Below are 135,962 nucleotides of genomic sequence, written 5' to 3'. Positions count from 1 at the left end.
AATAAATGTGACCCTAATAAACAGACATAACACAAACTCATAACACGAACTTGCCATAGCTGTTTTTGGGCCAGGTTAGTGCAGCAGAGGGAAGCCGTATTATTGTGTTTATTTTCAAATATAACTAAAATAGTTGTTTCCAGATATTGCAGCTAATTTATCTGCTGATACCTACAAAGAAACAAAAAAGGGGAAAGTATTTATTCATTGATCATTGGATTGATACCACTACTTCAAGCAGACAGTATTCAAGACCATGAGCTCAGCAGATCTTATCTCTGTGTGCATCACTGAACTTGGTGGACCAAGGCAGGTCTAAACTATCCCTAATAATGAGCTTTATCAAAAATCAAAGACAAGCCTTCTACTTGAAGTACTAGCGCATCACAAAATAAGAGAATGTTGTGGAAAAGTTCATTTTTTTCCTGTGATTTTCTTCAGAAAGTTAAATTACCATTTTTTGTTGTAATCTTGATGAATACTAACCTGACACACCAGATGGACTTGTTTCACACATCCATCTGGTAAACCACTCATAGGCAGTGTTTGGGAAAGGGCAGAGCCTTTGAAAAAAACAAACTGAGTGTGGTTGGTCTGTCACATCTTTATGGGCCAATCACAGCAACAAAACACGTGACGTAGCCGCTACCAAGGAGTCAATTCCATAGAGAGCTGCATAACGTGAACCACGCCGACTGTAGACGTGTCAGTACATGACTTTTCTCATTTTTGAAAAGAAAACAACTCACTGCTGTTCTTTGTTTTTGCTTTTAATGAAGAAATGTCATCAAGTTCTGATAAAACTGGCGCTTCAGCAGCATCCATGCTAATGTCTTCCGCCATATCTGCACTGGCCTCTTCTCGCAGCTTGCTTACATAACGACTCTGCCGTGGTGGAAAGCACTGCCCCTCGTCGTCGATTGGTCCTGTCACTTTCTAACCGGGCCCAGACAGTTCAGACGGGAGCTTTGCAAGATGGATCTGCCAGCGAGAAACATGGAAACGGGTGAATCCATCTGCTTTGCAGGGTTAGATGAATACGGCTTGCAGCTCAGGAAAATCAAAAATCCACTATCTCGAAATGAGGGTATCATGGAAAAATCCAATTTGTAAATTTTTTCCTGAGCCTTCATTCTCTCACTCTGGCTCAGTCCACATCATGGGGAAGACTGCTGACTTGACAGATGTCTAGAAGACAATCTGACACCCTCCACAAGGAGGGTAAGCCACAGAAGGTCACTGCTGAAACAGCGTGAATTCCATCAACTAAAACTATGTGTACAACTATTGGTCGACGATTTTTTTTCCACTAAGACTAACAAAAATAGATCTGTGATGACTAAAACTGACAAAAGGAAAGTTTAGTTTTTATCAAGATAACTAAAACTAGAATAAAATGTAATGTAGTTTTCGCCTGACATTCAAAATCCTTGTTGTTTCTCCACTGTGGGTAAATCTGTCAAAAAAAACAGTACAGCTGTAGAAAGCAGGGACCCCAGGTTTGGCAGTGTGCAGAGAACACACTACCATGACTTGGTACCAGATTTAGGCAAGAATATAAATGCTTGGGCTAAAAATAAAGACTAAAATGTGAGGGCTTTATATGGACTTAAACTAGACTAAAATGTTTTCGAGTTTCGTCTACTGAAACTAGACTAAAACTAAAAGGATAGAAACGACTTAAATGAGACAAAAACTAAAATGCATTTTATTTAAAGACTAAAACTAAGACTAGAATTAAAAATAGTTGCCAAATTAACACTGTGCTGAAAGGGCAGGCTGTCCTCAGAGGCTGTATCAAAGCAAATTCATGGAACATAAACTGAAATGGAAAAGTGTGGTAGCAACAGAGGTGATCTCAGCCTTCAGAGGTTTGTCAAACAACGCAGATTCAAGAACTTGGGGAGCTTCATGTGGAGTAGACTGAGACTTAAGTCAGTGGATTAAGAGGTACCACAGAGACAGGTCCAGGAGATGGACTACAAGTGTTGTGTTCTTAGTGTTTAGCCAGTCCTGAACCACAAATGTCATCAGCACCTCACCTGGGCTAAAGGGAAAAAGAACTAGACCATTGCTAGGGGTCCACAGTCCTGCTTTTAGATGAAAGTTCATTTTAAACTTAATTTTAAAATCAAGGTCCCAGAGTCTGGAGGAAGATCGGAGAGACACAGATTCCAGGGTGCTTGAAGTCCAGTGTTTTAAGTCTCCACAGTCAGTGATGGCTTGGGGTGCCATGTCATCTGCTGCTGTTGGTCCACTGGTCTTTATCAACCCCAGAATCAACACTGTCAGCCAACTACCAGATTTCTGCTGCCTAGCTTATCTATCTAACTATCAGAAACTGGTTTACTGACCATGGTGTTACTGTGTGTAACTGGCCAGCCAACTGGTCTGACCTTAACCCCGTCGAGAATCTCTGAGGAAATGTGAAGAGAAAGATGAGAGACACCAGACTCAATGATAAAGACGAGCTGAAGGCTGCTGTCAGGACAACCTGGGCTTCATAACACCCCAGCAGTGTCACGGACTGATTGCCTCCATGCCATGACGCATAGATGCACTAAATTGTGCAAAAGGATCACCGACCAATTTCTGAGTGCATGGATGAGTGTGAGGTCAACATTTCTGTATTATAAATCTTTTTTTTTTTTTTGACACATCAGTCCAGTTGTGATATTCTAATATTCTAAGATAGTAGATTTTTGTAAGCAGTAATCATGAAGATTAAAACAAAAAAGTCTTGAAATATTTCACTTTGTACAAGATGAGTCTAGAATGTATGGAGGTTTTACTTCTTTAAATAAATCACAGAGGGAAATGAACTTTTCATGATATTCAAATGTATTAAGATGCTCCTGTATGTAGTGACTGTCTCCTAGAGCCTAACCAGTAAATGATGCACTACTTGTTATTTTTTTATTAAAAGCTGATTATTTTTCACAGCCTCTTCTAGCGTTGCAAGGAGAAAACAACTATGGCCAAAAAAAAAAGAAAGTTTGACGGATTCTGATTCTTCACCAACAACCAAATACAAAATAAAGACACAAATTTTACAATTTGGTGGAGTAAAAAAAAAAAAAAAAAACTCTGGCTGACAACGCTACTCATGCTAATGTAGCATCATCTATGCCTACAGAGACTTGTTAACAGTTTTATTACCTGGAAAATGCCTGAAAACAAATTATTCAGTTTGTACTCATCTCTGCTGTTTAGAATATATCATGCTGATCTTCTTTATGCTGTTTTTGATCTATTTTTTAATGCTTATTACTCTTCTGTTTTACACCACACACATAGAAACTCAACCCCCACTCCGGCACAGTGACAGACAGATTGAAACACTTGGTGTGCGCCTAATGAATACACTTTTTAGTGAAGTTTTATGAACCCCAGTCCAGTCTCCTTCATCTGACCGGTAGCTGTTTTATTTTAAAACCATCTAAATGGTTATGAGAGGAAATGTGTGTTTGGTAAAACTCATTATGTCTCAGACATCAGACACATGAGAAGTACTAATCTGACACAGCTTTTATAAGGGGTCACAAGTCAAAGGGGTCATTGCCTTTAGTCTCAGAGTGAACACTTTAAACACTTCAAATAGATTGTTGCTTTCTGATTGGATGAAAGCTTTACTTTTTCCTGAATTACATACAGTTTTGTGAAAAAGTGTTTGCCCCCTTTCCCAATATCTCTCAAAGACAACCCAAGTAAATACAAAATGCAGTTTCTAAATGCTGATTTTATTTATTGAGGGAAAAAAATCCAAGCCTATCTGGCCCTGTGTGAAAAAGTAATTGCCCCTCCTTGTTAAATTATGAGTTAACTGTGATTAACCACAGTTCTTAGAAAGTGACTTCAATTACACAGGCCACACCCAGGCCTGATCACTGCCAGATAGGCTACAAGATCTCAAAAAGAAATGCATCATGCCATTATCCAAAGAAATTCAAGAACAAATGAGAAACAAAGTGATTGAGATCTATCAGTCTGGAAAAGGTTACAAAGACATTTCCAAGGCTTTGGGACTCCAGCAAACCACAGTCAGAGCCATTATCCACAAATGGAGAAAACTTGGAACAGTGGTGAACCTTCCCAGGAGTGGTCGGCCAACCAAAATGACTCCAAGAGTGCAACGACAACTCATCCAGGAGGTCACAAAAGAACAAATACTTTTTCACACAGGGCCAGATAGGTTTGGATTTTTTCCCTTAATAAATAAAATCATCATTTAGAAACTGCATTTTGTATTTAACTGGGTTGTCTTTGTGAGATATTAAAATTGGTTTGATGATTCAAAACATTTAAGTGTGATGAATATGCAAAAAACTCAGGAATCAGAAAGGGGGCAAAACTTTTTTACAGCACTGTAACAATGAAGTAGAAAACAGCCTCAGATTCTGAAACTCAAAGAGAGTGAAAGCTCCTCATCTTGCTCAAGAGTTATTTACGTTTTTTCTATAGGTCAATATTTTAGAGCCTTTTCTCAAACAGGACAGTGGATGAAGTTAAGAGCGGAAAAAGATATGTGGAAAAGGAGGCACAGGTCAGACTTAAAACCAGGCCAGACAGAAACTCCAAAGAATAATCGGCATGCCCGTTAGATGTTATACATAAATTTATGTCTGCCAGCCACATTTTATGACTAGAATAAGATTTCTGACCTTTATCTACAAGTTTACAGCTCTAATGAGTGGGTGAAGGTCACAGTGAGGGAGAGGCGATGACTGTGCATGATGATGGAAATGTCTGCTCTGAGTTTTGATGCAATGCTGCCCTCTATTGGCAAAAGGGAGCATGTGAAGATGGTGAATTTGCACCTAGAGGTTATTATCCTATGTTCACGCTTTTTTGATAACATGCAGAGCTAAGAGCTTCCCAGTTTACAGCTTTGTTTTTATTAAACGTTTTTAGTAAATTATCTTAAACCAATTTTATGTTTCTACCACTGCACTGTCATGTCATATTTGCCTTTACAGAGAGTTTATTGACTTGTAAATGTAAATTTGTTGCTGAATGAATGGTTTGAAGTGATGCCCACACTGTTTAAAGATGGCTCAAATATAATGATTTTCCCAGAAATTGCTGCTGAGGTAATGGCTTAAAACAAAGCAAATCACCCATCAACAAATAGTTCAATCAGAAATCAAGAGTGAAGACTCTGAGTAGTTATTCAAAAGCCAGTCCAGTCCAGCCATCCATGTTTGGTCATACATGTCTTTACACTTCATGTGTTTCAGACTTGAATTAGACTCCAGTTCTGGGTAAAGGCAGGTCAGATACATGTACGGTTAGGTCCATAATTGTTTGGGTTATCACAAAACCTGTGTATTTTTGCTTTTCTCCTTTTTGACCTGCACTCATCCACTTAGTTGTCTTTTGTGCTCATCCATGCTGTTTAATGTTACTGAGCCTGTCAGTGCATTCTTTCTTTTTTAATAGAGTGTACCAAATTGTTGATTTGACCATTCCTAACTCTGTCACTCAGACAGACAAATTTTTTTGCCTATATAGGCTTCTTCGCTTGCATTAATACCACCTTGGATGTCATATTAGATATCCAGTCAGACAGCTACCAAATACCAATTGAATACAGAGTGAATTAATCTCCAGACCCTTTATCTTCTTCATTTGTCTGGAAGTAACAAGTAAGAAGATGACATCACATAAAAGCAAGTCGATAAAAATTTGTTTTAAGAAGTGATTTAAAAGAAGTGACAGATTCCGCGCTCCTTATCTCCTCAGGTAGGTCATTCCAAAGTTGAGGGGCCCTGGAGAAAGCCCTGTCCCCTTTAGTTTTAAGTCTGGACTTTGGAATGACCAGGAGGCCCCCACCTGAGGATCCAAGGGTCTTAAAATCAATTCTAAAACTAACAGGAAGTCAATGTAAAGACGCTAAAATTGGGGTTATATGATGTCCTCTGTGAAACCTGTTAGAAGCTTAGCTGCTGCATTCTGGACCAGTTCGAGGTGAAAGAAAGCTTTTTAGCTTACACCAGAAAGAAGAGAGTAGCAGTAATCAAGAGTGGAAAAAATGGGGGCGTGAATGACTTTTCCATGTCTGACTGGGGGAGGATTGGGTTTAATTTGGAAATACTGCGTAAATTCACGTGTGCTGAACTCCTACACCATCACACTCCCTCCCGAACCCTCCGCTCATCAAACCTCAATTTCCTCTCTCCACCAATAAGAACCACAGACTCATCCACATTGAAATCACTGCTCAAAACTTGGCTTTTTAAACAGGCTTTTAATGTTTATTTCTGTTGTTGTCTTGTCACTTTGTGTGCTTGCTTTTTTCTTTCTTTGCTTGGCTGTAATGTTGTCATTTTCTTTTTCTTTTTCGTGAAATGTATTTTTTATTATTATTGTTCAGTGACTTTGAATTTTTTTAAAAGGGCTTTATAAATAACCTGTATAATAATAATAATAATAATAATTATTATTATTATTATTATTATCATTTGAAAGATGAAGCTAGAATTTAATTGAACTCTTAGATTTCTGACTGTTGATTTGATAAAATGATGAAAATGAACCAAGGCTGCTTTTGATTACATTTGGCGGAATTTTGTAAATTGAAGAGAATGATTTCAGATCTGCAGTTGTTTGTCCCATCCAACAGTTCATGTCAAACAGGCAGCCTTTGACAGCAGCTGGGCATCTAGGGTGCTCCGGTCTTAGGGTCAGGTATATCTGTGTGTCATCTGCGTAGTAATGGAAGGAGACTTATTCTCAGTTTATATTTAGCCAAAGGGAAGCACATGCTCTGTATTGCCAAAGTATCCGCTCACCTGCCTTGACTTGCATATGAACTTAAGTGACATCCCATTCTTAATCCATAGGGTTTAATTTGACATTGGTCCACCCTTTGCAGCTATAACAGCTTCAACTCTTCTGAGAAGGCTTTCCACAAGGTTTAGGAGTGTGTTTATGGGAATTTTTGACCATTCTTCCAGAAGCGCATTTGTGAGGTCACACACTGATGTTGGACGAGAAGGCCTGGCTCTCAGTCTCCGCTCTAATTCATCCCAGAGGTGTTCTATTGGGTTGAGGTCAGGACTCTGTGAAGGCCAGTCAAGTTCATCCACACCAAACTCTCTCATCCATGTCTTTATGGACCTTGCTTTGTGCACTGGTGCACAGTCATGCTGGAACAGACAGGGGCCATCCCCAAACTGTTCCCACAAAGTTAGGAGCATGAAATTGTCTCTTGGTATGCTGAAGCATTCAGAGTTCCTTTCACTGGAACTAAGGGGCTAAGCCCAGCTCCTGAAAAACAAGCCCACACCATAATCCCCCCTCCACCAAACTTTACACTTGGCACAATGCAGTCAGACAAGTACCGTTCTCCTGGCAACCACCAAACCCAGACTCATCCATCAGATTGCCAGATGGTGAAGCGTGATTAGTCATTCCAGAGAATGCGTCTCCACTGCTCTAGAGTCCAGTGGCGGCGTGCTTTACACCACTGCATCCGGCACTTTGCATTACACTTGGTGATGTATGGCTTGGATGCAGCTGCTCGAAGTTTGGAAGGTCTGTAGTGATTGACCCTTCAGAAAGTTGGTGACCTCTGCGCACTTTGCGCCTCAGCATCCGCTGACCCTGCTCCATCATTTTACCTGGCCTACCACTTGGTGGCGGCGTTTCTGTTGTTCCCAGTTGCTTCCACTTTGTTATAATACCACTGACAGTTGACTGTGGACTATTTAGGAGCAGGGAAATTTCACCACTGGACTTGTTGCTCAGTTGGCATCCTATCACAGTACCACGCTGGAATTCACTGAGCTCCTGAGCGACCCATTCTTTCACAAATGTTTGTAGAAACAGTCTGCATGCCTAGGTGCTTGATTTTATACACCTGTGGCAATGGAAGTGATTGGAACACCTGATTTCAATTATTTGGATAGGTGAGTGAATACTTTTGGCAATATAGTGTAGATAGAAAATAAAATCGGGCCTAAAACCGAACCTTTTGGTACACCGCAGGTAATGATGGAGAAAAATCAATAAAAAGAAATGGTGATGAATGCCTTATTTTTGGAAAGTCCAAGCTGCTGAATACTCTTCAGTCACATCTTTACTTCTAACTTTGAACCTAACTGTTGATCTGATTGTAATGTGACTCTGTCCTCTCTCTCCCTGGTCTCCCTCCTCCCTCTGCCTTCAGCACACCTGAGTGTTGTCTGCAGTCTGAGTGGAGGAGGGGTATTTAGAAGAGCAGGGGAGCAAAGTGGTGCAGAGACTCTCTCAGAGTAGCTTCTGGTGGGGAGGTGTGATTCTCTCCTCTTGTTTTTTTTTTTTTTTTCTTTTTTTGTTTTCCACAAGTATTTTTTCTTTCCTTTTGACCCCATACAATTGCTGGGTTCTTTTAGTTTGGGCTGGAGATAGCTGGTAATTCAGTTGTCAGCCTCTTGCCTTTCCATTAGTTAATTTTTGATTAGAAAGCCAACTCCTACAGCCCACTGCTGGGCTGGCTTGGCTCTCTTTCAATCCTTTGTTCTGTTTGGCCCACATCTTCAGCCTTTGTGGTTTTTGAGTTCATTTTTCTTTGGTTGCAGTTTTATATTTTCCCCAGTAATCTTCATTGATTTCTTTCAACCTTAAACCCTGTGTGCTGCCCCTTTTATATGAGTATTTGTGCTTTGAGTTTTCATGATTTAGTATAAAGAGAAAAGGCAAAGAAATAAGCCATGTCAGTGACCATCATCAAAAGTGAAAAAGCACAAAAAAAAGTGTTTATTTGTGCGTTGATGTCCTAAGACTCAGACCGTTGGCCGGATCAATCTCTGCTCAGCACAAATCACCGGCTGCTGCACACGCACGCAAACACTACACCACAAACTGTAGAAGCAACTGAAGCAGACTGGACCCCTCCCTTTCTTTTCCATCGCCCATTAGATGTATTGACGGCTCCTCATGCAGTGTTTTTTTCCTCTAATTGGTTTATACACAGCTGACCGGTCGGTGGTGCTCCTGGTGCTGGTGCATTCAGTTACACAGTGTTCAGAACAGACTCTGCAGTCCGTGGAAATATGGACCGCTGCTCTGCCTGTTCTTTCCACCATTGATTCTCTCGCTGTTTCAGCAGCTGCTCTCAGCTCTGCTGGTGAACCCATTTCTCTCTGCTTCTGTTCTTCGAGGGATGACAGTGGACCTTCCTGTGTGTTGCTCAGCTGCTTTTACCGGCATCAGCCTCTCCGTGTTTTGGGGCTTGGGTCCCTGAAGGTCTCATCTGTAACCAGGAAGTAAGGGTTGACTTGAAGGATGAGGCCCTGGGTTCGCTCCAACAGGTCCAGATCTGTCCAGGTGAGACTTTATGGTCCTCAGTTTTTATTGAATAAAATTTAGAATGAATGAATAATTGAGCACTGAACAAATGCTCTTTTAGCAGTTGGATAAACTATTTTTATATGTATATCAAACAAATGTACTGATGAAGAAGTATACTGGTACTGTCTTGGACTTTTTTCTTAGGGGTATCCATAACTGAGGTTTTACATAGTTGAATCTGATTGGTCAGATGTTGCCTAGTTGAGTATGCCCCCCCCATCCATATTCTCATTTACAACATAAAAGATAAACCACATGATTATGAATTTGTCTTTGAGACCTGGAATAATAATCTATGTAATGATAGAACTTGATCCATTCTTTTCAGCACTATGTTGCGTTATGGTGACCTTAGAACCATATTACCCACACCCATTTACAAACAGAGGGCTCAGAGCTTAATGATCTTTGCTTGCATTTGACTTTTTCGGGTTAATATTTAATTTGTTAAAAATGCCCCCAAATTTATGATGTTTTTCCCCTGACAATTTGAGCTATTGGGAAACTAAATTGATTCTAAGACCTGAGAGATACCACTGCTCCAACATCTCATAAAATGAGGTAGTCCCCCTTAGAAGATCAATACAGGAGAGAGATTCAGAGTGCGTGAAATATTTCAGACAACATTGATGTTTAACACCCCTATGTGACTGGAATGTTATCCAATCCATTTAACTTTTATTTATAAAGCTAAAAACAACAAAAAAGTGGCCACAGTGCTGCACAATGAGAAATACCAATGAAAAGAAGTTTAAAAAACAGGACATACAATATTAAAGGGGACATATTATGCAAAAATCACTTTTCAGGTTTTTATAACAAAAATATGTGCCCCTGGCCTGTCTACAATCCCCTAGTATCAGAACCCCCCCCCCCCTTCACCTTTCAGAAAATGTGTGCTGAAACAAGCCATTCTCAGATTTTCCCCTCATGATGCCATGTGAGGAGTTAGCCCCACCCCCAGGTTCAGTTGGCCCTCCCCACTTGGTACAAAGTTCTGCCCCAGAAGAGCCACATCCATTTCCCGAGAGGGGCATGGTCAGGGGCAGAGTCAGACAGTTCAGTAACATTTAAAGCCATAGACATAGAAACAGCTCATTCTGAGCAGGGCTGAAACAGAGGAGTATTTACTAGGGCTGGGTAAGTAATCGCATATTAGATTAAATCGCAATATGGCCTGCTGCAATTTTCAAATTGCTGACAGTGAAATGTTTTTCAAATCTGAAATATGTCAAATTACCGGTGGGGTTTTTTTTTTTTGCACCAGAGATTTTCTGCTTTACACATTATTCATACATACATTTTTTTTTAGAATCATTGACAAAAATCCTATTTTCCAGTTTGTGTATATGTTTTTCTTAATCAAAATAAGAATAACATGGAAAAAAGTCTTCCTTTCAGTATAGCAGTTAGCATCAAATTTGCCATGAGCCAAAATCCCAATTACATATTTTTCAAATCTTTCATCCCTAGTTTAATTTATCTTATATTGTGTTGGTTATAATATTGAATGATTTATTACTCATGTTTGTTGAATAATGCATAAGATGAGGAACCTGATAATAATCACATTTTAAATCGCAATGGCAATATTGAAGGAAAAAATCGCAATTAGATTTTTTTCTCAAATCGTTCAGCCCTAGTTTTTACACATACAAAAATCCAACCCTGAATGTTTTTTCTGTAACAGCCTCAACAGGCATGTTTTGGGGACCTTTGAGACCAATATAAACTTCTCTTAAAAGGTTAAAATATGTCCCCTCTAAGACCAATAGAAAGGAGATGATAGGTTCTCTCGATCAGAGCCAAAAGTCAGGGAATACAACTATGTTTCTGAAGGCCCTGTAAAGTGAGAGATAGATCTGTATTTAGAATTGTTGTATGATAGGCAACTGTGTTATGAATTGCTAGGTCAAATTTCAGTCAACTAAAACATCTCTAAGTTTATAAATTTAAGCTTCAAAATCATAAAAAATGATACGGTAAATTCTGCTTAAGGATAGTGTGGCCGTGTCTGTTGAATGAGCTGAAGCCACGCCCACTCAGGAGAAATACGATCCTCTCAGATTTAAAAAATGCTGCAATCTGAATTGAGGAAAGCTCTTACGCCATTAGCCTGTCTCTTGACCTTTTGTTGACGTTAGAAGAAGAGACGAAGTCTGTTTTCTGGCTCAAATCTCTGTTATGATACTTTAAATGATCCATAGTCCACTGTGGCTGATAGATTTGGTAAATTTACCTGACAATGAACAAAAAAACAGCATTTAACTGACTGTTAACGTTCAATAAAGGCAGTGACATCGGCTAACAACAGACTGTACTGAGATGAACTGCTCTATTGTAGTGTTAGAGGGGCGGGATCATTCCCCACTGGGGCCTCATGACAACACAAGCCCACATATAGCCCCGCCCACATTGAACCCAGTCAGGAAAGAGGTGAAAAACTTTCTCACAGTCCCGGTCCAAAATTCTGTCACATGTACAGTGCTTGACAAATTTATTAGACCACCTGTCATATTTGTCTCAGAGACCATCCAGCATCATGAAGTGCTTTAATGCGGACTCTTTCATTTTCAGTGAGCTTTCCATGTTTTACCACTTTGGACAGGAATGAGGAATTTCAAACTGAATTCATCCAAATTTGAGCCGGCTCACTTGGCTTCTCTGAGAAGTCAGAAATGAATCAAGCATGACATTCAACCACTAAAACTCATTTTTCTGTTCAGGAATGCAAGTAAATAACTATAATTTGACATATTAATCAAGAAATAATAATGTGCTTTACTATTTTTTCGTTTTTTTTTGTAAATCAGTAAATTTGAAAACTCATGGATAACAATAATAATTCTATTTTAGCATTAAAAATATCATTTTGGTCAAAGAGCTTCTACACATTGGTGTATTGACGATTGCAGAAACATAAAAAATGATTTTGGTAATTACCAATGCTGTTAATTTAGGGCAGCTGTTGCATAAACCTTACTTTGGTTAGGGTTAGGGTGGTCTAATCAATTTGTTAGGCACTGTAGATCTTAGTGTTTTCATATGTTTACAGCAACCATATTCCAATATATCTAGTTTGTTAAGACAAAAACATTGATTTCACTTTACATGATCTTTAAGGTTTAATTTCAAACAAAAGACACTTTCAGAGGATCAACACTTAAAAGCCTTAGTCCCCCCTGAGTCTCAGGGTTGACTTTTGGACATTCAGTAGCAAGTGATTGGTGGATCTTACTGTCTGTGATAAGATATGAGGTTTTAAAAGGTCAGAAAGATAGGAAGGAGACAGCCCTTTTAAAGATTTATGTCAATAATAAAACCCAAGGAGTCATTGAAGAGAGACCAACAAATCAGGGAAAGGCACTCATACTTACATGACCTTTGTTTCATGAGAAGGTGTATGTGTGGCAGTTAAATGAGAATTTAAAAAAAACCCTAATCTTTCAGTATTTGGGGTCACCCCTACACAAAATGTGTACAAGCTGCTTGACATTGAGAGACAACGAGCTTGTATGCACTTTATAAGTGATGAGTAACGGAGGTTAAACAGTAGTACTCATTTGCAGTAAGGTTTTTTTTCTGTTTTGTTGGACGGCTTATGCTACAGGAAGTCAAAACCAGAGAGGGGCTTTCCCCCTCAGAGCAGCTCCTTACATTGGGAATGACTCAGCAGCATATGGTAAAAACATGTGTAGAGTTGAATCATGATTCAGAATGTGTTCATGGGTTTACGGAAATATCTTTGCCTTGAACACAGCTTTGAACCTTGATTAAAAAAATATGCATTCCACGTTATATATCTCTTTGTTCTCTCTGTTGGGATTGGCTGATTTAGGGGAAAAGTCAGCCCTGAATAAGATGTTTCTCTGTAGGTGCTGAGATTAAAAGCACACCTGCAGACACGATTCTTTAGTTAAAGAGACAGGTAATACCAGTAGTCTTATGATCAATGTTGTGATGAATTTAATTTATTTTATGAAAATTGCAAAGTTCACAAAATAAATAAAAACTGGGGCGCAGATGGCCTAGTTGTAAGCTGTGGCTCCCTTACCCCATGTCTCTTCCCAAATCTCTCGTCCCTGTTTCAGACTCTATCCACTGTCCTCCTTTCAAAATAAAGGCATAAAAGCCCCCAAATATATCTCTCAATAAATGAATTGATTTCTAAATTAAGATCAGTATCAGTCAGATTTCAATAACACTGAATAAAACAAGAGATTAAATAATGATAAAAAACACTTTTTAAATTACTTCTCATTACCCCAACTCCAGAGAGTCTTTAAATTACCTAGGCAGTGAAGGCCAAAGAAAATCAGAAAGGCATTTAAGATTGAATCATTCAAATTAAACAGGATATGATGCATACATACTAAATTACTGTCATGTGTTTGGCTGTCATCGGATCTAAAGATAAACAAACATTTTTTTTGTAGTGTTTGGTTGCATTTCCTCCATGACTCTGCCTTGACTACAACATAAAGATTTTCTTTTAGATGCACTGTTTACTTAAATCAATGATGGACTCTGAGATTTATGACTTGCCCCGTAGTTTATGTGTGTATATTGAATTTCATGAGGGTCCTTAAAGCTGAGGGAGAAAAACTAATTTGGTGATTAATTTCTCAGTGTGGTCTGTTTTTTTTCACCCTCTTTCTCTGTATTTATGACATTAGATCATGTGAAAGGAGGGTTCCAGTATAAGCTTTCTGAGTCTTTCTGATGCTTTCTTATTATTATGAAACTATAGTGGGTGAAGAGGTTTTAATGAATCAGGTCGGGGTCCATTGAGCCTCTAAAGCTCGGAAAGTAAAATATTGTCTACGCACAATGAAACTATCTTGAATGATAACTTATGTGCAACAAATCCTCTTGTGTTCACAAAATAACAGCATTTGCATTTTACATATTTAGTTTGGCCTTAAAGGGCTTAAGTTCACGAATATCATCTTTAAAACTATCCTGATAGTTCTCTTAGGTCTTCATTAACTCTAAATTCAAGGATGTATATTGTCCTACTACTAGGTACTTCACTGCCATGCCTGTATTTGTCTAGAAAACAAAATCATATCCAACCCTAAGGGAGAAAAAACACTAAAGTCTTGTCCTGTTTATATCATGGGATAGTGGTGCTCTTACCCACTAAAGCTCTTTTATAGTCAGACTTTCCTTTCCCCACTGTTTCGAAGTCATAAAAAAAAAACATTTGAGAAATGGTTTTGAATAAAATGCATCACATGGTTTTTATTTGACATGGTACAATTATACTCTTACAATAAAAGTCATCGTGCAATTCAAAGCCACACTGACAGGAAAATTGTTCTTGAAACTACAGGTGGATCAATGTGATGCTACAGCGCACATGTTTTGCTGGTTTAAAAGCTGTGTTATATAAGCAGATAGGAGAGGACGGTTTCGTTCTGGATTGATTGAACTTGTGGATATTTGGAGCCATGCCCTTTATATTCCAGCCTGGGGATAGTTTCAGTAACTGCTTCGTCATCCTGCATCCAGGGTTGCTGTTTAAAAGGTTCTGTAGGGGAAATGAGGACACAGCTCTGTTTTTAGTTTTCATGTGTGATATGAAAGCAACTTTAAATGATATGGAGCTACAACAGGGAGTAATACTGATTCATACTGAATGTGTGATCATAGATAAGTTGATTATTCTTCAATTTGCTTAATCTTGAGACCAAACACTATTACCATTAGTGCTAAAATTAATACAACTCTCCCTACTACTACTGCGTAGAACAATAATACCACTTCTATGACTAATAATAATAATAATTACAGTAATTATGTCAGATCAGGTATGGGAGCATGTGCCGGTTTGGCACTTCGCTGTGTCAACCTTTGGCCCTGTACTGCTCTGTCCCCCTGACAGCCATCCGCCAGGCCCATGCCCCAACTCTACCCTCTATGACACACAAGGTGGCTACCAGCATCTGTACCAGCCCACAGGGTCCTGGGCACCCAGTATGCAGTCAGCTGGATGAGGCAGCTGACCCTTTTCATCCCTGTTCTCCTGCGCACGTCTGCATCAGACACACAGTCTTGATACCCAAAGATGGTCTGGAGAGAAGTCACAAAGGAATCTAGCCGGCATCTTTGGCCACCAATCAGCGTCCAGGCCTCACAAGAGTATAGTAAGACCAGAGGTACCACTGAAAGACTCTGACTTTTGCTGCATGCTCAGATACCAGGAACGCCACACTGTCTTTCTCAGTGAACCCATTGCCCAGTATGCAAGTCAAAGTCTGCGGTTGATCTCAGCCTTGCAGTCATTGGATCGATGGATTAAGCTGCCATGGTAGGTGAACTGCTCTACAACTTCCATCAACATCCCCAAATGACTGGATCTTTGTTTCGGTCTGGGAGACACGCATTCCCAATGTTTCAGCCTCCTCACTCAGCAAGTTAAGAGCACCCACAAGGATGTCTCCACAAGGATCACAGCACCATGAGCGAAGTCTAGATCAGTGATCTGGACATTGCCAAATGACACTCCACAGTTCCCTGTCCTCATTACCTGCTTAACCCCTGCCTCACTCCAGAATCAACTGGAAATAAGTCAGAGATGGAGCCACAGCACTCACTGTACCAGAATATAGGGCAGACATCAACTGGATAAGTGAACGTGGATTTCGCGGAGCTCCAGAATTCTCCAGAGGGCATTTAATAACTGAGTCAAACACCTCCAGAAGTCAGCATAGACTGCAAGCAACCCTCTATTGAATTCCCAAAAGAGCTCAATGAGGACCTGAAGTGCCAGGTGTCGATCTACCATAGACCTCTTAGGTGTAAAGCCCGACTGTTCAGGCCGCTTGTGTTCAAGCAGCAGATCACAGATCCTGTTCAGCAGTATCAGTACAAGGGCCTTGCTTTGCACTGAGAGAAGTGTAGTACCCCTGTAGTTGTTATGCTCTTGCACATCGCCCTTTCCCTTCCAGATCAGAACAACAGAGCCCCTCTTTCAGTTAGGAGAGATGATGCCTGTTATCCATAAGGAGCAGATGAGAGCATGTAACCACAGGAGGGAGGTTTCACCAGTACTAATGATAACAATGGTAAAGTGATGATAATTTTATTTTTATCTTACAGGGACAATGCACATCAATCAACATTTCTGTAAATATCTCACAGTTAGTCAAGTTTCCATCAGCAGTCCCTGGTCAGATGTTAGAATAGGCTTTCGATAAAAAAGAAAAAAAAACAAAACAAGAATAACAATAATAATGTCATTGACATTTTACATGTCTTTTAACATGAACAAATTCAAACCACCAGAGGGCGAAATTGATATGGTAGAATCGAGTAAGACAGTATCAAGATTCCCAGGTGGTTCAATTAAAGATACTTCATCATGGAAAAAAAACAGATCTGTTTATTTGAGTTGATTTTAATGGAAAACTGTAAAAGACAATCAAAAAGCTTGCGGTAGTTCCAACTTAAATTCACACTTCGCCTAACCACTTCCGCATCACAAAAGACGGATTTTATGTGGAGTCCACGAAGGCAGCTTTACAGCACGGAGAGAACAGCGCGTGCTTGAGCGCATGCGCGGCCAGAGACACAGCAGCCCTGCCTGTTGTGATCGCTGACGTCCCTCTCCCTCCCTCTTTCCCTTGTCACTGTGTGTTTCAGGAGGTGGAGGGGGGATCCCGTTTTTCTTTCATCTTTTTCTCACCGATAATAAATGGTATGTTTGGGAAACACAGGACGGACTTTCACGTTTTTGACGCTTCTCTTACAACGCTGGAGACTTTGAACTCACCACCAAAGCCCTGGCAACAAAACCGAAGAAGAGGAGCTAAGGGCGGATTGGACTGAGAGGAACGGGAGACTGACTGGGAGGTTGAACATCCGCCGCTTTCTTCGAGAAAACCGCTTTTATTCATCGATTTAAAACCCAAGACTCCATATTACTCCCACTGGCTCTTTCCCCCAGCTTTTAACCTCTTCTTTTGCCTCAATGGTCGGGTTTTCGTCTGTTTCTTGCCATGAGACGATGCAGCTGGAAGTAAAGCCACCAGGATTGTTTCATTTATGATCCAGTCCTTGCCCACCAACATGGTACGATAACATCGGGGAAAGTAAGCAGATCCGTGGGGGGTTGTTTTCCCTTCCTTCAGATGAGGCTGGGTTGGTACCATCACCAGCTAACAGACATGAGGTTGATGTAGCTTACCACTTTGTTTTTGAACGCATCAGTTTAAGCTGGATCACTGTGTTGGTGATCTGTGCTGCCTTCAAGTACTGTGACAATGATGATTGTATGAGAAGTGAAGCTGTTTTTTTTCCTGATACAGAGCCTGGTGTGACTAGGCTAACCAGGGGTGGTATTTTTTGTTAACCCCCTGTGAATAAAAACCCATCTTTTTCTTTTATCGTTGGACGACAAGGCGAACTCAGGGACAAAAATGTCTTTACGCACGGCACTGCCTGGGAACGAGCGGAACCCAGACCATGTAAGTATTACATGAAAACACAGGGCGTCTGTTTGTCACCTTCAGCAGCAGGGATAGGTCAGGGCTGGGCGATACGAACCAAAATGATACCTCGATATTTCTTAGCTGAATCGCAATACACTATATAAATCTCAACATTTTATTTATAAAGGAAAAACAAATGCTTATCAGAATCCTAGAATTACGAACTTTGATATGTCTGTAGCAAAGATCAAACAATATTAAAACCTGTCCGTTACCACAGCAAGAAAAATAGAAGTCACAGACTCACAACATTTGGCGTTTTTCATTTTGATAATCAAAAATTGCTACAAACTCCTACACTCTGTACAAATTGTGCAAAGCTGTTGCCAACATGAATTTACTCTGAAATAACGTGTGTCACATGAGCCAGCATTTGAATAATTTATGGTATCAAAATATATATATGTAGGGAGTCAAATCTGTAACCATAAGAGAAAGAGCACAGACTTAATTGCATAAATATGTTGGCCACATTTGGACATGGCAAGTTTCCTTGCCAATGTAACATAACCAAGGATTTTTGTGCAGTGTGCAGGAGTTTGGCTGCAATTCCTGATCATTACAACACAGTGATGCAAAAAAAAAAAATCTTTATTTTTATCAACAATATTGCCTACCCTGCATCTGATTTAAAAAACAATACATAAATCCATCTTAAAAAGTCATGTATTTCCCAGCCCTAACCTTGCATCAGCTGTCACTTTCTGCAGCAGGAATAGACCACAATAATGTTTCATTACACCATAAAATACAAACATAACAGCTCCATGAACCCTCAGGCCATGAGATTAGTCTGCCATGTGCAAAGAGCAGCTGCAATCAAGCTAACCGACACAGACGTGCTAATCTCCCCTAGCTCATTTAGGACGGGTAGCAATTGGACACACAGGCTGGACTGGATAGAGATGTAGATGTGCAGAGAGAAGAATGGGTGCAGAGTTGTGTGTAAAACATTGATTTTAATCATTAAAATTTACTGATGTAATCAATCAGTGCCTAAGACATCTTTGGAGACTTTCACCTCCACCTCCTTCACCCACCGGTGTTTTTACTGCGCATGTTTGCCTGACTTCTCCAGCTGATCAATAATAAATGCATCTGATGCAAGGCCACCCAGCCCTCTCCACACCCAGCCTGCCCTGCACCCAGCCCTCCTTTTCCTGTGCACCTTTATGATTCTGCTCACTTCTCTTTCACCTTCTATGCCCCTTCCACCCCATCTGGTTCAGTTCCCCCTTCAATGAAACTGTGAAAGGCGGCTTAGTGGGCAGCATTATGCTGCAAAATCTGCTGTGTCAGGCTAGCCTGGTTTAGTGTTCCTCTGTCTCTGACAGTATCTGGGTTTAGGGGGGACTGGACTCTAAGGACAATGTTTTTTAAATCATGTTTTATTCACAGCTCTTGTAGAAAGCCTGTTAGCTGACCTCTACAATAGTTTTACCATATTTTTACATCAGTTGTCTGGAGGATCCCCCCCTTTATTTCAAGGGCACCTAGCGTACAACAATCCAGCTGCCTGAAATGGTCACTCCTTTTGATTTGACCTGTCACAATGAGAGACTTCCTTTAGCAGCAGCTGACAAAATACAGACCAGTTTCCTCCTATTTTTAAGGATATGCTGCAAGAACCACAATCCCAGACATGTTGAATGTTTAGATGCTGTTCCTCTTTGTCTCCGTACTGTCTTTGAAGGCTTTTGCATTGACCTTTAATAGCAGTGACAGGGTTCATTCAACACAATCTTTTGGGTGACAAAAATCATTAAATATTCAGTATACTTAAAGGCACAGTGAGGTCGAGCTATGGTTATAAATCGATTAGGATCTAGTTAGGAACTGGATCACTGTCTTTATCTCAAAAGCTCTGGCAGAGATTTGGTTTATTGACAGAAGTATATCTGACTCTGCTACCCTAGGTGAACCTTTTGAGCTAGCAACTACTGGACTACTTGAAGTTAGCAAGTTGGGAATAAGTTGTGCGTCAGCTAGCTCATGGTGATATTCCAAGGCTGATGAGACTTAAGTAATTCTTAGCATTTATACTTTTTAACTTCGGGGTTTAAGCCCAGAGCGTGCCCAGAAAGTGTCCAGTTTGGAAGAGTAAATCGATCTCCAGCTGCATTATCTATGTATGTTAGCCCAACTTTGAGAAATGCAGAATTCAATAATTCAAGTCTTCCTAATTGCATGTGAAAGTGCTTTCGGGCACAGCAGAGTCGTGACGTAAGCAAGCAGCGACAAGAGGCGGTACAATTATGGTGGAAGAGATTAGCGTGGATGCTGCCAAAGCACCAGTTTTATCAGAACTTTACGACATTTCTTCGTTCAGAGAAGAACAAAGAACAGCAGTGAATTATTTTCTTTTCAAAAACGAGAAAAGTCGTGTCCTGAGATGTCTACAGTCGCCATGGTTTGTGTTACACAGCTGGTATGGTAGCGGCTACGTCATGTGTTTTGTTGCTCTGATTGGCCCGTAAAGTTGTGACTGACATAAAATTCATCCAATCACCCTTCGAGTTTTTTTCAAAGGCACTGCCCTTTCCCAAATGCCATCTATGGAAGATTTTCCAGATGGATATGTTTCACACATCCATCTGGGGTGCCAGGTTAAAAGTATCGATTATTACCAGTTATACTCTCAGGCTGTTGGTGAGTTTTAAGTGACAACACGTAAATATGTTGGAAAAACATGCAAGGCTTTTGTGCTCAGGGCCATTTGCTGTGCACATGTTGAGCTCTGGCTGTACATGTGGAAAAGATGCCACCACCTTGCCTCTAACCTGCCGTGTGACTTTGACCGTGCGCCTGACTCACTGCAGATTCTTGCAGCAAGGTGTTTATTGTCTCCAGTTCTCGCCAGGCCTCAGCCACACTTCGAGAGGTGGCAGACACTGTGGGATGAATTGATCTTGATGTCATGTGGATGGTTTAGAGTGTTTGTGTCAGACCACACCCAAATGTAGGACTTCAGAAAGTGTTGCTACATGAAAATAAAGCCCTTCATATTTCAATTGAATTAGCATGGCACAATAAAACAAAACTCCCCTTCAAATTACTGAGAAATTTTACAGTATTTACGTATTTTAAGTGTAGGCTGTTTCTAGTTACACAACCTTAAACTTGTTGGCATGAGTAGTAGTTTTGAAGTCCATCTAAATGGACATTAATTTCAACAGGGATATTTGAATAGTATTAACCCCTTTTAACCCCAGTTCTCTTGTCAGAAAGGCTGTACGGCACCAGTTTGAACACCAGCTTCCAGTTAAAAAGAGGCCAGCAAACCTATCTTGGAACTCTTGGAAAGGGATGCACAATATTGGATTTTTGCTGATATGCCAGAATCTAAACATTTTAAGTTGTACCCAATATTAAACTACCTCAACTTGAAATAAACCTCTCCAAAGTAGCAATTTAGTCACAGCCTATAGACATCATGGTAATAGTTCCAGTCATCCATCTATCCGTCCTTCCACTTATCTGGGGCCGGGTCACTGGGGCAGCAAGCTGATCAATGGGGCTATTCCACAACTTTTGGCCACACTTATCCAAACCAAGCTGTACTGATTTACTTTTTCATAACCAGTTTGGCCGTTTCTGGTTTTTGACATCCGTGCCCAGAATGTCCTGCTTTGGAGCTCGGCTCAAGCGCCCTGTCCCACCTTCAAGTGCTGGGGTGACGTCACAGAGCTTCGTCATCATTTTGGGACGCCTCCCTGATGTGTTTAGGTAGCTACTGCTGCACCCAACTTTGAAATACCTGCTAGTTTACCAAAAGAAGGAGAAGAAACTTTGAAGTAGAGACAATGGGTGTTTCTCCGTCTTCTTGGGGGACAAAACAATGCTTACTGGAGCGCAGTTATTTAATGTCATCAACTCTAAATGCTCCCCTTCTGGGGGATTCCAAGGTGTTCCTTGGATATATAGTCTCCCTAGCAAATTCTGGGTCCTCCCTGAGGTCTTCTCCTTGCTGGATGTGCCAGGAAGACCTTTCAAAGGAGGTTCCCAGGAGGCGTTCTGATTAGATTCCAGAACCACTTCATTTGGCTCCTTTCGATAGAAGAGCAGCGGCTCTACTCCTAGTCCCCCCCTCAGATGTGTGAATTCCTCACCCTAAGGCTGAGCCCAGCCACCCTCCAGTGAAAACTCATTTTGGCTGCTTGTATCCACGATCTTATTCTTTTGGTCATTACCCAGAGTTCAGGACCATAGGTGGGGGTTAGGAGGTAGTTCATTGGGTAAAATGAAAGCCTCTGTAATTAGTTTTTAATAAAGGTTGGGTCTACTCTGGATGCAGTTTAATTTTTGGCTCAGAAGTTTTCATGTGGCAGAATGCTGGAAGAATCCATGAAGGAGTTATCAGGATGATTTTATGGTCATTTTATTTAGCAGTCATGTAAATACTTGTGGGAATTAACAGTAGAAAGCTAACTTCTCTGACATCAGCAGTTTTTTCTCGCACGATAAAAATAAGAATATTAAGGTACAGAAGGAGCATTTTTCCAATACTGTATTGTGAAAAACTGCTAGTGAAGGAATGTTTTCTGGAAGCAGTAGAGGATGAACGGTGAGGCTGTTGGCTGGACAGCAGAGTGATTGCTGTGCATGCTCCGTCACAAGCCACTCGTGTTAGCAACCTCACCATGGCAACCGGGGGGGTCTTTTATACCCACAATAACCTCTTCCCCCCACCCTCTTCAACTGCCCCTCAACATCTTATCAACACACAAGCTTTTGAGTTGCTCAGGAGCTGTGGAGGTTTGAAGACAGATGAAAGTAATGAATCGAAGTGGCAGCATTTTCACGAGTGTTTTAGCATGTGGAAAAAAACAGGAAGTGTTTTAAACCTCCCGCGAAGCCTGAAACCATCAGAGACACTGTTACACAACTTAAGTGATGTATTCATTGTCCAGTAGTTTCGTCATTTTCTGACATCCTTTTAAATGATCATTTATTTCATCACACATGAAATGACAGCCAGAGATTTCACAACAAGATCCACAATTCACATTCTCTCACCTGTTTTTCTTCTGTTAAGTGTTTCCCTCTCACTGTTCTTTATCTCTTTACCTTCCTTTTTTCTGACCTGTCCAAGGTTTCTGGATCATGCGTCCTTAGGGCCATGCCCTCCATTCCTCTCCATATTCTAGTTGCTGATCTCTAAATACATTTTTCATGTAAGAAAAATGATGTTGTAGTTTATGTAGTTTCCTGTTTGTCTTGAAAAGACAAGGTTTCTTCTTGTGAGTTAAGAAATTAAGTATAAAACACACTAAAACACGGTGGCAATGTTTTCTAACCTTAAATGACTGGATCACATGCTGCTCTGTCGATTGTGAAAGCTTTTATATCCTCTTTGTTTAGGAAACTGTTGCAAACTCCTTTAGATTAACTGAAAACCCCTTGTTTCCCCACTATAAAAAGGCTGTTAGTGAGCTTTTCTACTTTCCACCTCACAAAAAGCAAGCACTTTTGTTTATTTATACTGAAGATTTTCAATATTGCAATACTTTTTTGATAACACGTTTTAAAGATAGAAAGTATGAAAAAATACAAGCAAAAAAAGATGTATGTGGTGCTTTGTTGATCCTCCTGTTCTCCACCAAACACAACACCAGCAAAAGGGTAAAATATGTGATTATTTGTTGGTATGTGTGGGGTCTCTCACATTAAAAGTAAATGGGATAAAGATTTTTAAAACCATTGACTGTGTGGCAGGCTTTAGTCATACTCATGCTGAAGCAGGTTTGGAGAACAGGAAAAATATATTTTCCACCAAGGAAAGCCTTTAGTGTGGTTCTTTCCTCTTCTTTGAATATTGTCTGGTTCTGGTCAAACTGCTGCTGCATCAGTGCTAATGTTGTCAATGATTATGGCAAATGGGCTGCATGTGTAAAGGTGTATTATTGATTAGGTAGCATATTGCTGCCATTATCTTTGAAAGCAGAAGTACATGATATCGGCAACACGAGACCTTAATCAATGCATTTAATAGAGAGATTAACAAATAGATGTCTCTGTGATGATAACTGTATACAAATTAAAAAGTAAAAATGGTCAGCAAATATACTCGGGCGGCTTTATTAAACTTAAGTGGCTTACCCAAGTATCATCAATTAGGGATGTTCCAATACCATTATTTCCTTCCCGATATAATTCCGATACCAAGGTGTTGGGTATCAGCCGATACTGAGTACTGATCTGATACCAGTCTGGACTTTCTGGACTGGCATCACTCACTCTCTCTCTCCCTTATGCTCTATTCAGGCAGTGTGGCAACAGCCTGCAACCGGCTGACAGACCCAAACAAATATGATGGTTAGCATTTGAGTTAGCATTCAGGCTAGCGGCAATAAATTATCCTGATTCGATTTAAGTGGATTAAAAGATGTTCAGTATCACATTTACTGGTGTGGATTTAATCATTAAAGTCCCCAAAAGTCACACGAGCTCCAAATGCTGCCACAAGAATTAATTTTGGCAGGTATTTTTAATTTTAGTCTTAGTTTTAGTCTTTAAATGAAATGCATTGTAGTTTTAGCCACATTTTTGTCATTTCTGTCCTTTTTAGTTTTAGTCTAGTTTTAGTCAATGAGAACTCGAACGTTTTAGTCTAATTTTAGTCCATAAAAAGTCCTTACATTTTAGTCTTTCCTTTTAAGCATTTATTTTCTTGCCTAAATCTGGTACCAAGTCATGCTAGTGTGTTCTCTGCACTCTGCCAAACCTGGGATCCCTGCTTTCTACAGCTGAGAGGAAGAATGGATACAGCTGCAGTGAAGAAATATGGATTTTGAATGTCTGACAAAAACTACATAACATTTTAGTCTAGTTTTAGTCATCTTGACGGAAACTAAACTTAGTTTTTTGTCAGTTTTAGTCATCAGAGATCTATTTTTGTTAGTCTTAGTCCAGTTTTTGTCATGGAAATAAAGGCTTTTTCGTCATAGTTTTAGTTGACGAAATTAACACTGCCACAAGGGATTCAAAGGCATCAAAAGTGTCAATGGGACGACACAACGGCTAGCTTCAAGAGGAAAAACAAGTAAGAGGCAACAATTTATGGTTCAAAAGTTCTTTAACTTTTCATAAACTGTGTCACTTTTTGTTGTGTGTGACAGCGCTGGTCTGGAAGGCATTTTAACAATCCCATTCAGAAAAAATTGTCACGCAGCCACCATTCTTTGCTGCTGCAGTGGGTCCTTTGGTTCTTCTTCACTGCTCTAAAAACGGTAGCCTGTGCATGGAGTGTTTCTGGCAGTGAAGAAGAATTGATTTCCGGTTTATAGCGCGAACAGTTAGCATGGCTAAACGAAGCAAAATATAAAGCTAAACCAAACGGTATCGAATCAGTGCATAAACTCGTGTACTAGCCGATGCCAGTACCTGCATTTTAATCAGTATCGAACGTATATCTGATACTGTTATCGGAACAACCCTATCATCAATGTGTGGGATACTATGGATCGCCTTTACTTCAAGGGTTAACATGTTTCAATCTTGCTTTCTCTTAAACTAACTATAAATAACTTAATTTTCAGCCAAAGTAGGATCTTATTTTCTCACTTTAAATGACGCTTTGATGCAGTAATATTTCTATCACTCAATTAAAATTACACCAGTTCATCCTGTCTTTGTTTATGTTCTCTGTTGTCATAAATCACTATCAGATTTGTTTCCTTGTTTCCACACAGACACCTTTACCTAACCTGCTAAACCTGCAGTATTTATTTTCTTACAAGTTTTTGCATTGAAACTTTTGTTCTTGTGTCCCTTTCTTTTTTTAATGGCTAAAGAGCCTGAAATACTTGTGTCTCCTTGTGTTTCTGTTGCTTTTGTTTTTCTATTCTTAAAGGATCTATGTTTGTCAAGGTTACAAGAATGAGGAAAGTGAAGTGATGACATTTTGTCACTTTGGCCGTCAGCTGTAACGCGCTTTGTGCTTGTGTTTAGGATTATAATAGTAGACTCCAGTTAAGGTAAGGGTTAACCATGGGGGAGTAAAGCTTTAAGTACAGAGCTGTAATGGTTAATAAAGGTCCTTTAATGTATAATAAGCAGCTCTGCATGAACTGTAGGCCTGTGCTTTTTTCCTGTACTTAAGGATGGACAAACTGTTTTGCCTAGGGCTAGTCATGAGGTTTCATCCTTGTGTGAGAAAGAAAAAGAAGTTATAGCTTAATACTTGTGTGCACATGTACAAAAAGCTTGCATGTCTCTCTGTTTGCCACCGCAGGGCAGAGCCAGGCTTTATGTTCCCTGGACAAGAGAAAGATTCACGAGCACGCTGTCCTGACTTGTTACCCAAAAGCTGGCATCCGGCTCTGATTCCCCAGCCCGTTGGCATTCGTTTTACCTAGAAACACATCAGATACAGTCATAAACAGCTCCAGGGTTTTAATCATCTGGTCCACTGAGGCCAACTGAACCATGCATGACTGGTATAAAATTAGGCAGGTTGATATTAGATGACCTATATTGGCTACAATGCCTTGCTGACGTGTGCTGTTTTGTAAATCTGCCAGCTTAAACCAACTGAGATCTGTTTGGTGCAACAGCAGCCCAAATATCAGAGAGGTGGGCAAGCTACATGGGAACGTTTGGCTTAAATCCCTGGAGAGGTGACTGAGTTACCAGCTGTTTAGTGTTTTCATTCACTAAGATACTCATGAGAAAGACAACGTTTTTAGGACGGTCCAGTGAAACCTGCCAGTGGTAGACATTGGCTAACTGTTGTAGCATTGAGCAGACTCAGCTGCAGTTAAGTCTGAATGTGCATCAGGCCAGTCCTGGGAAAAGAGCTTAAGAGATTTGGCAGACCTTCCTGTAAATGGCTTGCTCAAGAGCACAGCAGTGGGTGGTTTTGGAGAAATTAAGTATTTACTTTCCCTGCTCGGTTTAGTGTGACTAACACAAGTACTGCTTTACTTTCTTGGGTTTTGTTGAGGTTTTTGCATCACAGTTTTAACATAACTTTTCCATCTCTTGTTATGCCATTTGAAACCTGTGTTTATTTTGATTGTTAATAGATATGGTTTTAGTTCAATATATCTTTTGATTTATTCAGATATTTAATATACGTTTGTAAAGGTATTACAGCAACAAATTTTCATTAAAATTTAAGTTGTTTATTGTCACCAGAGACATTTAATACTTTTTACCATTTGACTCCATTTAAAAAAGGTAAGATACATCGTCATTAGTCGGAAAAGGGTGGAATACCCTCTCCAGGTTGGAAATGAGATCCCAACCCCAAGTGGAGGAGTTCAGGTGTCTCGGGGTCTTGTTCACAAGTGAGGGAAGAATGGAGTGGGAGATCGATGGGTGGATCGGTGCGGCTTCTGCAGTGATGCGGTCTCTGCATTGGTCATTTGCAAAGCTCTCAATTAACCATGGTCCAGTAGATCTTTGTCCCAGCTCTCACCTAGGGTTATGAACTTTGGGTAATAATTGAAAGAATGAGATCTCAGGTTCAAGCGCTCAAAGTGAGATTCCTTAAGGGGACAGTTGGGCTCAGCCTTAAAGATAGGATGAGGAGTTCAGACATCTACAGGAAACTGAAGTCGAGCTGCTACAGCCCATGGAGGTGGTTCAGGCATCTGATCAGGATGCTTCCTGGTTGCCTCCCTGTGGGGGTCTTCCGGGTGTGTCCACCTGAAGGTATTGAATATTTCATCTGACCTAGGAATGCATTGGAATCCCCCAGGAAGGACTGGAAAATGTTGCTGGGGAGAGGGATGTCTTGACTGACCTGCTTAGCCTGTTGCCACTAAGACCTGGCTCTGGTTAAACGGAAGAGCATAGATGGATGGATAGACACTGAATGTAGATAAATAATGGGATGAAGGTTAAGGGTCAGCACCTCAAGTCTGGGGCTATGGTTCTCTGCCGAAAAATGGTGGATTACTCCCTCCAGGTTGGTGGGGTGTCTTTGTCCCAAATAAAGGATTTCAAATATCACGGGGTCTTGTTCATGACTAAGGGTAGAATGGACCGTGGGAAAAACAGGTGGATTGGTGCAGCATTGACACTACTGTAGATGTTGTAATGGACGGTGGTGAAGAGGAAGCTGAGCAGGAAGGGAAAGCTCTGAATTTACCACGGTCTGGTAGATCTTTGTTCCAACCCTTACCTAGGGTCGTGAACTTTGGGTAATAATTGAATTAATTCGTAGTCTGTTGTGCCATTTCACAATTGAACACAGTGCATGGAGGAGAAATTCATCATATCCCTTGGTTTCAAGTGTGGTTCTGAAAAATCTTCATCTCAAGGGCTATGTAGCCCTTGGCCCTTAGCCCTACCCCGTGATTCAAAAGATAATTTGGACACCACTTCACCTGACGTGAACTCAACTCAACTCAACTCAACTCAAACTTTATTTATAAAGCACGTTTAAAACAACCGGGGTTGACCAAAGTGCTGTACAGATCAAAGCAGTGCAGATACACTACCAAGATACATAAACACAGTTTAAATATATATATATTAAAAGTGAACACGCAAAACCAAGGGGGAGGGCTAAGACAAGGGCTAAGGGGTAGAAATGGGATTCACCCTAAGATGTAGCCCTGAATAAGCGAAAGAAAATAGGTGGATGGATACGTAAAGAAGTAAGCAATTATAAAAGACAAGCAAAAAACCCAAACCTTAAACAAGACATTTTTCAGGTCACTTTGGTAGCCAAACTTAAGGTAGCTCAGACCTGAAGAATTCCCATCCGTTCATCATCTACACCACCTGTCCCGTTCAGGGTAGCAGAGAGCTGGTTGGAGTCGTCCCAGTCTGAGAAATGAATACAACCTTGCCAGTCAGTCATATGGCTGAAATATCTAGACCTCAACATTCATGCTCACACTCAGCTTTATCACTAACCACTTGCAGTATTAAATACGACTTGAAGGTATTCAATAAAACCATAAACTTATGAGGAAGATGTTTACTAAGGGGAAATGTTTTCTGTTCCTGGCCCTGCCAATTAAAAACTTTAGAAACAAAGCAGCTTTAAGCCACTTTTGCGTTGGCTTTGTTTTAGAACTAAGGTCCACTTCTTAATTATTTCAAAATTAAATGAGCCAAGTAGCAAATGCAGCAGTTTTTAGTCAAATACCTGTACCTTCCTGGGCAAAGGGGGAATAAGTATAAACTGGTTCATCTTTCAGCTTCAACCTGCTCAGTCAACACCCTCACCTCCTCCAACAGTGGCTCATCAGATTCATCTCAGTCTGTAGTTTTGTTTTGAGGGTTTTTGCTCTTTTGACAATCAGAACACACTTGACAATATTTATGAGCAGTAAGTCAAAAACACTCATATTATATTGCCTGTGTTTTGACATGTTCTGCTGTCACATCAGGTGATCTGTCTGTGTGGAGGCTGGTTGACTATGACATATTAGCATGTGCATCATAAACTATGAGTGAAGGAAGATAAGTTATTACAACAAAGGCATAAGAAGCTTCAGTGTTATTATGAGACATTGCACCTTAATTGGTGATTTTGTTTGAGGGGCGTACCAGCAGTCTTCTCCCTCTTTCTCCCTTTCTCTCTCAAGTGCGCTACAAAGAGTGATCATATCATCACATAAAAGTTTGGCAGTGAAACGTACACAGCCGTTAAAGTATCGTCATTGCCACAGCTTTTGTCGGCACCCATTATTTTCCTGACAGGAGTCCTGCAGTTCTTGTGAAGAGGTTAGTCAGTGACCGGCGCTCAACAGGTGGGGAGTCGAGAGATTAGGCTACGATGTGAAGAACGGCGCTGTTCACAGGGCCCCCCCACACACACTCACACACAGACCCCTGCAGACAAACATATCATGCACACAATCAGAAAAACGAATGGGCAGACAAGAAGAAAGGTCTCACAGTGGGAGCACACAGTCGCTCTGTTGTGTTTGTCGAGTAGTGGGGCTCTTCGGCTGTTGGCTCTCAGGTGTCAGCTTACCGCGCGCCTTCTCAGGCCTGAGCTGCTGCAGTTAAAGACATTCAGATACACCATCTGCACTTCCTTTTCTCTTTTGTCTGTTTTCAACTGTATTATTCTCTCAGTTTCTCATTAGAACTTTTCTCCACATATGGATGTGAAGTCATAGTCTGGAAAAGACTTAAGAAGACAAACAAAACTGATGTATTGACTTGTCTAATGGTTCAAAGGGATATATTCACAGAGATTTCTGTATTTGTATCCAAAACTTTATCTCTGACCTCCATATACATAGATGTCTGCAACTCTACACATCTTTCCCGTAAGTGCAATCTTCTTATTTTGCAGTCATCTTTTAAAGTTTGGACTGATCAATCAATAGAAAACCCTCATCAGGTCTCTTTTTGAAACTACTGCCTGCTTAAAGCTGAACTTGTTTTGGTATTATGTGGTCTATTTGTGGTTTATGTTGTAATATTCTTGTAAACCAGAGGAATTGCCTTATGAGAAACAGCTGCCTCTGTTTTTTTGTGCGTGTCTGTTGCAGATGGGGGATCTGTAACTAAAGAAAAACATCAGAAACAACACATTTGTGATAAAGCCATTCACCCTACATCTGTCATTTGAGTTTTTCCTTTTGGGGAGTTGGGTATTTTGGGCATTATTGCTTCATTTAATGGCAGAGAGATAGTGTTACTGAGTGCCATCTGCTTTGTCATGACTTCCTCTAACAGTTGGGTCATAATAGTTTACTGTTGCAGACTGGCTGTAGTCCTAAAGACCAGCATCAGCAAACCTGTGTTTGGACATTTTTATTGAATGAAAACACGACGCTTTCCAAGAATAATATAAACTAAAAATCTCAGGATTCCACTGTTCCTTTCTCTGTAAAATCAAATTGGCTGATTTTAATTTTTAATATTTAGCATCTTTAGGTTCTTTGAGTCATATAAAGTGGAAGACGGAGCAGAAACAAAGCTCTAGTCGTATTCCCCTCCTTTATTTCTACCCAAGCAGCAACCCCAACCTGTTCACAGTCTGGTTTTAAAACCCAACTTGGTCTGAAGATCTCACCTGTTGATTGGCACACACTGTATGGGTGGTGAATTTTTTATAACTCATCCTTATTGATTTTGGATGAGAGTTGTTCATAATGATTTGTGTCTGATCTGACTGATAGGCTCTCAGTAGTCGTTTGTCAGGAGGCATAAGGCCAGCTTCAGCTCCACAATCACCTATTTGCCTGTTTTAAGGATGACTGAAGGTTATGCTGTGTCTAAAATGTCAATTTTTCACAGTAATTATACTAAATATGGAATTAGACTGAGTTTTTGGCATGTTAAACACTGAAATTTCCCAGGCAACGTGAACAAATCATCATCCAACCGTGAGTTAGCTTGTTAAGTATGCTAATTAACATCTATCCTGCTGATTTTAACATGGACTTCAGCACTGGATTACTTTTTTAACCAATGGGACCTACTACAAAGTTTGGGAGAACTTTTCACAGCCTATCTTGGCAGACAAAGACGTTAGAGCCGTGTGAAATCTGAGGATAACTTTACCTGAGACTCAGCTGCAGACATGATGGAGTCCCTTCTCTTCCTACTTTGAAGCTGGCAATTGAAGGTACCGCATTTAGGATTTATTTGATTCTCAAAACATGAGCACTCCTTTGGCTCCACTGCAACATTTGTCTTCCTTTCTGCCACCATTTCCCCCTTCAGGGTCCCACCTAGCATTAGGGCAGAGTTTCAAACTGACATGGTATCGGCACCAGCCCATGTCATACCTACTGGACTGTACTACAGCACAGATATCGATAACTAACTTTGATACCCTTCCACCCCAATGCACCCCCCGTCATCCCAAATGAAAGGCAAGAAATGAATTAGGGAATTTGTGTGATTTTTGTGTGAACTTACACCAGTTTCTTTTTCTTATCTCGTGTAACTAAGGGCATATATATTTTTAAGACTCATTTACGTTACCCAAACAGCTTTTATTCCCCTGCTGACTTTCAACACACTTTAATAATCAATGTTTTAGTATAGTAGAAATAGTATATAGTTGTATGCAGACACAGCCATAGTTTGAGGCAGCTATTCTGTTATGGACTATGGACTTCAGAAGTCCACTTCAGAAACAATGGTTGACATCCCTGGGTGTATGTCCATATTTTTATTAGGGGTGGGAATCCTAGTGACCCCGCGACACAATATTATCACGATACTAGGGTCATGATTCAATATTATTGCGTTTTTAAACATTTGTAATCTATACCATTTTTTAAACTGTTTAGCTGATTTAGCATAGCATAAGTTTGTTGTATTTCTGCAGTTTTTTATTTTCATGTATCACTTCTCGCAAACCTCATGTGTCATGTTCATCTCATTTGGGCTCTGCTTGCATTCCTAATGTCCTCCCCCTGGTGCTGCCATGTTTGTTGTACTAACTTTCTCCTGCTCTATGACCGTCAACTCTGCCGACCTCACTGGACAAACAATTGTCCAAAAAATTGATTTTATTTTTCCGTTATCATAGACTTCAGTTCATATTAGCAATTCATTAAAAAAAAATCGATAGTTGGTGGATGAGATGATACGATATATATCACCAGAAAAAAATATTACAATACTATGCTGTATTGAATTTTTCACCCACCCCTAATTTTTATATAGCCTGTGGTTCTGCCCATGGCTTGGATGTGGCCTTGTCTCTAGTTTCATTTGAGGGCCGGTAGAAGGAGCAGAGAATCATTACTGTAGAAATGGGACACTGTTTGTTATATCATGTTTCTTTAAGCGACCCACCCAAGGCAAGTAAATAACTGTACTGTCAATCTCAAACCATTGTTTACTCAAAGTTTTATCGGCATCTTCAATTGGAGCGTTTTTCTGGAATGGAGATCCTGTTGCATTTCCTACAATAAACTTAATACGGCAACATTAAACATTTTTTTGCATGGTTTACTGAAGATGTTTTAGTCTGTTTTTACCCTAACCTCGTTCGGTGTCACTGCTTCAGTCTGTAAAGTTTTCTGGGAGTTTTCTGCATGTGAAAACATTCCCTCTGGGGTGCTGGATGAAAGGGGGCTGTAGAAAGGGGGCACACTGAGATGCACTGGGTAAAAAAATGGGGGCTAGAGCCTAGTGTGGGATTTTAGATTGGGTCAAAGAACATCTGAATAATGTCAGAAAAAGAAGCAGTAGTACAGCACTTTACATGCATAATGCAGTAATGCAGTGGTTCCCAACCTCGGGTCTGGGCACCCCTGGGGGGGCTCCAAAGATCTCAGGGGAGGCGGAGGACTCTGTCTGCTCTGACTTTGTCAAAATTAGTGTACATATATATATGTATGTATGTATGTTAAAACCATGATTAGAAACAGGATGTATTAGGGCCAACCTAAAAGCTGAAAAATGAAGAAAATCTGTTCAATTGTGTGCAAAAACATTTTCGGGGAAAAAAAAATGGATTTTAGAGAAGATAAAGTTGTGCATTTACAAGCACTCAAACTCAGAATTTCAGGATTTAAAAAGGTGAATCATTTATGAGGAAAAAAATTAAGATATCAAAGTTTAAAAAGGCTTCAATTTTGACACCAGAAACTCATAAATGTCAAGCTTTAAAACATGAATGTAATGTGTACAGCAATGTAAAGTAAGAAAAAATTCAAGAAAGCTGAAAAAGTGGTTAAAGTACATTTACAGCATTTAAGGCAAAAACAATATCTATTTTTTCTTGTAATAACATTTTAGACTTAAGAATTTTGAGTTGTTTTTTTTTTTTTATAGAGCCTCTTTATTTTACACAGTCATAGTAATGGGTAGTTTATACATTAGTATTTTGTCAGGGAAAAATGTGTGTAGCCCAATTATGTTGGTATTTTTTCAATGAAAACAATTACAATTGATGTTTAATTTTTGAAAATTGGGTCTTAGGGGTGCTAAGCTTTTTTTTTAGTTATGAGTGGGAGGGGGCCTTGAGGTAAAAAAAGGTTGGGAACTAATGCTGTAATGTATGAAAGGATCTGATTCTTAGTTGAGCCTGGTTTATGTCAAAGTAGGTTTTCCTAATTCTGGGATGATTTAGAGAGAAATTTTAGCGTCAAATGACACCAAAAATCAGTTGAAAGTGTTCAGGAAACACCACATGTACCAGAGGCTGCTGGTGCTCTTAGGCAGTAATCCATAAAGTTTAGCAAATATGCATGATGCATCTTTTTGGGAAGATAATTGATTTGTTATTACAATAAAGAAATCAGATTGTAGATATTATGATGACTGGGATGTTATCATTAGACTCATCAGCCACAGTTACAAAAATATAAGGTTAACATGAATGTGTCGGCTGAAATATGTGAAAACTTAAAGATCTATCTGAGAGTTTGCAGTGACACAGCGTTTGAGAAACAGAGGAGAACCAGTCTGTGTGGAGACGGAGAGAGAAGGCGAAGTCTAGCCGAGGAGTGAGTCAGCTCTTTAATCCTCTGCTGTTGATCCTTACAGAATAAATCTGACCCTTTACTCAGCCTGCTCTGATGATCACAGTCAATGCACTGAATGATATGCTGAGTAATGTGGCACGTCTCCAGAGGCTCGCAGAAAGCATCTTGTGTGTGTTTATGTGTGTGTGTTTGCTGTCTAGCACTGTCCAGAACGAGGAGTCTAGTTACACTTTGCATGCTGGAGCCAGATGATGTCTGACAGGAGGACTACAGTAGCCAGCATGCTGATGGCTGTCCTCAGACTCATGTAATAGTTATTGGATATTACTCACCATGATGAAGAAAATCCTGGCATTTTCTCTCTCAAATCTACTCCAAGTTGGTTTAAGGGAAACACATGGACATTGTGGTGCATAGCAGCCCATTTCACAGAGCATCCCTGCATAGTGCCAGTGTTGTGGATGCCTGAAAAAGCACAGCACAGCAGGAGATCCACATCTACACAGTCAGATATGCACGTCTGTCTGTCTCACCTCACCTCTATATTGCTTCTGTCATCTGATGCACAGAGTGGAATCACTTCATCCTCCCATTATTACTTTGTGACATTCATATTGAAGGTAAAACATCAGTGGTGTAAATATTGCACCCTGATTGGTATAATACCATCAAATAAGCGACAAGGGTGTCCAAACTCAGCTTTAAAATAGGATCTTGAAAGGCTGGCAGGCCTTACTTCCAGAGGAAGATATACCGGTCCAGGATGATTTATGCTGTGCACTTCTATAGAGCATTTAATAGACAAGTCTAAGCTCTTTACTTGCCTTGTGCCACTTTACCCATGCATTCTGATGTTGCAGGGTTCAGTGCAAGGTGCCAACCTGCTTACCGGGATCTATCCTAATGCAAACACCCACTCACACCGAGGCCACAACCATACAAAGTTTAGTCTCTCTAGGCAACACTTTGACACCTGAAATGATGGTGCAGAGCAGTGGTTCTCAACGTTGGGGTTGGGACCCCACTGGGGGTCGCCAGACACTGAGAGGGGGTCTCCAGATACCTTAAAAAAGCTAGGAATATTTTTAAATTTACAGCCACTTTACACCAATTTTGCCAGATTTCAACCTGTTGTCATCACTTTTTCCTACCAATTTTGCCAAAATTAACACATTTTTGCCAGTTAAACCAGTTTGTTCAGTTTTAAACTCTTTCCACCACTTTTTCTGCCTGTTTTTGCCACTTCTAAACCAAATCTTGCCACTCTCTGTCTATTGTTGTCTCTGCTGACCCATTATTAACTCTATTAACCCCCCTTTACTAACACATTTCACAATTTTATGTGCTCATTTCTGCCTATTTCTGCCTCAGCTAACCCTTTTTTGCTGGTTTACATCAGTTTTCCGTCCTGTTTTACCAAATTTCCACCTTTTATCCTACTTTAATGCCATTTCTTCCACTTTTTAAATTCCCTTTTACCACTTAATATGCCCATTTTTGCCACTTTAACCCATTTTTGCCATTCAGTTTTGTTTTTTTTTTTTTTTTTGCTACCTTTATCTTATTTTTGGCACCTCTAACCCATTTCTGCTACTTTTAAACTCCAATTTCACCACCTTTCCCAGCGTTTATTGCCATTATTAACCCATTTTAGCTATTTTCAATGCATTTTCATCCTGTTTTACAGAAAAGAATTAACATTTTTAAGAGGGCTACTTACTGCGCCAATGAATTAAAAAGATATTTGTTTCTTTGATAAGAGTGGTTATTATTTATGTTAAATATAAAATACCACAGCTTAACTTTACAATGGACTGTAATTTTGCTGGCCCCCAGTTTGCCTGGGCTTTTTTCCCCCTAATGGGCGGCCTTGTCTCCACATGACTATTCTTGAATGTGGATGGCTGTATTCAACCACCTTCAGGTACAGTGGGGGTCCCTAGTCTCTGATACCTTTATTTTGGGGGTCATGGGCTAAAAAGGTTAAAACCACTGATGCAGAGGACTGAACCACAGAGCTGACTCTGACTGAATGACCTACAGATGTGTTTACATATTCAGTTCCATAATGAACCGTGGGCCACCATTTAGAATCACAACTAAGAAAAGCATTTTTCCACCTTCTCCAGGAAGATATGCTGTACATGGTGTGCCTGACAGTGAAAGGAGGTATGGTCAAACTGGTCTGACTCACTGTCTGGATAATGGTTATTGTAGGAGCTTAAATACGTCTGTCAGAAGCTGAGCAATGTCTTTGAGCTGCTGCTTTGCTCTTGTAGTTTGTAAGTCTCTCTAATAAAGAAAACAGATTGCATTAATAGTTTAAGAAAAGAAACAAATATGATTTTTGATTCCACTATTGCTCATTTAGGTTAACTTAAAGTGGTGTTTGGGGGCTCATGCTCATTTATGTGGTAAAAATGTTTGAGTTCAGCTTGTGCAGCAGGAGGTCATTTATGCTCTAAGAAAGTCAGCGCTATTAGCAGCTTTTAAGTGTTAATTATTCAAAAATTCAAAGTCATTTTTCATTCAGTGTGATCGTCATTCATCATGTTTCCCTCCCACGTTTTTCTCTGCATGTACAACTGAGTGTTACTTAGCAGTCATGAAATAATTATCTCTAAATGGTTATTTCCTGTGAGGAAACTTAAGCAAACATAATGATTTTAACACTGCTTTTGGAAGATCAGTAATAGAGGCTTGCTTGGTACATTTTGCTTTGTTTGCAGTGATTAGGAAGCTCCAAAGACTGGCTCTCGTATCATCAAGACTCTTTGTCCCTTCAAAATGACGCTGGACTTAATTAAGTACAACTGCATCTCACATTTTTAGTGTCTAAAGCTGGTGCACACACTTGAAATCTTATTTTTAAGGATTGACGTGGAGAAATCACAGTCAGATGACAGTTTAGGAGCAGACTTCTGTCAGCTGGAGGAGCCTGGGCTTCAGACGGTCTCTCTGTCTCTCTCACTGACACGTTGTTCTGGCAGCTCTTGCCTCCATATGGGGCCCGACAGGAAGTGCTCTCTGAGCATTGCTGTGCACATGTGACACGTCCCCTGTCATCACAGTGACATCTCGGTCTCCAGGACAGGAAGTGACGCAGGTTGTGTCAGTGTAACTTCCCAGTGCTCTTCAGAAACACTGTGATGGATGACGGAGATGTGAAAGGGTTGAGACAGAGATGCTGAGTAACTGATAGGTTTGGAGATTTGGGAGGAAATGATCATAAATGCTGACTCGCAAAGAAAATAAAATGTATACCGGCTCTGAACAACATGTATTTGATGTTTAACTGACATGTTTGGAGATTAAGATTCAAGGCTTATGGAAAAGTGTCATTAGGATATCTTTTCTTTTTGCCATAAGTGATGTCATATTGAAAAGGTACTGAAAATCTAGCTGTTAGTTTCTGTAGGCTCAAATATTGGCAATTAAATGTTGAATCTTTCAGTGACTTAAATCATCAGGGACTTTCAGTGTATTTTTGACTTATGCATGTGCTATAAGGGGAAATAATGTGGTGTTCCATAACTTAAGCATAGCTGTTTCCAACATTTTTCCTAAGATCTCAGTAGATTGAGCATTGTTTTCACCACTCAATTTGCAACAACTATTAAAAGTTGGACTTTGTGATACAAAAGGTCATACTGAGATGATGATAACGATTGCTTTTTATTACAACACCCCTGTAGACAACATGGTAGAAACTAGTTATGCAGCAATTAGAAGATATTCCCAGTGTAGTTGAGCTTTTATGATTCATTTATGAAACATAATATTGAAACAACATCCCACACCAGTACAGCAAGGTATCTATAGATATCTCCACTCTATTACTTTTTAACTTGTTTTACATCTCTGATAAGGTGAACCCTTTAACATTTTAATAGCACTGTTTCTTCACTGTTCAACAAAAGAGCTGGGACACTCATAGGCCAGATACCAGATCATGGGACTAAATGAACCATGGCCCACTGCACACTGGTTTAAACAGACACATTTTGCAGGAACTTGTTCTCTTAACATGAACAGTAGCTCAGCATATAAGGCTGGTAATTCTGCTTGACACCTTGTGTGCTGGTAAGCAGAATTTAACTTCAGGTAATAAGTTAGTTATCTTTAGGGTTGTTCCGATTCCAATACCAGTATCGGAAATACGTCTAGTACTGCTTAAAATGCAGGTATTGGTGACAGCGAAAACACAAGTTTATGCACCGATCTGATACTGTTTGGTTTAGCTTTATATTTAGCTTTGTTTAGCCATGTTAAATGTTTGCACTATAATCTGGAAATCAATTCTTCTTTGCTGCCGGAAAGCATTTCATGCATGGGCTACTGTTTTTAGAGCAGTGAAGAAGAAGCAAAGGACCCACTGCAGCAGCAGAGAATGGTCTTCTTGAAGCTAGCAATTGTGCTTTCCCATTGATGCTACTGATGCCTTTGAATCCTTTGCGGCACCATTTTCAGCAAGCCTAGAGCTCATGGGACTTTTGGGGAGTTTAATTATTAGATTCACACCAGTAAACGTGACATTGAACGTTTTTTTATCCATTTAATCAAAATATGATCGTTTATTTCCATTAGCTCGAATGCTAACCGCCATATTGTGTACTATTTGTGGGGGTCTGTCAGCCAGTTGCAGACTGTTCCATAATCACCTGATGCTGCCCGGACAGAGCATGATATAAAGAGAGCCTGTGATACACCCCCTGTATTATTGTTATTTTAATATTTAGGAGTAAAACTCAATAATCAGCAGAAAAACAACTTTAGGGTCACAAAGATGCTGTACATTATGATTCTATTTGTGGAGTCAAATATAGGTCTAAAATAATTTGCTGGTCTGCACAATCAGTCCAGAAAGTTCACACTGGGATTAGATTGAGACCCTGTATCAGCCGATACCTAACGCCTTGGTATTGGAATCGTATCGGGAAGGAAAAAAATGGTATCGGAACATCTCTAGTTAACTTGAATTTTTTCATGTTTCAAAGCTTATGTCAGTGATTTTTGTCTTTTTTAGGTAAAGCAACAAGACAGATATGGACCAGCAAGCAAAACACAGATCATTGTTCCCATATGTCTTCCTTTTCTGGCAATACCCATAAAAATGTGTAGCCTAAACATCAAAAGTTTTGACATAGTCTGTGTTTACTATCCCCCATTTATTCTTATTGCCACTAGCTTCACTGCACAAATGGAAGCCATGGAAATGATTTATGGGCCGTTGTTTGCATGAGAGGTGGGCAAGTGAGTCCCAGTGTCAGGTCATTGAAGATGTGTTGTTGATAAATAGTATGGATATTGTACTAAAGTGCAGTATCCAAATGCCCAAAACACATCATTCATGTAAAATATAAATGGGGCGTTTGATTCTCTTTTGAGTAGTTCATCTTTTACTTTCCCTTATTGACACCAAAAAAAAAACCTTTAAAAAACCTTAAATGGATGCTTCAACATTTTGGCAAATTCGCCCATTTCCATAATTCCTACAGTCTTAGTAATAGATTTGTTTCCTTTAGTTGTCAGTGCTAGCTGTTTCTAGATCTGGGGGGACTGATATACCAGCTGTGCAGCTACGCTATGGAGATAGACGGTATTTTTGGCTTTCACTCAACAAACTCATCAAATACACAATCCAACAACTCCAAAAGCTCTCATGGATAAGTTGTGACCTACACATTCACCACGCTATGAAATAATCATGGAACATTACGAGACGGAGACAGAGTTTTAAAGCTAAATGCAAAGCCAGAACAACCAAGTAACTACGGCACTGCCACAGGCGCACACTGTGTCACTCCGTGGTTTACTCAGAAAGTAGTTCCGAGTATTTCCTTCATGTGTCGTAATCTTACATAATTATATGTTATTATTTCATAGCGTGGTGAATGTGCAGGTCACAACTTGTCCACAAGAGCGTTTTGGAGTTGTTGGATTGTGTATTTGATGAGTTTGATGAGGAAAGCTGGAATACCGTAAGACTCCACTGAGTTGGCACAGCAGCTCAGAACTCGCCAGCACCGTTCTAAAAATAGCTTGCACTGACAACTAAAGGTAACGAACCTATTACTAAGACTATAGGAATTATGGCAATGGGCGAATCTGCCAAAATGTTGAAGTATCTCTTTAAATATGCTTTAACTTGTGCTCTGGAACATAATGATAATTGAATTTCCTGACCCATGAAGCTAAATATCTTTATTCCGTTGCTTTAGTCATCTGAGTGACAGGGAAAACTTGTTCCTCTTTATTTTTGTCCCCGTTATCTCTCTTTTGTTGTGTTGTTTTGTGTTGTGGCGACATTGTGTCTGCTGTGATGTGTGACATGGGTGGTGCATGTGTTTATATGTCAGGACACACCGACCTGAGGCCACAAGGCCGGGAGCCACAGGACGAGGAAACTGGACTGACACTGTGGGTCAGCGTTTGTATTTAGAGGGGCTGAGGATGGCTCAAGGTTATGCCACTCCCCTGCTGGAGATCAGTGCCACATATCCGGTCATTACTCAATATCACCGCACCCACACTCTCTGACGTACAGCACATCCAGACTGCAGCAGCAGGACACGTCCCGCAGGGCGTGGTCCTTTGTTTTGAAATGTATTTGTGTTTGTCACACTGTGAGTCTTGACATTGCAATGACTTCTAATAACATGAAACCGCTAAAAAAGAGTGATGAGCGTTACTGTTGCTTAACAAATTATGTTTTTGTTGTTGATTCATTTGTTATATTCATAAAAGACAAGCAGAATCACCTTCAGCCACTTAGCTACCTATTCAGAGAAGAAGAGCTGGGATACAGGATTCATGATGGTTTCCATTCATCCATTCACATGCAGATCTATTCAGCTGTACGCCCACACAGGCTGGCACAGATAGGAGATAGCTACTGCAGGAAAACTAATGGAATGCCAGACATGCAAACACAACAGGCATCCTCGACTAAACTCACAAATTTTATTCTGCAATTAACATTTTAATACCAAGAGGGGTATCAGGTTTCTCCCTCATAATACTTCTATGAGTCGTCTCTGGGCGATAAACTTTATTTTGTATATTAGGCAGAACTAGAGCAGTAATAAAGCACCAAGTAACTGTAGTTTATGTATCATAGACATATACATTTTACATGCACAAAGCTCATCTGTGTAACCACTGAGGCTTTTCTTCTTATGTAACGTCCCTGAAAGATTTTAAAGCTGTTAGAGGTGTGTCGTCTTTCACTTCCTAAAGAAAAGCATTATACAAGAACTTCAACCCGAGCACTCATCATGTGAGATATGTGATGTAGAGACGATAAAGTGGCCGTTCTTGACAGGTGAATTGTTTCACGTCAGAGCCACCAGCTTTCACGCTAACAGGTTTGACGTCTTGTTTTTGAAATGACATCAAGCCATCATGTCTGTCTACCACACAAGACATTTAAAAGTTGAAGCTGCCTGTTGATTTTGTTTGTTCAGGTGTCATCATAGGTCAACAAAGATAGATCCACTCCAAGTTTGACAAAGCCTGTCGACTGCTCTTCATAAAACTCAAGCAGTCTTTAATAATCTTGGGTTTCAGTAATGGTTTGGTAGTTTGTGGACATGTCCTGGACACGAATACTGAGATTTGTCTGATGATCTTTATGACATCGGAAGCCTTATGTTTTGTGTTGCGCATCAATCAGTATGTTTGTCCATCAGTCTGCTAGGGACATTTTTGTGAAGCTGATACTTCAAGAACTCTTCAAATGATTTTCTTAAAACTTTGCACAGAAGCCCACTATGAGTCCAGGATAAACTTAGATTTTTGAGGTCGTAGTTCAAGGTCCTCAGGCTTCATGGTCAACCTTTGCCTTTAAGATTTCTATTAATCTCATTACCATGGACAACACCACAGCCCATTTTCTTTACCCATGTCTTTACTTTCACTGACTGTCAGTTTGATGCCTTACAAAGGCATATACGCTCACTGGTCACTTTATTAGATATACCTTGCCAACACCAATAGCTTATCAGCCAATCACATGGCGGTAGATGTCAGAAGATAATTGACTGGTTCGAGATGATTGAAAGGCAAGAGACATGTGGAACCTTTAAGCATTTGGGCTTCAGCAGCAGAAGACTACACCTGTGCCACTCCTAAGAGCAAAAAACAGGAAACTGAGGCTACAGTTCACACAGGCTCACCAAGATTGGACAATAGAAGATTAGAAAATCGTTGCCTGGTCTGATGAGTCTCAATTTCAGCTGCAACATTCAGATGTAAGGGTCAGAATTTGGCTTAAACAAATTAAAACATCAACGGTTCAGGCTGCTGGTGGTGTAATGGTGTGGGGGATATTTTCTTGGCACACTTTGGGCTCCTTAGTACCAATTGAGCCTTGTTCAAACGCCATAGCCTGACCATGTCCATACCTTTATGACCACTGTGTTCCCATTTTCTGATGGCTGCTTCCAGTATAGGATACTGTACCATGTCACAAAGCTCAGATCATCTCAAACTGGTTTCTGTAACATGACAATGAGTTCACTGTGGCTTCCTCAGTCACCAGATCTCATTCCAACAGAGCACCTTTGGGATGTGGTGGAACGGGAGATAAGCATCTATCAGTCCACGAATCTGCAGCAACTGTGTGATGCTATCATGTCAGTATGGACCAAAATGTCTGAGGAATGTTTCAAGCACCTTATTGAAACTATGTCAGAAAGAATTAAGGCAGATCTGAATGCAAAAGGGGGTCCAAACTGTTACTAGCAAGGTGTACCTAATAAAGTGGCCAGTCAGTGTAAGTGCCAGGCAGTAATTGTAGTTTTGTATTAAGTACCAATGTTCTGCCTAGCCTGCAGCAAGGCCATTAAATGCCACTTTTGAAAACGTGGGTCACACAGCCATACTGACAGGAAACTGCTCTTGTATGTCTGGGTTATTATTAACACTATTAATCATTTCCATGTTTGACGTATGCAAGAACAATGTAGATCACTAGAGCACTGCTGTAGCTACCATACTTAACATTATTTTGTTTCAAAGAGAGTTTCAGAAATTAAGGTTATGTTATTTCATTTTACTATTCCAAAAAGGTGGCACAAGAAGAAATTTTCTCCTTATGCCAGGGATTTGGCTTTCTTGTTTATATTTCCCTTATATTTCCCTCGGCTAGCTTCCACATTTTTGCCTCAGTGAGTGCGCACAGCTGCTGCGATGCCGATATGACAGAATTGGTCTGAGTCATGGTGACAAAAGTAGAAGTACAGGCACTTCATACTGGGTTATTTATTTTCTCAAAGTAATAATATTTGCAAGAAAACTCCTGCCCACGAAATTGCACATAAGTCAAAGTTTCCATAAAAACACACTCAAGTCTTCATTGAAATCCAATCTGTGTTTGTTATAGCAATTCTATCAGTCAGAATATCAGGTTACTTTTGCTTCACAATGATTCATTTATCCCTATCATATCTTCAGAACAGAAATAATTAATGTGTGGATATACTGTATGAATATTTGTGTCTCATATCAGTAAAAAAAATTCAGGTATTTTAAGGATAGTATGTTTGGAATCATCCTTTTTTAAACATTTTTGTTTAGAAAACCAAATATTGCTTTTAGCTTACAAAAGAAAACATGCAGTATGAGATTTTCATTCCAACGAGAAAGGAGAAATTCAGGTTTGAAATAGGGCTGAATGATTTGGGAAAATAATATGATTGCAATTTTTTCCCCCCAATATTGCAATTTGATATGCGATTATGTCTCAAGTTCCTGATTTTATGTGTTTCTACTAGACAACAGCAATAAATAGCTTTATATTATAACCAACACAATATGAGATTAAACAAGGGCTGATCAATTTTGAAGAAAAATATCTATATATGATGATTTTGACTCTTATTGCAAATTGGATATGAATTGTTGTCTGAAAGGGAGTAATTTTTTATGTCATTTATAAGAAAAAAGTATAAGAAGAAAGTTGTTTTTTTTTGTAGACTGTTCTTAAAATGGCACTTGAATAATTGCATGGTATGTAATGCATAATGTCTCTGCAGCAAAAATAAAATTTAAACTGGTATTTTGACACAAATTTCAGGTTAAGAAATTATTGCACCTTCTGTGATTTGAAAATTGCAGCACGCCATATTGCGATTTAATCTAATTTTCGATTAATTGCCCAGCCCTGGTTTGAAACAACTTTAATTACAAAACAGTAACTCTTCACCTTCAGCGGGTTCAAAAGAAAGGTTTTAGGAGCAGAGAGAGTGGTGGGACTGCTTCAGATATTCAGTTTTATTCACTTAGCAAGGACAAGGTGCTGCGTGTTTGCTGAATGTGCACAATCACAGTTTGAGGATGCAGAACCCCCAACACAATCCCACACACTGTACCATCCTGCAGCCCTTCATCCATCTTTAACACAAAATGTCAGGCTACATGTATATTGTGGGGTTTCACCCCCACTCCCCCCTAAATTATCTCTGTGTGCCTCGGTCTGCTGGCAGTAAGAGACCCCATCACACCTCGCCCAACTACACACACACACATATACCAGGGAGGCCTTCTCCTGAATGAAACTGCATGGTAATCAGAAGCAGGGAGTGAATCGATGGACTGGGCTCCTTGTAAAGAGTCTGCAGGACGGGGGAGGGGAGACGGGGGGCTGCATGAGGCTTAAATTGATGTGAGGTTGCTGAAAATGAAGATACGGGTGCAAGACAAAAGAGAGGGTGGGTCCGGGTGTGGAGCAGAGAATAGAGGGAAAGGGGAAAATTGATTTGTTGGGGGGATGGGATGAGCCAGGAGAGAGAGGAAAAGGGGGGAAATATGGAGGGGGAGGGAAGAGGAGTTGAAAATGAAGCTGGGGGAATAAACTTAGAAAAACAGATTTGATTGGAGACTGTAATGAACTAAAGTCTGGTAGTATAGTTCTCTTTAAAACCCCTTGAAAGCTCCTCCATTGCTTTTGGTCATATAACTGCTCATTTACAATAAAAATGTCCAGTAAAATAGATTGTTTCTTGAGTTAAGATTTAAGCTGGTTGTACTGTTTTAAAATATTATATCCATATATCCATCTTTAGTTACCAGGAAATTATCTACAGTTTTATATCAGTGTTGTATGATCGGCCAATTTGAATCAGGGCTGATAGAAATCTATCCAAATGAGGGTCACTGATCTGGTAACCTGCTCTTATGCTAAGAAAGGTTTTTGTTTTCTCAGAGAAAATGCAGGTTAGCACTAATGTTGACCTGCTTTCTATCTTGTTCTGTGGCTTTTAAAAGAAGGCTTTAACTGCAGTGATAGTGAACAGTTTGGGGATGTTTGGCATCAGTTGTGTATGTGAGCAGGAAAATCATTAGATCCTGTGATTCCGCCTCAGTGTTGACCACACTGGGTGCATTTCAAGGTGATGTGGTTTTATCAGACGTCCGATCTATGTGTACACTTGTTTGCTTGTAGTTCTCACAGTTTCGAAATAGAGCGTGCCTTGTACTGAGGGCTCGTCATGAGTTGTGCGATTTCTCTCAGAGCTTTATTTATCTCCTCTTTTGCCACTTTAAATAGTCTTCAGTCTAAGAGGCCTTGTGCATATGGAGTATTGGGAAAAGAGACAGCACTGCCTTTGTTTCTGTACTGATTCAGAGCCTGTGTCTGTAGACACTGTTTTTGACCTGGCAGTGTCACAACCTCAGATTTAGAGTGATTCTCACCAGTGTTTATTAATGTTAAGTTACAGAAGTTGACTTGTACTTTCCTCTGTAGTGTCCATAAGGTAGTGGTCACTAGCTGTGTGCCTAAAAGGGGATATATTACGCAAAAATCACTTTTTCAGGCTTTTCTGGCAAAAATATGAGCCCCTTGCCTGTCCACAGTTGCCCCAAGTAGCAGAAAAATCCACACCAGCCCCTCTCTTTATCCACTTTTCAGAAAATGTGTGCTCCCCTCATGATGTCATGTGGGGAGTTAGCACCGCCCCGAGATTGGGTTTGGCTCTCCCCTCTTGGAGGAAAGTTCTGCCCTCTTCTCCTGATCCTCCTCTCAGCAGAAGAGCCACATTCATTAAGTCACATTCATTTCCTGTCTGAGAGGGGTGGAGTCAGACAGCTCAGTAACATTTAAAGCCACAGACACAGAAACAGCTCGTTCTGAGCAGGGCCAAAACAGAGGAGTATTTAGACATACAAAAATGCAATACTGGAGTGTTTTTTCAGCAACAAACTTCACAGGCATGTTTTGGGGACCTCTGATACCAATATAAACTTGTCTAAGATAGATAAAATATGTCCCCTTTAAGACAAGTCGAGGTGTGCTGTAGTAATTTGCACAACCATGCGCTGTCACTTCAACTAAAGATGCTGTTACACATGATAGAGAGGCTGTTTTTAATGAGTATGATGTGCCTTTAGATTTGTCTTTGGGCATTAAATTCTGGGAAAACCACTGCTGTAAGTTCTTAAATATATAGTTCCATAAGCTTGATATTTTCTTTTATTGAAGGCTTTTTCACCAAAGTAACATGAAACTAAAGTAAAAGAATTCTATACCCTCCCAAAACTCCAGCAACGGGTCTCTTCACTTCCCAGATGTTCACAGACTGTTGTTTGAAAAAGAGGGGATGCTACACAATGGTAAACATGGCCCCGTCCCTACTTCTTTGAGATGTGTTGCTGCCATCAAAATCAAACTGAGCTAATTATTCTTCACGAAATGTTCAAATGTCTCAGTTTCAACATCTGATATGATGCTTTCTGTTCTATAGTAAATAAAATATGGATTTATGAGATTCGCAAATCACATCATTTTATCTTTTTTACTCAGTGCCCCTACTTTTTTGGAATTTTGGTTGTACCTTGACATGATTCAACTGCTAGCTTTCTGCAGTCTTCCTCTGAAGAGTCGCGTCATGTTACAGTGACACTGATTTTGCATTGAAAATAAGCACATTCAGTACAAAAACCATCAGGTATGGACTCTAACGGTCTTCAGGTGGAGACGGCAACGGCAGCATCCATTTCAGGGTACCAGAATTTTTAACTTTGATATGACAGTAAAAATCAAACAGTGCCTCTACCTGTTAGTACCACTGCTGTTAGAATAGAAGTCCCATGCACCAAATATTGTATTATTTAAATGATCAAAATCTGCATAGTCCTGCACGCTGTCATCATAATGCAAATATCCCATTGTATTTAAATAATTGAGTCTTTGTTGCGGTTTGCATGTAATTTTTGATTGGCTGATGGTTTGATTGACAACCTCAGTCCATGTTGTTGTGATTTTGTGGTTTCAGATCTGTGGTGATTTGACATTTTTATGAGATATAATCCTATTTGATGAATCATTGTTGAGTCTGCTCTCAGTCTCTGGTACATGATGTAAAGTAATACCTGCATGTCTCATCCATCACCAAATAATGGTCCTAAACCTCCCTGTGTTACTTACACACACATGAGCCCAGGTACTTTTTACATCACTGTGTTTACTTTGTTGTTTACCTTGTATTTGACTGGAGCTCTGTCCTACTTCCTGTTTGCTTTTATCCTTGTTCCTCATGTCATCTCCCCAGGAGATGAAAAGTTCGAGCTGGTCTGTTTCCGTGGGATATTTGTGCTTCCTCTCAGTGCTCAGAGGAGAGCAGATGGAAGGATTAGAGTTTGATGGTTATGCTGCTTGACCTCAGACCTCACTTGACACGAAGGGTTCGGTGGGGTCGGACTGAGGATATCTATTCTTAGATATAGCTGAAAAAATAAAGAGATGAAGAAAACAGAAAAATAATTTGATTAAATAAGTAATTTCAGAAAATAACATCTACCCTTAAAGAGTCTGAAATCAGTTTGCTGTTGCTGAGGGTAGATCAATGTGCAGACACTAATGTCACACAGCCACCACAACACGTGGCTAACACTGCTGACCTCACAGTCGTACATGAATGAGAGGAATGCAGACTATGAGGGGTCAGGTGGGATTCATAGGTGGCCTGGTTACTCTCGCTGTACATCTTTGGGTGTCTGGTACACGCCAGGCTGTAGTCACATGACCAAAGGAACAGAGGCAAGTCACGAGGTGTTGTTTTGTCCACTCTGATGAATGTGTGGAGTGAGGCTGAATCTCTCTTTTACCCCTTCATCGTCTTTATAAAAATGTTTTCTACTGCTGGTGGAGAGCATGCTGTATGAATGTAAATACAGAACTCCTTCACATTCCTGACCAGTAATGGATGGTAATGGTAAACAGAGTTGAGCTTATATTGACCTTATAGTGACTTGAGCTTATAGTGACCAACTGACCATCATACATATTCATACACATAGTTCCAAATTATTATGCAAATTATATTTTTCTCTGATTTTCCTAAATAGTCGATGCAAGTGACAGTCAGTATAATTTTCAAGTCATCAACCATCAGAGCATAATTCAAACTTTATTGAAAAACTCCCGATGAAAACAATTTTTTTTTTCAAAAATAAAAAAACTCAAAATGCACTGTTCCAAATTATTATGCACAACAGAGATTCAACACATTTTATAGGTTGTAAAGAACTGAAAATGCTTATTTGTTGAATTTGCAGCATTAGGAGGTCATATTTACTGAAATCAAAAGCTATTTCAATCAAAAACATCTTAACAGGACAAGTTCCATGTTAACATAGGAGCCCTTCTTTGATATCACCTCCACAGTTCTTGCATCCATTGAACTTGTGAGTTTTTGGAGAGTTTCTGCTTGAATTTCTTTTCAATATGTCAGAATAGCCTCCCAAAGCTGCAGTTTTGATGTGAACTGCCTCCCACCCTCATAGATCTTCAGCTTGAGGATGCTCCAAAGGTTCTCAATAGGGTTGAGGTCAGGGGAGGATGGGGGCCACACCACGAGTTTCTCTACTTTTATGCACATAGCAGCCAATGACACAGAGGTATTCTTTGCAGCATGAGATGGTGTACTTTCATGCATGAAGATAATTTTGCTACAGAGGGCATGGTTCCTCTTTTTGTACCATGGAAGAAAATAGTCAGTCAGAAACTCTATATGCTTTGTCAAGGTCATTTTCACACCTTCAGGGACCCTAAAGGGGCCTACCAGCTCTCTCCCCATGATTCTGTCCCAAACATGACTCCGCCCCCTCCTTGCTGACGTCGCAGCCTTTTTGGGACTGCTTAATAATGTGGAATGTCCTTCTTAAGTAGGGCCCCGAGACACAATACCATCCATGAGTTTCACTGAAAACAAAAAATTGAATGTTTATGACACTAAAATCCAATTTGCATAATAATTTGGACTATGGTGTACACTGCGTGGTAATTTTAAAGATGAAATTTATATCAGAAGTCTTACTGTCATTGTAGTTAAAGACTGCCAAGAAAGGTCTTCTCAAAATCCTCTTTGTGACTTCATGGATAATGGGTTAATCGCTAAAACAGTTACATTTGTTGACCCAATTAGTCGGCGCAGGACTTACGAGTTGGTTAAACTAATTACCTATCATTTTTTATAAACATGTGCTTGAAATCCCAGTCTGTCATGCTCTTTTAACCTGTAATGAACCTCCTGCCACTAGAGGCCACTGTAGCTTCAGCTAATGGCCACTGCCTTCCTCTCTGGAACTTCGTGGATGTAAACATGAGAAGCTGATTGGTTGCTTAGTGGTTAGCGTGTAGTAGGAACAGCACGGTATGTGTGGACTACATTTATCTGTATTAAAATTAGCTAAACTGAATATGTGAACACTGACATATCAGATATTGGCATAAACATAATACCTTTCATCTGTAGATTGTTGCATAATAATGTAAATAATGTTAACATGCAAACTAAATCAGACAGGTTTGTGCCCTTATACATGAGATTTATCCCTTCTTTCTTCTTTCTGTCTCTCCTCAGCATACCTCCCTGTCAGCAAGCCGCTCAGAGAAGGGTACTGGCTGGTCGAGCCGTTCGCTTGGTGCCCGATGTCGTAACTCCATTGCCTTGTGTTCAGATGAGCAGCCACACATCGGAAACTACAGGCTGCTCAAAACCATCGGCAAGGGCAACTTCGCCAAAGTCAAACTGGCACGGCACATACTGACCGGCAGAGAGGTGAGTTCAAAGAAATGGGACAGAAGAAAACAGTTTACTTTAAAAACCGGTCACAACAACACTGGAAGTATCCATACAGCAGTGTATGCTGGGAGTTGTTAGATAAGACAGTAGTGTCAAGGGCAGACTACATGATCTTTTGGTCCTTTATGGTAGTCACAGTGTCAGATTAGGCGATCACAGAGCCATAAATTCATGGTGTATCTCGATCAACACATGACAGATTACATAGAGGTACCTGACCAATCATCTTCATTAACACGATGATGGCTAAGGAAGAAGGGCGGGGCTGCAGCAGTAGGCAAAAAGACTAAACAAACATTCCATATTTATTGTAATATACTGTATATAGTGCACGTTATGATGAATACTACACTGGCTTGATGCTAACGATTGCAGCAGTTGACTTAACGGGTTGCTGGAGTATGTCTACAGTCTTTGGCACTCTGTGGTCAGTGGCACTAATGTCAAAGAGGTCTGAAAGACAAATCAAACATACTGATTGTCCTTCTCTGTGTAACCCTGAATGGGATACCATACAATTTTCAGGGCCAACCGTTTCCAAAACCCCACATCTGCCAGATTGGGTCATAATCTTGCAGTTTGTGTAGTCTGACTTTGGCAGAGGGGTAGACTCATTTGTAGATCCTGGGGTCTTGGACCCAGGATAAACCAACACACCATGACTCAACCAACAGGTGGAGTTTTAAAGGGATGTTCCACAGAGATCTGTAAGCTTACATCCAGCCCAAACAGTCTGCTCTCACAGCGCAGTCGCTGCTTCAAAGCCTTTGAAGAAACACAGTCATGTTTCTCTGCCATGTGGGTGTATGTTTGTGTGTTCAAGCACACAGTAGTCTTTCTTCTTGTAAAACCCTGACCTACATTAGTCGAGCTGATTGCTCTATCTGCTTAGTAGAAACCTTGTGTGTGCTGGTGGGTCAATCATGTGAGAGATGTGGTGTTTCAGTCACATAAAGAAGAAGATGTTCATATGTTTCACTGGTTTACAGTGGTTGTGTGACCGGGTCACCACATGTTGTTAAGCCTCTTAAAGCCTCGTCAATTTGCTCAGTGGATTCATGCCTCTTTGTTGCATGCTGTAAACACTGTCTGTTTTAAACTGGTTGTCATCACTGCTGGGTGGTTTGAGTGTGCAACTTTAAATTATGATTATTGCAAGTCAGCATGTTTACATGCAGTTGAATTTTTGTTTTACTCCAGCTAAAACAGAACTTTTTAAAAACAGAAAATGAGTTAGTCTCACTAAAATTATACTTAGCCTAATAAAATTCTCAAAGTCAGAGTAACACACCAACATGTTAAGGTTGGAAATCATTTAACTCTTACATGTTTACATCTCAGCCAGACCTGAAATGGTCTTGGCTTTGTGCTCCACCCTCTCTTTACAGGTTTTGACATGAAAGTTAAATAGCATAAATGCTAAGCAGAAGTCACATTTCTGTCTGCCATCAGATATCACCATCAGCAAGTGTAATAGTTTGGACTGTATTTGTACAAAAGGCATACTTGTAAGGCAGGGCTATTCAATTTCAAATTCAGCTGGGACAAATTTTAAAATCAAGAAATGTAGCCGGGTCAGACATGTTCGGTGCCCAGTAAGCAGCTGGTAATGTCAAATTTCGAACAAATACAGATTAATCTGATAAAAAATATGCACTTTTTTACATAGTCTCCCTTTAAAATTTGGCAACATGACAAAAGCACATGAAGTGCGTAAAACACAACAGAGCTGTATTTGAACATAATGAGGTAGTAGAATTTTTTTTTTTTTGCCTGAATAGAAATAAAATAATTAGAAAGAAAAAATAAAATGAAATTCTGTAAATAATAATTTTGGTCACGTCTTACTCTTACACAGGCATATCTTAAAGTGCATAAAAACTAAATTTGGACAGTTGTAGCTACAGTTGGAAAGGAAATGTTTTATACTCTGTATTTTGGGGCTATTTCTGTCAGCATTGCTAGCCACGCTTCAAAACAACGCAGTACATTGTAGGTAGACTGTTGCTAGGCTACGGAGAGTGTTGCATTCACAGTCTGAAATACTGTTGGAATTTATGAAAACTTGCAAAACAGGTTTTCCTCTGTGTCTCTGGCATGACCACAGTCTGGTCCACTTGGCAGTTGGTTCTGGGCGGCACATGGCCCCCGGGGCCGCTATTTGAATAGGCCTGTTGTAGGGCGTGCACCAAATATACAAAGCTCTAAAGTTGCTGTTTTCACCGTTTCACTTACAAATATTTAGCAGCTTCCTATTTTGGTAGCAAGGTCAGTATGTGTCCAAAATCACTCCATCGCTCCTACCGTGCATTATAGAGTGGAAATACACTTTTGTACATGATATATGACAGATGGATGAGAGGAGCATGCCACACCTGGATTGGGCTTGGGAACATAGGGTAGTTAATATTTTGAGGATTTTTTTTGCAGAAAATATAATCTATAATACTGTGCTAAGGAAGTACTTAATATTTGTGATTGTTTTGCTAAAAAGTACCCAAACCTTTTATTTATGTACCCTATTTTGTGAAAATACGTCTAGTTTAGTATTAGTTTTCTTCTAAATTCTACCATTATTTTCTGTCCCCTGCCGTTGTCATGGATGTGTATGAGCTGTTGTTGCTGCACATTTTAGCTGTGAGAGGGTGATTGTTATTGTCCACGCCTAAATCGTTTTTGTGTTGTGCAGATGAGTCCACTATATAGTCCACTATAGACAGCTCACTATAGTCAATAGGGAGTAGGGAATGAGTGTGTGAGGTCAAACACAACAGAGCTGAAAGGATCGCCACTTAGCATAGTGGAGTTGGACATACTTGCATCAAGAAATTATTCCTCCTTGGGATTCTACATTAGAATAGGCAGGGACAGGATTCCGTAAAATATCTGAAGCCATCTATAGCTGTAGCTCTAGGTGGAGTTAGTGCTGTAAATGTTCAGTCCAAATCTTGCATTATGCATCAGAGCACATTCCTCAGCAGTTTCATAAAGACAAAGAATGAGTCTCTTTCCAACAAACACACAGATTTCTATTTCCTTTCTTTTTTTTAATTCTTTATTTTGATTTCTATTATTTTTTTAGTCGTATTGTTTTATCTAATTAATCTGATTTATTTCATTATACACTGATTATTTGTGGAATTATTTAATAGGCAAATTTATATTATGTGTAAATATTTAATGCATTTTTATTTTTTACACTGCTTTGGCAGTAACTGGTCTGTTCATGCCAGTAAAGCAAATTGAAATTGAAATTGAGTTTGGAACTGGAAGAGGTTCTTAATGAATACAGCAAAATGAAGATTGAAATGGTGATGCTACTTTTACAGTTCATACTTTTTGATCCTGTTTTTCATCTTATTGATTCAAGTTCTGATGATCAAACAAGACAAGCCGTTAAAGTACATCATCTTTGCTTAAAAGACACCCACAGTTTCTTTCGAGACAAAAATACAGATAGAGCATTCCATTACAGCTTAGAAGGACATGAATAAAAAAACAACTTTTTAGATAAACATAATATTGAGTTTTACACTGGGGTTGTAGGAGGCAGAATTTTTGCAATGTCTACAAGGTGAATTGTGTTATTATTGTGTAGTCTGCATTATATTTCATTCAATTATTTCTTCCCTTTGTTTTCCAGGTTGCAATTAAAATCATCGACAAAACCCAACTGAACCCAACCAGCCTACAGAAGGTGAGTGACATGTTCCTGGATATCTGAGTTCATTTAATGTGTGTGGGCTTTTGTGCTTCTCTGTGTAAGGTCAATGATAGAGACTAAAAAAGGATACAAAGTAAAAGAAATATTCAGCTATCCTACCTATCCTACCTCCTCAAGTTTATCTCATTAACCTCTTTGACTTAATTAATCATGGTTAACATGATCCAAACATAGATTTGGTGTTTTAAGCGTATTTTTGTATGTTTGCATTACATCAGGAGCAATCATTAAGCACGGGAGCATCTTCAGTTGTTCTCCCAGATGATCCATGAATACAGCAGCAGTCTGAACTTTGACCTTTTGGTTGTTGTGAAGCAGTGGAAACGTGTCAGTGTCTGCAGATCTAAGACAAACTTTGTACAAGATAAGGCAGGTTTTGTCATCACTTGTAGTGAAAACGGCTCTTTTAAACTCTCTAGATTTCACTCAGATCTCAGACACATGGCTAGAACTGACATCTTTTTTGTGCTTATAGAATATAGCCATCATTTGTCACGTTAACCCAGCTGGAACTAACTAGGTTAAATGTGCAAGGACGTCACTGTGTGCTCGTCTAGCCAACCACTGGGGTCATTTATAAACTACACGTGTTACATGCATGTCCCTAATGAGATTAAGCGCCGTCTCCTGTCTGAACTTGGCCTGCTGCAGCTATTTATATTTGTCTGTGTGTGATGCATGTGCTCATTGAAGGTGATCTAATGAAACAAAATTGAGCGAGGAGCATAGCCCCGGGCCTGTGCGCGGCTTTCTTACATCATTTCCTTTTTGTTGGCGGTATTTTCATGTCTCATAATAAAGGAAAATCATCACAGCAGGGTTTCAGCATCAGTCTCTGAACTCTTTGGAAATCCTTGCTTATCCCTGTCTGATATTTGCAGTATGCCTCTGGGAACGCTTGATGATTTCTCTGTAACTCCGATGTGGCAGCAGTTGAATAATTTCAGACAAGACATCCTTTTTGTGTGGTATCACAAATAAAATCTATTTTCTTGTAATTCAGTTACAAATACAGAGATTATGTTTGCTCAAAGAACAACATGCATATTTTTACAATACATACACGTGTATATATCTATATATATATATATATATATATATAGATATATATATATATAGATATATACAAATAAGCTTGCTGCCTTGGACTTTTCAGATGTTTGTTAGTTGAATGATGGAGTCTGTATGTTGAGATTAAGCCAGTATAAAGACTGAGTAGATCTATACAGTGACATCTTCACAACTTTACATTATATTGAACTTTTAAGTCTTGTATTAATCTCTCTTTTTTTGGACAGTTCTCCCATGCTCTCTGTCTAAGTGTTTTGCAGAATCCTCAAACAAACAGTGTATCTACTGTAAATGCTGAGTTTTAGAAGAAGAGAAAATTTTAGCTGGTTATGAAACAGACTGAAACTAATGCCTCTTTATGAGCATCAGCATAAAGATTTACTATTTCTATAAAGTTGTTTTCAGGCAAGGTTGTTAATAGTCCACTGCAGAAACAGCAGGGATTGAGGATTTTTGCTTATATCTAATTTGCCAATGTGCCAATTTTTAAAGCACACTTTTAAGTTCAAGGAATGAGAATAAATGAAGACTTCAGCTGGAGTAGGTCTGTTAGTTCTGCTTCACATCACATTCTGTTTTGTTGTGCTTTTATGTAAGGTGTCCATAGGTCCCTTGTAGAGTTGAGATGGTTACCAGTATTAATGATAACATTTCCCCATGGATATCATACCATTCATAATTCAGTTATCATTAGAACCTAACTCAAAATATTCTCCCACAAAAAAAATGTATCCTGGCCACCTCTATCCTTCAGTTTTTACACCTTAACTGCCTTTTAAAGTAAAATCATTTCTTTTTTCCTGAGATTTCACTGTTTTAATCTCAGTTCTCTTCTGGTGCGAATGATCCAGCAAAACAAATTCCCCCTTGGCACTTTTGTTTCAGGGACAAAGCTGCTGCATCCCAGGCTTAGTGCTGCCCAAGTCGATTAGTTTACAGGACTCGGAACAACACACTGCATGTATAATCAACATGGCTTCATCTGACCCCATTTCAGCTCTGGCACGGATTCGTCGGCTGTGTGAGACCACCAAAGAACAAACCCAGACTGAGAAAAAGCCAAAAGACTGATCTGTGTGTAGAAAGTTGCAGTTGCTCTCACAGTTTTTTTGTCTTAGATGTTGTCTGTCTTTGGCTCCAGGTCTCTTTCAGTCTGCTCTCTCTCATTCACAGATACTTCGGCCTTATGTGATAGTTCTGTTCTCACATGTCCTATAAGTCTGTCTTTGTTCAACTCTGGCCTTGTTAGCTTCTTTATCGTACTTTTACTGCAGCACATACACACCCTATCGTCATCAGGGTCGATACTGCAACACAAACATATTCCCACACAGCTTTCCTATTGATGGATATTCAGCTCATTAGCTGACCAGTCCAGACTGTGGTTTGACTCCATTGATAAGAGAGAGTTTGGTTATTGATGGTGTCTGGCTCTGTGTGATTGTTAGAGACATGGCCTTGATACTGGAGATGAACACGGTTTCATCACTCTGCTGTTCTGATCGACTCAAAACAGTCTTTTCTTGATATAATTATAAACACATAAGAGGCTTTTAGTTCCTCAAATTCTGCTTTCAAAAACTCATTTCTGATTCTTAGTATCAGTTCCAGCTGTAATCCAACATCACAATCCTCCAGTGATCCGATTAGGGGCCTCTTTTGACCCTCTAGTCCCTTTCAAAGCAGCCACAGTTGTTTCACACTTTTAAAAGAGTAGCAAACATCTCTAGTAGTACAGTCCAGTCTGTTTGGAGAAAGTTTAGCCCTATGAGGACGTTGTATCATTGTGAAATACCAGACAATAACAGCTTAAACATTTCTGTGTGACTACACACAGTCCGTAATCTAAGTCAGCTAAAAGTAAAGAGGGATAACGTTTTCACAACCCGGCATTGGGTGGAATTTATACCAGCTTGGTTGAGTCGAGGTCATTCTCAAAACACGTTTAACTTCAGGCTGATGGGGGAGAAAATCCAGCGCTCAAAATAAAGAAAAAAGGAGTAAAACCCCAAAACAAAACAGCAAAAACAGATAAACAAAAACAGGATTACAAGAAACTTTGGTGCCTCCCAGAAGAAAAGCTTGGTGAAATGTAAAAAAGGTAGGTTAAAAGAGCTAGGAACATGTGCATTGATATGTCAATTACTGGTGTTACATTTTTGTACATTTTAATATGGAAATAAATTGAAAAAAAAAAAAAAACACTAGTAGTAAGGGTGGACTGGTAGATTTTCATACATTTTTTAATGTAAATGTTAATATGAACCTCTATTTATTTAAGTGTATTTATTTAAGTTTTAAAGAGATTAATTTCTTTGTTAATGAATTTACAGTTTAAGGAGGGAAATGTGTGTTATCTCAGTTCACCTCTGCTTTTTTTGACACTTTTACAGCATTTTCCTAGAACTGATTGTCATACTTTTGGATGTCAGGCAGTGTGAGTGGGAGATAAAAATTACAACCAGGTGAAGGATTCATAAGCAGAGAAGAACATTTATTTGCCGATCACAAAAACAACAAATACTTTAAAATTGTCCCCTGCAGAGGAAAAAAATCAGAAAAAATTAGTCCAACATAGGGGAAAAGGCTCTCCTCATAGCCTCATCTCAACTGTGACACACATCAAACCAGACTGCTAATTGCACACACCTTATATGCTCTGTTACCTGCAGCTCAAATCACAGCCACACTGACTGCAGGTGTGATCAATCTCACACCACCTGCAGCAGGTGAGAGAAAATGCAGCTCAACTGAGAACAAAAGGAAACACTATTCAAATAGATACTTAAAGCAAAGCATATTAACTAAAGAAATACAAATTTACATATCCCCTTGTGCATTATTCAAAATCAAAAGTAATTTAATTAATAACTAAAGTATTTTAAGGTTACTCAGAGTGAGCACCAATTTATCCACCTATGTCACTTAAATACTGATTCTTGTGCAGGAGGAATGCGCACTTTCCTCCAGCACAAGCAATACCCACCAATCTAGGCACTGGGCCTCACAACACTGGTTTATTCTGGCTGGAAAAGGCTGAAATCCTACTCTGAAAAAGTCCAAAAGGCTAAAAACAATCAACTGAAATTGAATGTCTAAAAAAACCCTACACTCACTTGACTCCACAATAAACCTCCAGTGTGTCTTATCACCAGCTGATAAACTGCTGACAGGTCTGAGCAGAGGTCAGACTGAGGTGACGGAGGGTTGTTTGTGTGTCTGCTTTGTTCTCCTGTGAGAACTCTTTTAGTCAGATTTATAGTTTTTTTTCTCAGATCTTTACTTACCTTCTGTTCCAACAATGACAGGCTAGATTGTAGGGCTGGGCAATTAATTGCAAATGAGATTAAACTGCAATATGGCCTGCTGCAGTTTTCAATTCGCAGAACGTGCAAGATTTTTTTAACCTGAAATTTGTGACAAAATCCCAGTTTCAAAGTTTTTTGCAGCAGAGACATTATGCATTACATATGCAATTATTCTAGTGGCATATTTTTAGAAAAGAGTACAAAAAAAATTCCTACTTTCTTCATTTTTGTATGTTTTTCTTGTTCAAAATGTGAGAATTACATTAAAATTATCATTCCCTTTAATACAACAGCTCATATCCAATTTGCCAAATGAGTCAAAATCATCACAATGAGATATTTTTTCAAAATTTTCCAGCCCCAGTTTGATCTAATATTGTGTTGGCTATAGTATAGAATGAGTTATTGCTTGTTTTTGTTGGAAAATACATGAGATGAGGAACTTAAGAAATAACCGCATATCAAATTGCAATATTAGGTAAAAAAAAAAAAAAAAAAAAAAAAAAAAAAATTGCAATTAGATTATTTTCCCAAATCACTCAGCCCTACTAGGATGTGCTCTAAAGTAGTGGTTCTCAACTGGTGGGTCGGGACCCAAAAGTGGGTCGTGAATTGGTGCCAAGGAAAAAATGTGTCATGAAGTCTTTAAAAGTGTGTGGACATACAGTGCATCCTTACATATTTATTAGGGTTTTCAGTGATAATGAGTAAATATTGGTCTTTTTCTCAGGTCTTTCTTTCCCCCTTATATAAAATTGTTTCCCCTAAGATAATTTGGAAATTCATTGAGAAATTTCCATGCTGTCTGAGGACAATTGAGTAAAATAAAATGCTCACTTATATTGATGCACTTTTCAAACATGTTTGTTTTGTTCTTTCTCTCTGTTCACTCAAGTTTTCATCCATTTATAATCCAAGCTGCAGCATTTTTCATCAGAAACACTCTGTTATGACTGAATATTGTTAGAAATATTGTCTTGAATTCGGTCGACATGGAGGGTCCTGACTCTAGACTAGTTGAGAACCACTGATCTAAAGCAGTATTAGAGCTAAGACCACCCTTGTTAGTGTTTTCATTTTGCAGCAGTGTGGTGGTGGAGTGCTGCATAGTGCAGCGCTTGGCTGCATGCTTTCCTGTCCTGTCAGCAGGATTGTAGTTTAGGACCCATTGCATGCTGCCAGGTGACATTGTCTCTTTGTCTCTCTGTATAAATAATCTCATTCAGCTGTAAATATCTTAATAACGTACAACCTAAAATATTTAAAACCATTAAAAAACAACTAGGTCTTGTTCTTGTTCTCTAAGCTGTTAGAAAAATATAAACTCTCTGCTTATTAATGAGAGGAGTTAAACACACAGTTGGATTATGTTAGCTTTGCTAAAGCAGTGGTTCTTGAGCTTTTCAGCCCAGGACCCCAAAAATAAAGGTGCAAGAGACTGGGGACTCCTACTGTACCTGGAGGTGGCTGAACACAGCCATGTACAATCTAGAATAGTCGTGTGCAGACACATTGTTGTGTGGTAGAAAGCTGCTAATTAAGTCCTTATTTTTGATAAAGGCCTGAATCGGTCCAACATGAGCTGAAACTGAGGTGTGTTCCATTAATCAGCCTTTTGTCTCTAAAGGGATGTTGATTTGTTTGTTTCTGTAGCCTAATAGAAATGCACATAATCTGCATTGTAATTTTCACAGCATCAATATTCAGTAGAAGTAGTTTTTACAAGAGGGACCCAGAAACACACAGAAGCTTCTGTCGACTCTTTAATTCTCTGAGCAATACTCTCTGTTTCCTCTCTTCACATTGTGTTTTGCCTCAGATTACCCCAGCCCTTCTTTCTCTCCCTCCACTTCTCTTTTTTTATTTCTCTTTCTCCTCTCTTTACTTCACCCTCTCTGCTCTGTGTCCCACTTTTCCCTCTTTTCTCCCCGGGGTGTGTGTTGTAGTTAGAGCTGTGCTGTAATCATGACTGCGCTCTCTACTTTCATTAGAGCTGTTTTCACACATGCACTCTTAGAAATTTCTAGAAAATTTTAAGAAGGTTGCCCCTGAAATCTTCCTGAGTTAGTAGTTGGCTCTTGGTCCACAAAGAGACAGTATATTGGGGACATAAACTGCTCCAAGTTTCCAGGAAAGTCAGCTGTTCCAAAATTTCACCACTGAAATTGCTGCATTATTCCAAACATAAAAAAAAACAAAGCAGGAAAAAACTCCAGAAATGTGACCAGTGTTGGGCTAGTTAGAAATAGCAATGCATTAAACAGTTAATTTTTTAAAGGTTATGCATACATTGCCAAATTCTCATTTTATTTTCTCTTTCCAAGAGACAAGACAACATCACGCCAGTAGAGTTGTCTTGCTCAAGTGTGCATCTAAAGGGGCGTTTGATTTGTTTTTCTCTCCCACTTTTATGCAGATAGCTGAAGAACTCAAAGTCATGTATTTAACAATAGCTATGTGAATAGTAACAAGTATCTCGGGGTCTTGTTCAGGAATCATTCATGCAGCACTGGCAGTATTGCAGGCGTTGTAAAAGTAAGCAAAAATGGGTTAAAGTAGCAATAAACATAATTGAAAAGTGGCAAAAAATTGGCGAAAATGGGCAAAGTAGGTGTAAAATGGACAAAATTGGGTGAAACGTGGCTAAAAGGGTGAGAAGTGACCAGAAAAAATTGTTGCAGGTGAAAAAAATGGTCAAAATGTGTAAAAACATTGCAAAAATTGAGAGGCAAGTGACTAAAATGGGCAAAATTCCGCAAATAGGTGGGAAAATGGGCAAAAAAGCAGCAAAGAGAGGCAAAAATGGGTGGAAGTGGCATTTAATGGCAAAGAAGGGGAAAAATGCAGGGTAAAAGGGGCGAAAACTGGTGAAAAAGAGAAAAAAATAGGGTGACGGGGCAGAAATGGGCAAAAAAAATTGGCTAAAGTAGTAAAAATGGATTGAAAGTGGCAAAAAAGAAAAAGGTGCAAAAAACTGCAAATAAGGGCAATGGAAATATACAGACAAAATAAAAGCTGACAATAAAGTTTGATAAATGAAGGCTACTGTGTAAGTGTGGGAAACAAACTGATTGTGACTTGCAATAGATAATTACTGAGGTCAAAGTTTCCCTTTTGAGGCTTTCCTGGGGGAATAATATTTCAAATTAAGACATAAAAGAGCCACAAATCATCACAAGAGCCAAGCATTGTGTATCACAGCCTTAGACTAAGTGTTCAACTGCAGGCCAAAGTCATCCATGCAGGCTTTGTGACGTGTTAAGTTGATGTTTGTCACCTCCAGCAGCCCCTCCGATTTTTAAGAGGTTAATGATAATTTCAGTGTCAGAACACTGACAGACAGCTGACAGCGATTATAATAACATGAACTAACTAATGCTAGCTAATCATCTTTACATAAGCAACGAAGAGTTTCCTTTACTTCCCAAAAAACATTATTATTGACTCAAACACACTGTAAATACATAAAATTGTCCATTATTCTGTAGACTTTCATCCTGGTAGCGGTCTAAGAGGACATACTCTTCACTACTGTAGATATGATGTTATGTTAACATCACTTTAGGGAGGTTCTAGCTTGATTTTTTTCAGATTTTAAAGATTGAGATAGTGTTCTGGGTGCTGTAAAAGGGCCCACAGTGACAAAAAATGTATGAAATTATTATTTCTTTTTCTCTGGAGTTGTAAACATGTTGTTTTGAAGAGATGGAGAATAAAAAGCCTGGTGCCACAGCTCCATGCAGCGGCCAATTGTAGCTTCCACTGTTCTAAGCTTTTGTGCCCTTCAGCCCTCTGCGCTGGTCAAGTGACTGAAAGCTATGGATGCTGCAGCCCCCTTCTGGAGGCTGGGAACTAATGGTTCAGGGCTTTACTGTGCAAAGTGAGATAATGTGCATGAGGACCTTTGATATATTTAGTCTTTTTCGATGCCTTAAACACTTCCTGGCTGAGTAACCACCACATAGGACCAATTGTTTAGTTGTGCACTCTTCTCTGCAGTGTGGCGGTGTTGCTGGATAATCTGCCATACTATGCAGGGCCCCATCGAAAGCCTGGTGTTACTTTGGGAACAGGAGAATTTTGTCGGATGCCGTCCAATGCTGTGTGTGCACATAAAAGAGAAGTGTGTGCGTGTGCGTGCAGGACAGTGCTCAGGCCACCATCTAATGCTGTGAAGTGTGTTTTGTCCCTCGCTCAGGCCCCCTCAGCCACGGGAGCTGAATTCCAGACAGGCAAACAAAAGGGGCGGCTGAGCTGAGGCGGGGTGGGGATGTTGTGGGGCCTTGGCACAGGAGCGGGGACCCTGAGAAAGACAAGATACAGAGCAGAACTGAGGCGGACAGACCTACATACATGATAAAAGGCAGATCAACTTTTAGCTCATCACGGTCTCTGCTCCGCCTTTGTATGCACGTGTAATGCCTTTATCTTGTGCTATTGTCTGCAGCATATTGTCCCTGCATGGGTGTCTGCACATAATCATATTGTTGCTCCTGTATGCATTGTTGTTATTGTGTGAGTGTGCAAAGGGAATAAGAAGACAATAAAGCGACAAGAGGGCAGACGGACAGAGAGCAGAAGGTTTCCCACAAGCAGCAAGGATGTCCAGTCATTTCTCATACTGTTCTCCTCTTTATTTAGCCAACATTTTTATATCCCTTCTTATTTAATAAAGCTGAGTCAGACTCTTTATGATCTGTCAAATAGGGAGCTTTAAGAGGCCTGAATTAAACTCCATCTTCATCAATGATTCAGCTCCTCTCATTGACAGGCCTGAGCTTCGATTCCTGCCGTACATTAATGGAACGGAAGGATTGGGAGGAGGTGTTCATATATTAGGCCTTTTCTTCTGATAATGTCGAAGAGCAGCTCTCCCAGCAACAGACAACAAAAGGAGAAACAGGGTCAAAAGTCTATTCAGATGTCCCCCAGCGACAAGCAGAGGAATGGAGGAAAATCCTTGAGTAATGTCGCTCATTAAAGTCACAAAACATTCAGCAGGAGGCTGAACATTCACTTCTTTGGCCTTTGCTTTTAACCCTGTTTCAGCATATGCTATAATGGCTCCAGGACTGCTGGATTTTCTGCTGTACTCTGTTCAAAATCAGTTTGAGATATTCCTGACATAAGCAATGACTTCAGTTAATAGACAGTGATTGTTTTAATGTAGGAAGTCTGTTTTTAAGATATTTTGTCTGGACGTCCCATTAAAAGGGGAAGCGGTATCCCTGTGCCTCAGTCCTTGTCTGTTTCGCCCACTTACCAAATGTTGCCAATTCAGACAGTGCTCCTGGTTGAAAATGAGACGTGTTATACCACAAATACTTAAAATAGTGGAGAATTTATAATTCTTATCACCTGGTATTTAACATTACAGAATATTTTAACATCAGCAGACTTTCAAACTTTGTGGAACGTCCTGTTAATCAAAAAATATGAGTCCACTATTCAAATCTGTGCTAAAATTGGTAGAGTAAAAGTCAAGTAGCGGGCTCAACAAGCAGACAGATAGTTATAATATGATGCCTTCAGGGTCAGCTCAGTAAAATGACTGTTAGGTAACCTGACACACCAGATGGATTTGTTCCATACACCCTTCTGGAAAACCTCCGATAGACAGCGTTTGGAAAAGGACAGAGCCTTTGAAAAAAAAAAAAAGAAACTCTGAGGTTGATTGGATGAACGTTCTGTCTGTCACATCTTTACAGGCCAATCAGAGCAACAAAACATGACCATGGCCAAACCATGGCGACTGTAGACATGTCAGTACTCGACCTTTGTCGTTTTTGAAAAGAAAACAACTCACTGCTGTTCTTTGTTCTTCTTTTAATGAAGAAGTGTCATCAAGTTCTGATAAAACTGGCACTTTAGCAACATCCACGCTAATCTCTTCCACTGTAATTGCACCAGCCTCTTTTCGCTGCTTGCTTATGTCATGACTCTGCTGTGCCCGAAAGTACTGCCCCTCGATGCTGATTGGTCCTGTCACTTTTTAACCAGGCCCAAATGGTACAGATGGGAGCTTTGCAAGATGGATTCACCAGTGAGAAACACAGAAACAGGCGAGTCCATCTGCTTTGCAAGGTTAACTGTTAGGCAGATGTAAATAAAATGTCATGCCATGTTAAGTTTGGAGGGGTTGTACTTTAAGCTGGTAGCCATAAGCTTGGATGTTCCTGTAGAAAAGCAGCAGTTTAATCAGACCTCGGCCACACATCTTTATTAAAACAAGAGCAAGGAGCCACACTCTAAACTTCTCTTGGCTGAGAGGACATTTTCGCTCTTCTCCTAATCAACCTCACTGTTTTTTCTCTGCAGTATAAAAAAAAATAACAGATGGAATCATGACATTTTTAACTTTCATGCTCGAGATCTATTCTATTGCTGTTCTATTGCTCGAGATGACCAATAGAACAAGATATATAGTGGTACTGATAAGGGCTCAGGTTGAAAAGGAGTAAGGCTGAACGATTTGCAAAAAAAATCTAATTGTGATTTTTTTTTCCCACAATATTGCGATTGCGATTCAATATGCGATTATTCTTGGGTTAATCTTATATATTTTTCAACAAATTCAAGCAATAAATAATTCCATAAATAAGACCATGTGTATTGAAAACAATAAAATTATTTCCGAAGCAATTAATCCATAGTAGCATGAATCTGAATATGCAACAGGCTTTAAGCTATAAAGGAGGCGGCTGGGGTGGAGGAGGTGAGACTGGCTACCAGCTGATCACAGCTGGGGTATGACTTTCGTAAAGTAATGGTAGGCTTCAGTTTAGATAGAATGAGCTAACTATTTATTTTAACTATTATTTTGTATTTTTAAGTTGGATTCCTGTGCTGAAGAGCACCAGAGGGATACATTTTTCCAAGGCGTTTTCAATTTTTCCATGCATCAGCTTTTTGACAGTGTTTCATTATTATTAGTTTGATCTTTATTGAAACATAAAAAGTTTATAAATCAGTGTCTTCATTCAACTAAAAACTACCAAATGTGGATTATTCCGTCTATATCACTCAGCCCTACTTTTGTGTTTAAAGGTGAGAATTGAATGTTTTTTATCAGTGCAAATGCTACTGGCTGATGGGGGGGAAAATGTTTTGATAATAGACTGAGTATTACTCAGAGTAAACACACACACAGACACAAACAGAGGGGTATTCACAGAAGGTGCCGTGACGCAGGAGCGGAGAAAGGCCTGTGTGTTCAGTTGTGCCTCTCATTCCGTCGTTCTTTGTCTTTCACTGCCTTCTCCCTGTTTTCTATGAATTTCTCTGGTCTCATGATTGGCTATGGCTGATAAGAGGAAGTGTGTTTCACATTGTGCCGACTTCTGTCGTGTTTGAGACGTGTCGTGCTGTGGAGATGCTACAGGGCTGTCTGTTGAAAAAAAAAAAAGCCTGCCAGACAAGCGTTATCATTTCCTCATTTCTCCATTTCAACACCACTGTCTTTGTGTGCTACCTCTCTCTCTCCCTCTCTCTCTCATACTTGTGTGCAAAGGAGGCCTGAAAACACAAGTAAATACAGCCTGGATAAACAGGTCACAGGTCAACAGACTGGCAGACCAGACACATGAATCAAACCCACACTGCTCTCAAAGTGTGAAAGAGAAAAGAGGAGAGAAAACCTTGACTTTGGGTCATTATGGTGCTTTGTGTAAATCCTTGTGGGAAAGGAACAAGAGCTCTGACTGAGCAGTTGATTAATAATTCCTGGCAGAGGATGGCCATGCTCTGAAGTTGACTAATGCTGTCTGAAAGAAGGAGGAGACTGTGAAAGAGGGGGTTGGAGGAATGGACCGTTTATGATACGGAAAACTTTTCTGGAAATGAGAAATGCTGTGGTTTAGGAAGTTTGATATTTTGTCTGAGGGCTGTTCCGGAAACCAGAAATCAATTCTTCTTCACTGCTGGAAACACTGCATGCAGAGCTACCAGTTTTAGAGCAGTGTAGAAGAAACAAACGACCCACTGCAGCAGAAAAGAAGGGTGGCTGCGTGACAGTTTTTCTTTTAATGTGATTGTTAAAATGTCTTCCAGACCGTTGCTGTCGTACAAGACAAGAAGAGACACGGTTTATCAAAAGTTAAATAACATTTGAAACATACATCGCTGCCCCGTACTTGTTATTCCTCTTGAAGCGAGCCATTGTACCTTCCCATTGATGCTATAGATGCCTTTGAATCCCTTGTAGCAGCATTTTCAGTGAACCTAGAAGTAACATGACTTTTGGGGACTTTAATTATTAGATCCACACCAGTTAATGTGACATTGAACATCTTTTTATCCATTTTAATTGAATTACGATCATTTATTACCACTAGCTTGAATGCTAACTTGAATGCTAACCGCCATATTGTTTTCCCTTTGTGAGGGTCTGTCAGCCAGTTGCAGGCTGTTCCATAACCACATGCCTGTCCAAATAGAGCATAATGGAGTTAGAGAGAGCCTGTGATGCGGTTTTTTATTTTAATATTTAGAAGTAAAACTTAGTAATCAGCAGCAAAACAACCTTAGGGTCACAGAGATGCTGAACGTTATGATTCTATTTGTTGAGTCATGTTCTGAGTCACATATAGGTCTAAAATAATCGTCTGCACAGTCAGTCCAGAAAGTTCACACTGGTATCGGATCAGTAATCGCTATCAAATTAGATACAAATTAGATTAAATCACAATATGGCCTGCTGCAATTTACAAATTGAAGAAGTTGCAATATTTCTTTAACTTGAAATGTGTCAAGATACTAGTGTGATATGTTTATTTTTGCAGCAGCAAAGATTTACTGCACATTATGCAAACATTCAAGTGCCAACACAGCGGTCCATTTAAGTATGACATACTTCTCACTAATCCCTGCTTGCATTAATGCTGATGTACCATGCTGCTGCCAGTAAAGCTTCATCTCCTCCACCCCAGCCGCCTCCTTTATAGCTTAAATCTTGTTGCACCCTCATATTCAGATTCATGCTGCTATGGATTGATTGCTGAAATTATTTCATTGTTTTCAATGCGTGTTGTCATAAATGCATCTGTCCATGGGGTCTCTAGCTATTCAATCTCTGGAAAGTCAAAGCATGCTGCTTGACTAACCCAGGGGAGCAGAGCCTTCTCTGCAAAGCAAAACTGCATCCATCTTTCAGTAAAATGGTTAGATGTATGATGAGTGTGTTCCTAATGGAAAGTAAGTTATAAATAGAATGATTTATTGCTTGAATTTGTTAACACTATTGTTAACAATATTTGATAACACAAAATGCATGGGACTATTGACATGTCCACTGTCTGTGAGTTTTTCAAAGTGAAATAAGACATTAAGGAGCAGTACTGGACTTGTTTTACACTAGTGTGGCTGCAGGGAGGCTGAACCAAAATGTGCTGAAAGGACATAAATCAGGAGATTTATCGTGATTTAATTTTGCACTAATGATGAATAATAACCGCACCAGATTTAATGCATTTATGCTGTCAGACCTGATACCTATATGATGTTCCAGGACCCACAAGGCTCAATAGCAGTAAAGTTGAGCTCAGGTGTTATTGATTTAGGGCTTTCGAAAACTGCTGAACTAAGTCTGTATGGAACTTGATTGGTATCTCCATCCCTCGCTGCAATACTGGATTTTAATCTATCAATATAATTCCATCTGGAAATCAGTTGATAGTAATGCCTGTTTTGACACCACAGCAACAAAAATAGAAGATCTAGGTAGTTGTTGTTTGGTACCTTCTTGTTTTCAACTGCCTAAAAGGAAGGCAAACTCCGCACACTGTCTAAATGGAACTGAAATGATGCCAATGTATTTGTGTTGTTAAGACTTTTGTCTCTTTCTTTCTGCTTGTAACCAACTTTAGTTAAAATTAGGACTAAAGATCTGTTTTTAAAAGCCTTTATATATTTTGGTAATTTCAATCATTAAAGCTACAGAGATTTTTTAGAAGACAAGGCATCAATAAGTATCAAAGTATAGGAAATGTTCACCTTATTTTACGTAGCAACAGCTGTGTGTGCGTGTCTGTGTGTTGCTACTTGCATGCGTTTGCTGTTCCATAACTCCCCTCAGCCCCCTCCCCTTCAGCCCCTAGGATTAATACCTGTGTTGGCATGGCAACTGTGATGCAGGCCATCGTCATGGAAGAGAACCAGGAAGAGAAGAAAAAGAAGGCAGAGTGAAATAATTCTGTTGGATGAATGCTGTATTTTATAACGAGACTGACATAAAAGTGTAATAAAAACTATATTTTTGCCACACAGCAGGACGTTACTGCATTGATGAGCTGGGGACTGATTTGACCGTTGGATCAATACCAGTGACTCGACAATTTCCCGGCCAGCTGCTGACGTTTCTGCTTCCAGTCTCTTTTCATCATTGTCTTGGAAACAGTGCCCAGCTGTTATTTTTATCTTTAAAGCTGTAGCATCTCAGGCTGAATTCTTCCATTATTGAGAGAAATGATCAGAAAACAGGGAGAAACCTGGGAGGAAAAGAGGTGAAAGAGTGCAGAGGAGGAGAGAGAGGCATAAAGAGGTGAATGAGTGTTTAGGGGAGAGGTGAGGGAGGAGAGACTAAGCTGATAATTCTTCTCAAAGCTCCGATGAACAGCTGATGCATCATGCACTTAATTCAATTACACACACTCCCAAAGGACCTGCAAGAGTATTTATGACAATGCAGCTTCCTGTTTGCAGATTCAAAGCATCTTACAAATAAGAATAGAAGCAAGACAGAGACCCGATTTTTAATGTGAGCATTTATCAGCTGGACAGTTTTAACATTTGAGGTTTTAAAAAGAACACACTTAATCACTAAAACTGAATTAGTTTTTCCTCTGGAGCTCAAATTGCTGTTATTTTCAGCAGTTTTCACATCAATAGGACAGTTTTGTTAGCCCAATGGGGGGGATTTAAGTGCATGTTTATTTTTATAAATACTGTAAAGTCGAGGTCAGATACAGTCTTATCTGCTATGGTGGTCACTGTGATGGTCTGAGCGATAACAGAAACATAATTTCATGACTGACAGACATGACCGACTACAAGGTGGTACCCGCCCAATCATCATGAATGATGCTGGAGGGAGGAAGATGGGCGGGGCTAAACGACACCTGCAAAGAAGACGGTTTACAAACATACTGCAGTGTTTTTGACTTTTTAAAAAATATATATGTTTTGGCTTTTTATGCCTTTATTTATAGAGGAGGACAGTGAACAAAATCAGAACCAGGGAGGAGAGAATCAGGGAGAGACATGCAGGAAAGAGCCACAGGCCAATCTGGAAACCCAGGCAGCTTTGGGTGTGACCTAATCACTAGGCCCCGCCCTTCCTTTTTCTTTGTGTTGAAGGTTTTGGACAGTATTCATCAGCAGTACGCTGTATATCAGTGATCATCAACTGGTGGCCCGGGAGCCTAAAAATTGCATGCATTTAATAGAAAATAAAAAATATATACAAATACATGTTAATTAGACCATTTACAAAATGTCTTTTGAGTTTATAAGAAAATTTGGCCCCAAAGGGCCTGCTTAGGAAAAATCTGGCCTTTGTACAAATGTAGTTGATGACCCCTGCTGTATATCGATGCTCAAACAACATCACTCACCTTTTGGAATGACTCACTTAATATTCCATAATCACAGCAGTTGAGCCTGAGTTTGTTGTCTTGTTGTTTTTGTTTTGTTTTTGTTGATGATGATGAGGCAGTGTATCACAACCATCATCCTAGGGTGCAGTGCGATAATAGTGGCAGCAAGGAGCCACAGAAATGTTCAACCAACATTATCTAGAGATGCAGAGATGCATCAATTTAACGTCAGTATTGACAAATATCAGCCATTGGCAAATAATGTGAGCATGAAAAAATGCCAGTAACAGATGTTTATCTCATGTTTTGTGTACTTTTATGCTAGCATTTAGCACATCTAAGGGCTGATTCTGACAGGAAGTTTATTACTGGGAAGAAGTTGAGACCTGTTGGACAAACTCTGATTGTGGGGGTCTTACATCATAGAAATTGGAAGAAAACGTTGATTTCGGCCATCACCTAAAATGTTATTTTACACAATGAGGCATCCGCATCAGTCCTGATTTTTGCCATCGATGAGCATTTAAAAGGATAATTTTTAACATGAGCCATCACTCTACAATCAGTGCATTTACAGAAAGGATTTACAAGTAGGTATCTCTCCTGTCCTTTACATGCAGTGAATACATAATTTTTTTTTAAGTGGTAGACAAATATACTTGCTTGGCTCTAGCTATACCTTGGTTGCACTGTGCTGTACTAGCATCAATTTCCTTGATGCTAATGCTAACAGGAGTTACTGATCAGGTTGCAGAAGTGTGTCTGCTGTTTTCCTCCGCCATTTCTCTTTTATTTGGTCTGTTGTGAAAGTCAGTCAGTCTATCTTTGTCTGTCTATTGCCAATACTTAACAGAAGTTATATTAAGACACTTGTTTTTACCTATAATCCAGGTCCAGGCACTCCAGATGGTTTTAAAAGGCCTTTGTATAGGGCTAGAAACGTTAAAAATACTCCCCTAAGTATCAGCTTTAAATGTTTTTAGACTTTGAATCAAAATCCTTCTACATTTTTTCAAACCATCTTAAGTGCCTGGAGCTGGATCATATACCAATGTTTGTTTTTTAAACCCTTTTTGAAGAGAATCCAGTCTGAGCACCGATGGTTTTAGGTTTTTTAGAAGACCAGCTGTTTTCTTTCTCATTCATGTCCAAACTATGGCCCCGGGGGCCAAGTGCGGCCCGCAGCCCATTTTTGATTGGCCCGCAGCAAATTCTAGATAAAATGAAATGTGGCCCACATTAAAGCATGAAGCTTGTGCTTGACTGTGTTGTACTTCTTGTTTTCAGCACAAGGTAGTACTACCATGTTAAATCTGTAAACAAACATTTTGACTAGAAGATAATTTTATTAATAATGTCCTGATGGGTTATCACAGTAAAAAGCAGCATCAATAACTTTTCAGGGGCAGATCCAAATCTGATTGGCTCCCCAAAACCCTGAAAATGACTGTCTATTTGCCCTGTCAGCCATTACGTAGCCATTTCTGCATACTCAATCTCTAAGCATGTATTAACTTACATTGAATTTGTCTTACTAACTTTAAAATCCTCATGGCAAGGAATATGAAAGTGGCCCCACCATCCTAATATATTTCTGTATGTGGCCCTCTGTGGAAAAAGTTTGGGCACCCGTGTTCTAGACTTTCTGTTGGGAAGTTGTGAGGCATCCCAGTTAAGGGCTTGGTTTTCATGAAATTACAGGAATTATTTTTGGGGCAGATGAGTCCTTAAAACCTACAACTGTCTGATCTGGCTAAATCATGCTCAGAATATGTAGTTTAACCTCAACTTACCACAAAAATTTTAAAACTGAAAAAGCATCACATTCTTTCAGAACCAAAGCTGAAACTTGTAAATGAACCAGGAAAGGCTAATGATATCTACATGGACATACAGCCATAATACCAGGAGCCTGTTGGAGTGTTGCTGGTACAGTTTGTAGGTAGCAGCAGTGTCAAAGAGCATGAGGCTCAGACTGTGGTGTTTTTGTTTTTAATGATCACAGATCTGCATCTGTGTTTGATTGGAGCACAGTGAGGCTTGAGTTCAGTGGTCATCTCAGGTCAGATGTTCTGGTAAGTGCTTTGCATGTGATGACGTGTCAGTGGAGGCTCAGGAGCTCAATGATTTTAGAGGCATTGTTCCTGCTGCTGACAGTGAACATGGTGGGAGAAAAGGCCTGCATGATATGAGAAAAATGTGCACAACATATATATGCAAAAAATAGATTAAAGTCAGAATCACATTAATTATTGAATTTTTATGAGGCTGAATTTAAAAGTGGCAAAAATTAATGCAAATTTCCCCTACAACCATTTTAAACACAGCAATCCTGCTGTGGGGGTTTTCTTCTGTGCAACCTCTCCACTGTCTTCGGTTCAACAACGCTGCTGGCGGCTGGTCCGTCCTGGCTCAGCAGTCACACTGCTAACTAGGGCTGAACATTTAGCAAAAATATGCGATCATTCTCGGGCTAATATGTATTTTTCGACAGATTTAAGCAATAAATAATTCTGTAAATAAGACCATGTGTATCGAAAATAATGAATTTATTTCTGAAGCAATTAATCCATAGTAGCATGAATCTGATTATGGGGGTGCAACAAGCTTTAAGCTATAAAGGAGGTGGCTGGGGTGGAGGAGATGAGACTGGCTATCAGCTGATTGCGGCTGGGGTACGACTTTCATGAAGTAACGCTAGGTTTCATCAGTTTTAGATGGAATGAGCTAACTAACTTTTGCTTGTATTGCAGATGTGATGTCATTTGCTTTGTTTAAGGGCGTTATCATTTTTATGTCACTATTTTGATTTTGTTTTGATAAAGAAAAGCATACATAAAACACAAAAAGGAGGATTTTTGTAAACCATTATAAAAATTGACACTTGAGTGTTTGCATAATGTGCATAAAATCTCTGCCACTGCAAAACTCATTTATTAAACTGGTATTTTGACACATTTCAAGTTAAAGAAATATTGCAGCTTCAATTTGACAAGTGCAGCAGTGATTTAATCTAATTTTCAACTAACTGCCCAGCCCTACTGCTAACATTGGACAAACTTCACTGTTGATGCATGGCTGTCCCCGCCATATTGATACATTCTCTGTACTATCGAAATCAGAGCTCAAATGAACCTTAAGAAAATGTTGCCAGTCTTTATGTTTTTAAAATAACCGCAATACATCAAGAATTATGTGATTGTTTATTCAGATGCTCTTATTGTGATCAGGATAGAATTGTGATTAAGCCCTATAGGAAGTTAGTAGAATGTAAAATTGTCTTGAACATGTGGTTGGAAGCTTGTAATACAAACAGAGCCTTATGTGGTTGCTGTTTATTTGATTATTTCTGTGTCTTTGTGTCTAATCTTGACACTTGTCTTATATTTGGCCGTACAGTGCTGCCAAGTCACTGTGAGTGTACCTGCAGTTGTAGAAGGACTTGTGTTAGCGTGGGTGAACTAAACGGCTGTTTTTTTCTCAGGGCTCATTGACTACGAGGAATCAGTCTCAAGTGATAGGAGTGAAAACATGCACACAGACCAGACAGGCATGCACACATCGCTTCAGGGAACTGTAAAGTTATGTCATCTTGAAAATGTTGTTGCCTCACTGTGGAGAGTAAATTCCTTTAACATGTGGTTTAACGGAATCTCACATGTTGTTGAAAAAGATGAGTTACAGGCAGAGAAACAGGAAGAAACACTTTTCTGTGTAGTTTTCTGCTTCTGTCATCATGAGAGGTAATACTCTGCAGATGTTCAATGTAGTCTAGTATGAAGCGGGTGTTTGACAGATAAATGCATGAACATTTGCTATTTTATGGTGATATACTTTACTCGTGTTTCTCGCCTTTAAATGCACAACTGAATGTAAATAAAGTGAACATCTTTGTCATCTTTGCACTCTGATAGAAATGTTTAAATAATAAGCTCCATCTAATTGCTAGTCAGTCAGTCAGTATAGTGTCTCTGTGTGTCTTACCTTCATGCTGACCACCAACAGGTTTTTAAATGTAAATTCAGCTCAGTTCTGCTCCTTCCATATAAACTACTAAATCTCAGCAGCTGGACATAAAAGGTTGCTGCCTGTTTGATCCCTTCATCACTGCACACATGGTGTCTTAGTGTAAAACTATGCATTCAGACGGGTAGTAAAACCTACAGGCACATTTTTTCTCATTTAGCTTTGAAAGTAGGGATGCACAGATGCATTGGTTTAACATTAGCCATCAGCCCTTTTGACAAACATTGGCTGCAGATGTTTATTTGTTGTATCCAAACTATTGTCGAAAATTGATTTTTAAAAATCAGACTTGAATATCATCACTCACCCTCTCCTGTCACAGTGGACCTTCTGTTACTTCACTGTATGGTCAAAGCAGCTAAATTTTGACTCCTCTCTCATTTCTGGTTTTTATGCTACTAGCTACACAGATTAGCATAGAACTAAAGTTTATAGCTAGGCCCATAGCAGGGGTGTCCAAACTTTTTCCATTGGGGCCACATGTAGAGATATATAAAAATGGTAGGGCCACTTTCATATGCCTCACCTTGATGTTAAAGTAAGTAAAACCAATTTAATGTAGGTTAAGATAAGCTCAGTGATTGGGTATGCTTAAACGGCAAGTTGATGGCACCAGTCAGCTCTGGCTACTGCTTGCTCCGCCCCTTTAACACCATTGGATTTGGTGTTTGCTGCTATAATCCATTAGGACGTTATAACTATGATAACTTTATTAATTTGGTATAGTGTCTCAATTTTGTCCTTAAAATCAGCATTCATTCAGTGTTTTATGTTGTCAAAATGTTCGTTTACACTATTAGCATGATAGCACTGCCTTGTGCTGAATTTAAGAAGAGCAGTACAGTCTAGCACAAGCTTTGTTCTCCATTGAGGGCCATATTTTATTTTATTTAAAAAAATTTGGGGGGGCCCATCAAAAATGGGCAGCAGGCCACATTTGGCCCCCAGGCCATAGTTTGGACACACCTGGCCTATAGGATCAGCCTATTGACACAGGTATATGATCTAGCAATGTGGATCTGGACACCTTTCTGGCTGCTGTCTTGGTTTAAAGGGGACATGTTTTACTCTTTAAAGACAAGTTAATATTGGTCTCAGAGTTCCCCAAAACATGGCTGTGAAGTTTGTTGCTGAATAAACACTCAAGTATAGGATTTTTGTATGTCTCAAAGCCCTGCACAAAACCAGCATTTCTATGTCTGTGGCTTTAAATGTTACTGAGCTGTCTGACTCCGCCCGTGACCACGCCCCTCTCTGGAAATTGATGTGGCTTAAGGGATGTGGCTCTCCTGACCCTCCAACTGAGAAAAAGATCAGGAGAGGAGGCCGGAACTTTGTTCCAAGCAGGGAGGGCCAACCAAACCTGGGGGCGGGGCTAACTCCCTACATGAGGTCATGAGGGGAAAATCTGAGAACGGCATGTTTTAGCACACATTATCTGAAAGGTGGAGAAAGAGAGGGGAGAGGGAATGGATTTTTTATGGTACTCAGTGAGATTGTGGGCAGGCCAGAGGAGACTGAAAAGGAGGGTATTATGAAGGAATTTATACTTTTGTATTCTTGGCTTATCTTTTTGTCTCTGTTTTTATGTTCTTGAACTGTTCTCACTCATGCACAATATGCATTATAGAATTTAAATGGCCCAAGTTTTCTGATGGGTTTGCACTGAAATAACACTGTTGAAACACTAGTAAACATCACTTATTGCTGTGCACTCTATTGTGTCTCCTTTTTGTCCCTTTCTTTTACGTCCCTCCACACCCCTCATCTCCTGTGCATTGTTTTTAGCCACATTTTCTATTTCTGTTCAGTTTCCTGCTCAAACACACTCGGCTTCTGTAACACACATTTAGTTCTTTGTCCTTTACTCCACACACACTCTTCAAAGTAAAGTCACATTTCCCCTCTAGGGTCAGAATGTCTCACTTTGTCTCTAATAACCAAACCCAAACAACTAATGATGGATGAGTGGCTTCATTGCATTAGTTATACATTTTACCAGGCTGCAAATCCCAGACCTTAAAACATATGCATTTTAGCTTTTCATCCGCTTTTAATGGTCCACATTATACTATGTGATGTTTATCTGATATTTATAAATTCCTGTTGGTAATTTAAGGTTTGATTCATTCCAGTTTGTGTTATGTCATAAGCTCCCGTCTGCGCGTTTTACTGTGATGGATCCAGTGCTGGCACATCCCCTCTGTAATCTTTTAAAATGGAGTTCACAGACAAATACATTACTTTAATTAGAAGACGGGGCGGGGGGGTAGGATGAGGCAGCAGTCTGCAGCTCAGTGATGGATGAGAAGGGGGGAGGCAGAGGCAGGGCACACCCAGGGGAGGTGGCTCTGCTGTCAGCCCAGTACCTATCAGACATCCCATGGGTGGTCCCAGGTCCAGAGTGCATGTGGAAATGAGTGGGGGGTGTTCAGGCAGCAGTGGCTGTACGTCAGCTGGGAAATGAATGAATTAGAGAAAGACAGAACAATTTATTTGATGAATGAATAAGAAAAATAAGCCAAGAAAGAGATGACAAGGCACTAAAGAAAAAAAGAAAAAGGCTTCTTTTAAACCGTTTTAGATGTACTTTTTTAATCAACACTGTAATAATGTTCATTATAAACTTACATTATGATCACAGATATGTGCTCACTGATCTTTAATACAGATTTATAATTTATGCACACTATAACAGGAAGAAGCAGCATGAAAAATAAAGAAGGAATACTTAACAAGCCTTTACTCTAATGTCCAAGTCATTCAAAAGCCAGTATGTTTTGGCCCTGATGATTTTCATCAGGGCTTACAAACTCAATGCAGCCAGCCATCCTCCTTTATATTACTTATAAAGCAGAGTTATGCTGTTTCAGTGAATAACAGAGCACAAACTGAAGCTTACATATTTTGTACGTGACATTTCTGTTGTATTAAGTGCTGTAATATGAGTTTTTTTGATAATAGTACTTATTTGTACATGACATTTCTGTTGTATTAAGTGCTGTAATATGAATTTTTTTAATAGTAGTACTTATTTTGTACTTGACATTTCTGTTGTATTAAGTGCTGTAATATGAATTTTTTTAATAGTAGTACTTATTTTGTACTTGACATTTCTGTTGTATTAAGTGCTGTAATATGAATTTTTTTAATAGTAGTACTTATTTTGTACGTGACATTTCTGTTGTATTAAGTGCTGTATTTCTTTGCTGGCTATTGTGCCATGAAAATCTTGTGTCTCTTATAGCTCTACTATGTGCCGTTTTCAATGTAGATTTTATGCTTTAGAAAGCTTGACTCTGGGCCCGGTTCATAAAAGGATTGCATGACTTTTGTGACCTTTGAGTATGCACAAATGACACTTAAGAAGAACTTGCAATTCACATAAGACTTTCTGGGTTTGCTTATACTAGGGGGCAACTGATTATCTGCCTGGCTGATTATTGAGGTGATAAGTGGCATTTGGCTGTTTATCTGTATCAGCATTTTATTTTGCAGATATTCAAGAATATTAATGAATCAAAAAGTGCACTACTTTGATTCCACTGCAACGTATGCCTTCCTCTCTGGCTTTATTTTCACTCTACAGTTTCACCACATGACCTGTATAAAACACAATCTGATGGACTAGATGTAGCATTTGTACCAGCCAATCAACACTTTAGCCTGGTGCCATTGACACAGTGGTGGACAGAATCACTTCCTGTTTTGCTCTGTGCTGTTTAGGGCTGGGCAATTTATCAAAAATTAGATGAAATTGCAATATGGCCCAGTGCAATTTTCAAATTGCAGAAGGTGCAATATTTTTTCAACCTTAAACTTGTGTAAAAATGTCCATTTTAAAACTTCTTTTTTGCTGCAGAGATGTTATAAGTTACTCATCATGCAATCATCTAAGTGGAAGTTTTTTTGAATAGTCAACAAAAATCCTGCTTTTTTGTACATTTTTCTAACTAAATATGAGAAGACATAAAAATTATGACTCCCTTCTAAACAACAATTCCTATCCAATATGCAGTACAAGTCAAAATTATCACAATTAGATATTTTCCTAAATTGTTCAGCCCCAGTTTGATCTAATATTGAGTTTGTTGTAATATAGAATGATTCATTGCTTGTGTTTGTTGCAAAAAACATAAGGTCAGGAACTTAAGAAAAAATTGCATAACATATCACAACTGCAATATTGGAAGAAAAAATCGCAATTCAACTATTTTCCTAAATCCTTATTCAGGGGGCGATTACTTTTGCACCTAGGGCGGGACAGGTTTGGATTTTTTTCCCTTAATAAATAAAATCATCTTTTAAAAACTACATTACTTTGGTTGTCTTTGTGAGATATTAAAAATGGTTTGATGATGCAAAACATTTAAGTGTAATATATGTGCAAAAAAATCAGGAATAGGAAAGGGGGCAAATACTTTTTCACGCCACTGTATATCAAATGCAACTTTGAGTCTAGTCTTAAATACACTTGAAAAAGTGTACACCGCCCTCCTAGCTTTTTATGCATACATGGACAGAACTGACCTCTGACGGTATAAGAGCAAACTGTGCAGTACAGTGTTATGGCAGTGTTGGGGCCTGAATATCATAAGCACTCTATGATTCATGAATTACATCTTGAGATTGAGCAGATGGTTGGAGAAAAGTATTCATAATTTATGAAGCTATTAGCAGCCATAATCCATTCTGGTTGACTCAGGATCTCAATGTTTGATTTTAAATGCTTTAAGATTAATAAACATAGCAGTGTCAAGATAAAAGCTACAGTAAGTGTTTTTTTTGTTTGTTTGTTTGTTTGTTTGTTTTGTTTTGCCTGTGTTACCAGATCAGCGCAGTCTAAATTGTCATAATCCTTTTAACTTGTCTTTGTATCATTTGTCTGTTTCATATTTTGTAGAGTTGTTTAACTGTTAATTTATCCTCCCTTTTTGTCTGTTTTTCAGCTGTTTCGAGAGGTACGCATCATGAAAACTCTCAACCATCCCAACATAGGTGAGCCAGATCTCAGCCATCTTTTGTGGGTTTGTGCTTTTGTATGTCATGCTTCTCTGTTGTCTAACACGTCTTCTTTTTTGTCTTCCAGTACAACTGTTTGAGGTGATTGAGACTGAGAAAACTCTTTACCTGATTATGGAGTATGCCAGTGGAGGTGAGTGACATCTCAAACAATTATAATTTAATGCTGAAAATGGCCTGGACTAAGCAGTACAAACAACTAGATAACAAATGTAGATTAAGTTATTATAGTTGGTCTCTTTGTATTTTTCACATATACAGTGATGTCATTAATGCAAATGTTTTGCAACTTAAAGGTTTTCTCTTCAGTCTTTTCCTCTTCTACTTTCCCATGCACTTTTCTATTTCTGTAGTGCCTTTATTTTTCTTTCTTCTCTCCTCATGATTCTTAATCTGTCTCTCCTTGCTCTTTTCGTTGTGTGATCTCTTCTTCTATTTCCTAATAAGGAGGCAGCAGCTTACCAGCTGATATGCTGCCTCGTTGATCTGGACCTCATAGGGTTAAATGTTTGGCTCCAATTCTCTAATGTACACTCAGATATGTATCAGGACTTTTACACAATAACATTTGAAGGTTTGCATCACTGGAATAGGATTTGCTATAAAACTTTGAATACAAGGCCATCCTAATTTAAGGCCCAGTCCCTTTTACCAGCCTGGTTATGCTGCATGTCCTGACAATAAAGGCAGGTCTTAATTAGAGGCTCCTTAACCTGCGATGAGAAATCAGGAGATAATAATAGTAATAACTATACTTGTCCTCCATTAAAGAAAGGCATCTAAACATTCAAACAGACAGGAAGAAGGCTGAGATTTTAGAACATTAAAATACAAATACAAATCTTAAGAGACATTCTTTATTCATATGTATGTGCTGCAGATTTGTGTTAAGCTTAAGGAGCTAAAGCTGCAAAGATGCCATGCTGAGCATCATTGCATGCAGAAAGAGATCATTCCAAATCCATTGATAAGAACAAGCTAGCATTTAGTGTGATTATGTAACAACTTTGATGCCTGCCTGAACCAAAACAAGCGTTCATTCCCTTTGTTTCCCTTCCAGGTGAAGTATTCGACTACCTCGTGGCTCACGGCAGAATGAAGGAGAAAGAGGCCAGAGCCAAGTTCAGACAGGTCAGTTTAACCTCATAGCTGCTGTAGTAGTAATGAAAACCTGAAGCAAAGGGGAGGAGACAGATTTATCAATCAAACATCTTAACAAACCCTGGTTTATACAAGACTCTAGCTTGGCTGTTCTGGTGGAATCAGCAGAAAGTATCAGGAGTTGAAATCTGCTCTGCTTCAGTGTTGATGATGTGTCTGTTTTTATTCTCTTTAACATGGGATGGGCCAGTCTGACCCTAAAACAGAGCAATGCATGAAAAATGTCAAGTTTACCACTCTGGTTTGCATCAAATAAAACAAACAGGAGGTCTTGGTGCTCTGACATTTAAATTTAACTCTTGTTGTTAGGTGTATTATTTTCCCAGTCATTGATCAAAGAGGTGTGTGAATATGAAATTAAAGCTCACTGGTATGCTTGTTACTACATACATGAAGTACAGTATCATTCCTTTGTTTGATGTCTTTACTCTTCTCCTGTCTCAGATTGTCTCAGCCGTGCACTACTGTCATCAGAAGAACATTGTTCACAGAGACTTGAAGGTGATTACTCAATATTACAAGAAACTAAATAAAAATGATCTGAATTGTAGCCCTAAAGGTACAAAGGTTCTTCTTCTTGAACCCTTATGCAGAATAATATAATAATATACACTAATGTATGATGATTTAATCAATATTGGCAAGGATAACCACCGTTAATTTGCACGAACAACTGCAAAGGTTTTTGCATAGGGACCAAACTGCCCTATTCATTGCACATGCATAAATGCTTAAATTCTGCTGTGTCAGTTCTGAAACCTGCTAGACTTCTTCTGATTGGTAAAAATCTTTGATAGCGCTCAACATGTGATTGATGTGCATGAATCTTCCCTTGAACTTTAATTTTGTTTACTTTATTGATCCGGAAGTGAAATTAGCTTTAAATCTGTTTAGTGTGCGTGACAATATGCAAACACATAGCCTGTGAAGCACGAACAGGACAACCTTTAGGAGAGATGTTTTCCTATTGTTTTATCAGCTTTGCTCTGTGTTGTTTCACACAGGCGGAGAATTTGCTCCTGGATGCAGACTCCAACATCAAAATCGCCGATTTTGGCTTCAGTAATGAGTTTTCTGCAGGCAGTAAACTAGACACATTCTGCGGCTCTCCACCGTACGCAGCCCCAGAGCTGTTCCAGGGGAAAAAGTATGACGGTCCGGAGGTGGACATCTGGAGCCTGGGTGTCATCCTGTACACGCTGGTCAGCGGCTCCTTACCCTTCGATGGACAGAACTTAAAGGTAGAGTCATCATGATACTAGAATTGTGATAAGAAAAAAAAGCATTGCCTGGTTAGATTCACAGAGATGAAGTCCAAGAAATTTTAAACTGGTTAATTTAGTTGTTTTGACCCCAGATTAGCACACGATTTGCACAGAGTTATAATGATAAAGATTTTCAAAAAAATCATGTGAACCAAACATCCAGTATTTCCCCTGAATCATTAATGATTCAGAAGAAATTTCTGCTATGATTCTGTTCTTGTTTGTATTTTCCAGTATTCCTATTGAGGATATTTTTGGGGCATTTACGTTTGTGTAGTGATGTGAAGCAGGTTGTTCACAGGTCGGGGCTTAGAGAAAAACTTTTAGAGCCTGTTGACATCGCTGACTCCCTTCCTTATCTCTCTCTCTGACTACAATGGACAGTAAATTTTACATTTACAGCCTTATGAGCTGATCAAAGGACTTAATAAAAACTAATGGCTTACTAGTAAATAAGAGCAGGTATCAGGGTAAAGGCTGTAACAAGAGGGCGGAGCAGAGATGCATGTATTAGGCAGAGGGAAAAGCCCTCTTCACTAGCAATCAAACAAAAGCCTGCAGCTCAGAAAGTAACAGCCATTTCTCTCTAACACTGCTTTGTAACTGGTGGCACTCCCTCTCTCTAATTCAGTGGTTCTCAACCTTTTCAGCCCAGGACCCCAAAAATAAAGGTGCTAGAGACCAGGGACCCCTACTGTACCAGGAGGTGGTTGAACACAGCCATGCACAATCTAGAATAGTCATGTGCAGACAAAACCACCCGGGGGGGGGGGGGGGCCTTTAACCTGATTAACAACCACTCTTACCAAAGAAGCAAGTGTATTTTTTTATTCATTTGTGTGGTTGATAGCCTTCGTAAAAATGGGTTCAAATCCCTTTTATTTTAAACAGAAATAAAATGGGTTAAAAATGGCTAGAATAGGTTAATCATGACCAAAAATGGTGGAAAAGGTGGTGAAATTAGATTTTAAAAGTAGAAGAAATTCGTTAGAAGTGGCAAAAATTTGATAAAATTGGCCGATAGAGTGAAAAGTGGCAAAAACTGGCATTGATAGTGGTAAGGGGAATCATTAAGTGGCTGAAGTGACTTTAAATTGGCATGAATGCGTCGAAAATTTGGTGAAATGGGATGAAAAATTGATATAATTTGACAAAAAGGGTTAACTAAGACAGAAAAATGGGCAGAAATTGGCAGAAATGGATTAAACTTGCAAAAATGTGCGCATCAAATAGTGAAAAGTGGTTGAAATGGGCGTAAAATGTGGTAAAAAAGTAGTTAATAGAGGCAATAATGGGTCAGCAGAGGTAACAAGACGTGGTTTAGAAGTGGCAAAAACAGGCAGAAGAAAAGTGTTGGAAAGGGTTTAAAATGGAAAAAAAATGTGTTTTAAGTGGCAAAAATATGTTAAAATTGGCAAAATTGGTGGAAATAAAGTGATAAAAAAAGGGTTAAAATTTAGAAAAATTGGTGTAAAATGGCAACAGTGTAATTTAAAAAATGTTCTTAGTTTTTTTAGGGCATCTTGTGACCCCCTCTCAGTGTCCCAACCCCAATGTTGAGAACTAATGCTCTAACTAATCTTTATTTTTATTTCTAATTACTGCATGCTGTCTTTGTCTTTGCTAGATATAGTAGTGTCTAAAGCACGTTATATTAAGTATCAAAAGAATAAGAATGAAGGCTGCGAATGACTCATACTACCATAAGCCATCCTTATCAAACATTTAAAGGAATTAAAAACAAAAACAGTGCCCTATGTCATTGTTAAATTTCACAGAAGAAAACAATCAACATGTAGTCTGATCTTTTATTCGTTCAGCTTCCTTGTAGCAGAAACTCACCAGACATAAATCCTGTATGTGTTGTATTCAGGAGCTGCGGGAGCGTGTTTTAAGGGGGAAGTATCGTGTACCCTTCTACATGTCAACAGACTGTGAGGGAATCCTGAGACGTTTCCTGGTCCTCAACCCAACCAAGCGCTGTTCGCTGGAGGTAAGAAGGAAGCAACATGAATATTGGCTCCTAACAGCCCATTCTTTCTCTGTGTTCACACTGATGTCAGCTTCAGGGATCTAATCTTTCTGAAAGTTAAACACTCAGGAGGTATTTGTTTTTAAGTGGGTTTAATAACCAGAATATAAGGTAGACGATAAACAACAATTTGCAGATGCAGAAAACTTGAAACATATTTCTCCATCTTTGCTGTGAAGCTGTGTTCATATGTTCTTTCTCTTCTTTCCTTTCCTCCTCAGCAAATAATGAAAGATAAGTGGATGAATGTCGGCTATGACGGCGAGGAGCTGAAGCCCCACACAGAGCCAGAGGAGGACTTCAACGATACCGGCCGCATAGGTAAGAGACACACTCCATTAACTCTAAATCACTTATTTATAAGAAATGTTCACCTGTAACTGTCTCTTGATGGGATTCATTCTTCTGCAGATTGTTTTAACTGAACAGAAATGCTCTCTGACGGTTTGCAGTGAATGCCATTATGCCTGACAACTAGAGAAACTATTTAAACATGAATCCATCATTTGCATGATCTGCTGTTTAGATACTGCTAATTAAACTGGAGCTGCAGAATCATCAGTGTACTAGTTTTACTGTAACCTAATGAATTTGGAGTGGAAGGGTTAACTCAAGTAGGGCTGGTTGATAAATCAAGTTTTATTAATATATTGCCAATATGGGCTTAAAAATGTGTATTAAAATACAAAATAATTCAATTTTAGCATGAAATTAAAACTTTATTTATTTGGGATTTACTATCAAAACTAAGTCTGGCACACACCAAAAGATATTATAAATCTTAACCAGTGTTGAACATGTGAGACCCCAAACATGAGAGTAAATGATATGAGTTTTAACAGTTTTTATAGTGTGTAGTGTGCACTCATGTTGTTGCTATAGGTCATCAAGTTGCTCCTCTATTACTGACCTCCATCTAAGTTCATGCCTCATGGTCAATGCCATGGCTGTGTTTGTTGTGTTTCCTTGTTTGGTCAGCTTGTGTCCTGATTGGCTATTACACCATTCCCCGTTACATTCCTGCTCGCCAACCTCAACTGTCATCTGTGTTCCCCACATATGACAGCCTTTCCTATTGTGAATACTGGACATGTTTAATGTTTATGATCTTAAGTTAGAGCTGCTTTTAAGCAGATTGGAGAAAAAAAAACATCACCTTTAATGTAATTCAAACTACAGGGAAATCTGTCAAGATAATCTTTAGAACCATCTGGCCTTTAGTGACTCTGAAAGGGGGAAATCTGACCCAAAATCAGCATGATTATCTTGTAGTTTTTACCCTGCTTTTGGTAACTAAACAGTTAAAATATGCAATCATTTGACCTCTTTAACTGGTGCTAAACTCCTCTTGGGTTCCTGATAAAAGATCAAGCTCTGAGGTTCAAGGAATTATTTAAGTGTCGTCTCACCTTCCTGTAAGAATAACTGATTGTGAAATAAATTAAATTCTCCCTAATTCCAGATGTCATGGTTGGGATGGGCTTCACAAGAGAAGAGGTCCGCGACTCACTGGTCAGTCACAAGTATAATGAGGTCACTGCCACCTACCTGCTGCTTGGACGCAAAAATGAGGTGAGTGGATCTATTCATCTTTAGTTTTGTTTATCTTTTATCCTCTGAAGTAGAAATATGACAGAATGTTTTATGCTGTTTTGCTAGTATGATGTTGTTTGATGTGCTACATAAAGTTTTCTCAAGATGAAGACAGCACAGTTTTAGAGATTGTCAGTCTAGTTTGGTTTATCCTCTTTTGTGTCTTCAGCAGTTTTTAAACTCTAATCTCATATTGTTCATAATTTTTCCATGTACACCAGTCTTTTACAGACACTGTCAGAAGCAGAGGAGCCTGTTAAAACCAAAGGAGTAATAATAATAATCTGATAACTTAATGCTGAAGGGCATTTTCAGACCTAACCTGTTGTGTGCAGTTAAAATAATTTTTCTTTTATTAAATGTACTACTGTAAAATTCATGGCCAATATCTTCAGCTATAAAATGGCTCTATTCATCATTGCAGAACATGTTTTAAAAACCATTGACATATCTGAGGGCCCCTCAGACACTATCAGATGATGAGCAGGTCATGGTTCAGGAGGATGCTCCTTCTCCTGAACTGTCTAGATAAGCATCTTAGGTAAAACTCCTTATGTGAACACAGCCCAAACTTGAGGTTATACGCTATGTAACAAATGGGTCTATTTTTTTTAACCAGAGAAATTGAACTATGGGTTAGATATTATTATGACATTTTCTATGGTCCTGGTCCAAGTCTGAAAATGTCTGAGACATAAAATAAAGTTTCTTCTTCCAGGAGTAGATTCTAACCCAGGAATGCCTCTATAGGTTCTCATTCATCCAGGTCATTGGTATCCAAAACTTGGTACAAAGGGTGCAGCTAGATCTTTTGCCTCTCCTCAAGAGGCTTTTTCAGTTCTGAACTGAAGAGTCAAGCCCAATCAAGTCCAGTTGCCCCCTTTGGACTGAACTTTGGATAACCCGGGGTTGCTTCAGTGATTAAACAACTGAATTGGTTCCTAACTCCGGTCACATTGGTAATGGGAATCTTTTTGTTTTGTTTCTCAGACGGAAAGCAGTGAGTCTCGGACAGGCAGCACTCTGAGTTTAGCTCGAGTCCGACCCGGAAGCCTGACCAACGGGACTAGTAAGCACACCCCTTCTTCATCTGGTGCCCCCTCTTCGACCTCTGGCCACAAGACACAGCGCAGTGCCTCCACTTACCACCGCCAGAGACGACACTCCGACTTCTGTAAGGCAACATTTTGAGATCAGCTGCAGACTGGTATTTTTTAAAATGTTAAACTCATGCCAGAGATGTTTCTAACAAGGAAAACTGTTTTGAATCTCTCAGGTGGTCCAGCAGTCCCAGGGTCCACACATCCAAAGCGGAGTCCCAGTGGTACAGGAGAAGGGGCGGGGCTTAAAGAGGAGCGGCTGTCAATACGGAAACCCAGCACAAATGCTGTAGGCTCACGTAGCATCCCAACACCCTCCAGTCCCATGGTCAGCTCTGCTCACAACCCAAATAAAGCGGAGATACCCGACCGACGCAAGGAAGCCAACTCAACCACGGTAGAGACAAAAAGACATGTAGTGTTGCTTCACTGTAAACAATCTGTTACATTGAACACCTCATTGATGCATCGTGTGCAGATGGCAGAATCCTCCCAGTCTTTCTAATCCCATTTCCTCAGATTACAGAACGTTGAGGCTGCCCTGACACAGATATTATGGAGTCTGCAAACATAAAATCCTTCACAGATTAGAGAAAAGTTGAAAAGTAAAGCACTTGCATACCTTGAGATGAATAACAAACTGCAGATTCACCCAGGAGGGGGGTAATGCAAATTATTTCTTTCCAGTAAGATTAGCAAGAGAGAGAGAGAGAGAGAGAGAGAGAGAGAGAAAGAGAGAGAGAGTCATAGAGAATGTAAAGTGTTGAAGGCTACAGCCAGATTAACCTGAGATTAACTCTTTAATGATCTGCACAGCTGAACTAGAGACAGTCTGAAGTCAAACACTGGAGGACGGAGGGTGGGGGAGTCTGCTGGTTTCATTTTAACCTAGTTCTGTTCTTAGTGGAGGAGGTTAACTCAATTAGGGCTTTAATAATACTGTCACACAACATTTTGACCTCCATAGAAGCAAAGTCAATGTCGTAAATAGGATCATTCTTTTTTAAAATGCATTCTTCTGACACATGGCTTTAACAAATATAACTTAATTTCTTCTGTGGAATAACCCAGCCTTTATTTGGGACAGGCATTTATGTGAGATAGGCCTTTGATTATTGTCCAACAAAACTAGTGCACAGGTGGAAACACAAAGGAAATTGTAAACAAATTGAATTGCAAGTAACTGATTTAATCTTGTTTTTTAGTCAGTATGCACTTTTCTTTTTATTTTTGATCTGCAAACAGTCAATGATGAGCCTCTGATACTCAGAACATTTACATGACGTTATATGAAATCAATTTATTGAGTTTGCTGCACTCAAACTGGACTTTAAAACTACATGTAATCGTGTTTGTCCATCTGAAATCATGCTGAGTTGAATTTTTCAAAGTCTAAATTAAATACCTAGATCAGGGGTGTCCAAACTATGGCCTGGGGCCCAAATGCGGCCCTTTGCTTATTTTCAACCGGCCCTCAGTAAGTTCTGAAACATAAATGAACAATGGCCCACATTAGAACATGAAACGTGTGTTTTACTATAGTGTATAGTTTATCTGTGTTTTCTTACTGATAGACGAGTACAGTTTTGTGTTACCTTGGGGGCTCGTCCAGGAAGGTAACACAAAACTACACTCATCTATTGATTAGGAAACAGAAGGAATTATAGTTTGTGAAGACAGTGTGAATGTATTTGGATTAGTGTATGTTTTACTTTCAGCACTAGGCCAGGCTACTGTGATGATTCCGTAAACAAACATTTTGACACAAAAATTAATTAATAAACTTTTTTTTTGCGACTTAACTTTAAAGCATGTCAAATCACTTAGTGTGTCTTTACCCAAATTGGACTGGATTGACTTACTTAGATATCATGAAAATATATGAAAGTGGCCCCACCATCCTTGAAATCTTCTTTATGTGGGCCTCGGTGGAAAAAGTTTGGACACCCCTGACCTAGATAATACAGTTTGCGATAGACTTAAACATCAGTCAGACCAAATATGCACAAGGTGTTCTCAGCATGTTCCACAGCCTGTGTTCAGGTATCACCATTAGCTAGACAGAGCATCGCATCAGTGTTAATTCTGTCAATTATGACTAAAAATGCTCATTGACTAGCTTTTTTCCATGAGGGAGAATAACCTGAGAGTAAACAAAAAATATATCTTAATGAGAGATTAAAACGAGAATGAATTTCAGTGGTGGACTACCAGACGTTCAAAATCCATTATTTTTCTCCACTGTGCATATAATCTGTCAAAACACGTGCAGAGATGAGGTGCGAGACCATTCAAGATGTGTCAGTATTTTCTTAGATATATTTTAAAGTTATGAAAGTATTGATAGTGCATTAATATGTGTTTATATTCAAACCAAGTAGCAATTTTCCTGCATTTTCTGTGCAAATACTTTTTCTGCAGCCCAAATTGGGGATTAACGATTGCTAAAGATTTCTGTGATGTCCTTAGAGCATTATTAGGGCAACTCAAACAGCAAAATAGCATCCAAATGCTAAAAATACTCAGGTAAAGCTGCACACTCTCGCTAGCAAAATAAATACATAAATAAAAGAAAGAGTTCCAATTATTAAAGTGCAAACAATACCCAGCACTGAAAATCACAAAATGGTGATGCTGTAATATGATGTATTTTTAGTAGGCTCAAAGTAGCCACAGCCACAAAAAACATAAATCATGCATGACAAATATGAAGCAGCATAGGTAATTGGTAAGAAATACATGAAATATGCAGCAGGCATGAAGAAGTATTAAGAGAAAAATTTAAATTGCATGAAATATGCTAACTAAACTAGACTAAATCTATTTGAAGTAAAGATGACTAATGTTTAACTTTAACTAAAGGACTTTTTATTCTAAAGACTAAGACTGAATTTAAATAGGTACCAGATTTAACATTGCCTTATATTTGTAAAAGCAGAATGTGGAGTACACACAAAATTTACAGAGCTGTAAAGTTAGAATAGAATAGAATAGAATAGAATAGGTGTTTATTGCCATTTGCACAGGTACAGGACATTACAGGTACATTTTTATTTTTGTGTGTTGATTCCTGAATCGGCTGAGTCAGATTTCTTGCATTGGTTATTGCACATAGAGAAATAATTTATACAAGTTATTGCACTCTTTGATAAGTTGTCTGCTTTTCCCATTCAAACCAGTGAGCTGCTTGCTTACTTGTTAGCACAGTCAACCATAGGAAGGTCCGACAGAAGATAAACTGAAAAGGGTCATATGCCAACCTAGCGTAGTAGAGATCAACATAACTGTCAATAAATGGATTTCCCCCCCGGGGATATGAATGATGCATTCAACCATCAGATGCTGCTACTGGGTCAACATGGGATGGGCTTCCTTTTGAAGTTTTACAGTTATTCATTTTTATGAAGTTGTGTGATTTATTTGGTTTCTTATTCTTTTTGCAGAATAATATTCCTGCTAGTGCCATGACCCGGAGAAACACGTACGTATGTACGGACCGATCCAACACTGACAGACACTCGCTGCTGCAAAACGGCAAAGAAAACAGGTGAGAGAGTTTATTTGTTTCTGCTATGTTTAACAGCAAGTATAAGGAGATAAGGACAAAAATGTCACTCAAGGTTAGCATGCAAACTGGGATTTATCTTTGTGGAAATTTGGACCTCAGCACAACAACAGAGAAATGAGTGAAGACCAGCACACACAGCCCTGAGAAAACTTTAGTGTTTGTTCCGGTGCTTAGTTTTTCCTTCTCTTGTATGTGAACTCCCTCCTTGGTAGCACAGGCCCCTGGTGCCCAATGAGCAGGCTGAATTCCTTGCTGCACTGGCCCACAGGTTTTTCCTTCTTTCCAACATTCCCTGTCTCTCTTCAGTTTTCAGATATAATAAACACAAAAAGACCACTATCTACACTCTTATGGCTGGAAGAAAAATCACATTAATGTTAAACCAGCATATGGGCAGGGACTGAAAAGAGGAAGAAGTAGTGACAGATTGAGTTTTAGGGGGAAAAGGCTGTGAACAAGTTGGTGTAATTGTTAGCTTTTGTGGTTTCTAAACCACAGCAAGGTGAACATAGACAAAGTGGAATAAAATGCACAGCTTAAATCTGATTGGTCCTGTTGTGTGTCATATTTTGTTTTTTGTACATACAGCTGGAAGAGGTTGCTTCCTAGAGACTGGTTCCACTGGTACAGCATGTCCCTTTCCGCACAGAGCTCAGAGAGTGTTTGGCCTGGGGTGTTACAGTAGTCTCACATACAGTACGTCTCTTCAAGAGGAGATAAAGGGCTTAAACTGTGCATGAGTGCTTTTGTGTGTGCATGTGTTTTATGTACCAGTGTGGATTGTCTGTTGTTGTGACAGATGGTTGTCTGATCGTCAGTATCAGAGTCGGGATGAACCATCTCCTCATCTCCTCTCTCCTTATACTCACTCTCTCACTTTCTCATTTTTATTCTGGCTGACCTATTTTCCACCCCTCTCTCTCTTAATCAGTCTGTAATGTTTGCTCTCACAGGGAGAGCCACAAAGTTCTGATGTTTGCCTGAACCCAAGCCATTTTTTCCAAAGTAAGAGAGGTCAGAGAAAGGGCAAATAAAACGGTTAAACACATGGTATGTAAATTCAGCCACCAGGGGGCTCTAAATTAAAACAATAACAGAAGATGATGTTTAGGGCTGCAGAGATTCATGAGAGTAATTCTTTGCTTTAAAACAATCGGAATCATGCAAGTGCCTTATCACAGTGAATAAAACAAAGTTATGTTACAGTATGAGTCAGCCAATGTTTACTTTTACATTTTTCGGGGCTGATATATAGAGACAAACAACCAGACACACTTACTCTCACACCTACAGACAATTAGAGTCACCAATTAACCAAATCAGCATCTCATTGGTGGTGGGAGGAAGCTGGACTTCCCAGAGAGAACTTACGCATGCAAACTCATGTGGCATCAGTGCTAACTCCTGGCGTGCAGCCCTCCAACTACAGAAATGCTCAGATTCATTATGTTTGATTGCCCTAATTAAATAACAAAGCATATATGGATACAAGATTTTTTAAAAATCATAAATATAAATGTATATATTCACATTTGTTACTTAATTCTCAAAATAAACTAATAGATTAATTGTTTAAAAGAAGATAAGAGGAAACTGAACTTGTAGGAACTCTTTCTAGGGCTTTTTATGCCTTTATTTATTGCGGAGGACAGTGAAGACAGCCAGAAACAGGGGTGAGAGAATAGGGAGAGACATGCAGGAAAGAGGCTGCAGGCAGGACTTGAACCCAGCCGCCTGTGTGCATGGGGTTCATCCTAACCAATTGTCCAGTGATACTCAATGTGTGGCTCTTACATGTGGCTCTTTCGTGATGATTTGTGGCTCTTTTATGTCATAATTACCTCCACCAAGGAGGTTATGTGATCAGCAGGGTTTGTTAGTTTGTTAGTTAGTTTGTTCACAACATAACTCAAAAAGTTATGGACAGATTTTGATGAAATTTTCAGGAAATGTCAGAAATGGCATAAGCAAGGACTGATAAGATTTTGGGAGTGCTCCGAATCACCGTCTGGATCCAGGACTTTTTAAAGCATTCTTTACTATTAGGAGATAGTGCTTTTCTAGTTCGAAATATTATTCCCCCAGAAAAACTGAATGAAGGCAAACTTTGACCTCAGAAATTCTCCATTGCAAATCACATTAATCCGTTTGTTTCCCACACTTAAAGGCTTTACTTTCAAACTTAATTGTCAGCCTTAGGTTTTTTTTTGTCCCTTTTAATCCATTGATGCTTTTGTCCCATTTTTTGCCACTTTAATCCCATTTTGTCCGTTTTAGCCATTTTTTGTCTCTTTTATTCTTCTGCAATTTGCATTTTTCCCCTTTTTGTCACTTTTTGCCCATTTAAGCTGCCTTTTGCCATTAAATGCCACTTTTTTTTTACCATTCCTGCCACTCTTTGCTGCTTTTTGCCAATTTTTTCCACCTCCTTTCTTTTTTTGCTGCTTTTCACCATTTCAGTCACTTTTCACTCACTTTTTGGCAGGTTTTGGCTACTTTTTACTATCTTATCCACCTATAACAAATGTTTTTGTCACTTCTCACCCATTGTTTTCGCCACTTTTTTCCCCCATTTTACCCAGCTTTTGTTATTTTATGTCCATTTTGCCCCTTTTCACCCATTTTTTTTTTGCCACTTTATACCTTTTTGCCAGCTCTAACTGATTTTTATCTCCATTTTAACCATTTTTTTCGACATCTTTTTCACCACTTTTCACCACTTAGATTGTGGTGAAAAGTGCAAGGTATTTTGGCAAAGGTATTTTTCAGCAATTTGGCTCTTTGGCTGAGCATGGTTGAAAAACACTGGGTTAGGCCATCTGCACCCCCGGACCTGTTTTAAAGGAGCTAACAGTTGTAGAAATCCTCAGGTTCTGTGGTAGTTTGTTCCCAGTTGAGTAGCATAGAAACTAAAACTGACTGCCGTTAGGAAAGTTGAATACTAGTAATGCTTGGAAAGAAAATATAGGCATCAGTGGAAAAAAACACTTGCCCAAAACAATGCAAATGGCCATGACAAGCTTAGAAAAACGAATTGTTTTAGGCTGAATATTTTTGTCCAGTATCGTTGTCATCGTGAATTTGGTGGAGTGGAGGGATATGCTTGCTGTGTCAACTAATGATCCAGTCGTTGGTAACAGTTTCTACACATTAAAGGGAACATATTTTGCAAAAATCATTCTTTCAGGCTTTTCTAACAAAAATATGTTCCCCTGGTTTTCATTCCAAATCCATTCTCTCCCCCCTCTCTTCTCCACCTTTGAGAAAATGTGTACTGAAATAAGCCGTTCTCAGATTTTCTCCTCATGATGTCATGTGGGGAGTTAGCCCGCCCCCAGGTTTGGTTGGTCTTCCCCACTGGGAAGAAAGTTCCGCCCTCCTCTCCTGATCCAACCTGCCAGCTGAGAGGAGGAGAGCCACATCCATTTCTGAGAGGGGCGCAGTCTGGGGCGGAATCAGACAGCTCAGTAACATTTAAAGCCACAGACACAGAAACAGCTCGTTCTGAGAAGGGCTGAAACAGAGGGGATTTTAGACATGCAAAAATCCTATCTCAGCAACAAACTTCACAAGCATATTTTGAGGACCTCTGAGACCAATCTAAACTTGTCTTAAAAGGGTCAGATATGTCCCCTTTAAGTCTAGATGTTGTATGGCTTGGATGAGTTGACTAGCATTAGCACAGCAAAAAATTTACATGTAGCACCTTTAATATAAAAAAGGTTTTGAAGTCTAATCCTTTGTGTAGGCAATGAAAACCCATGAATGAATGAGTATAAAGCCCATATAAAACGAATGATGAAACACCATATCCTATTGTATAAAGCTGTAATGAGGCATTGCTCTCTGCTGCAGCTTTATTTTGTGATTTTACAGGTGGTGGTGTGAGGGGTGTAGACATGGCTCCAAAGAGCAACAGGTGAGGAGCAGTTATGTGGAAATAAATGTATTGGCATGAGAGGAAGATTCAGAAACTTCACAGAGACAAGAAGACTGGGGTTCTCTCAGGGTTACTTTGTAGCAGCTACGGTCATTGACAAATGCACAGGCCAAAGACAAAGAATGCACACATTGACAGTCATTTATACACTTGACGCCTGATCCAGGGAGTCACCCCATGTAACCAATTCAGCTCCATAAAAGTACATTCCTTGACCACTGTTTCTGGTAGGCTGCCAACTAAGCCAAACTTAACTTTGTTACATCATTCCATTATAAAACACAGTATTTTCTCACTAAAAGGAGGGGAGGGTGACGGGATGAGAAAGAGATGGAAGAGGTGGGAGGTTAGCTGGGAAGCAGCAGGATGAAGTGATGACTTGGCATTGCTCCCACATGGGCCTCGATTCGGCTTGGAGGCCTTGTCAATGTGATGCCATGCCAGATTGGTTGATGAGGCAAACACGTGAATGCACTCACAGTCACATTATGTTGACAAATGTGCAGCAGCATTTGTGCAGCATAGTTAATCATATTATGTTTATAAAACACAGAAGTCCTTGTGTTAAGCACATGTTTCTGTGAGTATAAACACCATCAGTAATGTATGATGACACTGTAAACCAAGTGAACTCATTCCAGGATCCTCATCTTATGCTTTATTCAACAAACATAAGCAATAAATAATTCTATATTATATACATGAACAGGAATAGTAGGATTTTACTAAACTATTCCGAAAAAAAGACACTTGTCTGTATGCATCGCGCAGAGCATGAAATTTCTGTGCAAAAAATTGTTCCAAATCGGTATTTTGACACATTTCAGGTTAAAAAATATTGCACTTTCTGCGATTTGAAAATTGCAACAGGCCATATTGTGATTTAATATAATTTGTGATTAATTGCCCAGTCCTAGTGAGGATATAAAAAAAAATTACACATCTATTACATCTGTCAGGGCTGCTCGATTATAGTAAAACACACACTCATGATTATTTTGATTGATTTTGGGATTATTTAACATAATTATACTGGTTTTACAATATCTGTATCAGTGCATGAATTTCAGATGATTAAATGAATTTGTCCTGTTGCCTTCAAGGGCAGCAACAACCTTGCACATTTATTATGGTTAACCAAAACTAACAAAATAACTAAAACTAGAATTCAAAAATTATCTTAGTTACCTGAAACTAAATAAAAACTAAGCTTTACCAAAAAACGAAAACTGTATAGTGCGCTTACAAAACTAACTAAAATAAAATAAAAATAGAGACAAAACCTCCTTAGTTTTAGTCTTTGACACAACCATACTGACCGGCACCGACAGAGAGTAAAATTGCTTGAGTTGATTGGTTAAGACTTCACATAGTGGTTGTTTTATGTCTGGAGTTTAGATAAATAAAATGAAAAGTGAAGAGAACCCTCTTTGAGTATGTTTTTTAAAATGTATGTTGTTCCTTCAGCCCTGACATCTATCAGAAAAAAACTAAAACTAATAAAAACTAAACTAAAACGAAGCATTTTTGCAAAATAAAAAAACTAAACTAACAAACCAGTTAGTTAAACTAACAAAATTAAACTGAAATTGAGCATAGAAAGTCAAAATGAAATAAAATGGTAACTAATGAAAAATCCAAAACTATTATAACCTTTCAACCTTGTAACAAATGCTGCAAGTTATTTTGCATTGTACAAGTTACAACTTCTCAAAAAAAAAACAGTGTAGTATCATACAACTAAGGTCATTCAGTCATGCGGTGGCTCCCTGTATTCTTCACCTAAAAACCTGAGAGCTGCGTTGGTAGAAGGGGCAGAATACACAACTGGCTGCAAAGAAGGTAGGCTGCACTCCATTTTCCACGTATGATAAAACCTTTGGACAAAACAAGCACAACCCAACATCTGGCTCAGCAATGGTTTGATTTTGATTATCTTGATTTCATGACTGTGGGAAGCTAAAATCATAATCAAAAGTGAAATCTGATAAATCTCCCAGTTCGAATATCTAATGCCAACCAACTCAAAGGGGGCACATCATGAAAAAACATTTCAGTATTTTTGCTCATATTTTTGGGTATCCACTAGGACTGGGCAGTTAATTACAAATGAGATTAAATCGCAATATGGGATGCTGCAATTTACATATCGCAGATGTTGCAATATTTCTTTAACTTGAAATATGTCAAAGTACCGGCTTAATACATTGATTTTTGCAGCTGCAGAGATTTTAATGCACATTTTGCAAAAACAAAAGTGTCTTTTTTATATTGCTCATAAAAATTTTCCTTTTTGTGTTTTAAACACATTTTTCTTAATTAAAACGAGTGACATAAAAACAGTTATCCCCATTCAATAAATTTGCCATATGAGCAACAATATTTGCAATTAGACGCAATTTTTTATCATACTGCCCTACTTCTTTCTTTCTAATATTGATAAAACTTAGCCAATTATCAGCTCCCAGCTCCCACAGCCAATCACAGCTCTTTCTCTCTACACAGCGGTCCATTTAAAGATGACATATTAGTCACTAATCCCTGCTTGCATTAATGCTGATGCACCATACTACTGTTGGCAAAGCTTAACCTCCTCCACCCCAACCTCCTCCTTTATAGCTTAAATCTTGTTGCACCCTCATATTCAGATTCATGCTACTATGGATTAATTGCTTCTAAATAATGTCATTGTTTTTAATGCACATTGTCATAAATGCATCTAACCATAGGAGGTTTCTTGCCATGCACTCCCTGGAAAGTCAAAGCAGGCTGCTTGAATATCCCAGGGAGCATCTTCTGAGCAGAGCAGAGCCAAGTAAAACTGTAGTAGATCCATTTTGCAAAAAAAGTCAAATGAATAATGAGAGTGTTCCTGACTAAATGTAAGTTGTAATATAGAATGATTTATTGATGAAATTTGTTGAAAAATACACAAGATGAGGAACTTAATAATAATCCTGTCAAATCACAATTGCAATACAGGGGGAAGAAATCACAATTAGATTATTATTGCATATCATTCAGCCTTAGTATCCACTGACTGACAAAATATAAAAGCCAATCTGATGGTCTGTTTAGGATCTGTGCTCATAGTGACATCACAGTGTGTCGTTATTATAATACCTACCTCTCACCTGATATCTTTACCCATAAATCTGCGCCTGCAGGAATGGAAGCACACAGCTGCGCTTGGGTTGGATGACAGGATTAAGGTTAAACTCTGAGCAGAAGTTATCAGTAGGGCCGTATAATAATAAAGACTTTAAAACAAAAAAAGGGGGCTGATGGCCAGTACAGAAGCCAGTCATCCAAGCGAGCAGCCCGAGTGCAATTCTGACCTATGGCCCCTTTTCCATCCGTCATTCCCCACTCTCTCCCTGATTTCTAAGTCCATACACTGTCCTATCCTTTCCAAATAACCCCCACCACCACCACCACCAAAACTTATTCATACATTCAGCCAATATTAGTTACAAATGTAGGCAGAATTTTTTTTAATCTACCGATAATATTATTAACATTTTAAGCTAATATTTGCCAATACTGATATCACAGTGATAACTTTGTGCATGCTTAGTTAAAAGAGGTTACTAATCCAGTGTTTTTAACACAACTTTTTCGTTGTTTTGTAATCAGAAGAAAATCTGAAATCGGAATTCTTGTTCTTTCTTTGTGATTGAGAGAATAACATCAGTCATTTCCTTCCTTGTTTTTCATCCTCTTTTTGCATTCTGTAGGCTCACCCCGTCTTCTTTCAGTCTTTTATCCTCTCTCCCCTTGTCCTTCCTCCTCTTCTCCCCAGTGTGCCTCCCTGCAGTCAGCTGCAGTGGACAGCTAGTTCACATCGACGTTAAATGATTTTGCTCCACAGCGGCTGTGCTTCAGCTTAACCCGTCTAATGGTCATGCCCTACTTGAGCCCTGTGTGTGGGTGTTATCTAGAGCGTTATGAAAAGCAGCCTTGGGCCACCAGCCAGCAAGAGGCTGAGAGGTATATGTGTGTGTGCACATGTGTGTTTGTGCGTGTAGGTGTGACGGAGCAGGGAACTGAACAAGAGGTACAGTAGAGGGGAGACATAAAAATCTGAATGACCCTGTGGGGACTGGAGAGAAAATTTAACTCTGCTCAGAGCTGAGGAAAGAAATCACTTGTTTAGGGGAGCATTGCTCTCATTCTGTTCCCATGGTTAATCATATGATCTGGAAATCTGAGCATGCCTTCAGTTTTCCTAGATTTGTACAATAATGTTTTTCAAATACGGGTAACAAATCCCGAGGGGGAGCTATCAGTGTTGTGGAAACTTGGAGGTAAGAGGAAGAAAATGGGAAAAAACTTTAAATCCTCTAAAGAAATTATTTGTGCCATTAACATTTTCAAGTATGTGCCTTTTAGATGTTATTAGTCAGTGCATATCAACAACACCTGTGATATTTTTCTGTTACAATCTTTCAGTTTTAGAGAACAAAACCTCAACCACCATATGTTTATGTCCTTTGACACTTAATTGTAAGGGTGCTTTTACACCTTGATTGTTTGGAGGAGTAATGTAAAATCCAGTGTATGACCCTCACTTAAAATAACTTTTTTTTTTTTTTTTTTTATCTAAAAAGTTGTCTGCGCCTTATATACCAGGGCATCATGTATGGCAGAATAAAGTGCTGAGACACCCGTTCTCATTACCACAAGTTTGTCCTTTGTCATGATTTTTAGAAAATCTAATTCCAAAACATCCAAAATAATAATGAAAGGTTTTGGTCAAGTGTAGAAAATGTAAGGAGACTGTGATTAAACCTGAAAACTGAAGCTATCTGCATAACAACTTACACAAATTTGTCTTCCCTCCTTCCTCCAGCTCCTTATCTCACCGCCTTCCCCCTGCCTCGCCCTCGACCCACAGCATTGGTGGTGCCTCTGGTGTGTCCTCCTCATCCTCCACGCCCTCCTCCCGTCTCTCCAGGGGTACCACGGTGAGGAGCACTTTCCACGGAGGGCAGATCAGAGACCGCCGGCCTCCCTCCCATGCTCCCCCAGCTTCTCCAACTCTGTCCCACGATTCCAGCCCACTGCCCCATGCCAGGACTCGGGCCACAACCAACCTTCTTAGCAAACTCACCTCCAAGCTGACCCGCAGGTAAGGGGAGAAGCTGGGAGAAGGACTGTATGACTCCACTGATTGTTTAAGAGAAAAAGTTTAGCTTTAGTGTAGAGACACGATTATAAAGAGAAAGACTGAATGTGACTGATGATAACGTGGTGAAGCTGACTGCCTGCACAGACCTGTATGTTTTTTTTGGCTTGTAACTGGACAGAAATAAACTGTACATGAAGATCACTGAGCTAACCTTGCTGCCTCTCACCGTCTCTTCCTTAACCAGCACTAACCAGCCTTCCTTCTCTAACAAAACATCTTTACAGGCTTTAGAAGTTGTCCTCCTTAATTTCAGACCTGGGTTGAATAGTGTTTCAGCATTAATTAGACATCTGCTTGGAATTCAATCCTAATGCTGCCAGCTGCTGCAGGTTTTTTATCTGTTCCTGAACTGTTGCTTATTTAGATAGTCAAAAAGTCATTTTAAATGGCTTTTAAAAAAGCATTAGCATGTAGCAATAGTCATCATTGGAATGAAATGCACAGTATGTAAATTCTACGTCCGGGGTCTGTCACTCAAAACAATAGCAAAAGTTGACATTGAGGGTTTTCCCTTCCTACCCCCAATGAAAATGGACAATATGACAGGGGAGCTTGAACAACAGAGCTCACAGAAAATGAGAGTAGTGAATCACAAGTAAACAACAGAAAACATGAATGACAACTGCAGCCTCCAATAGTAGCTCAGCTACAATATGTAGCATGTGGTAAATGTGTCTGCCATGGTGGACGAGACACGCCCCGTTACAGCCACAAGAATAAAGGATTTCTCTGTCGTCATAGCTTTAGTCATTTTTAATTTTCTAAGAAAAATAACGGTATTGTACATTGAGCGTCAACATATTCAAGACCTTTAAAATATCTGTCAATTACATCAGGCATTTTACATTATTTAGCAATGAAGATTTGATTAAGAATTAACCCGTTTATTATAAATAATTCTTGTTCAATGTTGATTTGACAATCAGTATTGTCAAATGGACTGAATCTTCTTTTAAAAAGAAAACCTTTATTTTGATGAGACAGGTACACTGGAGAGGAATTCATCCATAACATAAATTCCAGTAAAATCCTGCACTTTCTACACATTTCTCAGCTAGTGTATTTCTGCAATTTGACAGCATGCAGGAGTTTGCATAATTTTTTTTTTTTTTTCATTAAAAACAAGAAATTATTATTGAATTTCTGTTTTACCTACCTTATTTTCTCCTTTGGAGTTTTTTTTTTTCTTAACATTGTAAATAAACAAAGCAGCTTAAATGTTAATGTTAGTTAAACAGATTTACCTCTGATGGATTAGTTTAAGGGAAGACATTCCAATGTTTAAAATGTTATTTTTATTAAAGATCCTACAAAGTGAAAATAAATCAGTGTTTAGGTTTTTTTGTATAACAGGTCCCTGTGTTATGAACCCCCAGGTCAAATTTCAGTCAACTAAAACACCTCAGTTTATAAATTTAAGCTTCAAAAATATGAAATATGAGCCAGGGTGGTGTGGGCGTGTCTGCTGAATGAGCTGAAGCCACACCCACTCAGGAGAAATACGATCGTCTCAGATTTGAAAAATATTACAATCTGAATAGACGATAGCACTCACACCTTTATCCTGCCTCTTGACCTTTTGTTGACCTCATAAAAAGAGACAAAGTCCTTTTTTTTGGCTCTAATCTCTGTTGTGATGCTTTAAATGATCCATAGACCACTGTGGCTGAAGAATTTGGCAAATTTACCTCACAGTGAACAAAAAACAGCATTTAACTGACTATTAACTTTCAATAAAGGCAGTGACATCAGCTAACTACAGACTGGCTTGACATGAACTGCTCTTAGAGGGGCAGGGTCATTCCCCACTGTGGGCTCGTGACATCATGAGCTCACATATTGGCCCCTCCCACATTAAACCAAGCCAGAAAAGAGGTGAAAAATTTTTTAACGGTCTAAATCCAAAATTCAGTCACATGTAGATCTCAGTGTTTTCACATGTTTACAGCAGCCATATTCCAACATATCTAGTGTGTTAAGACACAAACTTTTATTTCAATTTACAGGGTCTTTAAAGAGTTAACTCCGTGCCAGAACCAACCTCAGAACCTCATGGAAATCATTGTCTATTATGGTCTGATGGACAATATGATTTCTGATTATTTAATTTGGGTGAAGCTAGAGGTTAATTTTAATAGATTTTCTACATATTGGTCCCTAACCTCACAAAGTAGCATGTTCATCTGTTGAGCCTCCCTTTAATGGCAGAATTTAAGTCATACAGTGGCTGCACTGAGCTCACTTTATCAATATGAGCCCAAAAAAGAAGCTTATTTCAATGTGATTTTGTCACAATAAAATGAAATAAAGAGCCCCAAATAACACCATGAAGGGGATTTGTAAAAAGTAACAAATGAGCTGCGATCAAGTGAAAACAAAAGTTTTAAAATGTTTGTTGATTGGAGGTCAAATTGATCATTTCCAATACGTTGCAGGTACTCTGGGAAATCTAAATGCTGGCTGTTGTTGGCCTGTCTGCAGATATTTGTTTACAGAGACATTTAGGTCATCCTTAGAATACTGCTGATGGGAGCTGGTATAGAAATATAGTGTAGAAAATGTTGCTTATACATCATAAGTTGGTGAAAACAACCGCTAACCTATTTGACCCAGGTCTGCTGCTCAGGTGGACATACTTTGTCTTTCACTGTCAGATTTTCTCTGCTGCTTAATGTTGCTTTATCTGTTGGTTTGTTTGTTTGATTATTTCACAAAGTTTGCTTTTCCTAGCCAGTCACCTGCCTATCTTCTATCCCCCTCTTTCCAGAACTACAGAACATAAAGTTTGATTTGTTCTTCTCTGCTTTTCTACCTTTGCTTTTTTTTCCGTTATCTCTACGTTGTCTTCCCCCTTTTCTTGCTTTCTCTCCTGTTCAATGTCTATCTGACTCTGCTGTTTATTTTCCTTCATTTTCCATTCCTCTCATCCTTTCTTCATCTCCTTCTCTTCTTCCTCTCTTCTCCTAGGGTCACTCTTGACCCTTCTAAACGTCAGAGCTCAAACAAGTCCATGTCGGGCTGCACCCTCCCACAGGGGACAAAAACAGTTAGTAAGTCTTCCTTTCCCATGTTTTCTGGCTGCTTCTGTCTGTCTGACTGTCTGCCTGCCTGCCAGTGCTCTGTCATCCCTCTACTTGTCATGCTGTCTGCCGGTTAGAGTTCAGTTATACAAACGTTCATCTCAAGCAGAGTGATGTTACAGGCAGAAATTCAGACAGTATTCATGCTGAGTTTAAACACATGGCTCTGGCTTCAGGAAGAATCTCTTACTAAAACATGACACCTATTTCTCCAGTAAAAAAAAGCAATTTAACCAAATTTTACATGAAATAGCAGTTCTGTCCTCAAATGCTTTACATAAGAGCGAGGTTGTCTTGGTCAAAGGTGATCTCAGATGTAGTGGTTAGTATAAAGAAACTTGTCATCACAGAAGGGCTGCACAAGATATCTCATTTTATCAGAACTGCACCGTGACCTTTTGCAGGAAAGACATTGTAAAGGTCCAGTTATTGCAACAATTGTTTCCACAATCAGTGGCATGTAGTCACTTGAGTCACTGTTTTATACTCTCTGGAATTACTGCAAAGCAGGTTGTGGGTGGATTTCCATGTCTTATTCCTAAAAAAATCTTAGATCTTACAATCTAACATGGGATATAAGTGTACTTACCTGTTTAGGCTCAGCTTTAGAGGTTTGAACTAACTTGCACCACTTGAGGTGGTTTTCCTGTACCTGACAAGGAGCGATAAAGTAAACGGTTCAAACAATAGCTCATCTTTATAGAAGCATGCTGAGGTTTTAAAACTCACAGTATACTCTGATCAAAATCCAGAAACCCTGAGCCCCCAAATAGTGTATGTTAAATGTTTCTTTTAGGGCTGTTAACAGTAACGCGTTAATGCTTGTGAGTAATCTTGAAACCTTAACACGTAAAAAAATAATAATGGAATTTAATCATATGACTAAGTTTGCTCTCGTAGTCCTCCAGCGCCAGTGTTTACATGCCTGGGGGTGAAGAGGTGAGAGGGTCAGACTCAGCCAGCAGTGATGAGTGAGGAGACAGACCCAGGTCTGCTTAATGGTAATCTTCTTTTTTGAAAGCTGGTGAATGTTAGTTAAGATAAAACCAAAACTGTGGGTACATGCTGCAGTGATGAACTGTCTTTACACTGAAGCACAACGAATCTTAAGTTCCACCTTCGGGCAAAGCACATCTTTGCTAATTTTAGCAAAGATGCTAACAACAACACAGGATCAAGCCATGGTCCTACCACTCTCTTCAGCTGCTTCAGGACAGTTTTCTCCTTCAGCTGCTCAGATAAACGCTGAAAAGTGCTCCAAAACTTTGAGACAGTCCTGTTTGTTAACAATATTAATCCAGTGTAGAAATCCGCGGTGGAATTGGCAAAATTGAAGTTAATTAGCAAATTTTACGAGCTGAAGACAGAAAATATGATGTGTTCAGGTAACCTCAGTACAACTGTATTCTATTTGTTATGATATGTTCAAATGTCACATAGAAGTGGGAAAATGTAGTTTTTGATGAGAATCTTCAATAAATATAGTGTGAACGTGTTTATATTTTAGGGATATACAAGAGATGCAACAGACTGAATCATAGCTTTTAACTCACGCACCACTCAGCTAAGACCATTTGTAGTTTAAATATTTGCCCTTATTTTGTCTTTCCACCAAACTATAGAAAGTATTGAAGTATTGATAGTGGTATTGATAAGGACTCAGATCAGCACTTTCAATGTGCTGCACATAGAATTTAGAGAATAAAAATTTAACACTTGACAAAAACAACCTTTAAAAATCTAACAAAATAAAAATATACTTAAACTTTTAAAAAAATGCTGTGATTAATCATGATTAATCACAGCGTAGTGATGTGATTAACTTGATTAATTTTTTAAATCGAGTAACAGAACTAGTTTCTTTACATGCAGCTCTGCCTCAAACAGTCTGTTTCTATGACTCCAACTCTAATCAGCAGCTGCCTGCCTGAATGTCTGCCTGTCTGCTTCTGTCTCTGCTGGCCGGGCTTTGTTCTCTAGCTCCTACCAGAGGCTGGAGGTGGCACTGCATATCTACCTGCTTCCAAAAAATAAACCAACAATGGTGTTGGTTCTCTGGACACAGGGGGAATAAAATGTTTGATTTAGACTATGTTCTCCATGTTTGCTGAGTCATACTTTTGAACTTCAGCATTAGATATAATCAAGGTGTTACCTGTAAGTGTAGGTAAGCAAAAATTCCCTCAGACCCCCTGTGAATCCCTGTGAAAACGTGTTTGTGTCCCATGACCATGTGAGTTTATTGCATCTCCACTGTACCCGTCTGAGCCATGTAATTAACACCATATGTTTGCCCATGCCGTCAACAAATCAGCAGCGTTACAGTCAGGCTGTGGGATCTTTGCTAGCAGATGACGGACAGGAAAGGGGAGGAGGGGTGGTGTCTGGATGTTTGATGTTTTGTACAACACAGAGCTGTTAAAGGGGTCAGAGCAGCTCTGGTTATGTAGTGCTCATCGCTGCTTTTAGCTAACTTCTTTTGTAGTCATTCCTGGGTTGTGTCCAGTCAAAAGTAAAGGCATGGTGGCAACAGTTTTAAACATTTGAAAAGATTATGTTTAATTGAAATCAACCCAGAAATTCAAACAGTTGTCAGACCTTTGTTTTTCAGACTTTCTTGAGGCGTATGTCTGCAGCCTTACAAGAGGAAACCTGAGGTCAGAGAGGCGTCAGAGCAGAGCTTTATTTGACTTTGGCTAAACCGTTTTGGTCACAATATCTGGTAACATCCTCAGTTTAGACAAAACACTGAAAACTAAAATATGAGCAGCTTAAATGAATGACAAAGCAATGAAATAAACTAAATCTTTTCAATTCACATTATCCACTTCTCAATTCTAACTATTTTAGATGCTTTCTTAACTAAGTTAACATCTTGAAGTAGTTGCAATGTTTTACAGAAGAACTGATCCTTTAGCAAGCTCGACCATAATTAATATTGGTTTAATATTTGTACATAATTTTAGGCTTTGTCCACATGGAGATGAAAACGTTATATTTCCATTTGTTTTGAAAAAAGTTTACCGTAAACACTGGGTCGTTTCAGGAAATGTCTGTGTAACCACAGAACCACTGAAAAAGACTGAAAATGCTGTAGTATATTAGTGTATGCCAAGCCTGTATGTGGCGCTTTAATGCTGCCACGGAAATGCACCAAAAGAGAGAAGATCACTGACAAACTTTCTTCTGGTTGTTGCTCGCGTTGGATTTTGGAACATCTGGTGTCTGCTGTTCGCGGTGGCGGTAAAGGAGCATCAGATTTTGCTGTAAAAGCCATAATAAGCTCAATAGCTTCTTCAGCACGAACACATTTCTGTAATCCGCCATTGTAGTTTTAGTTCGATATGCGCATGCGGGGTAAGTGGTATATGCTATGTGTGATGTAATCGTTTCAAGAAAGTTGCGGTTGGCCATCCACACGGAGACGAAACGGTAAGCATTTACAGATTTGTTCACTCTGGGACCCAGTTTCAAAAAGTAGCGTTTACGGCCTCCCAAAACGCTTTTTCCATGTGGACAAAATGCTGATAAAAAACTTATATGTATACTCCTGAATTCGTCTCCCTGTTGACGAGACCTTAGATTTACAGAACTGAAGAACTGACCTAGTGAATCATGGGTATTTATATATTTCACAAGTTGAAAGACTGACTGGTTGGTGCAATAAGAGTTTCAGCAAACCCACAAACTAAAGAAAGAAATATTAAATCTCTGACTGAGCTCTACATCTTTTTGGAGTATATGAGGTTATGTCCTAACTCCTTCAGCAACAAAATGCTCATCCTATTGACTATTCAAATACTCAAATGGCACTAATAAAGTTAGCTAAATTTACTAGTGTACCTTAACAGAGGTTAGTTCTGTATGTTTTCTTCTCCATTATAAGGCAAAAGAATAATGTTACCTGTTTGAGGTGTAACAGATGACGTTTATGTATTTTAATCTCCAAATTGCTCAAGTAATCAGGATTAGTAAGTATGTGGTTAAGTAATGTAGCTATTTAACATCAAACATGTTGTTTCTTACTTGAAGCATAATGCAAGTTTTATTTGTGATGAAAAACACCTCTTGAATAAGAGGTAAGCACACCTTTTAACCATGATGGAGCAACAAAACTAAGCTCACAATGTCATTGCAATTCAATAAGAATGACCCAGCCTGTGTGTCCAATCCATTCCAGTCCACCTTATTTGTATAGCACATTAAAAAAAAAAACATTCAAGTTCACCAAAGTGCTGCACAGTAAAAACACAGAAATAGATCACAAACACTGCAGAAGTAAAAACATTAACAGGCAAGAAATAAAAGCAGGCAAGAACACCGTAAAAACCTTTTAAAAATGAAATAAAAATACATAAAGAACTAAAACAAAAGCCATGAAAAACACAGGGGTGTGTGTCAGTTTGTCTAAAACTTGGAGCTAGTTGACCTATCAGAGAGCTAAGAAAGGGTCAGGAGGATCCAAGGTGGAATTATATTTTATCTGAACAATAAGTTAATCATTTTGACTGTCAAAGTCAAAGAAAGCCTAAATGATTGTCATTGGAGGAGCAGGAATCAGACATTTTTTTCTCTTGAAGTTGTTCAGTGGTGAAATGACCTGACAAGTTCTTGGCCATATTTTAGGAGATATGTTTCCTCCAGCATTCGTGATGATGAGTGAGGATGGTAAACTTCATAGCACAAAGAATGTGCACTCTTAAATGATCTACCCCTCCAAATAAGGTTTAATAAAGGTTCATGTATGGGTCAGTTATGTCCAATTTGTTACCATTTTAGTCAGCACCATTATAACTATGAACCGATGACATTAAAGTGCACAGCGTGTGTGTGAACCCTCTCCAGGAGCAGATTGTTGTAAGGAGCCAGCACCAGTCATCCTGACTGACCGAGCAAGCGTCACTGTCATTTTAAATCAGGATTAGTTATGCAACCAGGATTTATCCCCCTCTTCTCAGCAACTCCCTCAAGATACAAGCAGATTGTCCTATAACACTGCTGCTAGCTGCTCCGTCTGTCTGTCTGCACTCTTTCTCCTCCTCTGTCACTTTATGCTCCTTCTTCTTTTCAGTCCTTCACTTCCAGCCCTCCTCCGTCTCACTCAGCCTTCATACAGATCACTCAGTCTGCTACATGGAGAGTTTAAACACAAAAAAGCAGGGCAGGAAAATGAATAATGGTTGTCACAATACCAGAGTTATAAAGTTTGATATAACTCTGGCAAAAATAGAACCATATTTAAACCTGTAAAAAGGAGACAGCTGGAGGTTCAGGTTACTTTATTTGTACCTGTAGGTAGATTTGTGTTGCAGCCACTAAGATAATCATATCACAAATAACAAAACAGATAATACATGAAACAACACCTAACACACAGAAAGACTGTTACTAAAAGCAAACCACGGTGGAAATCTCAACAAACTGCATCTGGTTTCCTTCAAACCACTGATGCTGATGGAAGGAAATACTTCAGAGAAAAACTTTTGATTTGAAGAAATTTTTCGTCTTGCCAACCATCTTGAGAATCCAGGACCTGGATTTTTTATGCTAATGTTTTTCAGTCTTGCAGCATTTCCCAAATGCATATGAGTGTCCCATTGCACGTTAGCTTTCCATCTGCATATTTTGAAAATTGCATTCTCTGCCCTGTGAATTTCAGGCCTCCACTGTTTATAGTAGGACATCTAGCGCTTTTATTTTAAATGTAGATGAACAGGAGTTTGTCTTTTGACAAGCATTTGACAGCTTTAAGCCTGAATAGTTTTGCTTCACAGCGTAACATTCAGACATGGATAGTTTAATGTACATCTATCTCCACTTTGTAAAACAAGTTATAAAGCTTGAAGGAGAAAAGTGAAAGAAAATCAAGAAAGTTTTCCTGTCAGGCACTCCTTGTGCCTTGTCATCAACCTCTTTCCTTGTTTCCTGTCCATCTGAACACGAGCAGTGGAGAGAAATAAGAGCGGGGCTTTTTTGTGCTGCAGCACTTGCATGTTGTCAGAATACAAGGAATGACTATAATTACAGTGTTTTCCTGACACTCATGTTGCAGTATAACTAGGAAATGTTAAGTCCTTTCCTACTTCTTGTACATAGTGAAACCAGTTTGATACCATAGCAATTCAAATGGTAGTTCATGTTAGCCAATATTGTCTTATTGTTCATTTTTAGTTTGCAGTCAAACTCTTCAAATAGTCTAAATTGTGTGAAAACATGTGCACCATTTCCATATATTTAGGTCCTCAAACGTGCACTAAGACTTTGCCATGTAAACTGGGTAATTAAAATGATCGTGAAGTGATCTTCGGTCAGATTTAACCAAGGGAGAAAAGCATTGTCCAAATTTCACAAACACGTTAAAAACCGTAGGACCAAGAGAAACCCTCTCCTCACCAGTTTCAACAACATATTTCCAAAATGTCTGTACAATTCAGAAAGTGTGCAGGAGTTTGACTGCAGTTGTTGATGATTAAAAATTATAAATTGCCTACTGTTAGGTGTGTAGGACTTATCAGTGTTATTTGATTTTGACTACTATGAAAAATACCCCACAATTAAATAAACAAAATTATTATTCCCCATTTAGATAAAAACATTTCAAATCCATTATCTTGTGGTCAAAAAACATTTTAGTTCATGGTTCCTAGCTGTGTTAATTTTGTCAACTAAAACTGTTCGTCAACAGCCTTTTTATCCCATGACAAAAACTAGACTAAGACTAACAAAAATAGATCTGTGATGACAAGAACTGACAAAAAGTAAGTTTCGTTTTCGTCAAGATGACTAAAACTAGACTAAAATGTAATTTAGTTTCCGTCAGGCATTCAAAATCCTTAACCTGACACGCCAGATGAATTTGTTTCACACATCCATCTGGTAAACCTCCCATAGACAGTGTTTGGGAAAGGGCAGAGCCTTTGAAAATACTTGGAGGGTGACTGGACGGACGTTCTGTCATATCTTTACGGGCCAATCAGAGCAACAAAACACGTGACATCATAGCCCCAAACCATGATGCACCACTACCGAGGAGTAAACTCCATAGAGAGCTGTATAACGCAAACCATGGCGACTGTAGACATGTCAGTACACGAGTTTTGTCATTTTTGAAAAAAAAAAAAAAAAAAACAACTCAGTGCTGTTCTTTGTTCTTCTATTAACTAAGAAATGTCGTCAAGTTCTGATAAAACTGGTGCTTTGGCAGCATCCACGCTAACGTTTTCCACCATTATTGCATCGGCCTCTTGTTGCTGCTTGCATACATCACGACTCTGCCGCACCCGAAAGTACTGCCCCTCATCGCTGATTTGTCCTGTCACTTTCTAACCGGGCCCATACAGTTCAGACGGGAGTTTTGCAAGATGGATTCACTAGTGAGAAACACGAAAACGGAGGAATCCACCTTTTTTGCAAGGTTACAAAATCCGTGAAATTTCTCCACTGTGGGTAAATCTGTCAAAAAACAATGCAGCTGTATCTCTCTTGCCTCTCAGCTGTAGAAAGCAGGGACCTTAGGTTTGGCAGAGTGCACACTACCATGATTTGGTACCAGATTTAGCAAGAAAATAAATGCTTGGACTAAAGAGTTAAGACTAAAATGTAAGGACTTTTATGGACTAAAACTAGACTAAAATAATTTTGAGTTTTCGTCGACTAAAACTAGACTAAAACTGAAAAGAATAGAAATGACTAAAATCTGACTAAAACTAAAAGACATTTCATCTAAAGACTAAGGCTAAAATTAAAAATAGCTGCCAAAATGAACACTGGTTCCTACTGTAAATCCCTTCACTATCATCCTTTTTGACATCAATTTAAAACTATGGTAGTAAACCAAATTGTCTTACCCTGTATCTCTTTTGAAAATATATCAATTTATCTTAAACTGTGGATATATTGCCCAGCCCTAACAAAAAGTCACTGAGTCAGTGCCTTGTCAGTCATTTATTGCTAAAAAAGAGGAAGAAATGAAAAAATCAGGTCTCTTTTCCCCACGTTTCATCCCCCATCTGTTTCTTTAGGTGTAACTTTCTCTTGCGTTACCTGGACAGGATGAGTGAGGTCTTAATCTAGCTGACAACCCTCCTATTCTTAAGAAACAAAGAAGGCACATAATTCCTGCTGTATGACCAAGCACAGCACAGACATGGACTGACGTAAGACTAAAAAAAAAAGACCTTTAGAGAAAAAAAATAAACATTTGCCCAATCATTTATTCGTTCATGTTGTTGATTCTCAGATGTTTGGCACTGGACTGGGATTTAGTGTGCTTGATCAAACAGGAGTTACCGTCCGTGTATCAGCTTGATAAATGTTTGAATAACATTCATTGGTAAATCCCAGGGTGTATTTGCGTAGATTAGAATGGATCGTTTTGTACAGGGAGAGGCTCATTTGACTGCATCATCAAAAAGCTGAGACATGTTTAATTACATGTTCAGACTCTAACACTCCTAAGTCATTGTCAGCGTGACATCACTGAAGGTTCACGTGATCTCAGAACTAATTACAGTAAAATGGACATGAATTCTTAGCAGGCTATTAAGTGATGGCACGTAATGGGTTAAAATAGCGTGTCTGCACAACAAAATAATGCCAATGCAAGTGCATGTGCACGTGAGAGAAGAAGTAAGCCTCTCTTACAAGTTTTTAATAGTGAAACAGCCCAACGTTTTTCATTTAGGGGCCGAGGTTGGCTGAAAAATTATCAATGAAGTCTCACTGCTCACTCCCCCAGACCAGCCTAGTGGAAAAGACTTCCTGCTGGGAGGTTGGTGGGGTGGAAGACCGGTCTTCGAAAATAAAATAGCAACAGTGCACCCTGGTGGCCATGAAGGGAAAGTGCTATAAGCTGCCCCAAACTCAGCAGTTTTTAATCTATTTTATTTTTCGACATAATTTCACGTTTAAAGAAACATTTATAGAGATTTCTGATCAAAGTTTAGGTGGATATGTGCAACTGGCAAAGAAAGTACCTCACAGAATACCAGCATGGCTTTTTCTGTCATCACAAAGTGTGTCATGAAACACGACCATTGTTCATTTAGGATATATATTATCCAACTAACGTTTGGGTTAGAGTGGAGCATGTTGTCATAGGATTTATTTCACATCTATCTGACCAAAGGCATATAGTTTGGAGCCAGCATAGACATAGTTTGGGAAGGTAAAAAAACCCTTTAGAAGGGTGTGAGATAAATGTTCTATGTATCACATGCCAGTCAGAGCCATAAGACAAGCTGAAACATGCAGCAGTTATTGATGTTCATTTCCAGTGAAGCCATTTTAAACTAAACTAAAATTCAACTTTTGCTGAAGTTAGTCAGGAGAAGAGAAAAACATCTCTTCTATTAAGAAAAGCTTTCATTGCCGTTCAGGTTCTGTGCATGACTGCTGTGGTCATTCTCTGACGAGGAACAACCACTTTAGCTTCAAGCTTTGCAAAACACGTGGATTTGCTTGATGACTGAAGTAGAATCTGGCCAATATATCTGCTTTGCAAGGTTAGGCATATACAACTCAGAGAAAAACTACTTCCTGTTTCATGGAAAATCATGCAAATTTGAGGGTTTGCCACGTCCACACCCTTTGAGTTTTTTTACATGAACTGAATAAGTCTCTGCTATTAAGGCTCCGCTAACAGTAAGCTAAATTTAATCTGAAGTGGATGAAAGCCCTAAAAGTGACTCTCAGAAAGAAGAGAATATATATTTAAAATGGACAGTTTCTTCTTGCAGTTGCAGCTCCAAGGTGCTTCTTCAAGCAGCATGTGCAAAGCACATTTCTTACATATAGCTGAAAAACAAATAAACATAGAAATCCCCTTTCTTCCCCATTTTGATGCTTTGTTTAACTTTAGCAGACTGTCTTTATCATGTCTACATGCTTAAATGTGTAGGATGCTGCCATGAGACTGGCTGATTAGGTTGGGTCTGAAGTGGAAAGGAATCTCTAGTTTTCTACAATTAACCATACAGAACAAAATGTAGGTTTACTGGGAAAACTAGATGAAATGTTGACTAAGCATAGGTGATAATAGTCAGTAACAAAGCAATTTAAGTCTTATAAAATCTGATCCAGATTGATTTTGGCTTCCAAATCTACTCCAAACAATTTAAGTATCATGTAAAATAACAAAATTATTCTATTACATGTCAACATGACGGTACATTTGGATGTTTTTTGAGCACTGATTGTGCACAGAGAAAAACATTAAAATATGTATCCTAAAGTTTACATATCAAATCACAGAGGGTCACTTAAAACTATCATTTAAGATGAATGCTTGGTATCATTGGTTTCTATCAGTACACACACTTCAGTCTCTTTAATAAAACCCTCTAATTTATGTTCTCACATCTCTGCTGTGGAAACCACTGATAACAAGTGCAGACAAAAGCAAACAAGTTTCCTCTGCATGAGGCTGGTTTTCTAGTTTAACTGAGAAGTTTTTGCTTCTACCAGCATAAGATTTTTGTTTTTGTGAAAACAGCACACACTTTATGTACTTAATTTTTAGTGCCAGACTCTCAGCTGTGTTCTCACCCCTCTCTATATTTTTATTTCCTTCCCATCATTGCTGTTTCACATCCATCCAGTGTAGTGAGTGTACATTGGCAATGAGTCATCCGTGGTTTTCTAGACCAGTTGTGTCCTGTGCTGTCATCCTCAGATTGGTTGGAGTTGATTGACTGGTGTAGCTGTGCATTAAAACATGAGGGTGTGCTGGGGGAGGGATGAGGGGGGTTTTGTGGGACCCTTGTTGGCCGATTGATTTCTAACAGACACGTTTGTCTTCTTCTTGAGGGTCACAGACGAACCTGAGAGAATCAGCAGATCTCCGGTCACAAGGTGAGTTAACATTTCCATTTTTCTACAACAATGACCTTTACTTTTACACTACCACCTTTACCTTTACCTTTACACTACCAGATGTGTCTGCTTCCAAGTCATTTAAGTTCCTCTTAATAGCATCCAATGAGAGTAGCTCATTAAGTTTCAGGTCTTTTTGTAATTTGTACCGAACAAAAGGAGCAGCAAATTCAACCCATTTAGACCGAAGGATACCAGAGGGAAAAAAAACACCTAAGTATGTTTGAAAACAAGTTCCTAAAACCTGAGGGTTTTCTGAAAAACTGCACAGGATTTGGACATTTACTTGAATCTTTATTTCTCAGCCTCTGTAGCAGATAGAATTGTAATAAATAAACCCTTTCAAAGTTTAAATCCTAACTTCAACTTTGACCTAAAGTTCATGCTTAGGACCTCAGCCATCTTCTGTGTCACTTCTCAACTTTAAAAAAAACTTCCATCAAATTTTTGTCTATTGGAGGCTAAAGGGGCTAAAACCAAGAAGTGTTTGTCCCATACAATATTGCATTCAACCTCAGTGTATTAAAGGCATTTTCCCCAGGTCAGTTCTAGCATTTGCGACTAAGAACTGAAGTGGATGGATTTTAAGTTCCAGTGCTTGTCTGCCAGATGACGGTCCGAAGATGTAAAGGTTAAAGATTTGAGGGAAAAAAGCCATCATTCACCTTCTTGCACAAGTTTAATAGTTTAATTTTTGTATGTTATATATTTATATCTTTATATATAAATCAATACAGTTATCAAGCCGTAGAAGTGTGGTGTTTTGTTACCTGTATACCTCAGGTAAGCTGTGTCCCAGTATTTTGAGTATTTTTGCTGAGATAACCAGTTTTGGCCGCAGTTACATATTTACTGTACAAACACAAGATTGCCAGTAAGCAAGATTTACATGTGTCAAAGTGTTCTGTACACATTCTGACTTTTTTTCCAGACAAGATTTGGAGAATCCATCTGCTTTGCAAGGTTAACAGTCAGTTTAATTGGTCAAAAACAAAAGCGATCATCCATCTACATGAACTGCATGCCTGTGAACTGCATGATCAGCAAACAGATAATTAAATGAAGGTGTCATATATGAAAACAATTCTGAAATGGCACCACTAAAGTATTTCTGGGTCTAATGTCACTCGAGGCTTCATTAGATTGGTTTGTGTTTTGTGCTTTCATTTTATTGTCACTGAAGGTCAGTACTTTGTGTGTGTACTTCTATCTCAGCCTCAGCAGCTTCAGCCCAGTCCCAGTCTAAAAACATCAGGTAAAACAGCAGCAGGTTAACATTAGTTAAGAGACTGTGATGTGGCTGTAGATGAGAAATGTTGCTCCTTGTGTTAGATAATCACCTGGGTAGAACCCTGACCTTTGAATTTAAAAAGCAGAAGTAAATATAACTATTTCTAACGTGACAGCATTAACTCAGTCCCTGAATCTTTTCAACCTCTCCAACACCAGCAGACTGATGCTCTAGATCAGTGGTTTTCAAACTTTTTTCTCCCAAGGCACACCATATTTAAATTGGTACAAAACAGACTTTTTAAATAATGTTACAGTCAAGGTGGCCTATAAGGGGAGATGAAATGGAGAGCCTTCTGGGGCCCAGCCAACTGGGGGATCATGGAGATTGCAAAAGTGGGTAAAGGTGGCAAAAATGGGTTAAAAGAGATGAAAAAACATGGCAAAATTGGGCAAAAAAAGTGGCAAAACAAAGTCAGAAATGGGGGAATACTGGTTAAAAATAAGTGGCCAAACAATGGGTTGAAATTGGCAAAACTTGTTGAAAGTGTCAAAATAGTGGCAAAAATGGGTTACAAGTGGTCGAAAAAGGGTTAAATGTTGAAAAAAGGTTGTAAAAACTGGTTAAAGTGATCTAAAAGGGCAAAATTGGGCAAAAAAAAGGTCAAATAAAGGCAAAAGTGGGCGAAAATTGGTGAAAAGGTGGCATAAATGGGTTGAAAGTGTAAAAAAGTAGGCAAAATAGATTAGAAGTAGCAGAAAAGTGGCAAAAAAGGGTGAAAGTTGCTTAAAGGTGGTAAAAAGGGGTTAAATGTAGCAAATAGTTCCAAAAAAGTGGAAAATATGGGTCAAAAGTAGCAACAAGAAGTGGCAAAAATGCTAAAAAAAAAAAAAAAGCTGCAGAATGGTTTAAGTTGTCTAAAGAAGTGGCAAAAATGGGTAGAAAAATTGGTTAACTTGGTTATAATGTATGTAATTGAATTAATAATTTCAACACTAATTTCAACCCAATGATAGCTTGCCATGCTTCTCAGCTCTTAATAAGGTAACTGTTAGCCAGGATGCTATCACCAATGCTACTGATCCAACACACATAGACTGGTATCACCAATAAATCCCAACTGGGGAGGTCCCATTCTCTGGGGTTTTTCAGGGGTCCAGCCACATCTGTGGGCAGGCCTGGTTATAGTACTTGCCATAAAGTGTAGTTATAACGTTTTGTACAAATTCCCACGGTACACCTAGACCTGCCTTAAGGCACACTAGTGTGCCTTGCCACACCATTTGAGAAACACTGTTCTAGATAGTGTGTGTCAGCTGTAATTAATGTGTGATGAATAAATACAACAAGGGAAACTTTATGACAGGTAAGTTGCAGCTGAGGTGCCTCAATGGCAAACACTTTGTAATTACACTATTTATGTAACATTTGTGGGAAATTATTACAACATTTAAAAACTGCAGATCAAATCCCTTTAAAAGACATTTGTAGTAGGCAACTGCTCTTATGTTTGTGGGAAATTAATTAAGTTTTTGAAATTGTTTCATTGAGAGCTGCTAAAATGTATCAAGTATTAGATTTTTTACATTTGTGGGCTGTAATGATGTTGGCAACTGTTCTAGGTTTAGATTTGTTCAGCCATTTCCTGCTGTAGATCCACTGTCTTGTATGAAAAGTGATGTTATTAGACTAGAAAAATATGAACCTATCAGAGAAATAGGGAGCTATGTAGTATAATAAAATTATAAATATATATATGATACTAACTATTTTTCTTCTCCTTCTTTCCCCAACCTCTCACTCATCTACATTCAATCGTACATTCACACCTTCATCCCACCCTCACCTTCTATCTCACTTCATCTCAATCACCAACATTCATTCCCATTATCTTCAAATCTGTTCATCCATATCTGGTCTTGTGTTCTTGACCTCCTCCTCCTCCTCCTCTTTGCCCTGTCATTACACCTCTTTTTCCATTTTGCCTCCCACTCCAGTCGCCATCTATCTGGGCATCAGAAAGCGGCCGAGCCCCGGACCCCCCGATGCGGCTGGGATGTAAGGGTACGAAGCCCCCGCGACCCGGCCGAGGTGGTGCTGGCGCTGCGTGAGGCAGCTCAGGGCTGTGGGTGTCAGGTCCACCTGGCCGGGCCCTTCCTCCTGTCCTGCACCCACGGAGCAGCCGGCGCTCGCGTGGCCTTCGAGGCTGAGGTCTGCCAGCTGCCCAGCGGGCTGGGCCAGAGCAGCGGTGTGAGGTTTAAGCGCCTGTGGGGGGCACCGTTAGCCTTTAGAGACATTGCCGCCAAAGTGTCCAAGGAGCTAGAGCTCTGAGGGCGACAGGAGGCGGGGCAGACTGATGATGGGCGGGACCAGTTGATGACTGAGGAGGAGGAGGAAGAGGAACAAGGAGGCAGAAACCGTTGACTCCTCCTCTTCCTTCATGGGCTCCCCCTCATCTGTTGTGGCTAGCGATGCCTCGCCTCCGCCAAAGACGCTCTTCTTCTGATGCCACCAATCACAGCCAGACAAACGGATGCACAGACACGCATAGACGGACATCAGCAGACTCATGACTTGTGACCTACATCTCCTGCTTAGAACTTCCATATTGTGTGAGCCCACAGAGTCACAGTTTTTTTATAATTTCATGTTTGATGATGAGGATGAGGATGGTGTTGATGAGAGTGATGAGGAGTGATGATTTGTTCTTGTTGTTGACATTGTAATTCCTATTTGATCTTAATTGTCATCATTCCTTTTTAAAGAGCTGCTATTTAAAGATATGTTTAATTTTTTGTGTTAAAGTTTATTTTCTTTCTTTAAATGCTTTTTAAATGGGCAGAAGTTTGACACCTGTTGTCATTCTTGGAAGCCAGTGTTGCATATTTATGATGTCAAGGTGCAGTGTGACCCCAGGCCTCCAGAGGGAGACATGCAGTAATGCAGAGACTTGTGACAGACCGAAAGGAGCGTCATGGCCTTTCTGCCCATCCTTTGATATCGCCAACTTTACTGCTTAGTCAGGTATTTGGTGTTTGTTCCATGTTGTTTCTTTGCCGGCTGCCCTCTTTACAAACAAACAAGCAAGCTGCCTGTAATACAAGAGCCAGCTTATACACTTCACCCGGTTTTCTTTCCTGCTACCTTCAAGAAGAAGAAAGCCTGAGAAAACACATACAATTACACACTCCTGAGTTAAAAGTTAAGAGCAGGCTTTATTCCCACCAATTCTGCACAAGCAAAAAAAGGAGAAATGTTACATTAGAAACCCGAACACCATCTTCCAGCAGGTTTAATTCTAAAAATCGTATTAATCTGTTTCTGTCAGCCAATCAGAATGCCTTATTCTGAGCCAAAGCAGCAAAACACAAGAAGAATAATCTAAAAAATGGTGGAACTTTACTCTTAACTTTGCAGGGAAATATTGCTGGATATAGTGCGAGTAGTTAAAACTACAAACAAATACACGTTAGCTCACCTGGGACCAGACACGGACAATGACTGCAGAACAGCTCTAGTGGATTAGTTTTTTTAATGCCCACTCCAGTGATTTTGAGGATGATAGAGGGTGTGTGTTGTTTAAAACACACTGATTTATTTTCATCTGGGGTTCCTTTAATCAAAACAGTAACAAAAGATGGCATCAAAAGTATTGGGGAAACATGGGAGTGATTCCCTGCTACTCAACCCACTCTCTGACTAAAATTAAAGGGGACATATTAGCAAAAATCACTTTTTCAGGCTTTTCTAACAAAAATATGTGCCCCTGGCCTGTCCACATCCCCTTCAAATACCAGAAAAATCCATTCCCTTCCACCCTCTCTTTCTCCACCTTTCAGAAAACGTGTGCTGAAACAAGCCGTTCTCAGATTTTGCTCCCATGTGGGGAGTTAGCACCCGCCCTCAGGTCTGGTTTGCCCTTCCTGCTTGGAAGAAAGTGGGTTACCCTGCTAGCCCACCCTCCTAGCTTTTGTCTAGGAGATTGATGGTCCAAATCCCAATCGGTTCCTTAACTTTGGATAAAGGTGTCTGTGACATCAGGAGTGCCACATCCATTTCCTGAGAGGGATGGGTCAGGGGCGGAGTCAGACAGCTTATTAATATTTAAAGTGACAGACACAGAAGGGCTCAATCAGAAGGTTTTTAGACATACAAAAATTCTGCACTAAAGTGTTTATTCAGCAACAAACGTCACAGGCATGTTTTGGGGACCTCTGAGATCAATATAGACTTGTGTTAAAAGGGTGGAATATGTCCCCTTTAAGAACGAGCTGAGGCGACAGAATACTTAGAAAATAAATTCATCACAAGTAGGGACAGAACAGTGGTTTTCAGTAGCAGTTCCTGCTTCCTTATGTAGCAGTCTTTGACATGTCTCATGGAGGACAACACACATCCTGTATGACAAAATAAACTAGGATTTCTCCAGCTTTGAGTATGGTTTGACATATTTAAAGATAATGCAAGTGTTCAAGATTTTAAAAAATGTGTAAATGTGAATAAAAAACTAAAATACTGTAATGTAAAAATCCCTTTCAACCCGTATTCAATCTTTTTCAACTTTCTTGGAATGTGTTGCTGGCATTAAATTCAGAATGTGTGCATATTTCCATAAAAAAGTTTCAGTCTGAGCACTAAATATCTTGTCTTTGTGCTGTATTAAATTGAACATAGGTTGAAAAGGATTTGCAAATTATTTTTCATTCATATTTACACACTGACCCAACTTTTTTGGAATCATGGCTTCAATATAGAGCAGTTGTATTCTGTTTGATTTCTGATCAAACTGGCCCTGATCCCCCAGCTGGTCCTTGCCTTAACTTTTCATGCAAACCACAAACCTATTCCAACATGAGGGTAAAGATTTCAATTTATTTCATCATTAAACATAAAAAAAAAAAAATCACTGTTAAGTCCAAACAGATTATGTTCATAACAGTGACCCCAAGTAATTTCACCTTTCAGATACATGTTTGCACATATGACTACAGTAGTCTGCACTGTTGCTTAGGAGCATGTTTAGTGACAGTTTACTCTGGTAGCACTCTGACATCGCAGTATAATACAGTGCAATACAGCCGCAAAACCAAGACTTGAATTAGCATTCATTTAAACTTAACAGGGCTCTTTCTTTGGTTTATTTTCTGTTATAAAGTCATTGAGCACTTTTCTGCTTTTTGCCAGGTTGGCCTTGTTCTGGTTCAGTTTCTTTTGTGATTTTCTTTTTTCTGACATATTTTAAGCCAACTCAAGTGAATACCAGATATTCCTTATGCCTTTACTCACATTAACCACCAATAACGGCTTCTTGGAATCATTCACTTTCCACTGCAATCCTACTTGAAGTTTCATATTTCTCTAAAAGAGATCAAAAATGTAACATGTCTTCATCACGTTTCACCAGATCAGCAGTTCTCTGTTGGTCCAATAATACATTTAATCTGTGTTCTTGAGCTTAGTAATGCCTCTAACTCTTAGAAACTGTAGACTTTCTCCTGGCTGTAACTATCCGGCTGCAGCATTGCTGAGATGTGGGACTGTTGACAAGCAGTTTCCATGGTTACTGTAAAAGTTCAATGACTGTTAACTCATTGGACTCCTGTCTCATCACTCTACTGTTTCATTTCAAAGCATGTCATGTCTGGGGTGATGGTAGGATGCAAGAATGTGACTGAGATGTTAGATTTCAGATTTTCTTTTAATGCTAGTCCACCATGGCTGCAGTGACACTGAACATTCTCAAATCAAAGGTTGTTCTACTTGTAATGTAACTCTGTAAAGCCAAGAAAATATAACATGTACTCTGAGGTGTGCAGCATTTATGAAAACACAGATATGCAAGAGGAAATGCTAGATGGTTCAATGATTCAGTGATTAGCAGAGGTGGGCACAGTTAATCCAAATTTAAACTTTGGCAACTGTTAATCTGATAACAAAGACGTTATTTTCAATGACAATTAGCCCATAAATTATCTTCAAAACTAAATCAAAGGTAACATTGACATTAACAACCAGCTGAGTTTGATAGTCTTCCCCCAGGCTGTCAGGGCAATTTTAGGGGTCCGGAGCCCAGTCCAATCACACTTGACTCCAAGCTCTGATTCATAGGTGTAAAAGTGATTCTAAAGTAGTTGTCAACCTAGTCAACAAAATGATCTGTATTGTTTTATTTTACAGATCATCGATAAAATTAATGAATCAAAAGTGCACCCTGTTTGGTTCTGTTACCTCATATTTTTATCTCAACAGTCTCCTCAACATTCCACTCACAACAATATCTGATTGGCTAGACATAGTATGAATAATAGCCCTTCATATTTAGTTATCAGTAATGAAGTAAGTAAGTTGTCTATTTTTTGAATGAAAGGTTTACACCCCCCCATGTGTTGTAAATCTGACACTATTGGCCTCTTTTTGCTGTATATGCTTGTCAGTTCCAAAGATCAGTTATGGGTCCCATAAACTAGGCATCTGCCCTGAAAAATCGTATTGCATCCTCTGGGCACCAGGGTAGATGTGGGAGTAGGAAGAGGGTCATTGTTGGCATTTCATTGTAATAAAAACATCCATAGTAGCCTGTAGGATGGACTCAAATCTCTGCCCAAAGCATGAGCAAGAGTCAGCATGAGTGGCTGTCATGGCCACCTCTTCTTCTTTCCCTTTCTTGGTGGATTTGTAAACCAAATACATGCATAACTGTCTCTTCTCTATCATAGATTTTTACACAGCTTCTGTGTGTGAGCATTAGTCATGCTAACCTTGCAAAGCAGATGGATATGCTCGTTTCCTTGTTTCTCACTAGCAGATCCATCTTGCAAAGCTCCTGTCTGAACCGTTTGGGCCTGGTTAGAAAGTGACAGGACCAATCAGCGTTGAGGAGCAGTACCTTCGGGCATGGCAGAATCGTGACGTAAGCAAGCAGCGACAAGAGGCTGGTGCAGCTATGGCAGAAGAGATTAGCGTGGATGCTGCTTAAGCGCCAGTTTTATCATAACTTGACAACATTTCTATGTTAAAAGAAGATTTTGCTCAATGTGAGTGGCTACGTCAAGTGTGATGTTGCTCTGATCAGCCCAGAAAAGATCCTCTGATAATTCTACAAATAATAGAAACCTTTTTGATATTTTACCAGTCTTTGCTCTGGCCTGGCAGAGCTTGGGAAGTACCAATCTTCATGTACTTTAAGCAGCATTTCACAATAAAATGACCCAGGGCATTTTTGCTCAATATTCAGTAAGTTTTCTTAAGTACTGAAAGCTTAGAAAATAATGTAAACAGAAACAGAATTGAACATAAGTTAAAGGTTTAACCCCCTTTTTTTAAATGAACCACCATGTTAATTAAACACTAAAGACTGATTAACAGATGTGTGCCCAGCTCTGGTGATTATATAACTGTACGACAGTAAGGAATTCACTGGTTAATGAGCAGATATGGAGCCAATGTCTGAAAATGTGAAGATGTGATTTAGGGCTAATTCTTGCAATTTTGTTTTTGTGACCAACAGGCCTCACTCTCTGACCCTGTTCTGTAGATACAGTTAGAGCCACGCTTTAAGGCTACAGTTCTGTTGTAAAGTGTATTTGAAGAAGTTGCTGTTATCAACAAATGTTACCTTATGGGCTGAAAATGATCGACCTGCAATCCTGCATGTCTCCTAGGAAACAATGTGTGACACAAAAATAAAGACTTCAACCTCTTTGATATTTCATGTCTTTTTTTTTTTCTTTGTTGCAGAAGATCCGAGTGTGTTTTCCAAGAGAAAGAAAACAGCAGAGAGAAGGTTTGATTGTTATATGGGGCATAGTTTAATTGTCCATTTATATTACAACCAAAAAAAATTATTTTGGTGCACACACATAGCCATGACCAGACTATGCATGGGTTGATCCCAAGATGTTACAGAGATGATGGGAAGAGAGATGGTTAAAGTGACAGGAAATTAGAAAGAGGGAATAAAGTCAAAGCAGGAAGAAAAAGATGGTTAACAGAAGTAGCAGAGAGAAAAGTGGAGTGTCTTCTCATTGGAAGGAAGTAAGGAGGGAGTAGCCAGTTGGCCGAAGCCAGTAAAATAACTTTACAACAAGGCTACCCGTTCATTTTTTATAATATATAAAAAAACAAACACAGACAGTCACTCAGTCATTGGTTGTCTGTCCACTTTACTTCTGGGCGGGGATCATGCCATCGATGGACTCTCCCTTCTCGAGCTTCTTCTCCATCTCAATCATCAGCTTGACACCGTCAACCACCAGCTGGACCTGGTCCACCTCGGAGGAGCCCAGACGGTCAGCGTTGGAGATGTCGAACACGCCACCCACGGAGGCTGTGTCCACACCACCTAGAGGGGAAGAAGCGAGGAAGAGTTAGGCCTCTGTTGGAGGGAAACTTCGACACCCACAGCAGGAAAAACAGGCCATTTTAGTGATTTGAAGGCCTCAGGAAAAGAGCAATATGATACAACTATAGGACAATAACTAAGGACATAGTCAGACATGGAGAACGACTCTTTTCTTCATGTTGTCTTTGACTCAGCACACATTCCTTTACACCTGAATGTGAGAAATTACTTTTTAAATAAGGAGCAGTTGAACTCAAAGTCTCCACAATACAATAAATGAACATATCTTGAGTCAAGGTGTAACTTGTAGAAATAAAGAAGTAAATCTTCACTCTGGATGTATAACATCCATTCCTCTGCCAAAAAAAATACAATCTAAGTAGTGAAAAGTGGCAAGAATGGGTTAAAGTGGCAATAAAAATAAATAAAACGAGGCAAAATGGTCAAAAAGCAGCTGAAAAGGGTGAAAAAGTAAAGTAGGCAAAACATGACAAAAAATGGATGAAAAGTGACAAAAATGGGGAGAAAAGGTTGCAAAAAGGGCAGATATTGGCAAAATTTGGGTAAAAAGTGACACAAAAATGGGTTGCAGGTGGCAAAAATGGGCAAAAAGTGGCTAAAATGGGCAAAAAGCAGAAAAAGGGAGAATGGGCAAAAAGTGGCAAAAATTGGGGGAAAATGTGGCATTTAATGGCAAAAGGCATCTTAAATGGGCAAAAGGTGGCAAAAATATCAAAAAGCAGGGTAAAAGAGTCAAAAACTGGGGAATTTGGGCAAAGCTGGATAATAGTGGCAAGAATGGGCAAAAAGTGGCAAAAAGAAGTAACCAAAGTAGCCTTAAAACAGTAAAAATTGATTAAAAGAGGCAAATAAGAGCGATGAAAAAAAATAAAAATAAAGGTTGACAAAGCCAAGCGTGGGAAACAAACTGATTAGTGTGACTTGCGATTAATTATTTTTGAGGTCAAAGTTTCCTTTTTCTTTAAGGTTTTCTGGGGAATAATATTTCAAATTAAGCCATGAAAGAGCCACAAATCATCTCTAGAGCCATATGTTGAGTATCACTGTTCTATATAGATCTACCTGGCTATATTTAATGATTTGATGACAAGGTGAGACATATAGGATCTACAACCTCTATAAGGGGTCCAGGGTCTCCTTAAGGTAATATTTGAGTCTATCAAACTCTAACTTGGTGCTATGTTATGTCATCTTGCCTCCTTATTTACACCAGAAATACTCATCTATACTTTCAGAATTTTTTATTTATACCTCACATTTGATGTACACATTTGCTTTTCCCTCCGTGGTGCACGAGGCCCTAGACGACTGCTAATCTTTGAGCTACGCTAGTTACAGTTACACTGGGTTTAATTGACTTTAGTTGATTGTTACTTTGGAAAACTCAAAGTTTTTTGCCATGACTACTTTTCTTCAGTCGTGACACTCCCTCCTAGGGTAGTGTTAAATGTGTTTATGGAAATTAGCTATCAGGTAAGATGTAGCTAGATGCCATAAAATGCCTTTTAGATAATTGTATTTTTCATTGATGTTGTCCTAGCAACCTGTTAGTGATGCTGCTAATTCTTATCACTATTCTGAATACACTTACTATGCCGATATGTCACCAAATGTTCACTCTGCTGTTCATTCCTACCTACACTCCTCTAGATGTCCTAAGGTCTCAATCTAAACTCTCTGTTTTAGTACCTGTGCCACGCTTCTGCAGACGCAGCCTGGTCAGGATCTCCTCAAACTTGGCATGTGTGCTGAGCTTGGGCAGCTTGACGTGCACGCCACCGCGCAGGCCAGTTCCCAGGTTGGAGGGGCAGGTCAGGATGTAGCCCAGATGCTCATTCCACATGAAGCCGTGGTTGTGCTTCTTGAAGATCTCCTCAATCTGACCAGAGAAGAGGAAAAACAGTGCATGATGGTTAGAGTATAATTAGATGGGTTCTAACCACAACTGTCTACCTTCACCCCAACCCTTCCTTTGAGCTCAGGGATGTCAAACTCAATCACAGAAAGGGCCAGATTCTGAATTAAGGTCTGACCTGAGGGCCTAACAGGGTCCGCATTTTACCAAACTGTCAACCTCATTTTCGTCAGTAATAAATTATGGGGACAAAATGATAAGTTAAAAGGCTCAAATCTGAGATAAAAAGTCAAACTTATTAGTTCAAAAGGTCAAAACACAAAATAAGATGTTAAAATAATGCTTTTAAAAGGGAAATATATAAAAACAAAAGTCACAATCATGTTTTTAAGACAAAAATATGACTCAAAATTTAAAATTGTGAACCTAAAAGGTAAAAATAGGAGATAAAGTTCAAATAATAAATTGAAAAGGTCAAAATATGAGATAAAAGGTCAAAGTTATTAGTGCACTGGTCAAAACACAAAATTAGATGTTAAAATAATGCTTTAAAAGGCAAATATTTAAAAAGAAATTCACAATCATGTTTTTGAGGCAAAAATGGTGCACCTAAAAGGTCAAAATATGAGATGAAAAAGTGAAAATTATTAATTGAAAAAGGCAAAACATTAGATAAAGTCAAAATTGTAAGTTGAAAAGGTAAAAATATGAGACAAAAGTCAAAATAATAAATGTAAAGGGTCCAAATGTGAGATAAAATTCCAAATAATAGATTGAAGTCATAATTATGCAATAAAAATGTAAAATATGAAATAAAACACAAATGAATTTCTTTTCCCATATTTCTTTTTGTCTAATTATTTTTCCTTTTTTTCCACATTTTTATGACTTAAGGATATTTGATAACATCATGGTTAAGTTAGCATTTTATACTGGAGGAAACCTGCAGACCTCATGTTTTAGGGACAATATGATATGATCTTTCAGGCTGGGTGTAACTGTGCCACTGGGCCAGATTTGCCCCCCCCCCCCCCCCAGGCCTTGAGTTTGACACCCCTGTTCTTTTTCCAACCCCAGCAGAGAGCTGTCAGCATGAGTCCGGTCTGCTGGACAGTCCTGCCCTTTAGTTAGGGAAGGTTTAAGTCACCACTGTAACAGGGCTAAATTCTGCTGGAGATTAACACTGGTCTTTATTATGACAGGGTATAGTCTATATTATAATAATAATTAACACTGGTCTTTATCATAATAATAATAACACCGGTCTATTATAATAGACCTCTTTGTAAACTGTCTTGAGATAACCTCAGTTATGAATTGGTGAGGAAAAAAAGAAGAAAAGTCGTAGTCATGACGAGCTTTGTTAAAGGAGTAAATAATAACAACACATTTCTATGGCACAAAGTAACCATAGATGGTTGTTTGATAGCTCATAAAGTAGCTTTAACTTGTTTATCAATGTGCCTACTTGTTTTGTGCAAATGTGCATGTTAAAGTGTCCATGCATGTTGGTGTTACCTTCTGCAGACCAACGCAGAAGCGTCTGAAGACCTCCTTCATGTTGCCTCCCAGCTGCATGGAGATGACACGCAGGTGATCCTCCTCGTTCACCCAGACCAGGAAGGTCTTGTTCTCGTTGTGCCTGGAGGAAGAAATCAAGCTCGGTGTCATTTTACTAGAGCCTGAGCGCCACCATTTAATGCACAGAGCATTTAGAACTCTTAAAATATCAGTTTTCGATGCATGCAATTCATTTCAAGGAGCATAAAACAGCATTTTCCATAGTAATGTCTCATTCATGACTGAAGTTCCCTCTGCAAAGGTTTCTCTGTTTGTGAGCTCCCTTAAAGTGAATAACTAAAAGTGATAGATTCACTGAGAGTTGTGTGAGGTGGGCAAATTCCTTTTTGTGACTTCAGCTTACTTTTATGGCTCTAAAATATCAACTAAATGGCATAGTAGCCTCATGTCAACAGCATCACATCCACCATCCACTGTAGTGAGTGATGTCATCATAGGGGCGTGTCTGCAAAAGGTCCATCAGCCCTCAAGAGGGTGGCTCTGATTTAAGTCCTGCCCTAGGCTCCTTATTTTTATGTCAATCCAGACTTTTTCTTCCCATTCTATCCACTATCCTATCTAAAATAAAGGCAAGATCCCGAAAATAAAATATCTGTTTTTTAATGTTCTTTGTGTTTGTATCTCACCAGATGCCTCTGGCGTCAGGCCAGTCACGGGCCATGCCAGCGCAGGTCAGCAGGGGGGACACGGGCTTGTCAAAGAGGAAGTGATCAGCGATCAGCTGCTCCTGCTCGGCGTCGGTCATGCCATCCAGGGGGTAGTACTTTCCCTTGAACTCACCCTCCAGGCTGGACAGAGCTAAAAATTACAAAAGAGGTGGCGGGAAGAGAAAAGAGGTCAGTGATTGTTGTACCCAACATCACACAAATATTTGGAAGAGATTTAACAGTTTGAGTTATCATCATTAGTTTGACATTCACCCTCAATGGAAAGGTTCTGGATAGCTCTGCGCTCTCCACGGCTGTTGTGGGGGGGCAGGGTGAATCCCTTGATGCTGCGGCCGGTACGGACACGGCTAGACAGCACATAGTTGGGGTCCAGATCATCACCACCCTGAAGAAAGAAGGCAAAACAGGACATGCATTATTAAAGTAATGCAACTAGAGCTGATTTGCAAAAATAATCTAATTGTGATTCTTTTTTCCCAAATATTGCGATTTAAAATGCGGTAATTCTTGGGTTAATCTTGTGTATTTTTTGACAAATTCAAGCAATAAATAATTCCATAAATATGACCATGTGTATTGAAAACAATAAAATTATTTCTGACACAATCCAAAATAGCATGAATCTGAATAGATGCAACAAGCTTTAAGCTATAAAGGAGGAGGCTGGGGAGGAGGGAGGTGAGTCTGGCTGTCAGCTGATTACAGCTGGGGTATGACATTCGTGAAGTAACGCAAAGCTTCATTAGTTCTATTTAGAATGAGTTAACTTTTTTTGCTCGTATTGCAAATGTGATGTCATTTGCTTCGTTTAAGGGCGTTATCATTTTCATATCACTCATTTTGATTGAGAAAAACATACATAAAACACAAAAAGGAGGATTTTTGTAAAACATTATTTAAAAAAAACACTTGACTGTTTGCATAATGTGCATAAAATCTCTGCTGCTGCAAAAAGAATGATTTATTAAACTGGTATTTTGCCACATTTCAAGTTAAAGAAATATTGCAACTTCTGCAGTTTGAAAATTGCAGCAGTTGTTGTGATTTCATCAAATTTGTGATTAATTGCCCAGCCCTAAATGTGAGCAATATTTTTCACAGCCGTCGTCCAGCCCCCAGTTTATCAAACGCAGTAAATAAATGACCCATGTCTTTTGTGTTTTGGCTTCTTACCTTCAGGTTCTCAAAGTTCAGGTCGGTCTTGTGCTTGTCGGTGGGTTTGTATCCACCGTGACGGTCGGAGATGATGGGGTCCAGCAGATCCTTGAAGACCTCATAGGACTCCTCATCACCGGCAACGCAGCCAACAGTCATGATGAAGGGGTGGCCTTTGGCACAAGAGGAAGGATGAGTAGGCTGGTAGCATAACTACCTCGCTCATCTTAGGAAACTGTGATTCTCTTTATATGTCTCGTCACTGAAATAACATATTCTCCAGTATTTCAGCCCCGAATTAAAAAGCTGCATAAAGGTATTCAGTCAACTTCGCAGTATGGATGATTCTAAAAAGTTTAAAGGCAAGTCAAAATACCATCATCATAACTCATATTTCACTACATAGAGAGTCTCTCTTTCCAAATTCTTTTAGTGTGTTCATCTATATGCTGATGACTTCCTCCAACATACCAGGGTTGTCAACACCGGTCTGGATGACATCGTCCAGGGTGAAGCCGCTGGGGGTGGACTTTCCCCTCAGCTTGTCATAGACCTCCTTGGTCAGCCTCTAAAGAAGACGACACCCAGCACTGGTCAGTGATTACACAGGTTTTTGATTTTGTCTTTCAAGCTGTGACATAAAAACATCTTAAAACCCGGAAACTCTCCTTCTTCTGTCGCACTAAACAAAGATTTGTGAGAACAAAGCAGTCTCAGTGCTGAAAAGTTCTGTACCTTGGCCATGTGGTTGTTGTGTTGGGACAGATCGGGGTACTCGTCGTCCGTGGAGAACTTCATCTTGTAGTCGTTGTGGCAGTTCTTTGCCATGGCTGCGATTTTTACTCCGCCTGCAAAAAGCAGAAAAAAGGGGATTTTTTTAGAGTTTGCAATGCATGCAAACTTATTCACTGAAGCAGCAACAGTAAAGGGGAGGATTTAAGGTAATACTGTGCATTTTTTACAAGGTTGCATAAACTTAATCGCTAAAGGTTTAATTTTTCCTGATATGTAAGTGCAATCACACACAATCTGTTGTGATCTAGAGAATACCGTCTTTCTTTTCTGGAATTTCTCCAAGTTTTTCTAGTGCTTTGTCTATAAGTCTCCTGGTGAAAAGGAGACACCTTTTCATGTTCTTTTTCTCTTCACTATCGTTCGTCTCTGTTTCAGCTGTGCCGTCTACATCCTCGCCCCCCTGCTGTTCTGCCTCCAACTATCTCACCACCTGCTCCCACCCCCCACCCAGCAGCACAGATTATTAATAGCACCCTCTCTGGTTCTGCACCCCTACCACCCTTGCAAGGAGCTACAGCACATTATTTCCTTTCTTTCTGACTTTATTCAATCACAGCTGAATGCAAACTTGGTTGCTAAGCTGCTCTGATATTTCTAAGATCCACTGAAACATCTTCAAGAATTTAAACCGAGTCCTGTTGCCTTTCAATCAAGCCTGGAATTATTGCTCTCAGTGCTTTATCCTCCCCACCAACAAGCTCCTTCAGCTTTTGAAACAAGAAGCCTTTCTTAGGAGAGGAGAAACATCTTCACAGACATGAAAGCAAAAAAGGTAGACATTGATATTTATAAGAATTAAACAGCCCATAAATGCAAATATGTAAACTAATAAGAAGATGGCCACGGCCATCATCGCTCAGACGTCAGAACTCGTCTGCTACCTGATGACCCCTGCTCCTCTTAAAGGTCAAAGCATTGCATGCCTGTTGGATGGCTCCATATGTTCCATGACTAAATCAGGAGCCTAAACTATTCAAAGACACACTGGAAACCTGTCCTGCTGGCGTCAGCAACAGCTGACAGATAGTCGCAGCTGTTTGGGCGACACCACTCTGCTGTATACTTAACAATCCTTTTAGCACCACATTAATGCTCCCAACCGCAACAAAACCAAGAGAGGCAAATCTTTCATAGTTTCACTACAGTGACAGAAGAGTTAATGGCATAGATTTTAGTAGTTCCCATTTTAGGAAAAACAATTAAAAGTGTTGGAGGAATCCAAGAAAAAATGCAAGAAGAGAAAATATTTCCCAGAGTTCACAAATGAAGGAACCTGTCGGATGGAATTGGTTAAAAATGTTTCCCTAAAATGTTTCAGTCCATACTTCTATCAGGAAAAAAATCCCTTCAATATTTCCCTTGTACATATAAAAAGGTTGAATAAAGCATTATTTTGTCCTTTACCTGCTTTGGAGAAAAGAAAGGTAACAGATCTTGGGATCAGATCCTGTCCACCAACTATAGGGGTTGCCCAACTCGGCCAGCTGATGGACTTAAGCATTTATACCCAGACCTCTGTTGCTATTGGCCGACGCAAGTCGGGGTCCCCTATTTTGATTGGTCACAAGAGGTCCTCTGTGCCCGTGTGAGTTTCTAAAAGGCAAGACCAAGTCACACAACACTCGAGACGAGAGGCGAGGCAACAGCTGCAGCCATCCAGTCCAACCTTTCACCTCCTGCCAGCTGGTAGCAGCTTGATAGGAGCCTGAAAAAACAGAATGGTGGTGGACATCATGCACCTTTAGACATCAGTCCATGTGGATCATTGGTTTAGATACTAAAAGAACAGCTATAAATGCAGTGGTGAAATTAGATTCACAGAATCTTTGTGGTGTTGTGACTTAAGAATGGCTTTAATTCTTTGTGCACCATTATAGTTAATAAATGACAATGCGTATTCTATGAATCTGAAATTTTTGTTTTATTCTTGCTATAGTGCTGTGAAAAAATGTCTTATTCCTGATTTCTCTCTCTTTTTTACACATTTGTCACACTTAAGTGTTTCAGATCATCAAACTAATTTTAATATTAGACAACGATAACCTGAGTAAATGCAAAATGCATTTTCTACCCCAAGTAACACATCATGCAGCAATCTAAGGACATTCAAGAACAGATGAGAAACAATCTATCAGTCATCAGACAACTATCAGTATGGAAAGGGTCGCAAAGTCATTTCTAAGGTGCCAACCATGTTGAGAGCCACTATCTACAAATGGAGAAAACTTGGAACAGTGGTGGACCTTCCCAAGAGTGCCTGGCCTACCAAAGTTTCTTCAAGAACACATCAACGACGACTCATCCAGGAGGTCACAAAAAGACCTGAAGGCCTCACTAGACTCAGTTAAGGTCAGAGTTCATGATTCAACCATAAGAAAGAAACTGGGAAAAAATGGCATCCATGGGAGAATTCCAAGGCCAAAACCACTGCTGATCAAGAAGGACACAAAGGCTCATCACACATTTGACAAAAGCATCCTGACGAGTTAACTGGGATTAACCACAGTTCTTGGAAAGCTGGGTTCAATTTCACTGGCCACACTCAGGCCTGATTACCTCCAGATTTTTTGAATCAAGAAATCACTTAAATAGAAACTGTCAGACAAAGTGAAGTAGGTTACAAGATCTCAGAAAGAAACACATGATGCCTAACCTCGCAAAAAAACGCTCATACACAGCGTTTGGGAAAGGGCAGAGCCTTTGGAAAAAAAAACTCGGAGGGTGATTGGAAGAAGGTTCTGTCTGTCACATCTCACAGCCAATCAGAGCAACAAAACACGTGACGTCGTAGCCCCAAACCATGGTGCACCACTACCAAGGAGTTAACTCCATACAGAACTGCATAAAGTAAACCATGGCGACTGTAGACATGTCAGTACATGACTTTTGACATTTTTGAAAAAAAACAAACAAAAAAAAACTCATTGCTGTTCTTTGTTGTTTTTTTGAATGAAGAAATGTTGTCAGGTTCTGATAAAACTGGCACTCTAGCAGCATCCACGCTAATGTCTTCCACCATAATTGCTCTCTTGTCGCTGCTCGCTTACGTCACGACTCCGCAGCGCCCAAAAGTACTGCCCCTCGTCACTGATCGGTCCTGTAACTTTCTAGCCAGGCCCAAACAGTTCAGATGGGAGCTTTGCCATATGGATTCACCAGTGAGAAACACGGAAACGGGCGTATCCATCTGCTTTGCAAGGTTACATGATGCCACGATCCAAAGAAATTCAAGAACAAATGAGAAACAAAGTGATTGAAATCTATTCTGGAAAAGGTTACAAAGCCATTTCAAATTTGGGGCTCAAGCGAACCACAGTCAGAGCCATTATCCACAAATGGAGAAAACTGGGAACAGGGGTGAACCTTCCCAGGAATTGTGGGCCAACCAAAATTACTCCAACTGTGCAACAACGACTCATCCAGGAGGTCACAAAAGAACCCAGAACCACATATGAAGACCTTAAGGCCTCACAAGACTCAGTTAAGGTCAGAGTTCATGACTCAACCATAAGAAAGACACTGAGCAAAAATGGCATCATGGGAGAATTCCAATGCAAAAACCACTGCTGACTAAAAAGAACACAAAGGCTAGTCTCACATTTGCCAAGAAAAATCTTGATGATCCCCAAGACTTTTGGAGAAATGTTCTGTGGACTGACCAGACAAAAAATGAACTTTCTGGAATCACTTGCTGTGATTGATGGAACCATGAATTCTGCTGTCTACCAGGAAATCCTGAAGGAGAGTGTCCGACTTGTCCGAGTTATGCAGCAGGCCAATGATCCAAAACACCAGCAAGTCCACCTCTGAATGGCTTAAAATAAAACAAATGAAGGTTTTGAAGTGGCCTGGTCAAAGTCTAGACTTGAATCTGATTGAGATGCTGTTGCAGTCGTTGCCACCAAGGGTAGAACAACAAGTTATCAGTTTTAAGGGGAATCACCTTTTTATTCAGGGCTAGGAAGTTTTGGATGTTGTTTTTCCCTTAATAAATGAAATCATCATATAATAAACTGCATTTTCTATTTACTCAGGTTATCTTAGTCTACAGCCCTGTGATTGACTGGTGATCAGTCCAGGGGCCTCTCGCCCTATGACAGCTGGAGTAGGCTCCAGCCCTCAGCAGGCCCCAACAGGATCAGCAGTAAAGAAAATGGATGGATGGATCTTTGTCTACTTTTTAAATTTGTTTGTTGATCTGAAACATTTTTGTGTGACAAATAAGCAAATACAAAATCAGGAAGAGGGCAGATACTCTTTCACAGCTCTGTATATAATCCAACACTTTTTGAAGTTTATATATTTTTCTTTTTTTTTTTTTTTTTCTTTTTGGCTTTATTCAGAGCTGGGGCTGCACGGTGACGCAGGGGTTGGCGCTGTTGCCTCACAGCAAGAAGGTCCAAGGTTCACTTCCCGATCAGGGCCTTTCTGTGCGGAGTTTGCATGTTCTCCTCATGCATGTGTGGGTTCTTTCCAGGTGCTCTGGCTTTCTCCAACCACCAAAATCATGCTCGTTAGATTAATTGATGACTTTAAATTGGCTGTAGATGTGAGCGTGCCCAGTTGTCTGTTGCCTGCGATTGACTGGCGATCAGTCCAGGGTCTGCCCCGCCTCTCGCCCAATGACAGTTGGGATAGGCTCCAGCCCCTCGCAACCCAAAGGGGATAAGTGGTTTAGAAACTGGATGGATTTATTCAGAGAGGACAAGACAGTGGATATTATGTGAAATCATGGACACAGTGGGGAACAACATGCAGGAAAGGAGCAGCAGACCAGACTTGAACCCAGGCCATCTGCATACAAGGGGCATAACTCAGCTGCTAAGCCATCTATGCCCTTAATGTTATGCTCTAAAAACATTTATTTAACCTTAATTTTGCAAGGTTTTTCTCTGAGACTCAGCCCTCATGCTAAAAAGATGTCAAGATTTCCCGCTGTTTTTCGTCCACTTAGAGCCGGAGGTGCTGATGGCTGTGAGTCTTGGTGTAACCATAAGTGCACATGTACTGTACTGAGTCTCTCCTCCAGGTTTCATAAGCGTCCCCAGTGAGCAGAGTAACGGATGTCTAAGAGTAAAAATAACAACTTTGTCTTACATTACATTATAGTAATATCATGATTACAGGTCGGGTTTCATTCAGCTGCAGCCGTCCCACCTACCAATTTGTTAAGTGGAGGCTTCTACGTGTGTGACTTTAAGATATGTCACTGCTCCCTGTGTGAATGACATCAAGTAATGCATAGTGACAGGATGTACAAACTCAAGACATTCAGCAAGTCATCTTCTTTTTCTTGTAATTAAATCATTTGTAGGAACATTTCACATTCATGATATTCAGTTTCCAGCATGAAAAGTTCAGCTTCTTCATGCAATGTAAAGGTCGTTGGTCTGGGCACACAGAAGGTTGTGCTAAGAGTGAATCTAGCACATACTGTAATACCTTAGTTCCAGCTCTGTCCTGTACCGCTGCCAACGTCATTACCCCCAACAGGCAATGTGATAGACCTTAGTAATCTGACTGCCGACAGACATTAAATCACTCCTACATCATGTGACAAAGTATGAATTGTAGGGTGGAGATCAGAGGTTTAATGACGCAGGCTGCGGTCTTTAATAAGACCCAGGTACTGAAAAAAACTCAACTGAGAAGCCAAATGTTTAGATTGAACGTATTTTGTGCAAGCTTGTCATGACAGCTCATAACATATGTGTGCATAATATCAGAATCAGAAGCAACTTTATTTAGTATGCTTACACAACAAGGAATTTGACTCTGATTAGCTTTGCTCTCAATGTACAGGAATTAAACAATAAATACAAACAATAAATAAGCAAAAAATTAAAGAATTGAGATTTGAATACGTACAAGCTCTTGTAGGTATTTTTTCTAGTATGTGCAAGTACATTTGCATTGATAGTATAGTTGCAACATGTGCAAAGGCTGAAAGGACACTGACTAGGCATGATCAGAGTATTAAACATGCGAGGAGTATAAAACCATGTAATTCTGACTTTGCACTGTAACATTACATTTTTGTGTTGACATCAACGTACACCTTAATGTCAATGATGGTCTAGTAAGACAGATCAGAATGCATAACACACTTCAGCTATTGCTCTCAGTCTCACATGCTCAAAATTACCAATAAAAAAATCTTAGTTGCAGATAAATCATGATAAATATTCACTGTCACCTCAAGATCTGCAACTTTATCTTGGCTGCATTTGTCCCATCCACATCTGTCCTGATAGGAAGGGTAATATGCTTAGAAACAGGCATGTCTGCTGTTGCCATGGTGATGAATAATGCTGTTTCCCAGGCTCTGCGGATGCAATCAAGGAAAAAAAGAAAAAGAAAAACAAACCCAAAACAAAAAAAAAGCGCTGAAGCTGGGGAATCAGTGTATAGCTGTGTGAAAATATTAAGCTGGATGGCCAAAATTTCAAAGATGCAAGTTCACAGGTTATCAGCTGTCATCTGCTCCTGTTTCTCCATGCAGATTGCAAAGACATGCATAATTCAGTCAGCTGTTGACTGAAGTCCAGGTGAGAATCAGTCTGAAATTGCAGTGTATGCCAAGCCTTAAACTTTCAAAGAATTACTCTAGAAAGTTTCAAGATAGCCTTCCCCTGAAATTCCTCTGCCAGTATTCAGTCAAGTCTCAGCAGTTAATACATGTTCTGAAAAGGATGCAACTAGATGAACAGTGTAATGTTTACGACAAATCCAAGATGGTGGTTCAAAGTCAATAGTAACAGAGTCTGAGGCTATTATGATAAGTTCCCTTTATATCAATGCTGCATCTAATTTTATTTATTTACAGAATTAAAAATGGGAAAAGAAAAAAATTATTCATTAATGTCATCCCAAGAATGGAGATTATTTTAACCGATTTTAATTTCAAACATGGGCTTAAGATGGGCTGCACCGCGGCACAGGGGTTAGCACTGTTGCCTAACTGCAAGAAGGTCCATGGTTCGCATTCCGGACAGGGCCTTTCTGTGCTGAGTTTGCATGTTCTTCCCATGCATGCATGGGTTCCCTCCAGATACCCCAGCCTCCTCCCACAACCAAAGACATGCTTGTTAGGTGACTCTAAATTGGCTAAAAATGTTCATTGACAGCTTTTTTTTCCATGACAAAAACTCAACTAAGACTAATGAAAATAGATCTGTGATGACTAAAACTGACAAAAAGTAAGTTTAGTTTTCATCAAGATGACTAAAACTAGACTAAAATGTAATGTAGTTTTCGTCAGACATTCAAAATCTGTGATATTTCTCCACTGTGGGTAAATCTGTCAAAAAAATGCAGCCGTAGCTATTCTGCCTTTCAGCTGTAGAGAGCAGGGACCCCAGGTTTGGAAGAGTGCAGAGAACACACTGCCATGACTTGGTACCAGATTTAGGCAAGAAAATAAATGCTTGGACTAAAAGTAAAGACTAAGATGTGAGGACTTTTATGGACTGAAACTAGACTAAAAAA

At 39.4% G+C, this 135,962-nt stretch overlaps 2 protein-coding genes across 5 annotated transcripts; one reads left to right on the top strand and one right to left on the bottom strand.

Moving 5' to 3' along the window:
* The first annotated feature begins 16,950 nt into the window (after window positions 1-16,950).
* mark4b (MAP/microtubule affinity-regulating kinase 4b) lies at window positions 16,951-122,162 on the top strand. Of its 4 annotated transcripts, XM_041810601.1 has the most exons (18): window positions 16,951-17,804; window positions 50,062-50,259; window positions 53,927-53,980; window positions 78,953-79,001; window positions 79,093-79,158; window positions 80,086-80,156; window positions 80,631-80,687; window positions 81,191-81,427; window positions 83,325-83,444; window positions 83,705-83,804; window positions 84,946-85,055; window positions 86,067-86,250; window positions 86,353-86,573; window positions 89,620-89,723; window positions 98,537-98,815; window positions 101,843-101,925; window positions 112,762-112,806; window positions 116,056-116,245. In XM_041810601.1, the coding sequence occupies exons 1-18, from the start codon at window positions 17,757-17,759 to the stop codon at window positions 116,118-116,120; spliced, it is 2,091 nt and encodes a 696-aa protein (XP_041666535.1). In that variant the 5' UTR covers window positions 16,951-17,756; the 3' UTR covers window positions 116,121-116,245. The 4 variants fall into 4 exon arrangements, with proteins under 4 accessions (XP_041666535.1, XP_041666526.1, XP_041666555.1 ...); XM_041810592.1 differs by lacking the exon at window positions 101,843-101,925 and having other exon boundaries at window positions 116,056-122,162; XM_041810621.1 differs by lacking the exon at window positions 101,843-101,925 and having other exon boundaries at window positions 112,770-112,806; window positions 116,056-116,123.
* ckmb (creatine kinase, muscle b) lies at window positions 121,843-130,010 on the bottom strand. Its single transcript, XM_041810633.1, has 9 exons — window positions 129,879-130,010; window positions 128,415-128,527; window positions 128,151-128,247; window positions 127,698-127,852; window positions 126,777-126,909; window positions 126,483-126,654; window positions 125,794-125,917; window positions 124,110-124,299; window positions 121,843-122,399 (listed from the first exon to the last, which is right to left on the bottom strand). The coding sequence occupies exons 1-9, from the start codon at window positions 129,973-129,975 to the stop codon at window positions 122,221-122,223; spliced, it is 1,260 nt and encodes a 419-aa protein (XP_041666567.1). The 5' UTR covers window positions 129,976-130,010; the 3' UTR covers window positions 121,843-122,220.
* Window positions 130,011-135,962: the final 5,952 nt, after the last annotated feature.

The sequence above is a fragment of the Cheilinus undulatus genome, linkage group 2, assembly GCF_018320785.1.
Source record: "Cheilinus undulatus linkage group 2, ASM1832078v1, whole genome shotgun sequence".
Lineage (NCBI taxonomy): Eukaryota > Metazoa > Chordata > Actinopteri > Labriformes > Labridae > Cheilinus > Cheilinus undulatus.
The sequence above is the reverse complement of the archived record's forward strand: the minus strand, read 5'-3'. Positions and strand labels throughout refer to the sequence as shown.

Coding starts and splice junctions, on each gene's coding strand:
- mark4b (XM_041810592.1), top strand. CDS start 17,757: ATGTCTTTACGCACGGCACTGCCTGGGAACGAGCGGAACCCAGACCAT. Junction 83,805..84,945: donor CAACGATACCGGCCGCATAG/GTAAGAGACACA, acceptor CCCTAATTCCAG/ATGTCATGGTTGGGATGGGC. Junction 86,574..89,619: donor AGGAAGCCAACTCAACCACG/GTAGAGACAAAA, acceptor TTCTTTTTGCAG/AATAATATTCCTGCTAGTGC.
- ckmb (XM_041810633.1), bottom strand. CDS start 129,975: ATGCTTAAGTCCATCAGCTGGCCGAGTTGGGCAACCCCTATAGTTGGT. Junction 128,248..128,414: donor ACAACAACCACATGGCCAAG/GTACAGAACTTT, acceptor CGTCTTCTTTAG/AGGCTGACCAAGGAGGTCTA. Junction 127,853..128,150: donor GACCGGTGTTGACAACCCTG/GTATGTTGGAGG, acceptor CTTGTGCCAAAG/GCCACCCCTTCATCATGACT.